The sequence below is a fragment of the Melopsittacus undulatus genome, chromosome Z (assembly GCF_012275295.1).
Source record: "Melopsittacus undulatus isolate bMelUnd1 chromosome Z, bMelUnd1.mat.Z, whole genome shotgun sequence".
NCBI classification, from domain to species: domain Eukaryota; kingdom Metazoa; phylum Chordata; class Aves; order Psittaciformes; family Psittaculidae; genus Melopsittacus; species Melopsittacus undulatus.
This window is the reverse complement of record NC_047557.1, coordinates 97,345,937-97,482,157: the sequence shown is the minus strand read 5'-3', so window position 1 is coordinate 97,482,157 and position 136,221 is coordinate 97,345,937. Positions and strand designations below refer to the sequence as shown.

The 136,221-nt window shown below is 39.4% G+C and overlaps 1 protein-coding gene and 1 non-coding gene across 2 annotated transcripts; both read right to left on the bottom strand.

The window, feature by feature from the left end:
• Positions 1–14,696: 14,696 nt before the first annotated feature.
• Positions 14,697–76,173, bottom strand: CDYL2 (chromodomain Y like 2). The gene is made up of 7 exons (XM_034073151.1): positions 76,062–76,173; positions 43,128–43,716; positions 34,011–34,228; positions 26,837–27,009; positions 22,047–22,257; positions 21,191–21,334; positions 14,697–19,191 (listed from the first exon to the last, which is right to left on the bottom strand). The coding sequence occupies exons 1-7, from the start codon at positions 76,083–76,085 to the stop codon at positions 19,033–19,035; spliced, it is 1,518 nt and encodes a 505-aa protein (XP_033929042.1). The 5' UTR covers positions 76,086–76,173; the 3' UTR covers positions 14,697–19,032.
• On the bottom strand, positions 40,989–41,095 carry LOC115947035 (U6 spliceosomal RNA). The gene has a single exon (XR_004081022.2). It is a non-coding gene; the product is annotated as a U6 spliceosomal RNA (small nuclear RNA).
• Positions 76,174–136,221: the final 60,048 nt, after the last annotated feature.

Genomic DNA, 136,221 nt, shown 5'->3' with positions numbered 1-136,221 from the left:
CCTCCCTTAAAGCATGGAAAAGGAGTGTGATTTTTGTGTCAAGATGTGAAAGATCCAGTCTTCATTGGCAAGGCAGAGTGGTTGTACATAGCCCTGTTTAAAGCACGCTACCACGTTGACTCTGCATATTTGTATAAAATAAGTCAGTTTAGTTTAAGCTTTGATTATGCTTAAATCCTTCTACCTCCTTCAATACATAAGAATAACAAGGCAGCATATAATTTTATTGTTTAACAGCAAGTTTTCTACCTCTTCGGAATTTTACTGTAGGTTGTGAGTGTAGGAAAAAAAGTAAGAGATATATGGAAGCCTTACTTAGCAACACAGAGATTTTTTCTGTACAAATATATTTGACAATTATGCTGATAGCTGTAATGATAAAAAATAATGGTATCTTAATGGAAGTTAATATTTCAAATGTATTGAGTGTACTATGGCACTAGTGACCTTCTGCAGTTGTCCACAGAGCATCCCAAAAGCACATTTAAGGTGCATTAAGCAAGAACTATTTAGTATTCATTTTTAAACACTTATGAATGGCAGAGGACAATAGAAGAGAACCTTGTCCATGATCTGTGGTTTTGTTCACAGTGTATTCAACAGTCAGTTTGTAGTTCGTGTTTCCCTTTTCTGGAACAAATTACCTTTTTACTTGTCTGCTTATAAAATGTGTAAGTACAGTTGACAATCTGTAGTCCTTGTGTTCTAGTTTGTGGACATTTATGCCACATTAAACCATAACATTTGTAGAAGTTGGGAGCTGTAAACCTGAATCTTGGAGATTCACCTGCCCAGTTTTGAAGATATATCTGCAGTTTTGAAGGTATGAACCCCTGAACCTTTCAAAGGCAACGGAGAGAAGAGGGATGATTTGAAGTTGTTAAAATATGTTATTGGAAGGGTAGAAATGTCGAAGGCTGTTAATAGCTTTACTTTCTTTCCCCATGAGAATTATGTATGTTGTAATAAAAGACCAAGTGTATGTTGGGGTGAATGAGTAATTGAATTGTCTTACCTATCTCTCACTCACCAGTTTGTGGAATCCAGAGTGCGGGTCAGCTAGCAGCCATCTCAGCTGCAGGGCCGTAGATGTAAAGTTCACAGCTAATCTAGCACACTGATGGTTAAAAATGTTTGCTTATGGCTTCAAAGGCATCACTGTGACCTCTCACACTGGGATTCCAGTAGACCTCATAAAAACTTACTGTTCATGAATGCGCAAACACAAAAGGGGAAAAGCTCAGTAAATAAAACCATACTTCGGTCTTGAGAGTAATTCTCAAGATATTCAGTGTTTGGTTTACGCGGTTGATGTTTTCAGTGTAACTTCCCTCATAGGTCACACCAAAAACCCTGAAGCTCTTCATTAAAATAGCTTGATGCAGCAAGTAAGCGAAGTTTGGAGGTTTAGAATGACAGTCTAGATGGAGTAAGTCATGTCCTCTGAAAGTAACCTCTCCTGTGCCTGAGGTATTTTAAAAAGTGTTTGGTCATGAATGCTACAGTTAAATTTAGACTTGCACAGTAAGGCTGCTTTACAAACTCATTTATTTTCAGCAGGTTTTTTTTTTTCCTCCTTTTAGAAGATGATTTTGTGTGATTTTAGATTTTGAGAAAGACTGCAAAATCTTCCTTTTCCTCTCTTCTGCCCTTTTTTCTTATCTGCATTTGGACCGTATAACAATTCCTGAGTGTTTTAATATTCATCAGGGTCACAAGCCAAACCACACTACTGATATCTTTGGACATTTTGTTCCCCACAACTTCACCCCCTTTCACTCCTGTGGCCTCATTCCCTGTCCCTGCTTTTGTTGCTCTTTCCCCAGGGATGCCTCTCTCCATCTTGGATACATTTCTTCTAAACTGGGAACTTTATCCTTTAGGTTTTTACCGTTCTGCAAAAGAAAGAGCTTAGAAATTCCTTAGCTATGTAAAAACACAAGCCAAGGTCTAGAATGCCTTCAGTGATGTAACTGATGTCATGTGATTCTCTGAATTTTCCTGACAAGGATAGAGAAACAGGACTTGGTATGCCAACAGTAAAATACAATCTTTTACTAAATCTTTCCTTCCCTGCATGCTTTTTCTCCTCCTTACTAATAGAGGCATATCCAATATTGTTAAGAAATACTAAAGAAGAAAAATAAACTTATTCTGTATGATTCAACCTAAAAATTATATGAAACCTTAAATTAATAATCCCAGAAGTAGAAATTGCACTTTTTTACTGCTCCTGGAATCACCATTATTATGAAGGAAACGCGTTCAGTGTTTCAAATGGGCACATAGTTCACATGTTTAGGGTAGTGTTTTCAATGTACATGTGTGTATACATTAAAAAAAAAAACAAAAGGAAATTTATTCATTAACAGTATTTCATGAACAGAAGTTTGATTAATTTAATACTTATATTTTCTAATTTCCTGCTTTTCTGAGAATCACTTTTAAACAGGATATTGATTCTGTTTACAAAAAAAAAGAGCCAGTTTATTAATATAAGATTGGAGTTGTGCCCAGATAGAAATATGTATTCCCTTGCAGCTATCTGCCCTATATTGGAGCTAAATACAGGGGTTCACCCACCATCCACAAATAGTATCTGACTTTAAAGAATTCTTGGGACTTCTTTCTAATTTTTCTTTCTCTATATTCTTGGTAGATTTTTCTCTAGAGATTACTGACATGTAGACTTGTATCTGCTGCGAGTCTGGTCCAGTGCAGTTAAAATGTCTAGGTTCTTAGTAGGAATTCCAAGGCTCTAATCCTGACCTGTGGAAGTTAGCCCATGTTTTATCGCTGGTATCACTCCCTATGGAGTTATGCCCTTTCCAAAAAGAAGATCTGTTGACACCATTTGTGCAATATGTATTTATCCACTAATATACTTGTTCAGTGACTTGTTTCTTCGTCCTTTATTTTGCCCTAACTTAGCTGGAAACTTGAGTTTATCTCGTGTGGATGAATGGTTAGTCTGTGTGATGTTGTTTATTTTTCAGTATCTCAGAAAGAGACCCAAGTGTGAAGCCATATGTGCATATAGAACACAGGGGAAAGTGATGGTGGTGTAAGGGAGTTCACTGACACAACCTGGTTTAGGGGATTTCAGTGAAAAGTGCCTAAATATCTTAGCAGATTGAGGCCAAACACAGTACATATGTTACACCACGTTTTGCTGGAGCATAGAATTGAACCTTGATTTGTATTGCTAAACCTACTACCTTAAACTACTTGATTCTCTCTATAAGCTGGTTCACCTTAACTCATTTGAACTTAATTTGAGGTAGGAGCTGATTCATTTGAATTATTTGAATGTACTGATTTATGCAGGAATGCATGTATGGCCCCAAGAAGAGTAAATAGTGGATTGCAACAAATTTACATGGCAAAGACCAGAGAGCAAATTCGATCTGCTGCGGTGTGTCTGAGTTCAGCTGCATTGGCTGGAGTTTAATTTGGGAAAAAAATAAGTTTCTCATAAGTATGATCAAGCAATGCAATAGAGCACTTGATATCTTTCTGGTAAATGACTGGTCATGCACAAAAACCTCTCAGTCTTCTACCATCACAAATAATTTAAATTCCATCATTCTTTGGGGTTTTAAAATTACTTCCAGTATTTCTAAAAAGGGGCTGTTGACTAGGGATGAGTGAGCAGCCCTCCTCTTGAGATAAAACAGATTATTTGGCTTGCAGTCCCTAATTCGTTTGTCTTGCAATCAGTCACAGTGGAAATATCTTCGTATTTGTTTTTTTGAATCAAATGTTCATAACAATGAACTACAAAATCAATCATGTGATACCCACTAACTGCTCGTTTTCCTGCTAATGTCATTGTGAGACACTCTGAGAACACTCAATTCACGGTGTCCTCACATGTCTGTGGTTGTTTTAACAATTGTTGTTTACAGACTTCAAAATGCTATGTAAATTAATCAGTGCATTACTCCGTCCTTCATGTTCCTGCTTCCCTTCAAATCACTAAAAGCTCTTTAATACCTTTCACCATGTGGGCTGGCAACAAATCCATAGATACATCAATCAAACCATTCCACGGCTTGCATTATAGAGAAACATTTTATTTCCCACAACTACCTTTATAAAGAAATGCACTCAGCCATACTCTTTTCTTGTAGTAAAGCCCCATTTTTAAACTCATCATTTTTGTGCTTTACCCTGTTAGTTTCTGAGCCCTGTGCTCATGAAGGTGTTTCACAGTTCTCCTGGAGTTGTAATGGTTTGTATCAGCTGCTAATCTGTGCTTCTTCCTACTCATCTTTTGTATTGCTCACTCTCCATACCCCGCCTCAAACCCCATTTTTAAATCTTATACAAACTTAACTGTGTCTCTTTCTGCTTCTTATTGAACCGCCTGACGACCTCCCTCTAATGTGATGATTGTAATAAATGAGATTGTGCAAAGGCTAGGAGGAGTCTGATGAGCAAATCTGGCATATCTACCATCTCTGTGCTTGATCCTATTTCCATTCCAGCTTGAGAAAAATCTGTCAATGATTTTAGTACAGCAAGGTCAATATTAATTTTCCATGTATCTGTGTTTATAATTCTGCATTTCTGATGGTGAATTTTCCACCTTCTGAGACAGCAGCTGTATCTTTGTCTGTGTTATTACAGCATCTTGGCAAACGAGCCAAATCGCGGTTTGGGACCTCATCTCTATTGTAGTAGAATCACAGAATCATTAATGTTGGAAAAGACCTTCAAAATCATCAAATCCAGCTGTAACCCTAACACTGCCAAGTCCACCGCTAACCATGTCCTTGAGTGCCACCAACACCAGAGACTGGGATAGAGTAAGAAATGGGGAAACGTCTGATGCTGACTGTGTCTATACATAATATCGTGATCCTCTCATCAGTTTGTAGTGACAATGCAGTATCATAATGCTCCTACAGTTTTGGTTTTGTTTTAATTATGTGACTTGGTGTTATTTACTAATCACTCTGGGAAGGTTCCCTGAATTTAACTGAACAACATCATCCTGCTTTGTAGCTAAGCAGGGGAGATACAATACCATATGAAATAAAGGAAGACATAATTCTCCTAAGAATATAGCATAGAGTTCTGCAGAAAATGAACTGGATTCTAGGGGCCTGTCTTGCAAGAATCTCTCAAATCAAAGATTTCTTCTGTAAAACTTGAAGGGCTGAGCCTGTGGACTAAATATACACACAGTTAATTTAGATCTTGTATTGGCCACCACTGCAAAGCCTGAATCTTAAGGTCTGTGTGATCCATAGCAAGTCAGGTGTTGAGACATTGAAATGGGTTAGAGAGAATCCATAACCAAACAGTAAAACTCAAGATAAATATAAGAAGGCCAATGAAGAGATACTTTTTTTTTTCCAGAATATGGAATGTGACATCAAAAAAGTATATGTACCCCAAATGATGAACAGGATACTCAGAAGTGGAAAAAGCTTTCTCAGTGCCTCCCACTGAAACTGTTCCACTTTGCAAACAGCAGTTAAATGTTCAATAGGCCAGCAAGCATATCCTATGACTTACTGGTTGGGAGGGTGGAAATGAGGTTCCTGTTATCCTTCAACACTGTCACCTTGCGGATCAGCACAACATCTGGAGAACACAACGCTGTGCATCTTGTGCAAGGGGAGTCCTCAGTAGAGTGTGGGGAGTAAATACAGGTGGGTTTGGGCAAAAACAAGGTGCAGAACTGAGCAGCAGCAGCAGATGCAATCTAGTCTTTACTTCCTGGCTGGTGCTGCTGCTCAGCAGTCTCCTTGATGACTCAGGACATGGTGAAACCAGTTTTCTGAATCCGAAGGAAAAAAGTGGCTTTTATGACGAGGAGGTTCTCTCTCTCTAATCTGTTCACAAAGTAGAACATTAACTGGCTGAATATCATACTCCCATAATATCAGTGTCATCTTCTTTCATGTTCAAAGCACAGGTTTTACACAGTGAAAACTGTGAGGTCTTGCAGAATAGAAATGGGAACATTTTAGAGCATTAATTGACTTATAGGGTGAGAACCTCACCCCAAGCATGTGGATTTGGCGTTTTGTTCTTGGCTGGTTGTAATTCTTTTTATATCAGGTGAGGATGACCTATTTTTCTAGTGGCAATATTTGAATCTCTAAAAAACGTACCGTTTTTGTCAAATGAACAAGACCTTCCCCCTGTTCTGCAAAGTTATTTTCATGCCTATAATATGGCCAGCTGCTTTAATTAAGAAAAACAAAACTGTGGTTTTGTAGATCATATGCAAATCATACACAGGCAAAAACAATCCAAGCCTCTGCTAATCCAGTATCTCATCCTACCCCTGCTTTGTAAGGTGATATGAAGGCTTATTTTCAAGAAATATATCTAAACATATGGTGGTTACACATGTTTGAAAGCTATGTTACTGAGCACACGCTCAGACTGCTGCCTCGGTGGACACAGGGGAGTCAGGCAATGGTCACAAAAACAGGCACTTTTGTGTTTTGAAATGGATTATTGGCACAATTCTAGATGAACAAAGATGTTGCCTAAAAGCTAAGAGAAAGCTCACCAGTGAAGGCACAAAAGACAGGTTCTCAAATGCAGCTGTGTAGATTTGGTACCTAACTTCAGTTGATGCACATGTAAAAATCACATGGTGGATGTCCTGTTTTCTTTGCTTGGAAGGAGCCTTGTTGCTGCCATGGTGTCATTCCACAGGGCATCTTTAAAACAAGTGGTACTATGGCCTTGGGAAATCTGAAGGTCTTAATAGTGCAGAGATGTGCCATGTTAGCTTGCAAATAATAAAATAATTTAGGTGGCAAGGGCCTGCCAGGCTCTAGTTTAACATAGGGTAAAAATCAAATAAGATTTTCACTGTTATGTATATTTATAAACTATTTTTCATCATAGTAATTCTGTGAATGTTACTTAGATTTAAGAACAAACAGAACCTTTCTGGAGCTGGGTCCTGTGTTCACATCAGCCTATTGTTAAAGAGTTTAAAAGACACCAATGGGTATTGCTGAGGAAAATAAAGGTTTATAAAGAATATAAAGAATCTGTGAGCAGCTCTGGGACATGTTGGACCGTCAGCTACACACTGCATTAATACCACAAGTAGAGAACTACTAAAATCAATAAGAGTGTCTGTGAGAAAATCAGAACTTCTCTGTACTTGGTGTTATTGGTTGTTGTCTTCTACAGATAACATAACTTATATCTAAGTTATAAACATTTTTCTCTCTGGCACATGTTATTTAATATCTGCTATGATGGTGCTTTTGTGGGACAGCATTTCAGCTTTATCCTTCTGCTTTTTCCCCCTGGGCCTTTATCTTCATGGGCTCGTTTTTCAGTTTTAAACATTTGCATTTTCTTTTGGTTAAAATTCATCCTGGCTGTGCTGCTTTTCCTTTGCTGCACACACAGAGTTCTGTCATTCTCACTGTGCCTCACCACAGCAAGACACTTTGGTGCCTCTTCCAGCACTCTGAATTGAATGCCTCTGCTGTGTGCTGCTGGGGACAGGTTTCTGCCGTGTCCCTGTGGTGTGTTCTGCGCGTGTTGCGAGCTTCCTGACAGGCTCTTCCCTGTTTTCTTGGTGTGTTTTCATTATAACTGTGCAGAAGAAGTGGCCTCACTGCTACTGTGTGTTTATTTGTTCCTTTGTGTCTTCAGAATATGATTTTTTATTTATGATTTAATTTCGGTCTATTTATGGTGACAACTCTCTGTGCTTGTGGTGGCCTTTCATTGCTTCAGGTATTTCAATTTCTAAGTTTTATTTTATTTTAAATTTTATTTTAATTTCTGTAGCTCCTGTTAGAGAAACTTCAAGGGTGCTTTTAAATAGAAGCCCCTCCTTGTAACTTAGAGCATAAGTTTCATAGCTTGCCTGTACATTGGCCACAGTACGCTGGACATTGGAATCCTTTCTGTTCCTAGATGAATTTGCACAGTGCCTGGAAACTGAATGCCGTCTGTTGCAAAATGCTGTTTTTCTCTTTTTTAGTAATTACATATCATTATAGTGCTAATGCAACCTGACTAAGCACTTTATTAGTACTTTGCCACTTAATTAACATCTATTCCTGAAAACAGTCCCCACACTGAGATTTACTCCACTTAAGCACCCATCCTCGTGAAATGGAGCTCCCCATTTGAAGCAATATATAACATTCTGTTGAATTGTTTCTTGAAAGCCACTTATTTAGCGGCTGAGTATCTGAAATTATTTTAAACAGCCTCTGCTTATGCTTTCTGCAGGAAAATTGCAGAGATTGTACAAACAAAATTCTCAACAATAATTCACGTTCTCATCTGGGTGAAGGACTTTTAGACAACGAGCCAATGAATTGTGAAGCATTCTGATTTTTCTGGTGCTAAATCAACAGTTGTATCATTCTCATGGTACTCTTGCATGTGTTGTTTTGTTTGGTCTCTTCCTCCCCTAGTTCATTCAGTGTGTTGCAAGTAGTGTAAGGTGGCATAACCTGCAGCTGTTGGCATTTCCCAGGTGTACACACGGAGTACAGGAGAGCAAGGATGGGCAAATAGTTTTGTATTTGTAATTGAAATGGAGACTTTTTTAGCCGGTTTTTGATAGAGGAGTGCTGGTTATGTGAGATAGAGCCCTGAAGAGTTCTGGAGCTCTGCAGGATTTCTGGGAATTAAGGATAATGATGGAAGATTACTTAGATCTTTCTGCATACAGGAAAGATGTGTCATGATTTCCTTCTATAAACTGTAAGCTTAATATTGCAAGCTGACAGTCTTTCACATTCCTCTTCCTTTATAAATTTCAGATGGAGGAATCTAGCAGCATACATGGGGAATGTGGTTTCAGAACTGAAGTTCGGCAGGACTCGATTCTGTGCGAGCCAAATGCGAGCCATGACGGAATCATTCAATGAATGACACTGATTTCCCATCAAAGTTATTCTTTGGTCATACTTCTATATTACTAGTCCATGAGATCATGGTGGAGGGGAATGTGGTGTTTGGAGAGATAACCTCCTTCGTGCTGCTGTGTTCCCCTGTGGGAGGTTGCCATCATTCAAGTGTCCTAGATTTCTGTCAACCATTTGAGCTCATAGCTCACATTTACCTTCTTCAGTGCAGATGTGGCTGTCTAGCACCCCTGCTGCAGTTGCTAACATCTGGCAGAAAGACAGGTCTAAAGGTTGGGGGTAAAAGTCTTTTCAACCACTCCAGCAGTGTTTGGATGGGCTTGTCTCTTAGTGCCATAGGTGCTGGTTTTGTCTAAACTTTGGGCTTATGCTTTATGAGGGCTGTCTCATGAGACACTTTATGAGGACTGTCTCATGCAGGGAACTATGAATATTTCCACTGTGGTCATACACGAGGGGTCTGCACAAACTGATTCTTATCTCCAGGATTTCACATCTCAGGCTTAATCATAGAATCCCAGACTGGTTTGGGTTAGAAAGGACCTTAAGATCATCCAGTTCCAACCCCCTGCCATGGGCAGGGACACCTCACCCTAGACCCTGTCATCCAAGGCCGTGTCCAACCTGGCCTTGAGCACTGCCGGGGATGGAGCATTCAGCAGGGCAGGACACACACTGCCATCAGATGGATGTTACCGGCTGTAGCTGAGTTCCTGTAGAAAACAGCTCAGGCTGTGGAGTTCAGTGGGGATGAGATGTGTGAAAAGTTACTCACTGGTGTAGGCGTTTGCAGGATTGAGCAGTGTGAGGCACGGCAGAGCTGGCTGTTCTCAGCCTTTGACTGGGAGCTGTGTCTGTTCCCTGACGGGAGTAAACTCCAAGTTCACAGCTGGTCTATAATTACCCTTAACTAACACTGAAGGTAATAACTACAGTCTTCCCCCCCCCTTTCCCCTCCTCTGCAGGTGTCCAATGTGGTTATTTACACCTGTGAAGAGTGAGTAAGAAAGCGGGTATAAAATGCTGCCATTCTGGTTTGGCAGTGTTTAACATAAAGCCTTGTAAATGAGTGTTCAAATTTTCAGGTGAAAGATTGGGTTCTCTTTCAATTATTATTTATTTTTTTGGGGTGATTTTTTGAATCCTCATCTTTTTCTCAGTCCTGTGATGCTCTCCTGGAGGGAGCATCCAGGGTGATCATGCAACGTGATGCTGCAGCAGGGAATTCCTTAAAGAGAGGTTAATTTAACAATGACTTAGGAAATCTTGTGATTTCATCAAATGCTCCACAAGAGCGCTGTGAGCAGTGACAGGCACAGAGAGTCCTTTGGGAGTATGGCAGATCATCAGAACTGTATTTTCATTAGGAAAACACACTTGCTTCCTACATCTCTGCAAGTATGTAGTGTTATCAATCCTAATGCTCTCACGAGACCTTTCCTCACTCAGCCTTGCCAGGATCACCAGGGGGATTTTTGTCAGAGTAAGGATCATAGGGACTGGACTGGTTGGTGTCCATGCACCTCTTTCTTATCAGCTTGCTGACTGCTGTTTTCTTAAGCATTTGCCCCAGTTCAAAATGTGAGCTCTCCTCTGAGATGGAAGAAAACTGATGGAGAAACGAATTCTGGTCATTTTGGTTTTTTTTTTTTTTTTTTGTTTCTTTTCACAGAGTGTTTTTGTTCTGTTTTTAAGAAAAAGTGTTCTCTGGAGTGAGGGTTAAATGGATTCTTGACACTTGATTCCTTACCCTGCCTGCTGACTCACCATTTTGTTGGCACACAGCCATGGTGTGGTTGTGGAGTGTGTTTACTGAGTGCTTGAATCCCAAATGGAGTGCTGTTGGATTTTCTCATACTCGAAACGGCTGGGAAAGGTTTTAGCCTTTCAGATCAGCTGTATCATAGCCTATTCCTTTAAAGCTCAGTCTGATCTTTCAATAGATTTTTAGAGAAGGTGGATTTAATTTAAGATACCCCTTTTAGAGAGGGACAGTGTCTTTGTGTTCTAACTAGTTACAGCCATGCATAGAAGATGAATCCTACCACGTCTAACACGTTTTGGGGTATTTCTTTCCAACTGGCATCACATTAGCAGAGGGAAAATAAGTGTATCCGTTTTATCCTGTTACATGTAAACACATGAAAAGTATAATCTCCTGTTTTTCTGGTCTGATGAACACAGGCACAGCGTGGTGCTGGGGGTGCTATGGGTGTTACGATTGCCTTGTCCATTGCTTTTTTCACTTGGCATAAGGAACTTGTAGATTGAAGTGTAGTTCACAACTTACATCGCTCCAGGTGTCATTCCAGGGCACAGCCCTATGCAAAGGAGTGATGAAAAGGTCATTATGGCAGGAAAACCCACAGAGGGCTGGACTACTGATTCTAATCAGGGCTTGCTTTCAGAAGTAAAGGGAGGCTCAGGGTTAAGCAGTTATTGACTCCAAACCCCAGGCTCTAACCAGTGGGCATGCTGCTGCCGATCAGCAGAGCTGATCTGACCTTCACCCTAGAAGCAGGAGGGGATCCCTGGTAGCTTGGCTGGCAGGGGTTTGGAGTTGTTGCTCATTACAAGCCTGAAGGGCAAAAAGTGGACTTGGAGGGAATTGTTTGCCAAAGTCTGAGTCCCTGACAAAAAATGTGTTGCAGCTGCACACAAGATAAACAAATGAGAGGGTAAGATAATGCAGATCTTGAATACTTAGTCATGGGAAGAGTTTTCTATGAATGCCTTTATCCATTTAATGAAGCTCGTGTAGAACGTGAATACCCTGGAGAGCCTGGTAGGCAGTGTGTGTAATCTCTAACCAGAAGGCTGGCAGGACAGCGGTATGAAATTGCTCATCTTTTTGGAGTAATAGAAATTGTAGCACTTATTTACAGACACATCAGAAACACATTTCTGGATGACTGTGAATAACTTACTCCTAGATGATAGTAATTAACTTAATCCTAACAAGTCAAGATTGCTGCTTAGTGTTTAAATCATTTTTCATTATAGAAACTAATGCTAGTGCAGTTTTTAATCTAACATCCTGGTAGGCTGTGGCAGTACCATAGCCCCTGTTTCCAACATGACTCTTAGTTGCAAAAAGCATTTTCACTTCTCTCTTTGTGGTTGTTCACAAACATATGTCTGTCTATGACCAAGGTATAAAATCAGTTTCACAGATTTTACATAGTCATCCAGAATCCAAGCTGATAAATGTGACCAAAGAGGAGGGCTAAACCCAAGCAGACATGTCTTACTACTAACAGGAGTCAGTGATAAAGTTGAAAATGTTGAATTTTAATAAAAATGTCTTAGTCACTGCTGTTGAATTTTAAATGAAGGACATGGAACCCTGCCTGCTGTGCTGATTACTTTCTGACTGGTGCCACATTGCTCTCTGAAGATATTCCCTGCACTGTTATGGTGAAAGGATTTGCTGTGGCATCTGTGAGCCACTGGGGTTGACCTAGAAGGAACTGAAGTCAGTAAGATCACCGTTGATGTTGGTGGCTTTTGACATGGATTTGCTCAATTTGTTCAAACAACACCAGTGCCAGGAAGTGATAAAGGAAACATGACACAGTTTAGCTTAGGATTTTTAAGTTACTAAAAAATAAACTGTTTCCTTTTCCAGAAATGAAAATTCCATTCTTTCTCCCATAGTACTTTTGACTGAAAATTATTGTGTCAAGCCAGATGGACGTAATAATTGGAGTTAATGAAGTTTCTAATGGTTCTATTTTTATTACACATTTGTAATGAGCAAATTTTGTAAAACCAAGGAAAGAGTATAAATTAAAGCAAAGTGGTGCTAGCACAATGCAAATGGTTTGCACTCTAGAGTGGGCTGTTATTCTGGCTTTCTGGGTAATTTGGAACTCTCTCTGTGCTATGACTGTGGATTGGTTTTGAGATCAAGTCAGACATCACCCATGAAGAGATGCATTATGTTTCATTAAATTTTATCATCTTTCATAATGAAAAATAATGCACCAGGGAGGGGTGATTTCCTGATGTTACAGGCCCGAATGTCACCATCTGATTTTCTCCTTCTCACCCAAACCATCCCCTAGTCCGACTTTCGAGGCTTGATTTGCTTTGAGCTCCCACAATCTTTAAGATGGTGTCAGTCTTTCTCACATGCTTTCGCTTCAGAACCTCTCCCTGGTTTTTCCATATGTAATATTGTTTCTATTATTCAAAACTCAAAATGGGAAACTGGCATGTTTTAATACATGCAGAGCTTTGACCTGTTTGAGTACTGTTTATATCTTTGGGACTAATACCTGCCTGTTCTTTTATACTTGCAATTCATAGACTAGTCTTTTGTCCTCTTAAATTTGTAGACCTTTTTTATATAGCATCATAGAAACATAGAATAGTTAGGGTTGGAAAGGACCTTAAGATCATCCAGTCCCAAACCCCCCTGCCATGGGCAGGGACACCTCACACTAAACCATATCATCCAAGGCTTCATCCAACCTGGCCTTGAACACTGCCAGGGATGGAGCATTCACAGCTTCCCTGGGCAACCCATTCCAACACCTCACCACCCTAACAGTAAAGAATTTCTTCCTTGTATCCAATCTAATCTTTCCCTGTGAAGTTTGAACCCATTACCCCTTGCCCTACCACTACAGCCCCTAACGAACAGTCCCTCTTCAGCATCCTTAATAGGTTCCCCTTCCATGTAGTCTGTTTATGTATTAATTTACAAGAAGAGGGACTAACATTTATCTTGCTTTCAGAAACCTTGGCTTGACAAAATATTTGGGTGGATTTTTTAATTTTACAGAATTCTTGCTTTCCTCTAAGGATGAATTATTTAAAATGAAATGCTTATGCTGGCAATCTATGTTAAAACCAGAACCTATCAATAAAACTGCTGGACAGAAACAGTGTTATACCCATCATGTGTACATTGCTTACAGTCCAGTGCAAGCTATGGTAAGTTAATTCCTGGCAAGAATCACTGCAATAAATAATTGGATTTGTTGATAGTGAAGCAAGACTAAATTGCTCAATCCTCTGCTTTAAATAGCTGACCACAGTTTTTATTAACGGTGTCTGTCAGATTAAAGCTAAAAAATATAATTGCTAGGACGTTATTGCTGTCCTTTGAATCAAATGCAGGTTGTTTTCTCAGACCTTGCTGTATAGGTGGTTTAGGTAACACTGTCTCTCTACAAAAATATCCCTCCTTTTCTACCACTGGTGGAAGTAATTTACAGTTACTCTTCTAATCGTGGGAGATACATGATTTGAAATAGCATTCATGGATGCTACAGCCAAACTATCACCTTGTATGAGACCCCATGGTGTCTATAACCATGGAGGACCATAGTGTGAGAGCTTTACACTGCATCAACAGGGTTCTGGGCTGAATCTTGGCCTCTGTGGAAAATAACACTAATACCAAAGTTCTCCATGGGGAGCTGAAATACTGTGTGCAATAGTTGGTTCTGGAGAGGTATGCTCTGGGTGACATTCAGATATTAAATAGTGGAAGTGATAATGGTGGAGAAGGTGTCCTAGAAGTGTATTTATAAGAACAGTTCTTGTTGATTTTCTTGGATTTGACAATGAAATGATAAACAGATGGATCATAATGCATGATTTCAGACAGTTCTTATGCAGTGTCTTTTAGTCCCCCTGGTTTTGCCCTTCAAAAGTTTTAACTTCTCTTTTAAAAAGCCTGCTGTATGCCTGCTTCCTTTGGAAATGGCAGAGTCCCTGAATAGCTTTATCATATATAATAAAAGGGTCTGTGGCTACTACTTATCACATTCATTCTGTGTAAAATTGAAGGTCACCACATTGAAATGAAGTTTCAATGTTTTTATTCAAAGCAGCTTCTCACAATGTATAAATACTGCATATTAACACACATGAAAAATACAACTTCTAAGGCACCCAGAAATGTGTCCATACACTAGTTACAGGACCATCAACAAATAAATTGTGTACAATTTGATCTAGACAGTCAATATTTCATATATCAGAAGATACAAGTCCCTCAGTACTGTACCAATTTCAGAAAATATTTACAACACTGTGACATAGGGGTGCCTGTACCCTTATAATATTATAATATGTACTCATCATTACAAATATTAGAAACTGTTTTAGTCTGTTCCATGGCATTTTGACAAAATAACTTAAGGGGCTAATTTGCAAGGTTCTACAATTAATTCTTTGTGCAAGTTCTGAAAATAAAGTTACATTGATGTAATTTGTGAATTTTTGGTTCTTTGCTTCATCTCAGAAGTTTGGTAATAAGCCTTACCAATAGACATGCCATCCTAGCTGAACGTCACTCCTTTCCCTATAGGTCCGTGGATACATCTTTCCCCTTTATACTTGACATGTATGAGAATGCAGTGTTTGTAGCAGAAAGAGACTGATCTTCAGTATAAATGTCAAACCAGTTCACTGGTGAAGGAACTAATGCTTTGTTAAAATAATGCAATTCTTTGGTCCTTTGTTTCTATGGAAGGCATAATATTTTTATTCACTAAAAATTGAAATCCTGTCTGTGAGTAAGCAAGCTAGTGAATGACTTTCAGTGTAGTATTTAAAGTAGCAGTAAAGAGATTTAATATGGCTTAAAACATACGGTTAATTGGGCAGACACAGATAACACATCTAGGATACTGAGTACCCAAATGTACTAAAGATTGTCTATAAGTCTCTTATGTAAACTTCTTTACTGTCTCCTAAAGAGCGCTGGCTTTAGCCAGATTTGACTTTTATAGACCCAGCCACACAAAGCCTGAGATAAACTACTGTGGTTGGGAGCACAAATGCACAGTTTATATATAACAAAGCCCATGCTGACAAGTCTACCTATGTTGTTCAACCCGTATTACCCTTTTCACAGGAAAAACTTAAGGCCCTGTACTCTCATTTGCTAACTTTCTTACAGCAATTATTTGGGGAAGTCCTTAGCACTACATAAGCAATTTATGTAGCTTTAAAGATTTCTTGTACCTAATGGTAAGGCTTATTCACAAATGCAATAAAACTACATTTTAAAACTGTAAAGGCTGGCAAAATAATAAAAAAACCCAAAACCAGAACAAAATAAAACAAACCTCAACTAAAATTGTCTGTTTATCCCTACCATTAAAAGATCATTTTATTCTAATGAAAAACTATTGGCACAAAACCATTATATTAGAGATTAAAAGAACAGTTAATAGTAGTGAAAAAGATTGCCTAAAACGCATACCCTAACCTACCACAGAAATATAAAAGTTTATATTCTGAAAATATATACTGTATTAAAGTTTGTAAGCTTATTCATTTAAACAGAAATGTAATGAAATAGTAATCTAAGCAACACTTATCTACAGCAAAAATATACATGCAGGACAACACAAAATAAATTGCTTACCTTTAATATCTACAAATGCAAAACTGTAGATTTTTAAAGATTGTACAAAACAATTTACACAAGAATAAAATAACATACTTAACAACAAATTGCATTTATAATCTTAAATACTGTGAATATTAGTAAAGGTACCCAGACTAATATGTACAGTACATCTAGATATCTGAATACCTGGTAAGGACAGAAACACAAGATAAAATTGATTTCTGATCTTTAAATACTGGAAAAGAAGCTTTTGACATTGTTATTACTCTTTTAGGAAGGGAAAATAGAGTCCATGAAAACTAGACTGTAACTGTATAGATATGAATAATTAAAAATGTTAACTATGGTTAGCGCTTGCTTTAATGGAAAAATAATTATAGAAAAATGTATTTCAACCATTCCTTTGTCATAAAAAATGCTAAGATGCTAAGATATAGATATCTGAAAATTCAGATGAAATGATGCAGTTTAAAGGTCTTAACAACTTATCATTCTTCTCTGAAAATCTCATCTGGAAAGCATACCTTCACATTGCTGAGCAGTTTCTCTATATCTGTCTGCAAAACCCAAGCACAGTATTAAAATAAACTTCCTAATGTTTTACTAGCACATGACTAGGAGTTATGGCTCTCTGAATAGGCATAAAGGAAATGAAGGAAACTGAGGAATTATGGTACTTTCCATTGCTTTTTTCTTTTCTTTTTCTGAAGTTACATGCTGGACCATGTGAGCACATGTTCCGCATGAGAGTGGTTTCCATTTGAGTAACCACTCTCGTTTAATGCCATCCAGGTGACTCATGTGTGCACAGCAGCAGAGTAGGGGATCCCATAGCCCTGACTCAGCCACATCCGTGCACTATGTGACCTTACTGGCAGGTTGTGGAAATAAGCAAGTATTAGTTTAAAACAAGTGGTGCACCCATCACATCCAGTTGTTACTGGAAGAGTTTAGTTTCAGATGCTTAGAAGTTACTTGTTCTGCTATTTTTTTTTGTGGAAACCACTGAACAGGCTAATTAGAAGCCAGATTTTATCTTTTGAGTGATGAATTTCCATGAGAATTTCTGTTCTTAAAGTGCTGATTTCCTTAAAATTCAGTGGTACAGTTAGGCTGTAGAAACAGCACTTCTAATTATTGAGAAAAAACAATGTTATATTAATGTGTTGAAGGTTACTGTATACTTTAATCACCTTTAACTTTTACAGAGGCTTTGTTGAAACTCTTCATGGAAATACCAGGAAGGAGAAAACCTAGCAGCTTCATTTGCAGAGGTTTAAACCATTAGCAAGTAGTTGAGCTGAAGGATAGCGAGCAAGTGCACAAATCACAAAGCAAACAAATGTGCAAAGCTTCTGCTTCAAAAAGCGCTGGTTTGGGCACACTGCAATGGCAGGGGGAGTCACAGAGCATGCTTGTGTTAGTTCCATATTAACTGTTTCACTAACTAGATCCAGTGTTCAGGAGTCAATCAGTGTCACTGAAAAGTACTAGGATCACATTCTAAAATAGCAGATTAGGTTTTTGTCGTTTACTGTGGACTGCTTTTATGGATGGCCTTAAGTTCTTGTACCAGATGGTGGGGTGGCCAAATGTGGAGAGCAAAACAAAACTGCTCCCTCCATTTAGTTCAATACCTAGCACCTTGTATAAACTGCTGGCCTACACCCAAAGGCCTCCAGAGCAGGAATTATCTCACACCTGAGGAATCAGGCAACTAGACTAAGGCTCATAAGGAGTTGCTTTTAGACTTCAGACCAAAAGGGGATGTTTAAACCTGAAAAACAGTACGATGCCACGTAACGGCACCACTCACCCTGTCACTGATACCCGGCTAACAGGAGTATAGTCAACTTAAATAAAGCATCTCCTTGGCAAGCCCTTCAATGCCCCTCAAGAAGGCAGAAAGTGAAGAGAGACTTAAGGGGGACTCACTGCTTCAGAATTCATTTTCCCCCCCTAACCCTTGCAAATGAATCTATTCCATACATTTTTTTTGTACAATTTTAAACACAGAGGAGCATGCACGTGGCTGTTTCTTTTACTGCCTGCAGCATCCTGTGTTTCCTATATATTCTTTATTTTTCTACACAATTTGCTGCTGTAATTGTGTTTGCATTCCCATGTGATGCCATTAATTCAGTCAAGGGTAGTATGAAAAATCAGACCCGTGACCAATGAACAGCTGAACATGAACACAAAATAAATAAGTTAAATAAATTCAACAAAGAAAAAAATCCTAGTAGTTTTTGTAAAACTAACTTTACATATTATACATATAAATTATCAAATTTTTCCATTACACTGTTAGAACGTAGGAAAAATGAAAAAATATTTCTAAAGCATGGTGTTTGGGTCTACAAAATATTGTGCTGACCCAGTTTTTAGACTGAGCCCTCTGTGTCAGCCCAGATGTGTGGCAACAGCAAGAATAAGTTAAGAAGGACAGACAAAATAAATCATTACAGATGGTGCGCCTTACTGGGCCTCAATGGTGCTTCTCAGCACATGGAATGTATACTTTTACCTGGATGAGCAATGTGAAAGATGCAGCCCTCTGTTGAGATTATGTGCACTGAACAAGCCTGCCTACGTCTCGCTTACACAAAATCAGACCAGCTACAAGCAGCTGTGTATCTCACAAGGAAATCAACACAACCATACGTATTAGGATACACTGTCACAAATTCCTCACTGATGCATTGCCTCTGCTTTTCAAACACAGGTAACGTTTGACTTGGTTCACAACTGGGGCATTTTCTAAGTTAAGCCAAGACATCAGGCTTCATATATTTTGTCTTGCAGGTAGCTGAATAATGAATCCAGTCCTTTAGAAGAACTCCACAGCTGTTTCAACATCTGACACTCTTTCTCATTCACATCTTCAAGTCCAGATTTCAGGAAGCTCCGCACAAGACATTTGGACTCTTCCAACACCTAAAGCCAAAATATCACTCAGTATCTCATTTTGCATCTGCTAAAATTATTATGGATAATGGTGTGAACAGAATTTCTACACTACTGACTCTGTTTTACAATTTAAATAACTCTTTTGGGCACAGAAACTAGATTTGATTTACAGCCATAACTCCACTTGCTGATAGTCAGCATCTTTTAAGAACTGAGGAATTCTGAAGTTTATGTGGTAGTGCCAACATTTTTAAAAGGAATGAAGGATTCTGAATAGCTTTAGTTTACTGAAGCCATGAAGCACTAGACAGAGCTAAAAATGTTACCCATTGAAATGAAAATGTGAGGCATGATATACTGGCTACCTGCTTTCTGGAAGGTAGTCTTTAAGGTTACAGTGATTGGAAACCCCGGTGTGGATATCCATCACCTTTAACAATTTTCCCTCATGCATTATTACCTTATCAAAACAGAGATGAACAGGAAATGGCCTTTACTGCAAATACTTTTTATTTCCTACATCCAATTTAAACACAGGTTGCAGCCTTTGAAATCCTTTTTAAAATATGTAACACGAGCACGTACCTCACAAGGAACCTGACTAGTCAAAACCATTAATAACTCATACATTGCTGCTCTTTTGAGGGTAGAAGATTTAATGTGAATTAACGCAGTGTTTATGGTAAGGGAGATGCACACTCTTCACTGAGCTTTGTCAATACCTACAAGCTAAGCCCAATTCTTATCAAGTCTAGGTTACACACTGCTATTCCAAAGTAGTATTTCTCTTTAACTCAAGTAGGTGGTGTTCACTGCAAATCCCGGGGCCTGTGTATTCTTTTAGTCTGTTTGTGAACAAGTATCCACAGTGAACTCGGATGAGCTCATCATATTCTTTGTTTTTGTGACTTCAGCCTGATTTGCATTTAGGATCTCAGAGAGTATATCTTGTCTCTGACACTTTTAACTCTCATCTTTGTCCACAAGTTAGCACCAGTCTTTCTAAGAGGTCTCAAGAGAAAATTCCCTTGACAGCCAAGAACAGTGAAGGAAGGAATAATTCACAGTGAAGCCCAGAGGTTTTCCCAACTCATATAATATGTTATATCAGCTTGATCAAATAAGCTTATGCTACATTTGCAGAGTTTCATTCTGAATGTCTTTTCAGATCTAATCTACACTCGATTTAATTAAAAATCTTCTGTGTCTCTACTTTCTCTTTTATGACAGGTCTCTTAAATGAATGGATGCTAAGAATTACAGGCATAAGAAGTATAGCACGAAATGACAACAGTGTGCACTTCTGCTGGAGCAGTTTTATTGCAGCCAGTATCACTTTCTTCACTATGAGCATTGTGTTTTTTAAACAAGGATGTGCACAGAATAAAAGTGTATTTGCCTGAAGGGAAAATCCTTAGGAAGTAAAAATGGGAAAGGATTTTCTTTCAACTTCAATGTACACAAAAGGAAGTTATAATACACTGTGACCAGACTGTGTTCAATTCCCTCTGTGTCTGGATCTCACCTCCTGCACAGCAGAGCTTAGCTGGCACTTTCCTACCCTTCTGGTGCCTTCTTCTGCACATTCTGCACATTCTGCGGAACCAGGTGCAGAAAAAAAGGCAGATCCATTGAAATGTAGCAGGCTAGGACACTGTGAAAGGCAAATCCATTTTCTTACTGTCCTTCCTTACTGGCCCTGCGGAGGTCTCCCAGTCCAGTTGTATCGCTTCAGTCTCTTCCACCTTCATAAAAGAAACCTATGCTACAATCCCCCTTAAAAATCTGGGGCAAGGAGGTTCCACTCATATTGAATAAATGTGAAGACAGGGAAAATAAATACCCCTCCCTGACCCTGAAAAATGAGAAACTCCATGAAGTCACAGATCCCTATCAGACTGTCTGTTATTAGCCTTCTTTCACAGGTATGGTTGTAGAAACTGAGGACACACCATGTGATGAGCCTCTGGAGCACACATTAGCTCTGTGAAATGTAATTTAATCACAAAGGAGTTTGATTTCTTACCACTGCACTGCAGGATGCCATTTCTTTCACTCGTAGCATCACTTCTTGGCTAAATGTTGTTGGCCAAAATACTTGTGACACTAGTCCTCTGCTGCAGGCTTCCTGTGCTGTCAGTTTTCTCCCACAGAACAACATTTCATTGGCCTGTGAAACCAAAAGATTACATGTGATTGCGTGTTATCAGTCTCTCAAAGGTTTTTCCATACTTGCCTGCTATTTTCAGGATTAAATTTACAAATGGTCTCCTGCATCTTTCCATACTGCAAAACACTTTAAAGGGAGTTTCAGTAGCTATTTAAGGATTGTGCAGGTGGCCAGAGCACAGCATGGGTTTCATTTAAGAGAAATGTGCTGGCATGCATGATGAATCCCTATTGCTGACTTTACAAGAGTAACTGTCAGTGCTACTGTGTCAAGAGTCATGGATCATAGTAGCAAATTCTGCTTTGTTATACTGGTAAAAACTAGGCAACCTTACTGGAACTACTATGGATTGTCTTTAGAGAGCAAAGGGCAGTTTCTTGGTCTGTCACTGTACAATCCTACCATGGTACAGACAGGCACTCTGTAACACTACTCTGCTTATGCATTACTTCCTGTTTCTACCATGACCTTGACAATCTTTGCCTTTTCAATCTGTGTTCAATCCTTCTTGTGCACAGTATGTGTAATACACTGAATACTGAGGTCATTTTGTGGTAAGAAATGGGTAGGGATTAGATGAACTTTCCAGAGATTTCATTTCCACTCATGCCAATTAAGAGAAACAGTTGTTTTCTGTTTTACTTTTTAAAGAGAGAAAGAAGAGCACGGATTTAAGAAGGGTTCCTCAGCAAACTGAGGTTGAAAACCTTACCAGTGCAACCCCCAGAATTTGTGGGAATGTGTATGATGAGCAGCCAGCTGGAGTGAGTCGGATTGTTGCATATGGTGTCTGAAACCACGCCTTCTCACTTGCCCAAACGATATCACATAGTGGTAAAATAGAAGCTCCTAACCCAAGAGCAGGGCCGTTGATAGCAACCACAATGGGCTTCTTAAACTGAATAAAAGCTTTTACAAAATCCCTAAAACAAAAAATAGAAGAAAGACCTTGAATACAAAAGTAAGTCTCAGATAAATAGCCAAACTTAAAGTACTTAATCTGAAAGCAAATTAGAACCATAGATGAACACAATAAATGCCATGGCCCAGTTTTATGAGGCCTGAATTGCAAGCTACTTTCTAGTTTGCACATGGAAAAGTTTGATTATGTTTAGTTATTTAATCTTTTGAGTACCTGGCGTATTAAATAATTTTGTGTATGTTGTATGTGAACTGATTAACTGGAACGCACTGACTTTCTGCAGAATGGTTTGGTCAGGTTTAGTTTTACTTCTGGAATAGTAATTCCTGAGTTTGTACACACAGTGCTTCTCAGTTTGCTCCACAGTGGCTAGTATGGCTTCTGATGATCTGGTTTGGCTAACCTGATGGACATATTATAGCATGAAAGAAACCTCATAGGTCTATTGATGAATATCCATTTTTTTCTCAGTTCTCTTAAGACCCTAGGTCAGATGCTACTGCAAGTCCCATACATGGACTGGGAGACAGTAGACATTGCTGGCACACCAGCAGAAAGAACAAGACCCAAAAAGGGGAGTCAGAGAGAGAGAAATGTCTGAATGGGAAAGAATTAGCCAAGTGATCTGTTGAGTCTCCGCTGCAGATGTCTTCAGCAAAGACATAATGAAGTAGATGCCCTTGCCTGCACAACAGTAAATATGAATAGATGGGAAATAATGGGGAACTAGATGTGATCAGATTCATCTGGACGAATGAACTAGAACATGTTAAATTCTGTGATATTCTGGAGATATTTAATATAAGCTACCTACAGGCAATGGTGGAAAGGTATCTGTTGAACGGAACAGCCTATACCCCAATTAGGAAAAAGCCTGAGTGCAACTGTGAGCAAATTATGGGCTCCAGCAGCTCAGTGCACAGCAGGTACATGAAGGAAATGAGATGCTCAATTACTTTAGAAAAGAGACATGTGTAAATCAAATTTGAGACAGGAGTGTCTGTTCCTGCACTGGTTCACACAAAGAGTGCATCTTTACTGACAGATCTGAGGAAAGAGCATTTTGTCAAATGTGCCCTTTGATGGGTTGTAGTTGTGCCACTGAGGTCAAAAAGACCCAGTCTTCTGTTTCTGGGAGCAGGGGCTGTGCCTGGCAGGTCAGAGTGTCCATATGGCAAAAAATGGAAAAAATACCAAAGAGAAATGTTTTATGGGACACAGGCATTGCTTATATTTTAAATGAAAACAAAGAGCCTGAGGTGAGCCAGCATTACACATTCAATGAATGAGTTCTGGTTTTCTGGTTACCTAGGAAAGTGTTGATCTTTGACCATGGGAAAATAGATACTCGTGGGTTTGATGCAGCTCTCTTCACACTGTGAGCAGTAAAACACAAGATCAGTGGCAAGATAAAGAGAGTGAAATAAGGAACTTATCTGGCCTTTGAAGACATGTCTTTCTAGAAGCAGGGTTATGAAGAGTTGTGGTTCATTTCAGTTTGCAGAAGCAATGCTGTTCCCTTATCTTATTATTTCTTCAGTTGTTTATGTCTGAGTAATGACTGTGGATCACTGCACCTTAATTCCAAAATTTTGACAGCCTTAGTAAGCGAGCCTTCCAAGTAGGACTACCGATGGGAATGGGGATGTGATGAATGATTGGTAAAAAGAACAAAATATGGATAAATGCTGGCAACAGATCTGAGGACCATGTGAAGTCAGAAGAAAACAGTGTGGTGGAGAAAAGCAGGAAGGATGTGTTGATAAATGGGACTGGGAGTGAATATGGAAAAGCAATTAGGAATGTGCAGAGGAAGCAGTCAGATGATGGGGAGGAAAAACAAAGCAGAACACATTAGTGAAGGGTAAGAGTTGAAGGAAATGTGAAATCTTCATATGAGTGAGCAAGGAAGGGAGCATCTGGAGAATGTGAGAGAGTGGAACTGAACACTGAGAAGACACAGTGAGCTTCTGTCATAAGGATGGAAGCAGAGAGGATAGTACTATGGATGGGTATGGAATATGCCACCTGTAGGATGGAGTAGAAGGCTATGATGTTGGGAACCTTTGAGGGGAACAAATCCTTGTATTTGGTCTACAGAAGCTGCAGTGAACAGAACTCCACTCAGCTGTGTTCCCTGTTTGCTACATTACCTATTCCAGCGAACTGTCTTTATAACCAGAACCTGGCACGTTTCTAATCTCTGAACTTTAAGTTCACACCTTTAGTTTCTGGGCTAGAAGATCCTTGTTTCCGTTCAGTGTAGTCTTTCAGGAGGACTTAAAATTGTAACTGTCATTCCACAGTAGAACCAGAAGCTCAAAAGACAAGAAAAAGTGTCACATGCAGAAGGCTTTTGGTTTTGCTAGAGGATGTCTGGGAAGCTGACCATCAAATACACTGTGGGATGCTGCAGGCCAGGGCTCGTAAGCATGTCAAAGGCTATAAAGAAGTTGAGTAAGTGAAGTCATCCTTCTCTGCTTTCTTCTGAGCACACCCAGAATTTCATGTATCGGGTCACATAAGGATGCCTGACTGACGATGTGAGACTGATGCTGGGAATGCCTTCCAATGGGGCTTTCTGCTGGCGGGCTCTGTAGTCTCCGTACATGCAGCAGTGCAGTCTGTCTGCCTCTTTTCTGCTTCTGGAGTGTAATGCCAGACACACATCTGGATGGTGGTAATTTGGGCTGATAGATCTATGTTCAGTACCTGCAGAGGAGCCACACGGCCACACACAAGCCCCACACGCAGTTGATGAGGACAGAAGCCAAATGAATAAATCTTTCACATAAGATGAATACAGATGATGGGTATTTAAACTTCATTTTTGACTTGTAATCACTATATGAGATCCATACTTCAAAAAGTGGAAACATACAGTAATCAAGACTTTAATTTCATTTTGTTACAAGTCTAACTTGAAGTACAGTAGTGGAGGCAGAGACCCATTAATGTGTTTGAGGACATCCTAACCACTGAAAAGCAAAGTGTACATTTTTTTCTACTCTTATTACAGTATATTTTCATTAGTTGAGTCCTTTGTTCACACAAAGCACAGAGAGTGCTAAACGGAAAATGTAGTGTATTGTTTCCAGAAGTACAACAAAAATCTATTTCCAGTGGGCCCAAAACCGATGTTCCTGACAAGGAGCAGCACATTGTACTAGTATTTTAAGAGTGTTCGGTGAGTCGAGGGTAGAAAAACTGAGTATTCTAGTCTATTTTATACTCATTTATATGTGGAATTGATAAGTATAACTGTATATTAAATGTGTGTGGATAAATGCATACACATGTAACAATACCTATCTACATAACATTTACATGAGTATTATTAAATTTGTATCCTCTAATGCAGTGCAAGCATGTCTGTATTTTCAAACAAAACCAGTGATTTTCTTTCCACACTTATTTTGGTTCCACATTATTTAAAATCCCTCAAAATTAAAGAAATAAATTAGGATATGTACTCCAAGAAGTTTTTCTTTTTTTAACTATCTCTATACGATACTCAAACATAGCTAGGCTCTTAAAAACATGTCAAAATTTGTTATATTTAAGAAGTTAATTTTAAATTCTTTCAAAGTAATTACTACCTTGAGAATTTCAAAAGCATTAAATGGAATCCAGACTGATCTGCAGCAGTTTTAACCATGATAATTGAGGGTTAATACATGTCATGTAATAACTAAACGTGATCTTACACTATACTAACATATGCAAAAAGACAGATCTGTTGTAAAACAGATTATTTAATACTGCTTCACAGAATTGTTGCATAATGTTTTAAAGAGCTCAGAAGAGTAATACTTATTTGTAGAAAGTGGGGGGACAAAAATATGGGCCAAGCCCTCTCCTGGTACAGACTGGTGAATACCATTGGCGTTAGTGGACTGATGTTGATTTATACTGGAAGATCAGGCAAATATGTATAAAAAATACCTTGTGGATAATGGAAATTTTTGGTGATGTATTGTGCAGATTGATTTGTAGACTGCACGTCACAAGCCCTAGATTTCTATTAAGGTAATGTGATTTATACATAAGGAAAGTCACATTTTAGTTATGAAAATAAAACTATATTTGCATATATATTAAGTTATTTGAGTTTAAGAAAAAGAGTGGAGACCCTTCTAATAAGGTTCTGAAATACAGTGGCAGACTGCTATTTCAAAAGAATATGAGTAAGCCATGGGTTCTTGTTTGTACTGAAATTCATTACAATGATGAACATCAAAACAAGTAAAGTATCTGCCTTTCAAGAACCACTTTAGAACATAAAGCAGTAACTGATTTGGATAAACAACAAAGTTGTTTTTGAATTTGGAGGAATGTTTTCAAATATTAAATACAGAGAATTGGAAAAAAAAGAAATCCCTGTGGATATCAGCACTGGAATGAATGTGCATTGTTTTCTAACATTGAGAAGGTCCAAGGTTCTTACTGAACAGATTTGTAGGACTATAGTTAGAATGCAATCAACAATTAAATATACAACAGTTTTTGGACCTGATAAATACCTTTATAATCACACACTGCATTTCATAATTTAGAGATCATAGGTAAGCTTGGGTCACCTTATAGCTTCTGCAATCCTAGTGCTTTCCTTTCTTCTGTCATTGGATAACCTGCCAATTAAATATGAGTAATCTAGGCCACTACAGAATACACTTCCCACTGCGCTGAGAAGTAAGAGTTTACTGTCATCAGCTGATGCATTGCACAATGCTCTCCGAACTTCCTTCATGATCTGTGGATAAAGAAAAGTAAACAATTCGACATGCATGCCGTTGCAATACCATTTCCCTAGTTTTACAAACCTTATTGATCTTGAGAGACTTAAATTTTGGGCACTACTAATACTTACATCAATTATATGTATATATTTATCTAATTTTAATATACTTAGAATGAGAACACTGAGAGTTTACAAAATACTGTATATATGGAAGTGCTTTGTTGATGATTATTAATTCAAATAGTTTTTAGGCCTTTGGCTGTTCTTTACTTTTTGCTATGGAAAATTCTAGCCATCTTATGCTATCTGGTTGCAATTTGATAATTTCAAATATCACTTTTTTATTTTCATGGTGTATATTCAGTGGATAGATATATATTTCATTGCTGTATCTTCAGTAAAATGGGTATCACAACAATAGCCTATTATCCTCAACAAGCTGTGAGCAAAATCTATAAATGCCAGTTTTCAGTTCTTCAACTATTTTGGTTTATATGACTTTAACCAGAGTAAAGCAGGACAAGAGGACATCACACACATCAACATGACAAATGTATTATTTGTTTTTCTGTGTTCAATGATATTGTTAAAGTCTATAAAAGTTGGAGCAAAAAAAGCCACTTGAAAGAGGCATTTCTGCTCTGATTTACAACTGGATAAAGATAATAGTTGCATAGTTGCACCATAAATCAAAACCTAAAATCCATACAGAACTAAACTGCTCGTATTATAAGAAAATGGCCTTTCTCTTTCTTACAATGAGCAGAAAATTGTTTCCCTAATGATTTTTGGAAGGAAATATTATTTTACGAAGTTCTTGTTCGGTTACCATTCAGCATGGTTTTTCAGCTGTTACTGAGTTCAGCTACTTCAGCTTCCGCTCTTCCCTTTAGTGATTTGTTCCTTACTTGAAGGGCCATGAGTTCATCAAGTATGACACATTCTATGCTTAAACATACACGTGTTAAAGTACTTCCTACAGACAGGGTCCTGTTGAGTCAATTTTTTCTCTTTTGTACTGCAAGATTTGCTGTTAATTTAGGCAAAAGACAGCAAAATGTAGCTGGGAATTAGATATGGTTTCCATGTGAGACAAATGCAAGATTTTAGGCTTGTTAGTGTTTTTGTTCATTACTTAGTTTCCACAAATTCTTTAGATCTCTGAAATGCCTTATTTAAGAAATGTCCCTAAACATGTAAGTTTTGTTTACACAAAACCTGACAGTTTTTTTATTAGAAGTCCTGTGGTTTGTGAGACCAAGCTTGAACCAGTATGTTCAAACCCCGCAGTGTAATACTACCTGTCTGCTTTCCATATGCATTTGCATAGCAATGATTGCTACTGGCTGCTGAAACCAGGACAGGAGAAAGCAGGTAGTGAACTTCTTGATGCTTCACTTTCTTAAGTGCACTTCAGAATGCCTGTAATACTGAGTATGTGACAGTGGGTAGAAGTGAAGTAATTAAAACCAGCAGAATTTAAAAGTGTATTTGAAATTCTTGTGCAGGTATGAAAACATCATCAGTGATTTTACAAGTACTGTGTATTCCCAGAGCCTCAGAGGCTGTATCAGCCCTAAGCTGGTAAAAAACACAGCAAAACTGCACATTTTGTGAAGGGGAAACAGAGGAACCTAAAACCTCTGTTCAAAGTTAAAAACAAACTTAAAAGGTGGTAGATGTTAGAGTACAAAAAGACATGTATTTTGATATTCCTAGTTCCATGTGAATGCAACATTGTCCTCTTCGTTTATTTTAAATGTTCTCAAAATCTGCTCTTACAAAGGGTGTATAAATAATATCAGGGAATACCAGTCAAACATTTTTATATATAATGAGAGTGTTGTTTTATTATTCAGCAAGTTTCTTGATCATTCTCCTTCCTCCAGTGATATTTGTATTTGTACCACATCTTTGATGTTAACACCGTTATCCTTCAAACACATCATTACCATTCCAAACCTGTCTCTCTTTTATCTTGCCCCTCATTGATCTGCATGGTTAAAGCCATCTGAAAGTATATGAAACTTTCAAGAAAATCTGATATTACCTGTAGGAACACCCAATATTCTGCTATCACTGTTCAATGTTTTGGAGAGGGTGATATTAAAAGCCCATTATTAGGAACTGATTTCGCAGATATGGTGGAAAATGGGAATGTTTCAACAGCATTTTGGATAGTATGAGCAGCAGTGGAAATGCAGTTCCACTGCTCTACTGGTTTATAGCAAAAGTAAATAGCATCAACAACCAAGAAATCATAACATATCAGTGTTTTTAAGCTCCAAAAATTACTTTTTTGTTTAATCTGTAAGTTTGTTACTAACTTTATAAGCAAAAGGTGCTCAGAAACTCATTGGAATACACCAATGCCAGCAAAATCAATCCTCATTCCCTTGTTCTATGCCCAGTCCTTTGCTGGTAGTCCAAAATCCACCTTGTCACTCAGCCTGGTTCTAGCCAACTTCACTGTTGCTTCCCAATGCCTTAGCTTCATGGCTTTCCTCATGTGGGTATGGGTATTTCGCCAGAGATGTTTATATGATTATAGCAAAGTTACTAACAATAAAATAAGCACAAAAAAGAAGGTTTGTCTATAGGGTTGTAGAACTGTGTGTTAAACTGCAGTACTGTAAAGTAAATGTTATTTTAGGTCAGAACTGCAGTCTGGTTTTAAGCATAAATTTCCATTTAATGATGTAGTGAATTCAGTTTGCAAATACAGAGATACTACATGTCAGATTACATTTTCCTTTTCTCTATTCCATAGTCTTTAAACCTGCCCTTATTTTGGTATAAATATGGCATTTGTCCAATAAAATTTTACTTTTCCTATTGGACCATATCTAAAATGTGCAAGGCTCCATAAGCAGTATTCTCCTATTCCATGTTTGAGTTTTTTATCCACTAGCTCTTTGTGGTCTTTTAGTTAACTTTCAGTTGTGGGAACAGTATTTCTATTTGAATACATTTGACTAAAATTTCTGAAGAAGTATGTATCAATCAGTGTGGGCCAGTTATTTAGCTTGTGATAATCAACTGAATTATAAGTTTAGACCAGGCCTAATGCTCCATGTACTGTTTTATTGAAACCCAAATATATAATAAAATTATCACTTTCTCAAAAGTTCTTACTTTTTGAATCCTGTCAAGGATTAAATCCTGGTTACTTCCTTAACAGGACACCTTATGTTGCAAAATAAACATAAAATGTGTGAAAACTTCATTAAACTTCTAAGAGCTTATTTTAATGACTTTTACTGGATCCTGGAAATATAAAAGGCATTTGTTGCTCTTTGCTTTCAATCTTGTTTGCATTCTGGGGAAACCCCAGAGCTGGGGATTTATCACCATGATTACACAAAGTCTCTTGAACACAGGTATCCTATTCATCTAAACAGGAATACTGCTTTAAACATTTAATTTCTCTGAATCTCTAAAGATTCCCTGTTGATATTTGTAAAGGTAAATATTCTGTAAATACTACAGCAAACCCGAATTTTAAAGTCATTCAGTTGTTCTTTGAACCTCTTCCTCACTTGTACCTTTCTACATAGATACAGTTTTTGTTACTTGCTGACTGTGCAAACAGATTGTGAGGCCTCTCTGCTGGATTAATGAAGGATGTAGGAACACGTAAGGTTGGCTTCAGGCAGAAGTGCTGGCCAAACCCGACAAGTTGTCTGAGAGCAAAAATACCGAGAACAGTAAACTTGTACCTGATTCTTTCTTATTTTAAGTTAAAAAAAAATGTAAGTAGGGAGAAGTGAAGGCAAACAAGTACTCCAAAATGCACCTAGTAGAACTTTGAACCCTGTAACTTTCATGGCTAGGAACCTGAAACCTGATTCTTTTATATTTGAGTATCAAGTGTATTTGAGGTTGTAATATCAGTCTTCAATGGAAACATTAGCTGTCTGGAGTATGTTTTGCTTTTAATTCATATATTATGAATATATTAATAAGCTAGGAATATTAATTCCTAGTGCAATAGAGTAAAGTAGAAAGCGTGGATGGATCCATTTAATCTTAACTTTGAAACAGAATTTGGATCCTTGAAATGTGGTGAGTTAAAATAGCAACATCATCACTGGAGAAAGAACTTCAGAACCAGCAAAAGACCCATGAGACAAAATGTCTTAATGGAATTTATGATGAAACACTTTCCATATCTGTTTTGAAAATTAATTTTAAAGGTAGCAAGACTCAGACACTGAAATAAAAAACCCCTGTGCTGTTTCATGACACTGGCTTGGAAGTATTATAAGGCCTTGTAAAATGTAAGAAAGAATTTATATAGTGGCCTGAACATTTCTGTAGAAAAAGCTCAATTACCAGAGTGGCACTGAGCCAACTTCAATCAATGCAACAAGGGCTAGAAGAAGCATGGGCACATTTCATGCTAATGTCACCTGCACATGCCCACAGGTGTGATGTGGTTACCACAAACAGGACAGAAATTCAGGGAGACTTCTCTAAGATTTTATTTTTCTTTTTTTTTGGTATAAATAAATTCTTTGTTTTTAAATGAAACTGGCATAAATAGCAGAGGCCAATAGTTGAACAAAACTATTACATATCATCTGAAAGGTAAGATAAAGCACAAAAGCAAGCAGTGCTGTTTAGGGGTGAGAGTGATTTTGTATAAGCTTAATTTTATGACTGTGGTCAGTGCACACCTTTTTTTTTCCCAGTATAGACATATGGCCGAGAATTACCACATCACTATTTTAACCACAGCAAGTAGAGCTACCCTGAGTAAATTAATCATTTACTACTTGGCAAATATAATCTACTGGATGCCTAATTAAGCTTGAAGTTAATGTTTCTTTTGACAAAATGAAACTCCCATTCTTCACTTTGTGGGAGTTTTGTTTTTGTACTTTCTGTTCACGGGTGGTAAGAGGCTTCAAAACTGAAAATGCTGTAAATGTCCCTAAAATACTCTGGCAGTTTGCCTCACCTATGGTGATGGGTGACAAACTGCAGGGACAAGGAATTCAACATATTCTTCCTTTCGGTTCCTCGGATTTCTGCTGTAGTTGCAGCAAGGATGTGGAATTGCCAATATTGGAGGTGCAGGATTTTGTGGTGTGAATGATCATGGGCAGCAGCCTGGATGCAGGCCAAGTAAGTCATTTCATGTGTGCCAGGAGGCAGCCTTCAGAAGGCAAGAGCTTTCAATCGATCTCAGCCTGGACGAGTTTTAAACAGACGTTCTCAATGTGTAGAACACAGTACTTTGACTAATTCCTACCTATCCAGATCCTGGTCAGTAATACAGTTTTATAAAATGCATTCCCTAGTTTTCAAGTAAACTTCAATAAAGGTTTTAGAAGTAAGTTTATACTAGTGATGCAAGAGAAGCTCTATTACATGCTTATCATTTATTCTTCCACAGAAGTGGCTTCCCAGCATATGGAGTATTTCCAAGGAATGAAGCGGACTGGTTTGGCAGACCTGAAGAGCCTGAATTAATTCACTGGTTTGAGCATTTGAACACTGCTGATATGGAACAGCACAGCCAGCACCATAAACGTAAGGCTATTTAGCCTGAACATAGCAAGTTCTTGACTTCATACTTTACTCAGGCCCTTGAGCTCCTCATTTAAATTACCTGTGGTGTCAGTTAGGAGTAATTAATACATGCAGATGGAATGATGGATTTTATGCAATCTAAAGCGTTTGTGTTAAAAGCTAGTGTTAGTTGGGAATTAGTATTAAAAGTCTGGTGTTCTGTGTTAATTACAAAGATAGTTCTTTAAAATATGATAAAGTTTAAAAACTAAGAGTTCAAAAACTATTTAGTTTCATTCTCTGCATTGATGTACCTGTGTAGGTGTGCATTTGGGGAGTCAAATTTAGGGCTCATCATACCTGCTAGTGGTTTTATCTGAAGCTCATTATAAGTAACTAATTTCAGAGTTACTCAGTTTCTTACTGAATAAAATAATTCCTCAAAGCTACAGTCTCCTTTTCCCTCAGATGGTGCTCCAACTGTATTCCATATCCCGTTATCTTGAAGTCACTGTGTAGGACAGAGCTCCACTGACATGTCTGGGGGGCAGAAGAGGCAGAGATCTGCCACACTGCAGCCTGCCCTCTGCAGGCAGAGGGACTCTACCTGCAGAATGCTCAGAGTTGCAAAACTGGTGCTGGGAGGTACCTCCTGCTCTTTCCTCTCTGATCTATAGTAGCCCCCTTTCAACCAGTCCATTACTGCCCATGTGGAACAGGGCTCAAGCGTGTTCTCGTCTCTCCAGGAGAGATTTGACATTTATTTGATACCTTTTTAGTCCTGACATGGGAATGGTACACCTGGGCATCACTGCCCGCTATGCTGGGATCACAGGATACGGAAGGAAAAGCTTCTCAGCCCTTCCCCTAATCCATATATTTACTGGTGCAGTAAGTACAAGCTACAAGCCCAAGTCTGACAGTAAGTGTGTAACGTTTGGAGCAAGGGGATTCATTAATATCATTCATATGTTGTACAACTGTAGGAATTCAGCTGGGAATAGAGCCCATAACTGGTTAAGTTTCCACAAGCAAGGGCTCATAAAATGATTCAGAATAAAACGCAATTGGGCATCAAGACATACACTTAGAATTACTGTCTCAGCATATCACCTGAAATTCTCTGTTTGCAAAAACTGGAGCACTATTTAAATAATAAAATGAAAAAAAACTAGATTTCTCTCTAGGACAGTAAATATCAGTAACTTCAAGATTAGAGAAACTCTGTCACACAACTCCATGCTGGAAGTAGTTATTCTGCCATTTCTTACTCTACTTCTGACTTTGGTTTCAGATAGGTAAATTAAAAATGAACTTCCTCTGCATTCTTTTGGATAGGAATCCCAAGCATGGAAAAGGTTAGATGTACCTGAACTCGGTATTTCTTTTCTAAGGTAACCAATTAGGGAAAAAATACACAAAATCGAGTTCAAGTGCAGTGTTTGCAAGATAACCCACAAATTAAGTTGTTTTGGCTTTCATGGCTACATGCTTACCTCTGGAGTCAATGCATTGTTATCTGAAGTCTGACTTGACAGCAAAATATGTGTGAAACCATCTTCTTTCCGGACTACAATGTCCCTGAACCGGCAGTTACTTTCGTTTTGACGCACGCTGTATCTTAGTCTCTTATCGAAGACATAATCTTTCTCCCCATCTAGTTTCCTTTTCACAGTGCTGTGTAGATTCAAGCTTCCATTGGCCAGAGAAGAACCTTTCAGATGGAAAGAATCAAAGCACAATTATGTCTCAATCTTTGAAGAAATGAAGCAATACTTTCTACTGGCTTAAACACAGTTCAGTATTTACAGTAGCCTCTACACGATAAATGTGGTAAATCAAAAATGTGCCTGGCTAGTTATATGTAGCCTCAAGCCATTCTTACTGTATTCCAACATGCCGTACTTTTGGTTGGTGCATCAGACAACTGAATCGTATAGCATGTACGACTGGGACTGTTGATGGGATTCAGTTCTGCTTTGAAAACTCACTTTAAAAAGTGACTGTATCATCTGAATGTGGGGTGATCAGCTTTGGAAAAACTTGACAGGTTTAGTCCAAATCCCTTCTTTCAAAAGTTACATCTCCTTTCTCTCACAGTGGCCAAAAAGTCATTATCACATTCAAGTGACAACCTAAATACACAGTTGTGGCACATCTCTATGTGTCACACAGAGTAAGTTAGGAGAGTTCTTACTAAGCTGACACAACCAGCATTCTCTTTCACTTACTCTTGTGTTACTGTTAGAAGCAGCAGTTGGCCATTCTCTGCTCTCACCCTAAGCTTCTGCTCATTACATTTACACGAACAGTAATTGCTGATTTTTGACTAATGGGCATGATATCAACAGTGGTTTTTGTATATACTAAATATCAGTGCTGATGCCATTTCTGGAAGGTACCCACCACTATGGGAGAAAGGGAACTATGACAAAGAATATACAGTTCTTCCTTAAAAACTAATGAGTTATAGTACATCAATTTTAAAAGACAGTTTATTCTGACTTACACTGTGTATGAGCTGTAAACTATTACTTTGCTTATGTTTACAGTTTCTCTCTAATAGGCAATATATAATGATTGTTAACAATGCTGGGCTGGAGTGTTGAAAACATCTTTACAAGGTTTTTATGCAATGCTCTTTTTCTAATTACAGATGTTTCACGCTATTGCCATGAAAAATAATGCAGAGGCAGGTTGTTGAGGGACTGAGATTAAAGTCAGTCTGTTCATTGAAACAGTTTTGATGAAGAAAATTATCCCAGCCAAACCCAGCACATTCTCCAAATCTGTTTGTTGTTTAAACAGACACAAGCCCAAGAGATGCTGTACTTAAGAAAGGCCAAGAAAGAGCTGAATGAAAACACCTTTGTTTGTTCTGTTCTTCACTCCTGCCACAGCTGACCTGTTCCAGCTTCTGGAATCAAACAGCCAGGAAATTTTAAATGGCATATGACATGAATATTAGAACATAGATATGTTACAGTTTAAATGACCACTATCCAATTAAAAATGCCCTTTTGGAATAGAAACGAATACAGAATTCACAACAGATTACTCTCTCCAGAATCACTTACCCTCATTTTAGATCAGCTATTTTTCCACTTGATGTTTATGTAGGTACCTGAAGTGTTTGATACCTCTCAATTGGCAACAGCCCGTGGGAATTGCTCATAGTGTGTGAAATGCCTACATATACACTGCAGTTACAATATGTGATGTTAAAACACATAGTATGCTTAACAGTATTTCACTGGTGCATCATTTGGCCTCATCATGTAACATGTACATGTGTGTACACATGTATTTACACACAGACATGCATGTTTTGTTAAAAAGTCTGCTATTCCAGTCAATCATAAAACTCTTTTTCATTGTTAAATTAAGAGATACCATCTAAAGCATCGCCTGCACTATACTGAATAGAGGATGCAATTGGTGCAACACAAATACTGACAAATTACATCAGATCATCTATCTGAAAAAAAATCATTTGAAGCCAGCAGAATTTGAAATTTGTTTCCAATTATCTGCAATGGTAGGAATCACAATGTGCTTGAATTTTTAAAAATAATTCCTTATTTTTCATAAGGTTTTGCTACTGCATATATTTTGACAAGTACTCTTACAAGTAGAAATGGACTTGTGAAATTACTATTGGAAAACTAGTATCATTGGGAATATACTGAAGCAAAGTAATTATCTAACTGAGGCAGACTTTTAAATATTGCAGTTTTATCTATTCAGTCCTTATAGTGTTGCATGATCCAGCAATAAGCTACTAAGATGTGAAGAGTTAAATATCCTAAAAAAGTGTAAAGAGCGTACAAAATCAAAGGCACACATGAACATTGAATGGAAGATGTACTGATTATCTACCTACTGTTGAAGATTATGCCACATCTACTTTAAATACTGATGGGAAGAGAATAGTGAAAGATTCTCACAGATAATCCAGCTCAACAAAAAGCCTCATAGTAATAATTTTTCTTGTATTGTTCTTTGAGAAATATTTTCAGTTTGTGAATTAATGTATAATGTAAGAAACTATAGATCTTGTCACAGTATTTTAACTACCTGCAAGCTAACTGACAAAAATTTAACCAGAGCAAAGATCTGTATTTAACAGTAGAGAAACATGAATGGAAAAAGTGACACTTCTAAGAATGGATGATCAACATACAGTGAGTAAATTGTTGTTTTGGTGTATACAGTGAATCCCTGTAATCTTGTTTGATCTGACAAACTGGAGAAAATGATCAGCAAAACCTAAAGACAAGACTCATGTGGAACCAAGCCCATTGAGCATGTCTGCATGGATGTGATGGAGCTTGAACCACTTAAGCATTGTCCAGATTGTCTCTGCCTGAGCTTTAATACTTAGCACCTGCTTAATGTGCACAAGGGTGACAGCACCTTAATGTCAAGATAAAAAATGACTGCGACATAGGAAAAAAGAGACATTCTCAAAACAATCCATACTGCATTTGAAACAAATCAGGGTGTCACAAATTAACTAAGGAAGCTTTAGGTACCTATAAGTGTGGTTCAGTGGCAGAGTATTAAGTATTTGACAGTCAGACTAAATATAAAAAAACCCCAAACAAACAGAATGTGTGAAAATATTCCTTCATTTAGTGGGATTTTAATCTAATTATTAACTTGATTTTAATCATTAGTAGAACTCATGGAATATGCAAACCAAAACTGGTATTTTGAAGAACCTTCAATACTTTTTAAAGGCACATAAGATACTCCCAGACCACTGGTGCCTCTAGTAATCCTTCTCCAAGAAGGCAGTAAACGATGCTACTTAAGAAAATGCAAACTTGGCCACTTTCTGCAGTCTTTTCCTCTAGCATCATCCCTAAGTGGTATACAGGAATAGAATTCATCCTTCCTGTTTCCTTCAGTATTCAGGACCTTTTCATGGATTTCCCTAATCCCCTTCTGAGCCTGTTGACGCTGTCTGTCTCCACAGCTTCCTGTGGTATCACTTTGAGAAGTTGTGCAGCCACTACACAGAGAAGAATTTTCTTTGATCTGTGCTCTTATCTGATGTTCTACCAGTTTCAGTGAGTGGTTCTTAGTTCTGCTAGAGGGATCCAGTGAACAACAGTTCTGCATTTACTTTATCTGAGGCCTTGATGACTTTGTAAACTTTGATCATACTCCTCCTCAGACTCTCCCTTGCCTAACTGGGGCCTCTTTTATTCTTGTGATCCTCGTCATTCTAGTTGCCTGTTCTCGCATCTTCTGTAGTATTCCACCACTGTCAAAGGGAACAAGGAATGTTGTTAATACTGCTGCCACTGTTGGTACCAGAAAGAGTCTGAAGACTCCAGATCAAGTCTGAGACTAGGGCTCCATTATACTGGGCACGACTTTATGGTCAAAACAGCTGAAGCAGAAAGTAGGAGGGGAAGGAGTGAAACGATGGCAATCAGCCTCCTATCACTCAATGCTTCAGTGGACTTGGATCTACCCATCTCCTTCCACTGTTTTTACCCAACAGAAAAAGACACCTCAAGCTACCGTTATTTTCAGATACACCTTTTCTTTCTTATCATTGATTGCACAGTGGTGCTTGTGCTGGTATCAGCATCCAGGTAAGCAGCCATACAGTGAACAGACCTGATGAACTGTTCTGGCTGGAAAGAAACCCATGGTTAATTGTCAAACAGAGCAGGTCCACCTTGTAGCCTCAGGAGTGCTATAACCAGTGTAGAGAAAGGGATGGGAATAATGATCAGGTTATCACAGGAAGGAAAGCTAGACTGTTCCTTTTGTTAGCAGCAAGCATTCATGGTGAATGAAAACCATCATAGAGCTAGGACTTTGATTTTTCTAAGTGAAATAAACCATGCTCCCTTACTCTCCCTGATAAAACAGCTTGGTATTCCTCAGTCTTTCCAATAGTTTTTCTCTGTCTCCTTTCTGTCTTTCTTGTGGGCAATGGTTAATACTGTGCATACTTAAACGCAGTGTTCAGTTGATAATTCAGTAATAATTTCAGACTTCTCCAGCTAAGTGAGCATCTGTAAGATATCTAAAAGCAATGAGTTTTGATCCAAACTGAGAAAGCAAGCATATTTGGTTGTCTTTTACTGCCAGTATTGCTCCAGAATAAATAAAAACAGAACAAGCTAAAAAAAAAAAACACAAAACCAAGAGGAAGCAGTGACTAAGTTCACTGAGAGTATTTAAAATAAGGGCACCATGAGACTACAAAGATTTTCGTAATGGAGAAAAAGAGTAGTTAGTGCTACATGACAAGCAAAAATTCTTCAGCAGATGGTACAGAGCTATGTAGAAAAAGGAAAGAGAAAATTAAAAGGGGATGTTCTTTGATGCCAGAAGACACTTTACAAAACAATCACTCTCAATTACAATATCTGGAGAAACAGAAACGTGGTAACAGGAGACAACGAATATCAGAAAGAATAGTATTGTTAGCTCCTGGGGCTTTCCCCACATTTTCCAATTCACAGACTGTCTTAAAATTGTTGGTAAAGATGAATCTAGTCTCCTTAGGATGGGATGTGTAGAAGGTCAAGTGAAGTTTTGGTAAGAAAGGTCTGCCCCAACTTCAGCAAGGTTCCAAGCCTCAACTGGGGTGCACATACGATTCTGTGCATACATCTGCAGGTATACACTTACCTTTATGGGGTAAACAGCTTACTGGTGAGAGTTTTACCCTTTGAGGAGGAAACACTTGTACCCAAGTGGATATATACATGAAACCAAGCACAGACTGGTGGAAGCCCATTCAATAAATCATCAAAAACTAGTTTTCAAATACCTACTGTTTGTTTCAACAGAACTCGCATCCCACAAACAAAATAGATGTATTTTGATTACTTTATAAATTATTAATTACAAATAATACAACACTGGCAGCAGAGGTGGGCCTACAGCTGGGTTTTCAAACTGTGAGGTATTTTTGTTTTCCTAACCTAAGATTCTTCTTAAAATTCCTATATGCATTTTCTGTGCACTCTTACACGTAGCTGTGAAATGAGTCTGACATTCACTTGGGCTCCTTACAGGCAATCTCAAATCTGACACAAATGTCTACTTCCTCACATTCTGCCTGGGGCTGCCTGGGAGCCACAGCTTCTGGTAGTCAAACCCAGGTCCTCCAGGCTCTCTCTTTGTTCTACATACAGTGCCCTGGAAGCACTGATGGTGCATGCCAGGCTCTCGAGTTCCAGACTCTGTGGCAGACTGCCTGAAACCTCTGGCATAGCTGGCTGCCTCAGAGCTAAGTGTGGGAGTCCTGCCAAGCAGACTGCCACACTGCTCCTGCTCTCAAGGGATGAAGCTTTGGGACCTTGGCTTGGATTTGGAGAAAGTTCTGAAAATCAAAATGTTTGGAAAAACCTTCTGTTATTCAACAAATTGGTATTTTCCTCTGAAACTTTATTTGTCATGTGTAAAATTTCAGACCACTTCTAGTGTGACATCTATCCCGATGACAATGAGTCTGTGATACTAACAGGACACGTGGCAGAATCACAGTGGCATCTTCTGTGCTCAGTATTCACATTCCTTTGGAGTGTGAACACTGAGGGAATTCAGTAAATTGTTGGGATTGTTGAAGAGTAGTGCAAGTTTCTTCAATTTGACATTTCAAATGATGCAAAAGCCTGTATCAGAAAATGTTACTTTTCTGAAATGTGTAGGGCAGTATTAGGAAAATCCCTAGTATTTCTATTTTGACCCTTCTTCACCAGTTTCTGCGTCCTCTTCCTTTGGTAGTGTCATCTCTCCTCTTTGTAGTTTTCCCCACTATGCACGTGCTGGGTATCATAAAGCAGGACTACAGGGATTTCTGACCTTGGGAGTGCTGCTGAGTATGGGTTTTTCAGATGAGACTTAGGTAGGGATTTAAAGATCTCTTGCTATTGCCTACAGGGAGGCTAGAACGCAAGGGAGAAAGCAGAGCAGAATACAAGAGATAGATTTGGAGAATGCAAAAACCACCATAAAGAAATGTTTTAGAGGAGGTGCATATATCAGCTGTTAGGCCAGGAACATGTCTCTGTACCTGGCAGAACACCTGGCTGCTTAGTTAAAGCAGCCTTCTGATGAAATAGAGCAGTCTTACAGAGCTTATTCAAACAAGGGCTGGTGGATGCCACTTGTGAGCTCTTCTGGGGACAAATGAAAGGCTCATTTCACCTTACAGTTCACTGTGGTCCTCAAGTCCTTCATTGACAAAAAAAAAGTTTCTAAAATATGGCAATTAATGCATTTTAAAGATACATTTTGTATTAGAACTTCCACAACGAATAACACAAAACAAATTATTTAAAAATCTTCATTAGAAACAGTAAGAGAGAATCATAGAATCATAGAATAGTTAGGGTTGGAAAGGACCTTAAGAACATCTAGTTCCAATCCCCCTGCCATGGGCACTGACACCTCACACTAAACCATGTCACCCAAGGCTTCATCCAACTTGGCCTTGAAAAAATATGGAACGCTTCACGAATTTGCATGTCATCCTTGCACAGAGGCCATGTTAATCTTCTCTGTATTGTTCCAATTTTAGTGTATGTGCTGCCAAAGCGAGCACAACACTGCCAGGGATGGAGCATTCACAACCTCCCTGGGCAACCCATTCCAGTGCCTCACCACCCTAACAGTAAGGAATTTCTTCCTTAGATCCAATCTAAACCTCTGCTGTTTAGGTTTCAACAAAGAAAAATAACCTTACACACATCTGCCATTAGATATGCAAGTCTTTTTAAAGAAGCAGGTAGCTATTTAAGCTTATACAAGCTCAAACTCATAAAAATACAAAAGCTTGCACTCTCAAATTTAAGTGTCATAGACATCATCAGCGCTACTTCTGCATTTAAAGCTGACCACACATTTTCTTGGCTTGGGAGTCTTTAACAAGGTATTTGACGTCTGGATTGAAACATCTCAGTAGTCACAGGATGTAACAAGTAAGACTGTGCAAGGCCAGCTCTACTTCCCAAATCAAGCAGCATTTGCTAGGTTGCCAGTAGGGTGGAAAATGGAAATTGGAGTGATATAATTTAAGTTGACTTTTGAAGTTTTTGGCAGGGCAATTCACAAGAAGCTGTCAGGGAAATGAGCGCTATCATGGGCCATAGAAAGGGGCTAATAAAAATAAATAATTGGAACAAATGCTTACTTTTCATCATGTCAAATGATTAGTAGTTGGCTGCCCCAAGGACCTGCAAAAGGATTAGTTTATTTAATGTATATATTAATGAACTGGGACGAGATGTATGGGAGGAAAATTTGAGAGGAATACAAAATTAGTAGAGTAAAAACTAGGAAAGATTTTGAAGAGCTGAGTCATAAGAAAAAGGTGAATTAGCAACAGCAAAGCAGATTAAATGCATAATGAAAAGAATCATACATATAGCTGGGTTCTAAATTAACTGTAACCAGCAAGGAAAAAAAAACGTCAGAGCGACTGTGTATCACTCAATGGAAACCTTTATGCAGTGTGTAACAGCAGAAAAAAATAATCCTCAAAAAGCTGAAATCGCCACTGTATCAGTAAGGGGTAGGAAATCATTTGGTACAGCTCCTGCTGTTTTTAAAAGGTATTAAAAAACCCTCCACACACCAAAGGCACAAGAGGATACTGAAAACTACCAGGAACCTGGAAAGACCTCCACATGGTAGGCAGGCTAACAAGGCTGGGGCTGCCTATTGACTGACAGGACATCATCTACTTTATCCCTTTGTATAAGGACAAGAGCTTATGCAATGAAAGCAAAGGTCAAAAAAACCCAAATAACCCCCCAGACCCAAGAAACTGATAAAATAAAATGTGCATCTCATTGTCTTAACTCCTGGAGGCTTCAAATTTGGTAGGATTAAAAAAAAAAGAAAAAAGATTGGACACATAGATAGTAAGAAGCTACTCACTTGCATTAAGCTAAGTAGTATTAATAGAGAAGATAAACCTTTATTCCTTAAGAACTAAGACAATCGGCAACCATGAGGATTAGAAAGAAATTTCTCCCATTTCTTCTCATTTACTTCAGGGTTTTCTGTATGTTCCCACAAAGTATGAATGTGACTTCTGATATATCTAGCCACTGTCAGAGACACAAACCTGGCAGTTCTGAATACTCTTGAATATGACTAGCACTAATATTGAGGAACTTGAATGTTACACATCCACACTTACCAGGATACCTTAGGAAGAGTGGTATCAATTCTATTTCTAAAATAATCCTGATCCTTGGAGACCACTGTGTCTGAGCACACATAACTGAGAAGTAATCTGTTACTTGGTCATAGACAAAACCAGTTGCAGTATTATACATACCTCAGTCATTCCTACTCAATGCCTTGTCATCATTTCCCCAAAAGGACTTTTTATTTCAAAAGCACATAATGAAACCCAATCTGCTTCATGTCACTCCATGGGAAAGAGAGAAGCAAACTGATAAAAAATGGTGTAATACATAGGGAAAGGCTGTGACACTTGTTTATATGCTTCTCACCATACCACTTACGTACTATGACAGTGATTTTTCCACAAGTGGGATTTCTATTTGCAGTTGCTGCAATTAACACCCCCCACCCCTAAGACTGTAGTTGTTTAAATCACATACCAATTCCATTCACAACAGGTGAATCATTACTAACTTCCAACACGCTGGCCAAGTTTTGTTCTCCTTCATGTTCATTTAAATCTGCGTTTTGCTGTTGTGAGCCATTCCCAAAATGTCTAGAATCCTTTTCATGACTACCATCTCCATTCTGCAGACCACTATGTGTCTTTTTCAGTGGCATAATCTGTAAACCGCTGGGAGTAGTTCGGTAAGTCACAGTTTTAGCAGCCCTGTCATTAGCAGATGCCGGCTTTGCTGTGTATCCCCTTTTCTGTTTTTGAAGAGATGGGTTAATTCTCTTCCTTTTGTGTGTCGACCCTTTAGACTTCCCAGTTTCAGAAGGTCTATGTGATATTTTCTCAAGAGATGACCCTCGGCTTTCCCGTAAAAACTTAGGAGCCTGTTTCCCATGTCTTGATCGTTTTTCTCTAGAAACATGCAGTCCATTGAACTCATCAATAAATTCCTCACAATGTAGTAGATGATGTTCAGGTTCCCAGGTGTCTTCATTGCTTCCATAGCCTTTCCACCTGATGAGATACTCCCATTTGCCCTTCTTGTTCTTCCTTTTGTCTACAATCCTCTCTACCTAAAAGAAAAACACAAAAGTATGTTATTATAAAGAAAAATAGTCTGGACACGTAAATGGTGCTCTTCTGCAGCATTTGCTGCATTTGCATGACTGCTGATGAGAACCAACTTGGTGTGTGAACTGCTTGACACAACGTTTAGGAATCTGCGTTGCATGCTTCTGTTGAACAGAAACTCGCATCAACAGACCTGGCAATACAAGAGAGGAATGTAGTAGCCCCAGTGGTATTTTGACAGCAAAGCCATATCGCCTTCTGAAAGCATTAAGGAGAGACATAAAACACCTGATCAAACCTAATCTGGGAACCTGCAATAGCCATAATGTGAAGAAACAAAAGAGAGACAGAAGATCATTTATGAAAGCATGATTTCTTTGTAAATCTGGTTGTAAAATGAGACTATTAAACTACCCCTTATTTGGGAGAGCTAAAGCAAGCATTTTTGCTATATTGCGAGTTACCAGATCATTCTCCTGAATCCATACATGCATTATGTCCCTATAAGCATCCCCACACTCATTTTTTATGAGTGCAATTTTGAGTAAATCAACAAAATTTGTGAGTGCACCAATTTAAGAAAAAGAAAAGGTAAATAAAAGGCATAAAGGCAGGACTCTTTACAGAAGTAATGAATTTCAATAACCTATGCTAGAGAAATGCCAGCTTAAGGAACATTTCTGCAACAAAGGGGCTACATTGGGACTGCAAGCTAAATGTGAATTAACAATATCATGCTGCTGTGGAAAACGGCCTGTACAACTGAAGAAATGTTTGTGCCATCTCAGCACTGGCAAAATCTCGACTACAGGGAGAGTGCATATGAAAACCCAAGCACAGTCAGTAGGCAGCAAGTCATGGGTTTAAGTTGCATCAACTTAGATCAAGACATTAGGAAAAATGTTTTAATGGCACTAAGAATAACCATGAGAACAGGTAACATGGGGAAGATATACATGGGTTTTAGAACAAACAGTTTTTGTTAGACAAACGTCTGCCACAAAAAGTCATTGCTGGAAAATCAGGTTATGATAAGCAATGACATTTGATGTTTCTCCTAAGTTTAATTTTAAAATTCTCCATTCTTTTTTGAGATGTGGCTTATAAGGGATAAAGATGCCACTAATAACGAAAAGAATCATTAATCAAAAGCACTATTGCTAATTTAGAAAAATAAGTGGATAGTAAATGTAATAGCTTTCACTCCTCTTCAAAGAAAATCATCCTGTGAAGAACAACAGTGGTATGTGTACAGAGAATTTAACCTTGAGGAAGGGCAATCACGGCAGTGTAAGTAATTGTTCTTTTCAGGTCCCCTGTTAGAGCAAACCAATGGATTAATTTTGTCTGTTCACTGGCTGGAGTTGTACATTCATAGACATCTTGGTGGGTTCCCCAAAGGAGGATAAATGTAATTAGCAACTAAACATTACACTTCTATCTAAATTCATTTACATGGGAACTGTGCTAAGGTATCTGTGTCTGAGTCATAGTGGACAGCTTCCTTTTTACTCTGAATTTAGCACAGTTCCCTTCAGAATTGCTCAGTGTGGCAAAACAATTCACTGAAGCTCAGTCTGGGCAAGCTTGAGATCATTTGTCTGAAGAGAGGGAAAAGTCCTCACCAAAAAAACAACTGTCATTTTTTTGTCTTCATTTGGGATGTGTGGCTTTCAATTGTCAACTAATAGACTTAGTATGCGCTTGTTGCCTTTACAGGGAGCAGCTGTCCAAATGATCCCTGGTTTTGAAATACTTCTCATCCTCCTATCTGGGACTAACCAGAAAGACTACATTGAATGGTGGAACTCTGTAGCGGCCTGTTGGTTGTCTGTGGTTTCATTATTTTAATTACTGCAGCTCACTATACCAAGCAGCAAAACACATATATGTATGTCCTGGGGAAAACATTAAATTGCTAAGCTCAACAAACTATAGCTGTCATTACTATACAGAATTCAGGTTAGTGCTATTCTGTTTACACTAGCTGAACAATACATGCATTCTCTTCCTCTTTTAAATCAGAAGTTTGGAGATAGAACACCATCTCTGCATTGGGTTGATACTACCTCAAAGTAAGCTGTCTTTCTGTTGAGGGATTACAACAGTTGCATTCCCCCACTTGCTCATTGAAGGAAGAGCCCCAGAAAGGACAAATACCTTGATATTCCAGAATCACACACAAGAACTATCTCTTCAGCATCACTTTTTTTTTCATTCATGCAAGCATCTTTAACTATACCGATTTCTTACTTTCATATTATTGCTCTACTACAAAGAGGAAAAGCAAAGCCAAGAGGTTCTGTGGACAGCATTTTCTTAATATGGAAAACACTCAAGTATTTTGGTGCTGAGGCATTATGCATTTCAATTAAGAGAAAAAAAGGAGAAAACATGAGTGGTCTTTGTCCCTGGGAAACAAAATACTGGCAATGGACAAAGCGATTAATCAGTTCAACACATCATAAAGGGAGAATAAAAGTATTTATGAAATTGTGTAAAATTTAATAAATGGTTTCAGAAATGCATTTGGAAAGCAAATATATTCAGGAAAGACTAAGCATTTTATTACAGCATTTCCAGAACAAAACTATCAACATTTCACTTAAAATTTAACTAACAAAACTAAAATAAAGAGTGACTAAATAAAGAAAACAAAATGTTTTGTTTCTGGTCAACCCTCTTTTCAGTTTATTGTTCTGCTCGGCAGAAAATGAAGAAGAAATGAGGGTTGATCCAAAATTAGTTTTCCTTGAGTTTTTTTGTTCCATCATACCCACTGGTTTGACTAATGATGCAGAAAGAGGCTGAGTAGGTATCTGCCTCATCCTCATTACCGCCTCATTGTTCATTACTGAATGCATTTGAGGGTAGCATCGAAAATTCTTGACCTCTCAACATGGTCCCTTTTCTTTCTTGAGGGTTTAAGTTCTTCATTGTTATTTATCCCCTTCAAAGTGCCACTGTGCTCCTTTACTGCATGCAGTGAAACGCTCCAGTGCTGGCATAAATATCAGGGTTCTATCCACACCTAGTATTGTCTGTCCAATTTTCCTTCTACTCACAGTCCACATTAATAATAAACATCATTAACCTGTTTTTTAATTATGTATATTTAACAAGTAGTATACATAAAGTAATCCTTCTGCATTTACTTAAGGTTACACAAATTCATGAGTTTTCTTAATGAGAAAAATCCTGTGACAGCTACTGATTAACAGAAATAATACTTTATTCCCTTCCTAAAATAAGCAATACACTGTTCTGAGAACATGCAGAAAACATCTATGGCTTCAGTGTCTGACTTTCCATTTCCCCCCTCAGTTTTCACTTTAATGAGAACTGAATAACATCTTCCCAAAAGTGACCTCGGTAGTTGCAATTTGCCAAATCCCTGAATTCACTGTATTTGGTTTGGAAAACTAAGTAGCTGCATTTAATAAAAGTGAAATTACTGCAAACAAAATTTGCAGGGGAATCACTGTTAAAAAAGGGCTAGAATGGATAGATACCATTACTTGCCTGGATTCCCTCTCTCTCCCTGCCCCTCCTGGTTAATTCTGGATGAATTAAGGTGCTGATAAGTTACCATATAAATATGCTTAAAGAGAACAAATAGAACAAGACCATGGCACCTGGGCAAATGCATTTGGAACACATTTTTCAGCTTCCAATTAGCCTTATAGCTTTACACACAGCTGCACAAACTGGGGTAAAACTGTAATAAAAGCATATTTTTTTTAAAAAAATATTTAATGTGAAAAAAACCCTGAATAATTTAAGTATAAATATGTAATAATCCAAAACTTAGTCTTGTGCTTATATATGCAGAGTACTGTAACACACAAACATCTTCCTTCACAGAAGATTCAGGGTCAAAATCATTCATTTAACACCACAGAATCCCAGAATCCCAAGGGTTGGAAGCGACCTCGAAAGATCACCTAGTCCAACACCCTGCAAGAGCAGGGTAACCTAGAGTACATCACACAGGAACTTGTCCAGGCGGGCCTTGAATATCTCCAATGTAGGAGACTCCACAACCCCCCTGGGCAACCTGTTCCAGTGCTCTGTCACTCTCACAGTAAAGAAGTTCTTCCTGATGTTAATGTGGAACCTCCTATGCTCCAGTTTAGACCCATTGCCCCTTGTCCTACCACTGGATATCACTGAAAAAAGCCTAGCTCCATCATCCTGACACCCACCCTTTTACATATTTGTAAACACTGATGAGGTCACCCCTCAGTCTCCTCCAAGCTAAAGAGACCCAGCTCCCTCAGCCTCACCCCATAAGGGAGGTGTTCCACTCCCTTCATCATCTTTGTGGCTCTGCACTGGACGCTTTCAAGCAAATTCCCTGTCCTTCTTGAACTGGGGGGCCCAGAACTGGAAGCAACATTCCAGATGCAGCCTCACCAAGGCAGAGTAGAGGGGGAGGAGAACCTCTCTTGCCCTACTAACCACACCCTTTCTAATGCACCCTAGGATGCCATTTGCCTTCTTGGCCACAGGGGCACATTGTTGGCTCATGGTCATCTTCCTATCCACCAGGACCCCCAGGTCCCTTTCCCCTTCACTCCTTTCCAGCAGGTCAACCCCCAACCTGTACTGATACATGGGGTTGTTCTTCCCCAGATGCAAGACTCTACACTTGCCCTTGTTGAATTTCATCAAGTTTCTCCCCTCCCAACTCTCCAGCCTGTCCAGGTCTTGCTGAATTGTCCATTTCTAAGGAAAGAAACCTGGACTAAGTTAAAAAAGGGTAAGTCCTACTGAATTATTTCTCAGATATAACTGCAAAGTCAGAGCACAGGATACTCATTTCACCAACTACAGCTCTAAAGAGCGTAAATAAAAATCCTTATGCTCAGAAAACACCTTCTAGGAGACAGTGAACTTCCAGAAAGGTTTGGAAGTCTGCGTATATACTTAATGACTTCCATAGTAAGTACATGTCATCTCCTCTTCTTGCCATGCACATCTATGTAAACAATTTAAACTGTAATTTGGGATGCTCAGATGGTGTCTCTTAGTGCACTGTACAGAGCAGCAGACCAACTTCACGACATACACTAGAAAAACTGCTTTTCATTACTGTAAATTACAGGACTTGTACTGTTTTATGTGTTTTTTCCATTGAAGGTCTTTGTCTCATGTTGTGCCTCAGGGTGCTGGAAGGGTATCTGAAGAGAGTGCCAAGGCAAAAAGAGCAAGATTTTTGAGAGAGATAAGGCCTTCTGATTCAACGTTTGTCTTTAAAAAAACTCATTAGTGCCCTAACTTCTTCCTTTTTGTTACCTTCGTTTTAAGTAATAATGTACTTCACTAGTTGTAAATCGCTTGCTTGCTTCCATTTGTAACTTATTTGTGTTTCTCTCATATTTGTATTTAATTTTTCAAAATCTGGGAATTGAAGCATTTCTTCCACAGGTATAAAAAATATGGCACTGTATTTTCTGAAGTAGTCAGCATTCAGTTTAGAAAAATAATAGTGGAATGGATGCTCTCTCCAGACTCTTGACCCACAGTTTAAAACCAGAGTAGATCTAATCAATGTACTAGTGTTGAACCCCCCCAGCAGTAAATTTGTGGAGTTACCTGATAGGTCAAAATTAAAGCAAAAGGGGTAGCTAGTCAGAAAAATGAAAGGGAAGACATTCCTCATTTTAATAATTCACAAGCAAGCCATCAAATGCTATCTTAGCAGGAAGTTCAGTGAATACACTCTTAATGTCAAGAAGACAGTGCTTTCTATTCAGTTCCTCTTTTCTCTTTTTAAGCATATGGATTTTTGATTTTCAGCGATCTTCTCAGAATCAGAGGGGGTGTAAAACTTGCTGGAAACATCCTGAGAGTTCTGTGTTTCTACTGGAAAAAGTCCATCAGCCTCATATTATCATGGCTGCAAACCACTGTGTTCGGCATACAAGTCCTCCAACACACACATATGAAGACTCAGGACATAACAAACAAATGCTGTGAAAACTCCTGCTGCTCCTTGGATGTAAGCCTGCATCTTTGATCCTCCTCTCCTCACAGACAGCAGTGCTGCAGAGGCTTTCTGCTATGTGATTCAATAGTCCAGGCTTATACACAAAACCAGAAGTGCACTGTTTTACACTACTGATGCAGCAATTAGATTAGGAATTACTGCCACCAGAAGTGGTGGTTTCACATTCCTAAGAGTCTTCTGGACCCATCTTACCTGTGTAAATACACTCTGTTTGTTACCTTCCATGGCATAGAGGTATTTTGAAGAACCTGAATGATAAGCCTCACTCCATCCTTATGCAAGCAACACTATTTCCTCTTCATGTAAGGGGTCTTCTGGCAGAAGCTTGCCTTATTACGGATTTAGATCAAATGAAGCTGTGGCTGATACAGCTTGCAGAAAAACAGCCAACCACAGCCCCCATGGAGACTCCTATCTCTAGTGACCTTACGTCCTTTTTCTTGGAAGTCCCACCTTTCTCTGAAACTCTGTCTCACTGAAACACAAATTCCGCTGTGGTCTCTCAGCTATTCTTTTCTGCCTCTTCTGCAAACTGCCCTGATGACACATCTCCAGCTCCACACAAGGGCTGTGGTTCCTCCCTTGATGCCATCTGTCCCTCTTACTGAATCTACTAACAGAACCCATTTTTGTGCCCTTGTCTCCTCTCGTTTTGTTTATGGCAGCTTTCTCCTGGTTAGAACTTCCAGTGCTCACATCCCCCGGTCTGTTAAAGCCATTTCCTTCTTCCACTGTAAACTGAAGGATGTAATGTAAATCACTTTATTTTATTAGGCTATTTCAGTGGATGTGTGTAAACAATACCTGTGGTGGAATTGCCACAATCATTGTGTTTTTTTGAGCAAACAGGAATAACAACATACACAAGAAGCTTGCACTGGAAGATGGGCCTTTTTGTATAGAATGTCCCTTGGGAAAGGACTGGAAAATTGACAGATGAGACAGGGATCACAAAAGAACTTCTTGGTCCACATGTGTAGTCTCTGTCATTGTAGGCAACTACATCATATAAATCATTTCATATCGGGTATGTTCGTGATACAGAACATATTTCTGCCTGGGCTTATTGTTGACAGATTGCTCAGCAAACAGCTGTTCAGTCTTGAATGTAATAATTTTGTAAAAAATATCTTAGGTTTTCACGTGGAAAGCAAGACAGTTTTCAAAGGTTTGAGAAAAGTGCACTACAAAAATAAAGATATTATTTAGCAGTACGTTCATGTAATCTTGACAATGTTCTTTATATGGAGGAAGAGCAGGATTTTTACCTTTGCAATCCAACAAGTGAGCACCTGTTTCATCTAAGAACTGTTGTGGAATGTGGGGAACACCTCTTTAGGTCTGTCTGTTCCACTGTAAATGGTTTAAAACCCTTTCACTTACAAACATTAATCACCACACACAACATATGTGGAAATCCAAAGAACACCGGTGTTCCTATTTATTTTAAAGCATAATTACGCACTTAATTTATCATATCTCCATTTCCTTTTGTATAATAAATCAGTTCACTGTTGTATTTCAGTGTTGATACTGCTTAAGGAAAGGAAAGCAAGAAGCAGGGTATACCTTGGTGTCCTTTATGTTAAAAAGTGGTCAGTTCTGAACACACCCTCTACAAATTTGCCAGCATCATTTATTTCAGCATGAACCTGTTAGAATGTTATCTAGAACATCTGAATCTGATGATAAATGCTTACTTTTATTTCAGTACTGAAGTACAGTTGGCAATTTATACTATACTGCTAACCTTGTTTTGTACATTATAGAGCACACTTTAAAATTAGACACAATAGGTATCTTCCTGGTTTGCAGAAGAACAAAGTAAAAAAATAAATGCTGTTCTTACTATCAGAAGAGATTTAACATATAGTTAATGTATGCTGCTGATCTAAGAGCACTGAGATATGGACAAAGTTTGTAATAAGCAGAACTGTTTCTTTACAGTGTCTTTCTGTGATAAGCATGGATGAGTAAAAGATAAATGAGAAATCTGAATTCAAGAAGACAAAATATTTTGCTAAGCTCTACAAAGAGCTGGCTGTTTTGGACACATGTATGGCTCACAGCTTTCTAACACTGTTCATTGCTTCCTCAAATGTTTCTCTAAGGAATTCAACAGGGTTCTCCAGTTTTATACCATCTGAGGATATGCGTATGGGAAATATGTGTGTTTATGAGAAGAGTTCAGCACATCATAGTAAAGACCTGATGCTGCCTATGCTTCCTTTACAGAACTACAAGCCAGTAGAGTTATTCCCAATTTACTCTAGATGCCTGTAAAATCCAAGTAGGAATCCCTGGGATTTAAACCAGAGGTTGTTTACTTTTATTTTAAAAGCAGTTTATATGATCAGGAGCAGGACTTGAAGAGACTTCTAAGCAAAGCAGTGTTTATGTGAACATATCACAGTTCCTTCAGTAAAACTGCCTGGAATTTGTTAAAAATACTTATGTTTCCAAACAGATGTAGAAAAGTGTAAGCAGTAGTTAAAAAACAAAAAGATGATTATCACTGAAGGTGATTTCACCAACATTAAAGCAAGTCCAGAAATGCAGGAAGCAATTACTAATTTACATAAAAGCTACACATGAAATCATTACAAAAATATTAATGCTGTTTTCTTTATGTTTGTTCTCCTTTACTTTGCTCAGTTCTAGCAATTCAGTGTTCTGTCAAACAGTTCACAGTCTTTTTCCCCACAACATAGGCTTCAGACTCAACTCAAGTCCAGGACTTCAGTTCTACACTTTTACATCAATCCCAGAGCTTATCCAGAAGTGAAGATTCCACACGAAGAAAACACAAAGTTTCAGCTATAATACAGTATAAATAAATATTTGAACTACTCTGCTGTACTACTGCTCAGTGACTCACTGCTTTACAAGTGCTACTGGTACGACTGTCATAAAATAAACCACATGTTCTTGTGTGGTAGGCAGGAAAATATTTCCTTAGCTCTTTTACAGCAAAGTGGTAAACTTGAGCACAAAGACGTGAAAGCCTAGATTTTGGGGAGCTGTTTGTCATACTGTGGTTTCCATAGGTGCTGAGGATTTAGGATTTCAATAGGAGCATGAGCTTCAGCCAGTCAGAGGTTTTACCAATGCAGTGTGACAACTGAGGAGGACAGCTTGCTAGTTTTGCAAAGCCAGGGTGAAGGTAAGAGACACTGGGAGTGTACATCATACTGAGGGGGCTACAGGGTGATACTGGTCAGTCAAAGTGGACACTACAACACAGTCTCCTTGCCAAAGTTGTTGAAGTGATCTTTGAAAGAGGACAATGTAATAGCTTTGCATATATTGACAAGGAACATGCTCCACAGTGAAGTGACAGCATGGTAACAATTAAGGCTCTGTGTTGGAAAACAGGACAAATGGACAATTAGAGCATGTATTAGGTAGTTACTCCAAGATACAGGATGGGGAATAGCAATTTTTGGGTATGATGTATACAGTATCTCCCATGATAGTATGTGTTTCCCAGCTGCTGTACACTGGGAGACACAACTGAAGTGATCAATATGTATCAGACAGAGCAGCAAGTAAAAAAAATTCCCAGCTTGCAGTATGTCAGTTCCTTTACTGAATGTGAAGGAGAAGAAAATCACTGAGAAAAAAATGAGGAACTATGTCTGTGTTGTACTAATGGCTTGACAGGGATAAGGGTATGTCAGAAGGCTCAATCATATGTATCCATTTTATGTTCTCTATCCAAGCTAGAACAAGAGGCAACTGGTTTAGAGCATCCATATGGCAAAGACAGTAAAAGTCAAATTTGTGAATAATACCACGCTGGGATAGGTTTTAGAAGGAAAGGGCTAAAAATAGATAATTTTGTACAATATAGAAGGTTGAGGGGCAATCCTTTGAGTGAAAAGCTGAAGTAGCAGTTTATAAAGTAGTGGGATAATAAGAGAGGTCATGAAACACAAAGGTTTTGTTCAGTAGAATTCTTCATTTTCTTAGTTACACAAATTGAGTTAATGTAATGGCAGCATATAGGAAGGAGCCAAAAGGAAAGGGAGAGCAGAAAAAAGGAATAAAGAAACATGCTTTAGGCAACTGTAATGGCATGACGGGAACACAGACTTTTACAAGGAAGTATCCAGGATACCAGTGCAACATCACAGAAAAATGGCACATAACATTTCAAAAATTATCTGTGAAGGAGTAATTGTCAAAAAGGAAGAATAATACACTATTATCCCTCAGAAACAGCATTCAGATGAGCAAAGTCAGCAAGCCAAGTTCTGGCCTCAATTATTGCATTGGTTTTCACTACAGATTTAATTTCTGTTCAAGATCTGAATCCTGTCCAGTGTAAACCCAACTGGTTTTACTACTGGTGCCTGGAAGGAACAAGCTATCTTACAGGGAGTAGCAAATACATCTACAAAAACTGTCAGCATTGATCAGATGGATGAATTTTAAATCTGAGAGTGGAGCTAGTTAGAAATTTGCATTTAAAAAGAGGGGGCAGTGCTTTAAGCATAGGGATGAAAAGGCATGAAAAGCATATTCACTGATTTCACCTAAGAGAGTGTTTCGGAGCAATCAGATGGACTCTCTGTGAGGAAGACTGCTTACAGTGCAGATGAAAGGCACTAACACATCTGTGCTTGTACAAATGTCTGCAGTGAGTCAGACTGACTACACCACACTGCATGGCAGGCTCTGGCCACGTGCTGCCATGAAACTCCTCTGGCTATGGCAAAGTCCCCTGGGAGCTGCTATCAGAGTGATATGCTATGGAGAGGACAATCAAAGGTTATCCTCCTGCTGTCCTCAGGCCCTAGGTCTTCTTGCAAGCTGGCTTGGGCCACAGATGGTCACCATTCCTTGACCTCAGTGGGTCCTTTTTCAGCCTTGGTACTTCACAAAAGCTAAGGAAGTGTTAATTGATGAGTCTGGAGCTCCTTTAGATTGCTATTATTCCTGCTGACAGTGTTTCAGCAAAGTTTTGGCAGTACTTCCAGCTGTAAGATTACTACAGAGTGGAATCCATTATTCCTTTTGGGGAGGTCCTAGGAACACTATTGGGCTTTCTCTGGTGGAGAGCTACCGATCCTGCTATCCCGCTCAAAACTCCGGCCAGATCACTCAGAGGATTACTGGGGAGGCATGTGCTGATGGCTATCTTCTCTTTCTGTTGATGCAGATGGACCAGGGTGAGACTGTAGCTCTTATGAAGCTAAGGAACCATTTAGATATGTCTGTGCTTGAAGCAGGATTGAATATGTAAGTAGTGAATATATTACTGAGGAAATTTTCCATGTATTTGTTAGTCAGATTCCTAACTTGGTGGTTGTATTAATACCTCAGCTGCTCCTGGATGCATTTACAGCAATGATGTGGCAAAGGGCTTTGTTCCATGTGCCTCTGTAGAATGGGGTATCGCTCTTTTATAAATGTAGGGTTTCTGAGATTCATTCCCAACGTTTGTGTCACTGGGATTAGACTAGTGTGTGTTCTCTCCATGGCACTATGCCAGTCACAAACCGAAGCCCTGGAAGGATGCAGCTGTCTGCTTGTTATTAATTGAGGGTTAGTGCAGAGACCAACATACATTGGTGCTCCAACACCCATACTGTTTTCCTGATACTATATTAATGGAGCTTAAATTCACACTTCAGTATAAGAAACAGTCAGATTTACTGCTACTGAGATCTCACTTGCAAAGGGTTTATGAAAATACAAAAAGGAGTTTTAACAAATGGCTAATAAGTTGGTAGATACTCTTATGAATCTCACATCTCATTAGTCTCCCAATTCTAGTGAGCCCATGATAATCTTCTGATGTCCTTGCCATCATCCCTAGCACAAACTACACATGTAGTCAAATGGTAGAACAGATGTCCAGAGAGGCTGTGGAATATCCACCTTTCAGGATGCTCAGAACTTGACTGAGTAACCTAAGTTGGTGCTGCTTTAAGCAAGGGACTTTTCACACATCTCTGAAAGTCCCTTCCAACTGACATTATCCTAGGGTCCTATGATACATAAATTTTGTTTTCTACATTTTCTAAAAATATACTGATTCTTTATTAATTCTTTTCTACTTGGAGAAGTAGCTCCATTTGGAAAACTGAGTTCTATGCAATCTGTGGAAGCGGGTGTATGAAATACCTCAGTTAAACTGAGTTTAGGTTTACCAGGCAGCTGGAAGGGAGTTTCTCACCAGCAGCTCTGAACTTCCTTCTTTCCTTGACTTGATGTCATCAGGGTTTATTGACTTTCAGGTCATAAGGCAAGAACAATTTACTCTCTAAGCTGTACAAGGGAGACATGGGTTGGAGGGCTGGGGTCAGCCAATCACAAGCTTAAAAAAGGTTTTCTTAGTCATTAAATTAATGTTTTTTAATGCTGAGATACATTATGAAGTAATCATTCACTGTATTTTCAGTGTTTCTATGAACATGGTACAAGCAAAACAAGAACTGTGCTAAGCTGGGGTGTGAATATAAAACATGTTCCATGATAACAGCTCTGTATTTGCTCTTCATACAATATAAAGGAATTAAGGATAAGAGGGATGCTACCATTCATTTACCGTAAAGATAAGAGGAAGCCATGTTAATAAAAAACACCTGTAGTTCTTGTATCTATCCTGGTTTGTGATAAGATAATAACAGACGCACTGCAGAACTGGAGGCTTAGATGGGGCTTGGAAGTCTGAGTTTCTGTTTCCAGCCCTGCTCACTACCTGAGCTGTTCTCTTCATGTTTATGTGCCTTATCTGGAAAGAACACCCTCTGTAAAGTGATTTCAGACCTGGCGCTGAAAAGCGGAAAGGTGCATTGAAATAATTTCTTTGTACAGCAGTCTACAAAATGAAAAAGTTGATGAAGCAAATCTGTTTTGAAGCCTAAATATAAAAATAGGAAAAAAAACGCGAAGATTAACATGTGTTGTATATTTGCACTTAGTATTTATGATATGTATTGCTGCTTGTATTTAGCAGTTTTGTAGTAGATCATGCAGCATTATGTCCTGGCAAGACAAAAAGCTTTACAGCATACTTGGGAGGGGTAAGAGACTAATAACTACAGTATTTCCTTTTGATGGGAGAAAGAATCCACTTGAATTAGATGGCTCCAGAATTACATAAGGCATTTCCAATCACACTCGAACCTTTCTTTTTCTCCAAAGAGCAGTTGTGCACAAAGTAGAAAAAATAATGAAGAAATGAGCAGTAACACACAGGATTGAGTGTTATATTCCTACCACTTCAACAGAAACACTAGTATTAGTATTGCTTTTATTACACTTGCCAGCTGTAGCCTCATGAAGGAACATAAACCTCATCCTTTTGAGGTATTTTTAGGTATACTGACTAAGCTTAATGGAAGTATCTAGAATGTAACCAGCTCTGCCTTGCAGGTAAGAAGAAAGTATTTTATGTTCTGATGCTCTGAAGATTTCAGGATGCTATGCATGAGGTTAAAGTTTTTAGTTTAATTCCAAAGAAGTAAGAAACTTCAGGTGGTCATGGAAGAAGGATTTAAACAAACTGCCTTTAAATAATCAGAGAATTTCCCTAGAGAGTATGCAGCTCCCCAAGCACTATCCTGAAATATTATTTTCATAGTTACAAAGCACCATGCAAATCTATCTTACTAAATAGATACTAATTATCATTATTATTTAACAGCCAAACAGGTGGAGCTTAGAGCAGTGAGCACTTTCCTTTAATATGTAGTGTGCCATAATGTTTTACTTGTTCTTAAAATTAAATGGTCAGAATATGTTAATCACAAAATTTAGTCTACAGTGTCTTCCAGATAAGTGCTAACTATTGCTTAATGTGCCCCGAAGACAAAGATGCTAGTTTTGCAGTATAAAAATTCAGTGTTATTCTGGAAAAGACCTTGCCCTTGGCTGTTGAATGTCACATGCAGTATTCAGAATATGCACTATGCAGAACAGTGCAAATACAACACATTCAGTACCGTATGCTAAATTATCTGCCTTGTTGATTGTGCTGATGCACACAACTACAAATAGGGTAGATTTTAAAAGGCTGGTTCACACCTGTGAAATACTTTCAAAGGGAATCTGAGATATTTTATAATATGTGCAAGGGTATATGCTAGTTAGATGACAGCCACTGGAGAAAATGAACGGAATGTTATTCAGTTTCTCTCTAAATGTCTAGAAAGAGTCTTCTGAAGGTGACAGTACAGGACAATAAAGTGTATGAATCACCTGTACATCTCCTACATTTTGCTGGAATTCTTCCTTACTCAGATGAGCACTCTGAGGTGTTTAATGAATTCCTCTGATGGCCACATTACTGAAGATAATAAAAATGTCTGAAATCTTTCCACTTTCAGTTGTTTGGTGGTGTACTTTCATATCTTTAAACACTTCATAATATTATACATATTAACCATGGAGAGTCCTGTCCAAGTTAATCAATAAGCTCTTCAGTTTTGTATAAGGATCATAATTGCATTTTTTCTTCCAACACAAAAATCTATTTGGCTTCAGGTTCTTTACAGTAGGTTCTTAGGGAGGAAACAGATTTTTCCCCCACAGTTTGTACTTCAGGACTTAGGCCTTTTCCCCTGTCTCATGTCTGTCTAGCTACAGGATTCATAGGTCAGCAACATGAAATCTAATTATTTAAGTGGTTTTGGGCATGGTTCAATGAATGGAATCCTCTGATAATCTACATAAACTTCATGGACTGTGAAAACATTTACAATTCTGAAGAATCAGAGCCTGAAACTGTTCGTTATTTATAATACTATAAAGTACTGAAAACTTCTGATACATATGGGTGACATGCACTTTATTGTTCATTCACACACCAGAACTCCTCCATCAGTTGGTCACCGTAACTTTCACAAAACTACAGTTTCATCCACTATTTGAAAGAAAAAGCTGATAACATCTTGTCCATCAGATGTTCTAATAAAATGGTGAAAGAGAGCCTGCATGTTTGAGCTTGAGCTTTCTAGCAATTTAGGTGTTATATTGTCTAGTCTAAAAATAGGAAATACAGAACTATTAAAATTATACTGAATATGAATGACATATGGTACTACAAAATTTTTTCAATGTCACCAAAGTTTTCTGTTTGTGGCTTTTTGGCTTTTTTCTGACAAATGACTATTCTGGAGATATAAACTTTTGGGGATGTAGTGCCTTGTCATGCAAAAAAAAACCAACCCAAACCCTGGAATTTAACTGCAACACAATCTAGAACAAGTTTTATGCATCAAGGCACTGAAGAAGTGCTAATGCCTCTTCTGTTTAAGAGGAACCTATCTATGCTCCTTTTCAGTATGATGGCTCAGACTTGATTATTTGTCTGTCATGAGAAGACATACAGGCTCACAGATCCACAGATTTGAAGACTAGAAGGGACAGTTACATGCACTTAGCCTGTCTTGGGTTACACAGGAATGCTTTTCATACAGCAGTTCTGCACCAAGTCCCAGATTCTGGCTTAGTTGCACCACATCTATTTAAAAACCATCACATCTTAATTTGAAGTGAGTCACAGAGAGCACATATTGCTGTTAGGGAATCCTTCTCAATGCCTCAAATAAAATGCATCTCATTTCCAATTTCTGAAGGATAAACTTCCAGTCACTGTTGCCTATTGTACCTGTTAAGTAATTTAATTTTCCAAACCTTTAATCTTGTGAAGTGATTTATAGCTAACTGAACAAATGGTCTCCAAATTTCTTTAAGTTTTGTAAAATCTGGGTGCTACTGGATGGCACTGTCTAAAATTTTGTAGCTGCTTTGGAAGCCATATTCTAAATATATATCATAAGTGTTAGAGTTCATCACTTGTGTTTAAAGTTCAAATTTACATTACTTCATATAATTTAGAGGGAGAATAATTTTATGAAGTACAGAACTATAATAACTGCATTCATCAGTTCAATATAAGTCACATTCTTTGTTTTATTGCTTAGAAAAATCATGAACTTCTTAAAGAAGGTACAATTTTGACTAAAGAAAAAGGAAAACTAAATGTAAGGAAGATGTGCAGTGTTCTGTTCTGTGCCCTGGTTTATTCCTGCTATGAAAAAGTTTATTACTTATTGTCTCAAATCTGTACTCATGTGTTCAGTTATATGAAGAAAAAGAATAGATTTCCATGTGCTATACAAGATCACTGCATACAACTATATAATTACCCACATCTGTTTACAAACTGCTTTACATCTGCATAAATCTATATCTATTCTGAAACAAGACAACAATATCCCCATTTGTCTGTGAAAAATTGAAGTGCTAATTATTAATCTGAATTTATTTAGATACTGCATAACACTCCATAAGTGCAATGAAAGTTACACGTGCTGTAAAATTGTAATAATATATATTCGGAAAAAAAAAAAATTGTGTTTGGGTTTTTTAAAACCACATGCCATGAATTCAAAAGTGCTAATTAAACAAATTAAACCAGAACACTTCAGGGATGTTCTGAAAGCAGGCACATAAAGCAGTAATCAAATATATGGAAAGAGTTTATGTATCTTGAGCTTACTGGTTTGTACATTTTCTTTACCGTATCATGTCTTTTTATCCAAAGGATTAGTGTCTTTTGGATACACAGACGCCAAAATAAGAAATGAGTTGGTTTTGCTGACTTGAGAAACCATTCAATAGCACAAGTGATTCACCATAAACTGTGCTGTGGGAAATAAAGAAATAACAGCATTTTCTTCTCAACCTCAAACTTGTTAAATAGTTTGTTGAGACTATTGGGGTATGTAAAAGAACTGCTGTCACTTCACAGCAGACAGTGAACCAGAAATTACATATTTTTCTCAAATTAAATTCACAGCTAATGAATCAATTACTACTAAAACAACCCAGTTCTGCATTTCAGAGATCAGGGAACTCCACGGGGTAAATTCAGTCAGTCCTTTGCATTAGTGGCAGATGAGCTCACTGGTCCTGGGCAATCGAGTATGAGTGAAGATTTTCACTCTCTGATGAAAGTAAAGAAGCCACACTTCCCTGTCCTTCTGCAGCCCACCAGGAAGCTGTATACATTGAGATTCATTCTGAAGCCAAGTTTTCTGCGGACAACCTGTCTTAACTTTCCAGGGTTTCCTATGCATGGAGGCAGCAGAAAGAGGCAGTGGGGTGCTGGAGAGCCAGAGGTTGCAGGGCTACGGACAACTTCCCAAAGACAAGGCCAGCAACACTCAGGAAAATTCCACTACAGCAGAAAGGGAAAGGATGGGAAGAGCATGGAGCAGGGCTGGCCATGTAAGTGCCTTAGAGCCTTTGGAGTAAAACAAGAGGTTAGGGATTAGGAATGATTTGAAATCACTGTACATATCGCCTAAATTATAGTCCCTGTTGGTGAAGTGACTGACTTGTCCATATGTCACATGGCAGATCTACCACCTTCTTGAGCTATACACACACAAGAATGAGCAGCACAAATCTATCATAAGGCAGAGTACAACAGTCCTGTTGTGCGCTAGGATGCCTTAATTTTCCTGAAAAAGCCACAACATTTTGCACCATGAGCACTGTAGAAAGTTATGAGTATGTTCATGTAAGGGCCAGACACTCAAGCGCCTTTTTGTTTTAGATACCTGAAATCCTTTTCAAATGGCTTAATTAAAAATGAAGGGAAAGACAGCTTCATGGAATAGTAGAATAGAATTAATTTTTTTTCATATACATAAATTATTTTCCTGTATTTTCCTGTGACAAGAGAACCCAGCATATCAGACATTTTACTAACCATGTGAGTCAAAAGCTATAGATTTTGTTTTTGCAGAAGTCACAAAGCATTACTCCACTGATAGATTCTGGTATGTTATTTAAACAGTGCTATACTGATAGTGCACAACCAAATCTTCTTTAGCGCTGTAGTGAGTAAGGTCAACTTGGTTAGTTGAAGTTCTGTTTTTTAAATCACTTTTATAAAAATATTTAGCCCTAGGGCTTTTCATTTTCTTGATATATCTAGCATTTTTCTCATCTTTTGGTATTAAAGCACCCTGGAGTAATTTTATAAAAGTAATTTTTGTGTGTTCCAAAGTAGACTGTCCAAGAATATATAATTTGCAATACTCATCTATTAATAGAACTGGTGTAGCCAGAAAATTGGTGTGATAATACTTTTATTTTAAAATGATACCAGTTCAACACCCTCAGTAATTTTTAGGTTTTTAAGGTGAATGTTTTTTTTGCAGAGGTGGCCTGAGACTTTGCTTGCTGCCTGAGTCTTTTGTCCAGCTTATTTTTAGTCCTAACCACCATGGGAGGTAGGTGTGAGAAACAATTTCCACAATCAACCTTTAACTTTCGGGGGAGAGGGTGAGAACCCTGCTCATTTAAGACAGAGTCTATCCAGATAATGCATTTTCTTTGATGACAGTGATGATATGATGTGGGTGACTATGATGAGAAGTTGATAGCCATGATTGCAGAATTAGTAACTTAGGAGATCTCCTTCCATCCTGCTTTGCTAAAAGTGAGATAAATGGCACTGCAATGAATTTTGCCCTTTGAAAGTCAGGTCCATACTGCATATGAAACAAATCCTTGCCATTCATGTTTTACAAGAACCATACTAACATTCATAATGTTTCAGCTTTAATCATGTGATGAGTTTGGTCAACAAAAATGCCAGCTCCTTAGCTTCTGTGGGTTATTTACTTCACCAAGAAAATCAGTTTGTTTCTACATGAGCACAAACTGCAAGACTTCTGTGAACATGCTGACATGGGGCAGTGGAAGCCATGTGCAGTACAATGTCATTTAAGCTCTGTTTAGAGAAGTTTGATCAATTTGATGCTGAAACCAGCTGCTGAAGTGGGTGAGCTACTTACACAAGGGTTGCTGATGTTGCTGAATCTCGTCTAGTATAGAACTATGCAGTTTTTTAGAGCTCTACAGTGTACAAGGCTCAAAGGTCAGCCTGAAAGCACTGTGTTGCAGAACTGAGAACTCCAAAGAAACTCTCAGTCCTATATAGGATTTATTAAGCTCATTAAAATAACACCCAGTCCTAAATGAGCCACAGCTTTACTTATTCTCTGTTGTGGCTCTTGAAGCTCAGAGTGTGATTCTCTCACACAATAGCAGCAAGAAGCCACAGATCGAAAGCAGCTGCCACCATGTTTGCAAAGGGTGCTCTTAACAGTTTGCAGTTTCTGTTCCAGAAGTGCTGCAGCTACCAGTTTAACCATTCAGAGACACCTTTGAGTCAGCGGTTCAAGTAACCTTCTCAGAAATGAAGCTAAAAACTAGTCACTTCAAAAGAAGGGAAAAAACAACAAACCAAAACTGACTGTACAACAGCTCTGGTTGAGCCTCTGTCTCCCTCAGTTACATGGTATCTGCCACTGCAAAGCCCTACCACACTAGTGTATAACCAAAAGGGAAACGGAAAGGTAGGTCTTGCTATCAGTTCTCCTGTGAGATCTAAGGCTTATCACACAGTTCCTCTGCTAACCCTGAGGCTTACTTCTCAAGTACTTTCCAAATCTTAAATAAGTAATATATCAAATACTAAATATCTGTAGGCAATCCCCAGGTATCCCCTCGAAGCCTGTAAAAGCGTATGCATTTAAGTACACAGCCAAAACATACCTCTGCGATTCTCAGTACTAAACAACTTCCTCAGCACCTAACCCTGTACTTTGAAAGATCAACTGCCATTACACTACAGCTTTTGATTTCCAGAGAAGCTTGTGATCTTGGAATGGCTGCCTCTTGGTGGTAAGAGGAACAACAGCAACTGGACATGAAGAAAGATGTTGAGGGAAAGTTCTGTTAGAGCCATTTTGAGCTGCACAAACCCCTAGAATTAATAAGCAAATCTAGAAATTTTACAGAACTGTTCTGTTAAGGCAGAAATTATTTCAGCTACCTAAGGAACTCTGCCTTGTGCATAAAACAGCATTAAAGAATCTTGTTCTGATTTGTCAACTGCACTTTGCCCACATATAGACTGTAGAAAATCAAGCAGTGCATACTCTAAGGTACAACAGCAATGCAGATTGCCTAGGCAAAATAAAACAGTCCTTTACACAGCTGATCAGTAAGGCTTTTTTTACCCCTGTATACTAAGTAGGCTACAAGAGCAGCAGTTAATAGCAGGGGAGGCAAGCTGTACAAATAGAATGTCCAGTTCACATTATAAGATTTGCCTTTGTCTTCTAAACAGGTTGTCAATGGTACTTGCTGTAAGTGGATGAAGCATAAAAAATAAGAGCAGCACTGTTGAAGAATGATTGAAATCACAGCCCACAGCAGCTTGTAAGTAAGTGGTAACCATGTCAGAAAGCCAAATCGTATGATGGTCAAACAATGCAGGCACAAGATCTGGCATCCTTTGTGGTGCACAAGACAAAGCTGATGTTACCCAAACGGAGCAAATAGTAGTCTTCTATTCATTCTTCTTGAGCTTTTCTGAGGTAGCAAGAACACCAGTTTACGTAAAATCATGAAATACAACAGGCAGTCCATGGTAGGGCCATGCTGTTCTGAGATGAACATGCATTCTTAGTGTAACAAAAGGTTGATGAGAAAAATAATCCAAAGCTTCTGATGTGTATAATGAAAAACGAAGGGTGTCTTCCACAGAGCTTGGAATTGTTATCTTGATATGACTGATAAATGCCATACAGCATATTGTTTACTTAGGCTTTAGTCAGCAGGGAGAGATGACCAGGCTACCTTGGCACTGCTGAGTAAGTCTGTAAACTGATGCAAGCGCAAGTGTATGTGAGTGCATGGGAAAGGCAGCTGAAGTCATTTGTGGCTGGTGAGAAGGCTGTGGGGAAGATGGCACAAGGGCAATAGATGAGTCTTCTTGCAATGGCCTCTGAAATGGTCCTTGGGGAAAAAGGATGCAGGAGGAGCAGAGCACCCTGATACTCCTTAGCTGCTGCCAGCCTACCTGCTGTGTAGTTTGATGGTTAATACCTCAGCCTCTCTGAAAGTACCAACATGACGGCATTATGTACAAAATGCTTCAGCAGGTCCTAAGCACAGGAAAGTTAGAGATGGAGCTTATCCAAATCAACTGAGCTCTGAAAGCATTGCTCAGCCCTATGATGCTAAACAGCTATGCTCTGAAAGACCCTAATTCCCACAGTTAACTGACAATTGCCATTCTTGACACCAAGAGGCAAATAAAATGTAGTCGTGAGAAGGCCATAAAAGCTGGTGTGGGCCTCACCCTTTTTATTAAGAAACATAAAAGAGTTTCTGTGGGTGTAAAGTAAAATAGCCACTATTTCCACTGTATATGTAAAAATATATTATCAAATACATCTTTCTCTGATGTTCAGTTGCATCGTGTATTATCAGTGCACAGATGATTAGAGCTTCTACTGTACATAAGGCATCATCAAGCCATTAAGGTAAGTAATAAGAACATTCAGTGTTACTAGATTTTGCAGCCTGCATTGCCTATTTCTTATTTAATTGCCTGCCTATCTACAGACAGAAAAACAGCCACTTTGCATTTCCACTGTAAAAACTAAAAAGAAAGAAAGTAAAAAAAAAAATAATTCTCCTTCTCCACTGCTGAAGAGCCAAAGCTGATACCCATGGTTTCTTTCAGCTTCCTGTTACTTTTATCACTGTTTCCATACTAAGGTGTATTTTGCTGACTATACAAATATTGTATTTTCTTAGGTATTAATCATCAGCATTTAATAATATCAGGTATATAATAGTGACTACTTGGTACAACATTGTCAAGTTTCTCATCATCTCTACCACCTCCTTTTCTGACTGTTACAGCACACTGGTTCTAACATTTCAGCACAGAAGAAAATGACTACACAAGAGTGGAAGATTTTCACATTTTTGGGTTGTAAAACGCTTGAGTTTGTGCACCCACTCTATTACAGTCTGACTTTCAGTTACTGCAGTTGAATAGTGAAGTTTTAATGCCCCTCAGTAGCTTGCATATATTCCTTCAAGAACTTCCAGGTTATTTCCCCTGGATTTATATGAAGGCATTTTATTACACAAATGAGGTATTCCATACAATTCCACAGTACTTAATTAGGGATGCACAAAGTCTCCTTCCTTCTCCCTGTATGATTTCTATGCTTTTGTCATATTCTTATCTAATTTGAAGGTATACTGTTAGACGATACCATTGTTGACCCTAAAAGGTTGATGCATCCTCTGTTTAGGTAGAACTAAGTTCAATCATAGAATCATTGAATCATAGAATAGTTAGGGTTGGAAAGGACCTCAAGATCATCTAGTTCCAACCCCCTGCCATGGGCAGGGACACCTCACACTAAACCATATCACCCAAGGCTTTGTCCAACCTGGTCTTGAACACTGTCAGGGATGGAGCATTCACAACCTCCCTGGGCAACCTATTCCAGTACCTCACCACTCTTACAGTAAATAACTTCTTCCTTATATCCAATCTAAACCTCCCCAGTTTAATTTTTAACTTAAACTCTTGTCATCAAAGAGGTCTTCTCATGCTGTGTCATCCTGAATTCATGCATTCATGTTTGCACGGTAGTCCACTATTCCACACTCATATTAATGACCAAAAGACTTTGTGATGAACATCTTTGCAGTCTAAGAGTCTCCAAATCCATTCAGGAGCCCAGTAAGCATTACTGTGCATTTTCTTTCCATGTGAACTACATTTAGCAGCAATTCCCCAGCACCTTTCCTGTCAGATTTCCTGTACTAAACCACCTAAAACCTATCTTAAAAACAGTTCTGAAAGACAAATTCATCAGGTGTACTAATGTGATAATGGGATTTTATATTTTGCAAAACAGTCCCTTCTCCAAAACGGGAAATGATTTAATGGTTTAAAAAATATTACTAGAGGAAATTTCAACTGCTTACCATTTAAAGGGAAGTCTATTAGCACAGCCAAGAAAATTTTACAAAGCGGTCTTTAAAAAATGCTATGTAATGTCACACTTTATTTTGGAATCTCTCTCGTCTTACTAAGATTAATATACAAGCAATGCTCTCTTCTTCATAGAGATATCAGAGAACAGTTTACAATACCACTGCTCAATGCAGTGACTGTGAAGTGATGTCAAAAAAACAATTCTGTCTGTGTGAAGGAAGTTGACAAGTTGAGCTGGCCAGTTAGAAATGAGACTGTTTATTTTTCAGGGTATTGGTAATCACCAGTTCTGGAAAAACAAATGCCACAACAGCAATCTGAGGGGGCTGTTAAGTTAGTGTCTTTTTAACGAATATTCAGGTAAGGCCTTTAAAGATTTATAACTGTGTTCTGTACAGCATTAAGAAAGCCTACGAAGACATCAAAAAATGTAAATACAGGTAAGTTGTGGATAAATCCTTTTAGATGCTGAAATGCTTTTCTCATAGGAGTAGGAGAAAGCTCATATTGTTAATTAGAAACATTGCATAAATATAACTTTCTAGTAACACTGACTCAATCATTTGCCTCATTCCATGCATTAACTCAGTTTTCCAGATTATCTTTATCCCCTTTACCCCATGTATTAACAAGAGCTACAGTGATGAGCCAAAACTTTGTTTTTATTATGCATGTTTGATTCAATTCAACTTCATCACTTCCTCCTCTCCTGGTTGCTTCTACCACCTGTGACATCCTGTTAGCAGTCTAGCCTGGGAAGTCTCTAAAAACCATGTTTTCTGTGCTGGAAACTGAACCCAGTACTCTAATTTGTCCTTTAGTTGCAAGGATACTAAATGCCAATGACTAGCAATCAGAATACCAGAATACAACTTGTAAGGCAAGTATGTTTGTGATCTCTGCAGGCCTTATCAACATCTTAGTCAATACCTATGTTTGTTTAATAACTCGAGTAAGTACAAAACTAAGAACTGCCATACAAGGTCAGACTGAAAGCCCATTTAGCTCAACATGTATATTCTAATAGAAATTAGTACTGAATGCTTAGGAAATGGCATCTGTAGAAGGGGTGTTGCCCTTGCTGTACTCTCCTGGGTCCTGGGGATTTGCACCTCAAAGATTCCTTTTGTGCTTAAAGGGATCTAACCTCCAAGAAGTTCATTCACCGTTCTTTGAAACCCTATATAGTTCTGGCTTCCACAACATCTCATGGCAGTAAGTTCCAAGATTTCAACAGTGCAAAGAAGTGCTTCCTTTGTCTCAGTTATGTGTCTAGTAACTTCATTTGCTGCATATCTTTTCTCATGCAATGAGAAATAGTATTCATCACTGAATTAACTGATCATCCCCATTTGTCTTTTTCATAGCATTCATATGTCTCTTGATCACTTCTTCTGGAGCCAGGAGGCTGTCCTAAGGTGTTTTTTCACTGACAGCCATTCCATACTGTGCAAGACCCTGTTGTCTCTTCTCTGCATTACTTCTAGCACTGTGTTCTCCTTGAGGTGGGTGCAGTACTACAAATGTGGAACCACAACAGTGTTCCCCGGTGACATGAAGATGATAATCTTTCTGTTTCATTTTCAATTCCTTCTTCAATAACACACAAAAATCTGTTTGCCTAGGGTTTACCTCCATTACACAGTAGTTAGGTCCCATGGACCAGACACCCCTTAGGAGCTGGAACATCTTCTGGCTTAGCTGCATCTGAAGGGAATGTGGTTACTGCTCTCCACGACAGTTCTGTGATGCAAACAGAGGTGTGGTATACGTCCATAACAGGGAGATTCACTTCAAAAGCAGGCACCTGATCCAAATACTAATGTGGACACACCCAAAAACTTTCCACAGTGATTCCAAAATCTCTCCTTCTTCAGGGCTCATTGTTATGCATGTATAGTCAGGATTATTTTTCCTTTATCTGCTTGCATTTATAAACACTGATTTTCAGCTGCTGTCATCCAGCTCTTCATTGTCAACCTTTCTCTTGACAATGCTAACAATAATCCTAAAGTTATCAGCAGTAAGTGTAATTATTTTCAGATAATTAATGATTCTGCTGTACAGCACAAGTCCCAGCACTGATGTTTGGAAACTCTCATCACACTCTCCCTTCATTTCTTCCTTTCTGTGAACCAGCTAGTCTAAGAGCTGACCAGTCCTTCTGGACCACAGCTTTGGTTCATTAGCAGCTGCTCCTGTGGGATACAAGAAGGGTTTTTGGAACTCCATTTACACCAGCCAGAGCTATTCTCATCCAGATACTAAGAGTTCTGTGAGATGTGCCTCTCCTCTAAAAATTAATGTTAACTCTTCTCCAAATCCAGACATATTCACATTTATCTACTGATTCTATTTCTATTTATAGGTACTACTAATTTGCATGCCATAGAGCTCAGACTTAGGGGTATGTAGTCCCTTGTATCCCTTCTTAATCCACTGGGTGCTGATCAGCACACGTAAGTGCTTACATTATTCTAAGATGATTTAACATAAACCTCACAAAATCTAACTAAATGCAGTGAAGTGCCTTATGGAGAAAAATACCCTCCTTGTTCCTGTTTTGTCTCTCTGATTGAATGGGCTGCAAGTTTTGTGGGTTGTCTGTGAGAAATCTAGCAAAGCCCAAGCAGGGCAACTGCTATTTTCAAGGAAGAGTGTCCTTTCGACGTATGTTTTCAAGGCTGTTCTTGTTTTAGTGTTTTGTTGTAGTCTACTGTATCATGCTGCTACCCTTTACAATTTTGAGAGTGTCAACCTATTTCCCCTTCTTTGGTGAGCCACCAAGAATAGTAACATTTTCTTACACAGGTCAATCATACCAACTTCTTGTGAAAGCTTCTAGAGACCTATTAGATTGGCAACAACATTTTATGTTATGACTCATAATGAGGTAGTATTGAAATTCTTTCAGAATCTGCATTTTCTTTGTGTGACAGAAGAAATCAGATTGAAGGGGATTCCCCTTCAGCTTTACAAGATTACCAGTCTAAAGTTTTGATAATAAACACAGAATGCGACACCGTTATTCAAACAGGCAAGAAGAATGACTTTCCTGTCATCAAACCAAAATATTCTTATTTGCATGAATATAAAGCAAGACAGCATTAACATATCCCAGTACTAGTTGCCCTACATTCCAAATATTTCACTTTAAACTGTTTGACCCATTATATTGTTCTAATAGTTTTAAGAGGAAACAGTTAACTATTTAATTAATCTGTGTCCAGATGCCACTGTCATAAAATGCACTGCAAATATTGTCTGAAAAATATATGGGTACAGAGGAACAACACTGATGAAAATGTACAGAGCCAAGAAACTGTAGTACTGCTGAAAGTCAAACGAATGGACAAAGAAATGATGGACAACATAGCTAGCCATCGCAATTACTCCTTTGATTTAAAAAAAAATAAAAAATTAGCTGATTTCTTTCAATATTAGACCACATTTAGATTTTGCTATTATTTGAACTCTCATCTCTTTTAACTGTCACAAAAAATTACTGAACAATGAGATTATTGCTGGATTTTAATTTTGAATCAGCCCAAAGTAAAGCACTACATTTGTCATTCAGAAAGTGTTACAAATATTCTTGTCATTTTAATCTTTGGACAGGTATGAACACTTGAACCCGGGCAACAAAAGGAAGCATGGTCAGCTCAGTTTCTTTGGCAGTGAGAAAGTCTTCACTGCAAATGTTTAGGCTTTCTAGAGTGGTACAGAGTGTGTTTTCACTAGCCATTCCAAGTAGAAGTATGCTTATGACATGTATTTGGAGATAAATTACAATTGATTCAGATATAACACTTCATCAGGATTGTAAAAGAACTGTAACATGCATAAGAAATCAACTGGTTTTCAGTACCCCAAAATATGCCCAGCAGTTTAGAGTGTAATGAGGAAGCTGGAATCGTGGTAACAGAATGACGTTGTAGGTAAACAAGACAGTCATTATGTGCATTGTAATGTTCCATATGCGGCTCAACACTGGAATTTCTTAGTAAGATAATGAATATTGCCAGAGTTATCCAATTACGCTTTTGAAACTCGCTCAGGATCTTTAATTTAGGCAATTTCAAGACTCAGGCACAGGAGACTCAGGTTAACTCTTTGTTATTAGCTTTATATCTCAATTTAACCTATTCTCCAGATAATTGTGCAGTTTACTATTCTTCTTGCCCAGAACACTGCAAATCACACCAAAATTGGAATATAGTCCTAAAAACTTTCATCAGGCAACAAGATTTCTGGATTTCTGCTGACTGAGAGTAACACTGCTCATGGGTTACTGCCTTTTGAGGATAGTTGTCTACTAAATACGGATTTTGATAACAGATCAATGACAACAAATAGATAAGACAGATGATTTTTTGAAACAGCTGCTAGTAAAGCTTTTCCACTAAAAGAACACTAAGGTGTTTATTACAGATGACCAAGTGCTTAGTGGGTGGGAACAAGCCTGGTAGTATTGAAATCGGCACCACAGCCATACCTTGCCATTCTACAGAAGCAAGTGCTTGACTCTGTTCAATATTCCTCAGATCCTACTTCAACAGCAGACTGTTTTCTGCTTCTGAAATCAGTCTTGCTCCTTAACCATAGAACCGTTAAAGCAATACAGGTTAATTTAACCTGAAAAATAATACCATTTACTTAAATATACCATCTTGCCAGTTACCTCTGTCTTAGAAGATACACGGGTGCAATATTTCAAAAATAGATTTCTGCTTTCCAGTTCAATAAGCAGGTGTAAGTATGTATCTTTCCTAAAACGTGGCTCCATTGACAGACAGGCAAGATGGAAAGTCACAATGCTCAACAACTTGCATTTCCTCCTTTTGTGAAACAGGATTTCTTTCCTAAACTCTGCACCTGCAAATCAAACCTAGCTCAGTTGTGTTCTCTCTCACCTATGTGTTTCCACATGTAGCAGGGATTCAGCAGGCCAAAAAGCGCCCTTATTATCTTCAAGTTTTGACTTTGCTGGTACCTGAGTGCAGGTACAAAAGGGAGATGTCGGAACTCATCTGGAAATACACTGTCTTCCTAGTCGATCACATGAGCCAAAATAAACCACAGCTTGTTCTTACACAGCTGCATAAACAGACTAAGATTTAATTGGAACCTGTCACTATGGTGGGCAAGGCTTCCATCCATGGGCTTGTATCATTTCAGTGAGAAGATGCCACTTTTTAAAACATTACTTTTCATCAAAGAGCAACACTTCAACGCAAAAACTGCTGAGTTTTAAAGACTGATTTTATTATTGTGATCCAGAAATACACAAGACATTCCCTTTCGCAGATTTAGTTATAATCTGTAGATTACTTACCTAACGTGGTGCAATATAATCTGACCCAATGTTAAAATAAGACTTAAATTTCAACATCATCGTCCCTGAATGTCTAATTGTGTTCATTGTATGTAAACCCCCAAAATGTTGAAGAAAAGCATCAGTTTCATGAGCACCACTTTGTTATTGATAATGGATTCAGATATTCATCAGTAAAGTGGAGTTTTATTGCAGTAAATGGGATGCTCTGCTCTACGAAAACCAGTTAGATACACTGTTCATATGGATTTTTTTCTCCTTTCCAAAGCCATCTCTTAACTTTTAATACCAGAGTGCTTGTGAGAGAACTACTTGGGTTCAGGTAACATGAGAATTAAATTACACACAGAAAATACAAATATTACTTCAAATTACTGACAACAACTTTAATGTGAATCAACAAACTTGGTATTTATAAGTAAATATATTACCCTTTCTATTTGTTAACAAAATGAACGAGGATTTCCTATCACTGCATCCAACAATGTATTTGAATTATAAATCAAATCAGCAGGACTGCCTTCCTGAAGGCCACTGTGTTAGTCCCAAAAGGCCGTTTTGTCAATCCCTTATTTTCAGTTTGTTATTTCTAAGGAATATGCACCACAGTTCTTTAATATTTAACAGGTTACCTCTTATGAGAAAAATTTCATGACTCTCTCACCCACTCAGAAAAGCTTGAAGTCATAAGCACAAGGAAGTTAAGCAAAGCCAAACTAGTATTTTCTATTGCCTGAAAATTACACTAAAATATATACAGCATTCCTTACTGTTAAGGAAAAAAAACCTCACTGCTTAAAAATAAAGCTTCAAAACTAACACCTACCTTCTATCACATAATGGAAGCAATTATCTTTGGATGTAAAGTTTCTTGGTTCTAATACACATATCTAGAACTGACTACCAGTAAACACACAGAATTCACAATGGGTGTTCTTTGCTTCTAGAATAAATTGCTACCTGTTTCACAGCCCTAAAAGAAATACAATTGGAGGCTTTTCAGATTGTTAGAAGCCATTTCTAACTAGAAAAAGGCACTCAGTAAACCAAACACTGAGTTTGGTATTTTCTCTGAGATCTTATTTTGCTTCAATGTAAAGATACAAGTTGAATTTAAGTTTAAAAGGCTGAAAGGCCTTTTAAAATTACACAGCAGAAGATAAATGAACTGACAGGATAAATATGCACATCAATTTCCAAAACTTAAAATGTTATGCTTTTCTTTTTGAGTGTCACCAAAGCAGGGTAAGTTAGTATAGGTAATACACACTGCACTTTTTAATGTTCTTTACCATGGCTCCTAGATCACATCTGGCTTTAACAAAATAATTTTGCAGTACTAAATACTCCAAATTGCAGAGCTAATTATTGTCTTATTTGCTGAAGTTCAGTAAGAATCCTTGAAGAACTTGGATATTACTAATGGAGTTGAAGGGCAGTTGAAGGGGAGTGTAGTACACCTTTGGAATGCCACTGTAAGTCCCAAATTATTTATTTATACCAACAGCCCCAAACTATTTGTAGTACACCAACAGACACAAATTATTTCAAGCTAAAATCATGGAACTGTTTAATGGTCATCCTGCCATCCATATCATGTTTTACTTCTTTCAAGAGGAGAGAAAAGAGAGATATATCCAAGCAAGCATGCAAGGTATCAGCTCTGAAGGCACAACACACTTTATCTCATGTACTAACTGGTGTGGGACATAACACCCACCTGGAAGAGCTTCTTTCTACCAAGTCCCTTTCATGCAGTTGGTTTTCTGGGATGGAAAGGAGCAGGGAGGCAAAGCTGAGTTATTTTTTAAATGAAGCTACTACCATCTACACACTTGCCACCTATTACACATACAAACTCTTCAGCTTTCTAGATATTTCTTCTGTCCTCTGTCATCAAGAATGTCACAGTGTAAATGCAAACCGTAGATCGATTGATAAGCAAAGCCTTGCACAAGCCTCTTCCCACAAGTCCAATATGTAGATGTAGATTTTACACCATGACCAGCTGGTCAGGAAAGTCATATTCCAAAAACCTCACACAACAAGAAATGAATAGCCATACCTCTTCCACTTACCTGTCCTGGCGGATACAATCCTTCTGTATTATACAATGATAAGCAAAAGTAGTTCAAATGGAGTAACAAAGAAAGGAAGTGTGATTCAGGGGCTTTGAACTACAGCACTAAAAGTTCATATTCATCCATTCAAATGCCTGCAGTGTCTGGGCCTAAAAACTGACTGCAAAGAGGGTTGAATGAATGCTTTCCCACAGAAAGCCTACAAGCCAAGTTACTACTTGAGTAGTGTCACTTGCATACCATGCAGTAGTGCACACAATGGACAGCCCACATCCAAGTGTCAAACACCCACTGTCTTAAAATAACAAGGATCATAAAAAAGCAGAATTTTTTAATGATTAGGAAGAGTAAACCAGCATGGCTACCATTAGCCTGAGAGGTACTAGTTTTTCTTCTTTCTAGAACTAATCACAACCTCTAAAGAAAACTTCGTCAATACCAGTTGAAGATCCTCTACACAAAACTATATAGTTAACATTTCTGGGTTAAAATTGTTCTTCACAGAGCTCCCACCAGCTATTGCGAAGTCACAACAGCAATACAGCTGACATATAATATCTTTAAAATGCAAAGCAGTATGACAGATACTGCAAAATGGTGGGGAGAAGGTCAATGACATATTCAAATCATCACATACTTCGGATAATTTAGCACCACGCAGGAAAGTGGAAGCACTGTTTAAAGTAACTGTGTGTCCCACAAAGCAAAATACAGTCCTAACAGAGCAATATCACTGCTTAACTATGACCTTTGTTAAAGACTTTGAAATACCGTGACAAAGTAATCACTGTCTATGAGAAATCTGCCAGATCCTCTACTTCTTGCACTTAAGACCCTACAACTTATCATCAAATGGAGACTAAATCCAGCCATGTCCAACCAACTGCAGCAGCAGTTCCACACCCAAGCACACCCTGATGGCTGAGCAGTGCCTAACCCTTGGCACACAGTTCCAACCACACGGGGATAGTTTCTGTTCTAGCCCTCAAACTGTGTGCTCCGGATGACCACACCACGAACGGCTGTTTCTGCAGGAACCATGGAGCCTGAGGAGGTGCTCCACATCGACAGCCGTTGGATGTCCAGTCATATTTGGGCTTTTCACATGGTAGACTTCCACCCGGGTTTCACTTAAGCTTCCACTTACTAGAGCTGTATATTTAAACACCAGGGTCTTCTGTCTTATTTTTAATCTCTACTTTCTCCTTTCTCTTCTCTGGCACGGCAAGAGCGGCTTGACTTGTTCCCAGTTTGGCATGAGAACTGGGTGCCCGAGGTCAAAATTCGGCTGTCTCACGACTGTCTACCAGCTCCTTCTCCAACCCCTTCCTCCGAATGGACCCCGATGCGCCGCCGCGCTCCCCGCGGGGCACCGCACGCCGGGCTGCGGGGGGCCGGCACCGGCCCCACCTCACACTCCGGGGCCGCCCGGCCGCACCGCAGCGGGGCCCCCACCAAACTTTGCCGCCCGGCGCAGCGCGGTGCTGTGCGAAGTGGTGCTGGGGGCCCGGCCCGGCCGCCGCCCCCGCCGCCCCCCCGGGCTGGAGGTGAAGCAACCTGGCGCCGGCTCCTGCACTTTGCACAGCGGGCGCAGAGCCGCCTCCATCCCTGCGCCTCCCGGCAGCGCTAAGGCGCATTTTTTCGCACTAATCTGCACATTCAGCACGTCCAGAGCGCCTATGACTTTACCTGGACTTTCTCCACTCTCCGGGCTCATCACACTGCGATCGCCTCCCCATCCTACCGCTAACTCTCGCTCTCCTTCACTCCTTCCTCCTTCTCTCTTGCAAGGCCTGCTAAGATCAAGCCCGATGGAAAGTACAGAGAGAAAGAAAAAAGAGAGAGGCAGAGCGAAGGGAGGGCAGCCGCTCCATCCCTCCCTCCCCCCCACCCGGCGAACACGCCAGCCCTTTTACCCCCCACCCCAGCCCTTCCCTCGGCGATTTCCTCCGCTCTTCGGCAACTAGAAGGGCTCGGAGCAGCGGCTCCCAGCCGCGGCACCGCTGCCCTCCGCGCCGCCCGGCCGGCGCCCCCCCCCGCCGCCCGCCAGCCCCGCTGTCCCCCGCTACCTCGTAAAGGTCCCCTGAAGCCATGCTGGGTTGCGGGACTGGGCTCCTCCGCGCCGTCTCCCTCTCTCCACCTCTCCCGCTCCCCCACTCGCTCTGTTGAGTAAACTGTGTTTTGCAGAATGACAGGCTTCGGGGCTGGCTGTGCGCAGAATCAGAGGCGAGCAGAGGCAGAGGCAGGCGGCGGGGCTGGCGTAACCAGCAGCTCGGGCGCACAGCGCCGGGAGCCGCGTCTTCCCCGCGGCACCGGGGCCTGTGCTGCCCCCCCTCCCCACCACACACACCCTCCCCGCCGACACCCTCACCGCCTTCCCCGGTGGGAGAGGGGGGGACACGCGGCGGGGACCTGGATCGGGACGGGTACCCCCTCGCCCTCTGGCAAGGAAAGTCCCGGGGCCGCTCGGAGGGCGGCCTCCTTCCACGCCCCGCTCCGAGCCGGGAGCGCTTCAAACTCTTTCCGCGGCCAAAATGCATAAATAAAGAATTGATAATAAAAATAATACAAATTAAAGGGGGGCGGAGGAAAGGCGCGGCAGCGAGGGCCGCGCCGCCCGCCCAAGGTCACCACAGGGAGAGGCGAGCGCGGGGCCCGCTCCCCGGCGTCGGGCGGCCCAGCCGGCCACCTTCCCGCCCCTTCGGCGCCTCATGGGCGCTCCACCCACCCCGTGGACATCGCCGAGGAAATGGAGGTGTCGGGAAGGCGCTGAGCCTCGATGGGTGCTGCGGGGACACCCGTCACCTCGCCCGGCACCCATCCTCCCGCACCCTTGCAGCCATTTTGACAATTAGCCAGCCCTCTCCAGCAAATGGAAGCCACCGCCCTTTTGCCACATGGGCTTCACGAGGAGGCAGCGGGCGGGCGGGGTAATGAGGTGATTGTGGACGAGGTGCAACACGACGTCCTCACCCATTGCCACGGTAGAGCCTTTTCTCTGAGGAAAAAGGTGGCGTCATGGCTGCTGGTGTCTTGAGGCAGCTTTCCTCAGCAAGGACGAATGTGTGAAGATGGCACCGAGCAAACCGGACGGTGTGTTAGCCTCCTGTTAGCCACCATCGCTGCTGAGCACTTTCTACTTAGGGATTCCCGGGTTGAAGAGGTTTTCTCACGTGAGGTTGGCCATAAGTGAAGTTGAACTAGGTCATAGAATCATAGAATAGTTAGGCTTGGAAAGGACCTTAAAATCATCCAGTTCCAACCCACCTGCCATGGGCAGGGACACCTCACACTAAACTATGACACCCAAGGCTTCATCCAACCTGGTCTTGAACACTGCCAGGGACGGAGCATTCACAACCTCCCTGGGCAACCACCCCTGAGCTTGTAGCAGGTGATCCTTGAATATTAACCAAGAGTCTTGGTCCCCCCTGCCGTCTAGGGCTACATCCCATGGAACCTTGCTAAGTAGGTTCCTGAAGAGCCCAAAGTCTGCTCTCTTGAAATCCAGGGCAGTGAGCTTACTGCACGCTCTTCTCACTGTCCTGAGGACCTCGAATTCGACCATCTCGTGATCACTGCATCCAAGACTTCCCTGGAGAGTCACATTTCCAATGAGTCCTTCCCTGTTGGTGAGCACAAGGTCAAGCAGGGCACCTCTCCTCGTCAGCTCCTCTATTGTTTGCAGAAGGAAGTTGTCTTCCACACAATTACGAAACCTCCTGGATTGCTTGTGCCGGGCTGTACTGTCGCCCCAACAGATATCAGGGTGGTTGAAGTCCGAGAGGAAGCTCCACTTTACACCACACATGATGGAGTCTTCAGGACGCACTTACTGGTGTGTGGCAAAGAGCTCTTAGCGCAGTACACTGGCCACTGTGAAGCAAATGGCCGTGCTGTGTGGAGGCTGCATGAATATCAAGTTGCGTTCCTGTGGCTTTACACTGTAAAGGATTTCACTCTCCACATAGCGTGTTGAGTGTCGTCTCCATATTATTGTTCTTGATAGGAAAGAGTGCTGTTAGGTTTCGTTCTGACCAGCTCTTCACACATTGGCTTCATAGCCAGCCTGCTGTAGTGTTACCAGCTTTTAGACACCATGTTCTCACCTCGTGGCTGACCTCAGGTAGCCATTCTCCTGGACCCTGGAAGAGACATTGAATGCTGTGAGGTCTGGCGTTGCCGTGGTCATGGCTTTCATTCGTCTTCATTGCATTGGCATTTTTCTTCTCTTTGATTTCAGTGCTTTGTGTAGTGCTGCACTCCATGTTAATGTGGGACTTGGCACTGCCCTGACTATTATCTGAGCGGCAGGTTGGAGCCGGTTATTGAGTTTTATAGAGTAAGTCTTGGCATAAATGTTGCTGGTATCGAGCACTGAATTATTTCTCAAATTTAATTTATGACCAAAAATCCCAGGCACTCTTAGTGAGGTGAAGCCAAAGACTCCTTTGACTGAGAGGATCCTGCTTGAAATACTGATGCTGAGTATTTTGAATGTTGTCACCTTTTATCGTGAATATATTAAATAACACATGCGCATCTAGCTCTTGATTGACCCTGTTTCCTGAATTGTGAATATTACCTCTGGTGATTATGAACTTGCCAGCTAATCAGTTTAGTATTGACTTACAATTCAATAAAAACTTATCTTGTGGTAGCTTGGAGCTCAAAGATGTTTGTGTGGTCTGCTGGGTGGTGTGTTAGTGTTGCATTCATAAGGACAAGCCATTCTGCTCACTGGTTTTGTATCTTATATTTGAAGAGTAAAATGTTGACAGGATTAAGCAATACTGTAAGCTACCCATGCCTGTAGCAATTTCAGTAATTAATGCAGCAAAACCTTCTTAATTCTCAAGAAATGCATTACTTAATAATCACACCCCATGGTTTCTTCTTTATAAATTGATTATTTTGTCTCATTGTAAAATGACTTTTATTGTTTACAGAAGGAAATCAGCTCTTTGGGGTGCTCATTGAGCAGAATGTTCCATTGATAAGTAAACATTTTAATACATTTCTCTTCAAAGTCTGCTTCATTACACCTACTATTTTACCGCTTCCCAGCAGTAAACAAAGTGGCAGTCAAATCCAGTGAATCATTTTTTCAGATGCATTCTAAAATATTCCATGTCTGAAACAGTTGGCTTTCTTTATCTCATCAACTTGTTCCAAAGGTGTCTTGAATTAATTGAAAAATGTCCCTTTCCAATGTAGAAGAATATATGTCTTGTCTTTTGAGACAGGTTTAATAATCAGATTGCTCTTTCTGGCCTTTGCTGTTAACTCTGTTGTCAGAGAACTTAAATTAGAACCCACCCTGCACCATAATGGAAGAACTCTTCAGGACCTGACCTGATCTAATATTTTAGGAAATTTAATTTACATGGAACAGAGTTGAGATCATGTTAGACATTGTCAATTTTGGATTTACAACCCAAACAAATACTAGTTGTAAGTCCTGAAAGGATGAATGCTTTAGTGAATACTTTGAAGAAGGAAACATCTTTTTCCTGATTACTCATTCCTTGTTTTAGTGTACGCAGTCCCTCGGGATGCAGTGGTGTGTGAGTCAATAGTGAGGAGCAGAAAGAAGACTTTTGAGACTGTCAAACCCAGGAAAGCTGATGGTGGTTTCAGTGTATTTCTCTGTAGTTTAGCAGAAAACAAGATTTCAAGTTTTAAAAGATCCAAGTGACCTTCATTTTCTCAACAGGTCTCTACTGTAACTAGTCAAGTCATGCTGTACACCTCCAAGTCTTTTGGAAAAAATAGAAATATTTAAACTTACTACCATATTAAAAAAGATTTCTGATAACAGATTTTGTGGAAATACATATTTTCCATTTTAATTGCCTTTAAATAAAAATATCTTTGCTCCTAAATGAAATTGCTCCAAAAATCCAGATTTTTGTGCAAATTACGAACTCCAAACTGAATGGTTTTGCTAAATATGTGATTATTCATTATTCTTATTGTTTTGCTGCCTCCTTCTGTTTCCCATCCCAGGAGAGCAATGCAAGCAAGGGAGGCATTCCAAGTGTGATACGTCACATTTGAACGCTTCTTTTCGTTTGGTGGATGCTTTGGTTTCCACTACTTTAGTTACAGGAATTATCTCTCCAACTGAATAAACTTAGAAAGAAAACTATGCTGTTTCAGAAAGCTAAAATGTAGTTGTTGTAGCTCTGCCATTGATGTGTTATCGATTGTTTAGTCAGTCTGTCCAGTGCTATGCAAATATTGTGGATACTGTGCAGTCAATAATACAGTTCCCCCAAGGAGTGTACAATCAAGCAATGCATTTTGGCAGCAAGCTTTATGAAGGGTGGCTGTAAAGGGTTGCATTGTCTCCTGAAGAGGAAGATGAATGATTTGATAAAGAGAGAAACTGAGAGAATTCCTATATTAATATATGATAATTAAATCAGAAAAGGGTGAAGACAAGGCACAAGTGAGAGGAAGAGGAGAAGGCCAAGGAACCAAAGGTGAATACAAGGAGAAAGCTGTTCAAAGCCTTGGCTGTGTGGAAAAATATGAAGCAAAAGGGAATATTTCAGCAGCAGCAACTGGAAGTGAAAGCAGGGAACAGGGTAGCAGGATGTCTGTCTCTAACCAAAGAAGGGGGGATGACCAGAACATGGAAAAAGTCAGTGAAGTTGAAAATGAAAGAAAGTGTTTTAGTGAGTTCATAAAGGAAGAGTTGACAGGAAGTGGTGAGTAGCTACAGCAGGAAGAGGAGAGCCGCTTATGATGCCACTGTTCTGGCTGGGTGATAGGCAAGATACTGGATTTCCTAGCGCTTGGTACTGTGATGGCTGTGAACTCACCTGTTAGGTCTAAGAGAGAGCTAAAATACCTCTGGAAGCTTGTCAGAAAAATTATGCAAGATGTGAAGTCAAGTAAGAGTTGCAAAACAAGATGAGGATGTCCTTAGCCTACATATATCAACTAAAAATCAGAGAATAGATGAATGTGAAAGGCAAATATGAAGGCACCCTTTTATTGAATATTAGATTTATATTATTGTGTGACAAGAAGAATCAGACTTGGGAAAAGCACAATATATTTTGCTCTGTGCCGTGCTGTCTTTGAAAGCAATCAAGTGGTTGCTATTATTTGATTCTGATGCTAAATTAATTTCTTTCTCCAAACCTTTCTTTGGATCTTCTAACATGTAATTATTATCAAGAGAAAGAATTTGAAATAGAATCTGAAATACTACAGTATAGTGAAATAAACAATAATATATATAAAACAATATAATGTTTACTTGTTGGTGTACAGCATATCCTATGAAGCAAAACTGTTCTAGGATTGAAGGCATATTCTAATGGTAGCTGTTCTGAAAACTGTCTTTGCTTCTTACAGCCTTACAATTTTGTATTATCCTGTTAAGTATGGCCAATATATCATGTACACCACTACAACAAAACCAAATTAGTACAAAAATGAACGTGCAAGAGGAGACTTTGCTGTCAAAGGTGTTTTCCTAAACCAGTACAGGGAGTGTTCCATAGCAGCAGTCACTGAAAAAAACTGGTAGTGAGTAAGACTTTGCATCAGATAGAAATGGTTCAGAATTAGTTACTGGAGTGAGTCAGCAAAGAGATGTTTTCTGTGGATTGTTATCAGAGCCACATAACAGCCATTGTGAAAGATGCTTTGCCAGGACATATGCTTGTTCTGAAACAGAAATGATTATGTAGGGCCTCAATCAAAAAACGTGGAAATGAGTGGAAGAATTCTTTTAATTTCTCTGTATTTAGGTGCCTTTCTCACCCTTTCATCTCTCCTTTTTGTGATTCCTCTTGCTATATAGCTGTATCATTCACCATCTTACTCTACTAGAACCATGTCTGGCAACAAGGATTGAAGCTAGTCATTGTTGTGTTTTACCACTGAAAATGAAGACAGCTTTGGCTTTGTCTGAACACAGTGATTCTTTTGCTAGTACCTCCCAATGACACCAAAATAGCATCTTCCTATATTCCCTCTTGTTCACACATGCCATTTTTTCACCTGACACATTGTCACAGATAATAGGAAGGTGCCAGAACACTCCTGTTGAAGTATTTGATAGCTTTCTGATTAAGGTGAAAAAAGTGGGAAAGCATTGATCATGTAGAAGTTCATTTTGTATGGGAGCTCTTGTGTGTACAGAACTTTCAGGATTGATGGCTCAACAGCTGAGTTTTCAACAGATTTAGGAAATCAAGCAGGAGCAAATGTCAGACATTATTTTCTTATATTCCTGTATATTCTGGAGATCAGGTAAGAGTCCAGTTTTAAAGACTTTGGTTTATGGCCTTATTTTTATGACGCTAAGAACAGAAGTGTGGATAGCTCAAGCGATTTCTTCTGTTAAGCAACAAATGGTGATTTGTAAACACTTCAGAAGGCCCTAAGTTGTAATATAACATGGGATTTGAAACTTGCCAACTTGGAAGTGCCAGTTGAAGGAAGTTGGGATAAGTTTTATTACTACTATGTGGATAAGATTTATAAGAATCATTATAAAGAATCCTTAAATAACAAGATGATAGAAAACTTAGATTTAGCTGACAAAGATTCTCTTAAGGGAGGACATATGACAAATTTGGTACAGTTTACACATGGAGTACGTGTACTGTTAAGAGTGATCATGGTTTATTACAGCACATTAGTAAGCAGATGGATTTTTTCCCCTGTATCTTTGCTCTATAAAAATTGCACTGAACTAATACACAAATACGTAGGGGTTTGTAGGTGTACAGTTTTATATGCTAAGCAATACTGTGTTTTGTGATTTTTATTCATGGACTCAGCTTGTACATCTGTTTTTGCTACTCGAAAAATACTCTCTGTATAGCCAGGTTACTCCTGAGGGTCACAGGATGAAAAGGAATATCACTGCATGATTATAACAATGTAACTCTGAACCTGTGCAAGGACACGTGTCAGAGAATGAAAAGAATTGTTCCTGTCTAATGAGAGACAGTATGTAGTCTGATCCACCTGTGAGAAGGGTTACTTGTGAGGATGGAGAGTCTGAAGTCAGAAGTTGCCTCTGTGTCTGTTTTTCTGGGTTTAGGAACAAAAACCCCATAACGCACCAAAAATGTTTTTAAGATATATGCAATTATTAGAAAAGCACAGAGTAGTGGTGCTTGGGGAAGACCTCTGTAGGTCATCTAGTTCAACCCTGCAGCTCAAAGCAGAGTCATCTAAGAGCATGTTGTTCATGACTGTCTCCAATTGGGTTTTGAGTATCTCCAAAGTTGGAGGTTTCACAGTCTGAGCAACCTGTTCCAGTGTTCAAACACCCTTACAGTAAAAGATTTTGTTGTATTTAAAATACATTTCATAAGGCTAAATTTAACCAGTTCACTTTTTATGAGGCTTTCAAAATACTTACTAAAAATATATTAGCATCTTAAACATGGTGATCTGAAAACTGAAATGTATCACGACTCGGTGATTGTCAAGATTATTGGAAGTTGTGTAGTTAGGGATGAGATCCATATCCCAGCTTTCAGCCTTTGCTCCAGCAATTAGTTGGATTGTGTGTAGCATTGTTTCTGATTGCATTCCTTCAGAAGAAATTTCTTTTTGCAATTAGGGGATTCTCAGGTCCTGAAGCGTATGTTAGATTTCTCTCCAGAAAATGCATATATGTTGTGTTTGAATATCGTAACACAGCTCAATGTATTATTGTGAGCTAGTAAAGGATTAGCTGCTCTCTGCCTGGAAATTTGAAACAAAGAGCTTGAAGAATAGGAAGACCCTATTGTTGTCCAGGGAGAAGTAGCATTAATTTTGGCTGGAGGGTATTCAGAAATCCTTTCTATGCCTAGTTAGCTGATGGTACACTTGTTAAAAGATGTGTATATTTACAGGGGGATTTATTTAGGAGCGCAGAAGCTACATTTTAAGGGAATATTTATTTTGCTAAGATGTTTTATGTTTGAAATAATATGTTTTATGGTGCCTTATCATACAGTCTGTACTTTAAAAATATGTAAATACATCATGCATGTTAATTAATTGTTATTATAAATGCCTTTAAATAGAAGCTAGAATAACTCTCCATTTTCATACATGGGCTGTTGCTGGGTTTCGTAGTGTTTTTAAAAAGAGAATTATATCCACTGTGAATGAATATACACGGGCTGTACATTACAGTACATTCTTAACTATGCCAGTCATTAGGACTGCCTTTTAGGGTAAGGGCTATAAACCAGGCCTTACAGGACCTAGTATTTGCATTGCATTTATTTGCAGGAAGAGCAGATTTCAAAAGCATACTTATGCAATTTTGACGAAGAACTTTAAAAACAGTGATGTCTTGTTCTTAGACATTGTTCTGTTTTTTCATAATCTCATTTTCAGAGATTAAACATTCTCAACTTCAGAATTGTTAAGAATTTAACTCCATTTAGTTACTGCACCAAAGTGAGTTTTAAAAATTTTAAATCCATTTGCGATAGTAATTTACAAATAATGAATGATTTAGCCTTTCTTTACTGTCTCTAACAGAGAGTATCAGTAGAGATGAGATGGCAGTCAGCCCACTTGTGGTAGGCATGGGCTGGTCCACAGTCTGCATAATAGTGTGTTCTTAAAGCAAAATGGACTGACTTAGAGGGAGAGTGAAAAGAACTAAATGAAAAAGCCTAGTTTTAATTTGAAAAACTAATTCATTTGTCAATGGGAATTGAGAGTAATTCTTGAAAAATTAGGGAATGTAGAACCTGAGTAGGATGAGAATCATACTTCACCTTTATATGTTCCTACCTACAGAGTTTATTTGGAACAAAGCAAGTTGGAACATATTAAAAGCCACAGCCTGAAAGCTGGACTTTCTGTGAATTTATAGTGACTTCACTATAGCAGCAGCAATTCACCTTCCCTGAAATTCTGGCCTGGAGTTTTAACTGGAGGTAAATCACATATTGGTAGTGCTCCCAGCTTACATCTCACCACTTACTTAGTGTTATTTTAGTTATGTAATAGTGCATTAATTTTACTTCTTCATCTGCTCAATATGTTACTTCTGGTTTAGAGTTGTGTTTTTGTTTCAGCTTGGCATTCTGGTAGGTTGTAGTTCTCATTGACTTGTACTGCTGTGTGTTCTCTGTATTGTTGAACAGTTAGACCAAAGCAAATAAGCCTAACTAAACTTACTGTATGGAAATAACAGCTGAGTTTTGTTTATTTGTGAGCTCATGCACATACTGTTTGTAAGTATGCAAAACAGGTAATTCTTCACACAAGACAGTGGAGAATGTTGATATCATCGGCTAGCAATCCTGATTTGGTTTTTGTTATCTTGGACAGCCTCTCAGTTACACTTTTTTTGTGCACAAACTAGACCATTCTCATTCTAATTCTGAATAAGGAAACATATAATTTTCTGTTCTGGTTTTAATAACGCAGTTTCAGAGCATGTGTCAACGGGAGTTCCTGTCTGAGAATGACTATCCAGTTCCTGATCGCTGTTTCTGTTTATTTTTCCTCTCTAACACTGAAATCTTTGGCATGTGTTCTCCACCCAGTTAGTTCCCTGGACTGCCTGTTAGTTCTGTGGCAGTAAGGGCAGATGCCTTAGATGAGTACTGGCCTCATGGAGTGCCGTAGAGGCTGGGACATTGCACCTGGTGTCATTGTGTTGTGTACGATGACTTTCAACCCTGTTGATGCAAAACAGTTCAGTGTGTCTACATGTTAATGGATACAGCATGATAGCAGCTGGGCCTTTAAGGTGGCTGGGGGACTGGGAACCTCCTGAAAGGCTGGGCAGAGGGACAAGGTTTGTTTAGTCCAGAGAAGAGAAGCCTAAGGTGGGTCTAGCAGTCGGAATGAGAGACAGTGGTCATAAGTTGCAAGAAGTGAAACTTCGAGTGGACAGCAATAAGAAAAAAAATAAACCATAATGAGGGAGGTTAAGCACTGGAATAGATGCCCAGGTTGATTGTGGAATCTCCATCTTTGGATATTTCCAGGTGTGGTGGGTTGTACCCTGGCTGGAGGTCTGGTGCCAACCTAAGCTGCTCAGTCAGTCCCCTCAGCTGGACAGGGGAGAGAAAATATAACCAAAGGCTGGTGGGTAAAGGACAGGGAGAGATTGCTCACTAGTGATCCCCTCACTAGTGATCATTCATTTGTGATTACCTTCTGTTGTGGTTTAAACCCAAACCGCACAGCTTGTTCACTCACTCCCCCCCCCCCCCCCCCCCCCCCCCCCTTGCTCCCCCAACTCCCGGAGAGTTGGGGAGGAGAATCCAAAGAATGTAGCTCCCCTGGGTTAAGATAAGAACAGTTTAATAACTAAGGTATAACACAAATCACTACTGCTACTACTACTAATAATAATGATGACAAAGGAAATAACAAGTGAAGAGAATACAACACCTCACCAGGCGCTGACCCATAACTCACTTCACCCTGCCCGACCGAGCACCGACCAATACCTCCTCCATCCCTCCACAGTCCCAGCCCTTCCGGGTAACTCTCGGTTACATCTTGGGCATGACTTGCTGTGGTATGAAATACCTCTTTGGCTAGCCTGGGTCAGGTGTCCTGTCTCTCCTTCCTCCCGGCCTCCCCTCCTCCCTGGCAGAGCATGAGGCTCAGAAAGTCCTTGGACAAACCAAACATTTGAGCAGTAACTCAAAACGTACATGCTATCAGCAACTGTTCCCAGCCCGAGAGTCAAAACACAGCACTGCACCAGCTACCAAGAAGGAGAAAAAATGATTGCTACTGCTGAACCCAGGACATTATCCACCCCTTATTCCATACCATTCACATCATGCTCAGATCCCACATTTTCAATCTACCATCGCTCTTAAGTCCACCCCTCAATCATGAGTCCATCTCTATGTTGCATCTCTGCTCTGATGGCCTGAAATATCTGGGTCTACCAGGCTCAAAATCATTCACCATTCCCTTCAGCAGTTCTACAGCTTGCTGCTGGGGACTTGTAGTGGTTTAAACCAAGTCCCCCAACTCCCGGAGAGTTAGGAGGGAGAATCCAAAGAATGTAGCCCCCACGGATTGAGATAAGAACGGTTTAATTGCTAAGGCATAACACAAAACCCCTACTGCCATTTACTACTGCAAATAATAATGATACAGCAAACAGCAAGTGAAAAGAATACAACACCCCACCAGCCACCGACCCATAACTCACTCCACCCTGCCTGGCCGAGCACCGCGTGCATGAGGCTCAGAAAGTCCTTGGACAAACCAAACATTTGAGCAGTAACTCAAAACGTACGTGCTATCAGCAACCATTCCCAGCCTGAGAGTCAAAACACAGCACTGCACCAGCTACCAAGAAGGAGAAAAAATGATTGCTACTGCTGAACTCAGGACACCTTCACAGGCAAAACAGACTCCACTTGGGGAAATTAGTTTTAATTTATTACCAAACAAATCAGAGTAGTATAATGACAAACCCAAATATTAAAAATACCTTCCTGTCGCCTCTCCCTTCCCAAGTGTAGCTTTACTTCCAAATTCTTTACCTCCTCCCCACCAGTGGCAGAGGGGGATGGGGAGTTGTGGTTGTGGTCAGTTCATCACATGTTGTCTTTGTTGCTCCTGCCATTTTAGGGGAGACTCCTTTCACTCTTTCCCTGCTCCAGAGTGGGGTCCCTCCCATGGGCTGCAGTTGTTCATGAACTTCTCCAAAGTGAGTCTTTCCGATGGCCTACAGCCTGGGTCTCCCATGGGTCACAGTTCTTGTCAGGAAACCGGCTCCACTGTGAGGTCCTCCCGGGATTGCAGCTGGGTATCTGCTCCACCGTGGACCTGCCAGAGCTGCAGGTGGTTATCTGCTCTACTTCCATGAGTAGTAGAGTGCACAGCCTGAGTACACAGCCTGCTTCACCATGGGTTGGCACCACGGGCTGCAGACAAACCTCTGTTTCAATGCCTGGATCATCTCCCTCCTTCCTCACTGACCCTGGTATCTGCAGAATTGTTCCGCTGACATAGCCTCACTCCTCTCTACAGCTGAAATGGCTCCTGTGCAGTAATACTTTTCCTTTCTTAAATATGTTATTGTAGAGGCACTGCCACTGCCACTTATGGGATCAGCCTTGGCCAGCAGCAGGTCCATCCTGGAGCATTGGCTTTAGGCCAGCATCTTCTTCCAGCACATTCTCACAGAAGCCACCCCTGTAGCCCCCCTGATACCAAAATCTTGTCATGCAAACCTGATACATCAAGACTCAACTGGACAAGGCTCTGGGCTGCCTTATATAAGTTTGAAACTAGCCCTTTGAGAAAGAGGTTGGACTGGATGATCTCCAGAGGTCCTTCTTATGCTCAGCTCTTCTATGATTCCATGAATCATGTGGAAAGAGCTGAGATTTTTCTGCTTGATCTGTAACTGCAGTTCTAAGAGGTTTACTTCTTGAAATTGCAACTGTTAACATCATGTCAGTACATAGTTATACAAAATAAAAGTGTTCAAATTACCTTGTGTGGGTGGAGGTAATCTGTGCAGCCTTGAACTGCAAATAGTAATTAAAAAGGGTGGTAGCAGAATGTATCCTGTGCTAGAGCTCCTGCTATCTGCATTGCTCTGTGCTCTTCACTGCATTGATTACAAATACCAGTGCAGCTTCAGGTGAAGGAAGTCAGAAAGCTGGTAAACCTATGAGACAATAATGAACTGCCTGTGGTTGTTACGATACTGATGTACTGTTCAAAAGTGTTTTTCAGCTAGTAAAACACACCTGCAGTTTGGCATTTGCCATTTCTGAGATAATGGTGTCTGTTTTCTAAATCTTTGTGTTCATTTATATGCCATTAAATGTAGGTTTCAGATTGTTTCAAAGCCTGACTCTTTAGTAAAATTAGCAATTCAAGTCTGTTATGGGGCAGTGTAATCCAAGGGCTTGGTTGTTTGATGACTCTTATGTGTACCTGCCAACATTTGACATTCAGGAAGTGGTAGAGTTGGTAAATGTGCCTACTCACTCTTTCTGCCTCAGCAGTCTTGGTGTCATTTGATTAGCAGAAGCTGCAATCTGAACAAGAGTTTCTTGGAGGTTTCAGTACTCAGTAGGGCTGTTAGTAAGGGGTAGTTTCCTTGGTTCCTCGAAGCAGCATAGTGCTTATACTGAGAGCTGTACTTCCTGTCCCACAGAAAGTGTACCATACTGTGCACTACCTTAGTATGTATCTGTAGGCAGATGCCAAGAGCCAGGACTGATTGAGCCATACCTATGGCAAAAATTCTGCTGTGCTTCATGTCAGGGCTGTAACTGTGCATGGTGTCTAGTAGCAGTGGCCAAAGCATGGTTTTCTGTTTATGTACATAGCATCTGCCCCTGGAAATCTCCTTCCCTTTGCTGTCTTCTCTGTAAATCCTGTGCTGACCCACACCTTACGTCTCATTATGGCCAGCAGTGCATATAGGTGTGATGCTGGCTGTTGTGATGTACATCTTGGGGATCATGGACAAGCTGGGCCCTGAACTTTGCTTAACTCATGTGATTGCTTCAGTGACTCTGCTGTCACATGGAAGTGCCAGCAGCAGAGGCAGAGCTGCCTTTGCCTCCTCCTGATGCAGCTAGCCATGCTCAATAGCTGCCTTATTGTTGACTCCATCTATGCTATCAGTTGAAAGACTGAAACAGCAGTTAACATGGAGGAAAGCTCATAAAAATAGCAGTCTGCTCCCAACAGGAACTGTTTGGAGTTTCAGGTCCAAATGTACTGTTACCCATGTCACAAAACCAGCCACTTTTTCTGTCAATCCGAAAAGTCTGGTACTACTGGATATAAAACCAGAACTTCTCTGGCATCTTAGGTGGTGGTCTGCTTGGCCTGAAGGTTATGTGTATCAGCTGTCTGCTCTTGAGAAATCCATACGTATCCCTCAAATTCTTATGGCGTTAATTGCCATGTTTCTTGGGTAGTAAAATTCCTAAGGAGGCAAATCTTGCCCTTACTTTCACAGGATTAATAGGGTAGAAGTAACTTAGTTAATGAGCTGGCTTTAACAGAACACTGAGAACATGCTACTGATTTTAACTGTGTTGGAAGGTGGCACCCTTATAAGCAGTGTTTTCACTTGACAGCTAAAAAAAGTTTTTCTACAAAAACATAGGCCCATTTAGTTTCAAATGCAGTAGGTATATTGAGCTATCTTCCTTCAGATCAAGGAATATTCTTTTGTCTCAGTAGCATCTCATGAGTGAAAGCAGACTTGGAGAAGATTTCATATATAGATAGAGAACATGTAAAGTTGCAAAAAGAAATTATTTCTTGTCAAAGGACAGAGACTGCAGATACCTGGATCCACTGAGTAATCACTGTTGGGGGCCTAAAACAAAATTGAGCAATAACAGATAAAACTTCTAACTCACAAGGACTTCTAAATCAAATGTCTAATCAGCTACATTAGCAACTTCTCCTTTGACCTTCTGACTAGTTTTGAGAGCTATGAAAGATGTGGTGGGCCTAAACACTCTTGTTATATACTCAGCTGTCTTTTCAGTAGAAATACCTCTTTTTTCTGTTTTTTTTTATTAAGAGGTAGTTCGTTGCTGCAGATTTCAGAACTACCTGAGGAAGGAAGAAAAAGTATGTATATGTTGAAGAGGTGTACAAACCTTATCCTTCACCTAGGTCTTTGGAACATAGTATTTAACCAAAAAGTCCCTTGTTAAGTAAAATGTATTGCTGTTGTCCTCCTGTGGTGTCTTCAGAATGTATTTCATAAAGTTAGACTCTACAGCAGTGACACATTGTGCTTGATAAAACTAGATATAGAGGATTAATTTTCTAGTTCACGTGTCTTTCTTTGTGTCTGTCCATGATAGATGACATGACAAAAGACTCCCAAGTGCACTCTGAATACTAAATCATTCATAAATGCTGTTGATGAGTATTCACCTTTCAGGCTGGCAAATGCAATGATTCCCTTCACCCTGATGTTTTTTGCTAGTGCTTCTCAGCAATGGATTTAGATGGGAGATGGTAGAACAGCAACTGAGGCTCCTCTGCCTGCTGCAGGGAATCAAACCAGTGTTCACTGTATGAGAAACAGATATGGTCCCTTTCTGATTTATCATTCTGAAATTTCTTTACAGAGAGAAATTCAGGGTAAAATTTATAAGGAAATTGATTGGGTAGAATACAGAAAAAAAAGCCAAAGCAAACTAAAACAAACTCACAACCAAACCCTGAGAAACGAGAGATACAGAATTAAAATTCCTTCTTTCAAGTCAACAAGAGTTTGTTCATCCAGTGCTTTGTATTACTGACTTGCAGACATTCACTGTTTTGCAGTTTCCAGGCTCTAGCAAATAAGGGGCTTTTTGTAATCCTCAAGCTAATTTTCTTGTGTATTTTTTTTTTCATCAAAATCAACGTTGAGTCACCAAATTTGATTATATATTCTCTGTTTTTTTCTTTCCCATTACTGATGCTGTATGTTTCTCACTCCTTTTCCCAGAGTATGTTTATTATATCTATCTTGAAGTCCATGGGCAATATAATTACACCAATCTCTGTGTAATATGTTCCTGTATAGACACATGTCCTATTACTTTGGTTGTGTAGGCTGTCACTAAACTTTTAAAACCTCACCCCAATTAGACTTGGTTAAAAGCCTTTGGAGAGTTTCTGGAAGACTGAGACTAATTTCAATGGCTTTTTATTGAGTATTGAAGAACCCTTCTTGATGTTTTCTGCTTTTGTTCTTAGATAAAATACTTCAAGAATTACCAGTTCGAAAAGTGCTTGAGCAATAAAAAGAGCTAAGCTTGCACCAGTGGTGTCCTCCTGTTGTCTGGTGGTGTTGAGCTCCTAAAGCAGGTGCATCTGCAGGACTTTGCTTTATCCTTTTCTTAACTGAAACTGTTGATGAATGCTGGATGATTGGGGTTGGAGAAGAGTGGCATGGCAGCTCTAGGGTAGTCAGGGGTCCCCAGCAGATTTTGGAAGGTCGCTGTGTGTCATTTGCCTTTACTTTTGCCACAGTGCAAATCTGGCCCTTTAGAATGCCCATGGACAGTTAATTTTTGCTGTGATCCTGAAGCTCATTAGGGGAGTAAAGGACTTATTTTAAGAATAAGGAACTGAAAAAGACTTGGTTTTTTCAGTGTTGGAGGACTAAAACTGTGAGAAAATAAGAATACATAAGGGAGTAAGTACAAGGCAGGGAAAAGACCTATTTAAGCTAAATGGCAGTATTTGCTTGTGAAAAAAACAATGTGTCTAAACTGGCCATGACTGTATTCTGGTTGAAAATCAGAAGAAGGTTTTTTTAATTATATGAGGTCTGAAACAGCCTACAAATAAGGTAGTGGCTCAGAAAAAAAACAACTGCTTCTAAGGTGGAGCTCAATACTTTTATGAACAGGATTATACAACATGGTGCCTATGGACTGATTCTGGTGAATAAGGAGATCAGTCCTGTGTTTCTAAATTTTCCTGAGCAATTCAAGTAAAAGTAGAAAATGTCAATTTTAAACAATTTGTAACTTGGCTCAACCTGAGTACAGTACAGTGAGATAAAGAAAAGGCACTTTTATAGCTTAAGGGCATCCTGCCTTCTGCATTTCAAAGGCCTGTGGCAACAATGGTAGCTTGTCAAAACAGTTGTAGGAGTCTTTTAAAATACAAGGGTTTAGACATTAATCTCTGGTCTGCCCATAGCAATAATGTTTAACGTCTTTATAAAACTTTCTGAATCCTACCCCCTAACTCGGGAGGAAGAACAAGCTCCATTTTCAGCATGTGTAGAGGGACAGGTAGGTATAATTCATTTATAAGGGAAAGTTATTGTGGTAATGTGAATTATCTGGGTCCCAAGACTGATCTGTAAGCAGTTACGTGTGCGGTACACAAGCATGGTGGAGACACATAACCGGACAAGAAGTTGTGAGAAATATTCTTCAATAATTTGTTGGTAAAATGCTTCATCTATTTTACAGAGAATTTGTATTATGTTTACTAGGTCCAGGCCATTGGTTCAGTCACTAAATTCTCCATGCCCATTAAGCAAACTTTCTTTATTGTCACATACAGCTTGTTATGGATCAGAAAAGCTGTAGATCCCTATAGCAAGGCTGCAAAACCTGGGAGATGATATGTGTTAAACCATGTTCTCATTTTCAAGCTTTTGTTTCAATATTTGGGATATTCTGGTGTGCTAGGCTCACTAGGAGCTCTTGCTTTGGCCTAGATTAATCCCTAGAAGCAGAATACAGATTACTTTATACTGGTGGATTAAGAGTTAATGAGGACCAATTGGTATTGCCTCTTCAGTTTGGCTCTTACAAACCAAAAGCGTCTCCAAGTTTGCAGTTCTCACCTGCAATCATAGCAGCAAAACCTATCTGAGAGATAACTAATCAGTGCATTTTCTTCCTGGCCTAATTGCATTTCTCATGAATCAGCTAAACCCATTCTGGGACTTTGGCAGCTATTTCTGGGTCCCTGAAGGGAGGTGGGGATGGCAGAAAGCTTTCAGCATTGCACTGCTACTGGTAACAAATTTATCAGTGTCAATGGTATCCAGACTCTGGGTCTGAATGTTAAAGCTAGTAGCTGCAAGTATGACATTTTTCATCAAAATTTTTTCTGGAACAAAAATGTCTTTTCAATTAAATAACATTTTTGGCCTGGAAGAAGTTTTGTTGGGATATTTATTTCTTAAAATCTGAAAACACACAAATGTTCTCAATTCTGGTAATCAAAACCGTGTTGTATACAGACCCCCTTCCCAAATTTAATAAAATATTTTTTTGTCTTTTATTTAAACTTTCCATGAAAGAAACAGGTATGGCTTCCCAGCTGCCTCTGCTCTGTACTCTTTGGTTTTTCACAGGTGGAGTTTGTCTGGGAGAATTTTGAATCCCTTACAGCTGCAATAAATAGGGTGAAAAGTACGTGTAATATTTGCCCAGTGTCTGTGCTTGCTCAGAGTTAGCCAACACTTACAAAGGTTCCATGGGATATAGCCCTAGAGGGCAAGGGGGCCCAAGACTCTTGGTTAACATTCAAGGATCACCTACTACAAGCTCAGGAGTGTTGCATGCCAACTAGAAGGAAGTGCAGCAGGAGGGCCAGGAGACCTCCTTGGATGGATAAGGAGCTGCTGAGAAAAATTCACAGGAAAAAAGAGGCTTATAAAAGGTGGAAGGAAGGACAGGTGGGCTGGGATGAATACAGGGATGTTGTCAGGGTAGTTAGGGACCAAGTTAGGAAAGCTAAGGCCCAATTGGAGCTCAACTTGGCAAGGGATGTTAAAGATAATAGGAAGGGATTTTATAGGTATGTAGCAGCTAAAAAACAGACTAAGGACAATGTAGGCCCCCTCCGGAAGCTTTCGGGAGAACTGGCTACACAGGACTTGGAGAAGGCTGAGGTTCTGAATGGCTTCTTTGCCTCGGTCTTCACTGTCAAAGGCTCTGATCGCAGCACCCGAGTCTTGGAAGGCGGACGCAGGGACTGTGAAAACCTAGACCTTGGGCCCACTGTACACGAGGATCTGGTTCGAGACCATCTTAAGAACCTGAATGTACACAAGTCCATGGGACCTGATGAAATCCATCCGCGGGTCCTGAAGGAGCTGGCGAATGAAGTTGCAAAGCCACTGGCCATCATATTTGAAAAATCATGGCAGACAGGTGAAGTTCCCAACAACTGGAAAAAGGGAAATATAACCCCCATTTTCAAGAAGGGGAAAATGGGTGACCCGGGCAATTACAGAGCAGTCAGTCTCACCTCTGTGCCTGGCAAAATCTGGGAGCAGATTCTCCTGGAAGGCATGCTAGGGCACATGAAAAACAACAAGGTGCTTGGTGACAGCCAGCATGGCTTTACAAAAGGATTTACAAAAATCCTGCCTGACCAATTTGGTGGCCTTCTATGATGGGGCTATGGAACTGATGATGGACAGGGGTGGAGCAGTTGACATCATCTACCTGGACTTGTGCAGAGCGTTCGACACTGTCCCACATGACATCCTTGTCTCTAAATTGGAGTCTCATCAATTTGATAGGTGGAGCACTGGGTGGATAAAGATCTGGCTGGATGGTCGCACTCAAAGAGTTGCGGTCAACGGTTCAATGTCTGGTTGGAGACCAGTAATGAGTGGTGTCCCTCAGGGATCGGTGTTGGGACCGGTCTTGTTTAGTATTTTTTTATTGCTGACACGGACAATGGAATTGAACGTGCCCTCAGCAAGTTTGCCGATGACACCAAGCTCTGTGGTTCTGTTGATACGCTAGAGGGAAGGAATGCCGTCCAGAGGGACCTTGACACGCTTGTGAGGTGGGCTGATGCCAACCTCATGAAGTTTAACCATGCCACGTGCAAGGTCCTACACCTGGGTGGGAGCAATCCCAGGCACAGCTACAGGTTGGGCAGAGAAGAGATTCAGGGCAGCCTTGTGGAGAAGGACTTGGGGGTGTTGGTCAATGAGAAAATGAACATGAGCCAGCTTCAGTGTGTGCTCACAGCCCAGAAAGCCAACCATATCCTGGGCTGCATCAAAAGGAGTGTGACCAGCAGGTCAAAGGAGGTGATCCTGTTCCTCTACTCTGCTCTTGTGAGACCTCACTTGGCATATTGTGTTCAGTTCTGGTGAAAGGACATGGAATTGTTGGAACAAGTCCAGAGGAGGGCACAAGGATGATCAGGGGCTGGAGAACTTCCAGTATGAAGACAGGCTGAGAAAGTTGGGGCTGTTCAGCCTGGAGAAGAGAAGGCTGCGTGGAGACCTCATAGCAGCCTTCCAGTATCTGAAGGGGGCCTAAAGAGATGCTGGTGAGGGACTCTTCATTAGGGACTGTAGTGATAGGACAAGGGGTAACTGGTTGAAACTTAAACAGCAGAGGTTTAGACTGGATATAAGGAAGAAGTTCTTTACTGTGAGGGTGGTGAGGCACTGGAATGGGTTGCCCAGGGAGGTAGCGAATGCTCCATTGCTGGCAGTGTTCAAGACCAGGTTGGATGAAGCCTTGGGTGATATAGTTTAGTGTGAGGTGTCCCTGCCCATGGCAGGGAGGTTGGAACTAGATGATCTTGAGGTCCTTTCCAATCCTAACTATTCTATGATTCTATGATTCAATAAAAGCAATAGAAATGCAATGTTTCTGTTGATCTGTAGTGTAGTACTGGCATTTTCTCTAGTGAAAATATTACCCTTTTGTATGTTATTGTGTGAAGAATATTCCAGTTTTCAGCTAAGATGTGCTGAAAGAACTCTAGCTTGTCTTTTAACATTACTAAATATTTGAATTCTCCAAAGATCAGGAGGATACTTATGCTGCTAATGACTGACTGACCTTTATATTAACACCACTTCAAAGGCAGTTTAGTGGCTTACCTCTTTAGCAAAATTAATAAATCCAAGAGTTCCATTAGGAAGTATTTTGATTCCTAGTTCTTCTTTAAAACATAATTATATGTTACTCATAATGTTGCTTACTCTTCCCTGTATTTTGTCTCTTCATTCAAACACTGGCCTGTGATGTAGTTGCATTTCTGTTCTTTCTTTTATCTCTAAAGCCACATCTTGAAATCATTTGGACCGCATCATTGAAGCAGAAAAGTATTTGCCACTGTATCATTTGAGAGTCTTGTCTCTCACACATTGTTCTTAGTGTAACATGAGAACATATGTCCCATTACTTCTCTTGACGAAATATCAAGTAAGATGTAGAACGTCAACTGTAGTTATTGTGGGAGAGTGTAATGGCTGGAGAGGCCTCTGGAATAAATGCTGGTACCTGAAGAGCAGCTCTCTGCATCGCTTGCTCCTGCTTTCCAAATGGTGGTAGAATCCTGAAACTGAATACATGGTAGACATGGGTTGTTTCCTGATACAAAACTTCACGCTTTCATTTCTGAAATGTCAAGATTTATCTCACCTTTTCTGTTTTAGAAGACTGTTGTTTGAGACTATGCAGAATACCTTTCTCCTTTTTTTTTTTTTTTTCCTGTTACCAAGTAAATATTTCAAGCTTTTGGGCAGGCAAGAAGGTAGTTATGCACTTAGATGTTCTTATTATTTTTATGTTAGTAGTACTGGGGTAGAAAAATTCTAATTAAGCTGCAGCTACTTATCCAAAACAATTTCTGTCAGCCCTTTCTTTTATACAGCTAAAGCAAAACAGTCACGAGTGCATCCTGCCTGACTCAGCAGCATATCTGATAAGGGGTACTCTAGTACAACTGGTGCAATTACAAAGAAAAGGCAGCAAAAACCAAAATATATGACTTCATTATTAGCACTCATTTCCTCAGTGCAGGAAGAGCGTCACCCACAAGCTATTGCGTCCTCTGCATTCAGAAAATACGGAGAGGAGTCAGGTATTTCGATGTTTCCAGCTCTGATTTCACCACACGGAATTTCTCTTTGCCATCTGCCATGTTGTATCTCTAGTGATGCTTCCTGCAGCACTGATTTCTGCCAAAGAGCTCAACCTGGCTCACACACACCATCTCTCACAAACAGAATCAGTCATGTAATTGTGAGTGTTATCCTTCATTTGTCTGCGCAAGACGAGAAGACTCGTGCACCCAAATGGATTTCATGCCTGTCAGCTTAATCACTTTTGTGTGAAGGTTCCAGCACTCCTAGCTTGAACTGATTTGGCTGTGAGATATGTGTGTACTGGAATATATTTATTTGTGGTGTATACAACCTGGGTACAGCCTAGTTGGAAGTTAAAATCTATTTTAATGACTAATTTAATATATTTTAGTAATTGGTTCCAATAGAGACATAAATTATTTTAGGTGTATCCTGGCATTTTCTATTTCATTATGCAGGGTAGACCAGTGGTTCTGAGCCATGGTGCCTCTCTTTCCTTTTGAGCCTGCTGTGATTATAGATGGCATCCAACATCAGAAATACTTGCTCTGGAAACTCTAACAATGTTACAAATGAGGCCAACTGTATTAATCTGTTATGGAACAGAGTTCTTGTTTAAGTCCAAACCTTTTCATTTTAAAGGTCACATGATGACATCAAAGACCAATAAATGGTTAATGTGTTATATTTCAGTGGTGAGGAAAGAGCAGATTAAGAACTGCTATAAAAAGTGATTGTACCTTTTCAATGGTTACAGCTTTGCATTTGGACTTGGGGTGTTACTTATGCGATTGCCATATTCCCATGACTTCATCATAAATGAGTTCTGAAATTCTGTAGATATCCTGGTCAGGTAAATAAATGGGGACAAAAAACTATAATGGCTTTCATAGTTTGTATCCTATGTGTTTTATCTCAGATAAATAGACTCAATAAATGTTACAGTATATGCATTTGCACCACAAATATTACATTTGATTCCTAATGGGTCATAAAGTGCCTTTTGCAAACCTTCAAAGAAATGTCAATCTGTTCTGTGGGAAATGTATTTCAGTCTAAATTTACTTTATACAGTTTTGCTCTAGTGAACTTACTCCTGTCTTATGTTTCTAAACCATGTAAATAGTAAAATTTATGGTTTGGATTTGATCTGCCTCTTGGTTACAAAGATCTTAGTTCCGCTGAAGTGATACAAGCTGGATTCTTTGAGTCCTGTTGCATTTTAATGTGTCCAATATTATATTAACATATGAATAACAATATCAAACCCTATTATAAGCTACATGAATTTTATTTGAACATATAAACCAAAAGTAATTTACAGTATTTATCAGAGTAAGTCTGAAGTATTTTACACAGATCTGTATTATATAGAATGGATCCTCTGTCATGCTTAGCATGGTTTGACCATAAGTGATGTGACTGATGATATAAACAAATGCAGATGCTAAAAACTGATGCTAAAAGAGAGGAGGGAAGCAGCATCAACTCTACTCTTGTGACTTTTGAGCACGTGAATGAAAACTCCATTAAAATTTTGTGTTAATGAGAATAATCTCTAGCTAAAGTGCATAATACAGTAATGCTTAAGTAAACTTGGGAAGTTAATTACAGTAAGGCTGAAAATCTCACTTTGTAATGTAATATTTCCTAAGTGATAATTTTGAAATAAGCTTGTTTGATCTAAGATCAGAATTTTTTAGATGTGGCTCATGAAAGAAGAAGAGCTATTTATTTTTAAGTAGAATATGGCACATATTGATATAGCCAAATTTAGAGTTACATCTAGATGATAGTGTTAGTTCCACATTTATTTTAGTATTTAGGATGATTCCATTTATGTGTAATGGGAAGTTCTAGTACGTTGCAGAGACGAGGTTAATACATAATTTTTCGTAGTTGTTCCATAAGGCTAGTACAAGAATAACTAGTTAATGGTTGCAAGATGTCAGTAACTCTTGGCTATTGAATATTGAAAAACATATTGAAATTGCAGACTCTAATCTAATTAAAAGTTACCATGTTTATATATTTAGGTATGTGTTGCTGAGGATTACATGTGCATTATTGCTATGTCCTCTGAATAGTTTCTGATCATCCTAGTTCTTTGAGCTAGAGAAAATGGATGGCTAAAATGACAGCATAATGAATGCAGAGCTAAAGTCTTCATCTGTACTCTATCCATGATGCCAGGAAGCTCCAAGGAAGTTGTCTTGTGTTTGTAGGAAGTCATTTAATGTTTGGGGTTTGTTGACACCGAGGAAGGATATAAAACATGTACTGGTACTTGGCTAAAGGTTTGTGAAAAAGCGCCATGCCAGCATTGCTATGGCTGCCCCTTAGACCTCTGTTAGTTCAGGGAGCATCAGGAGCCCATTCACTCTCAGCCAAGTCTTTAAAAGACTTCCCATCAAATGAGATGGGCATGAGCCAGATCCTTTGGCTGAAGTGTGTAAGTGTATTCTTCAAGCAGTAAATTTCAGTAAATGACAAGAGAATTAGAGAGAAAAACGCCATGGCAATATACTTGGGCAAGTAAATGTATTCACCTTGAATTTAAAATCTTTGATCAGAAAACTGAAGTCTAAATGATTTATTTTTCCTCTTACATCAGCTAAGGTATCCAAAAGACTTTCAAACAATGTCTGTTGTGCAATAAAATTAAAATAATAAAAAAAAATGTGTGAGCAAACACTGACAACTGAGCCTACCTTGAGCCTGTTCACCCATTTTCTGTTCCTCAGGAGCCCTCAGAAGAAAGTTTACAAGGTAGGTGCCATAACTATTGCTCCTTAGGCACAATGGTGATTTACTGGTCTGACTGTTGCTAGATATGATCTGTTCCACCACACATGAATAATTTGTTTAAAGCGTGTCAGAAGTTCACCGTTGTAATAAGAGGGAAATTCCTGTAATCTGAAATAATAGTAATTAAGATTTAAGTGTTACACACTTTTATGTGCCTTACATACCTATTCCAGGAATAATTTATGTACAAAAAGGTATCTTAAACTGACTCCCCTGAGGCCAGTGGCATATGTCTCATTCCCACAGTGAGGTTAAGACTTGGTAAAAGTGATTAAAATCAGGATTAAAATATGAATTGTAGGGAGAGTTGTGTCCTCTCCAGAGATAATGTAATGGTATTTTTTTGTTTTTCTTTTCAGTTGCAAAGCATTGATGAGACTCTGTTGCTTTTTCTTCAGAAAACAAGTTTCTCACCTTAGTTTACATGCCTTTGCATGTGATGCTCCATCGTGTACGTACGTGTCCAAATGGACACGTTGTCTGGGAAGAAGAGGAGATCTTATGCAGACCTGTTCATGAGTAGGCATAAGCCATGTGAATGGTGTGGCAGAGCTTTCATCACAGCAGCAATGGACATGCTTTTATGTTCTTAATGAGTCCTGAAAGAGTTAGTGACTCAAACTCCTTTGTGTAGAATACCCTGACTAAAAGAGTTTATGAGGTGTATAATGTCCCATGCTCTGTACTTCCTAACTACCAGATTGACTTTTGCAGCTCAAATAAAATCTGACATGCTGGATCCTCTGACACATCAGCAGCTAAACATCTCTCAAAGGCTGAGACCAATGGGTTTCCAAACTGCCCCATGTTTGTACAGCTTAAATGCATAATAAATAGGGAGGTCAGGTTCCCTGTGTTCCACAGAGCTTTAAAAAACAAGTTTAAAAGCCTATTTGGTTTGGCTAATTTGGTCATACTTTCCTCTTTGGTTTTAATAGGCAAAATAAAACCTATTTTTTAAATAAGTAAATAAAATAAAATATATAAATAAAATAAAAAATAAATAAAAGAAAAGCTGCTTTGAATTTTCTTACCTGATAGACAAGCAGTTTGTTGGCATTTCCAGTTGTTAATAAGGGACTTCATGTAAGGTAATTGAACAGTCACTGCTTCAGCAATGTAAACATTTTTCACATCTCTTTAGAAAGGTATAAAAACTGTAATTTCTAAGTCATTAATAGCTTTTCCCAATAGCTGTATTTCTCTGGGCTTGCCTTTCTTTTTCAGTAGAGAGTAGCGAGAGTTTTGAAGTTTTTCCTCATTAAATATTTTTCCAGAGTTGGTGGAAAGCCTATCTCTTACTTGTTGCTGTAGCTAATAGTTTCGAACTGCATATATTGCATTTGAGATAGATGTGGATGGAGAAATATCAAAAGTGTTGTATTTCATTACAGAGTGAAACTCCATGAAAGCTAAAGCACATTGAAAAATTGTACTGTCTTCCCCATCAGTTAGTTTCAAGAAAGAGCTCACAGAAATATCAACACTCTGTAAACTCCATATTAAATATAATGAGCTTTTGGCTTTGGTACTGCCTGAATCACTGACAAATAGAAATGTTTCTTAAAACCTTCATAGTACCTTTCTCCTGTTTTCTAGCTTGCATTTTTTTGAGAATGGTTAATACACCTGGGCAGTTTGTTGTTAATTCAGTGCTGTCCTATAGCTGAAATAGGCATTCACCATACTTAGCTCTCTAATGTGCTTCATACATCAATCATAAACCTTTTCAGGCTTCAGTCTGCTAGGCTGACCCTAAGTTCATTTAGTTTTCTTGTGAAGATAAGCTCTGCCTTTCCCATTCATCACAGTAATGATTTTCTGTGCTTGATCCAATTTGCGTTCATTTTTCTTGAGCAGGGGTTGCTGAGGCTGTGCATAACACTGGGACAGGAGTGATTCCAGTATCTTGTACAGTGGCAAAATAGAAATATTTCACCTGCTGTCCCCTAACCTTGAATCACAGACTCACTGAATTGTTGAGATTGGAAGACATGTGGAGCAATTACACTCCAACCCCCCCTGCTCAATGTAGGGTCAGAATATCAGTCAGTTGAATATCATTCAGCTCAGTGTGTCAGCTTAATACTCAACAGTGGCTTAAAAATACATTAAAATTTGATATTGAGAAAAATTGGGGAAAATATAAACAAACAAAAAAGTATTAAAATGTCACTGCATGTTGTGCCCTTTAATGTGTAACACTGTAGATAAAAATTTGGTTCTGTGCCTCAAAGAAAATGCAGTAGAAATCCAGAATGTGGGAAATCATGGAAATGGCATGCCAAATCAAATGACTTAAACTGCTTCCTCATGGAGAATAAGTGAAGAGTAGGGATTCTTAGTCTGTAAGTGAAGAATAAGATAGAAATCTGTGACATCAGAGTGGCATGGAAAAATGGAGGAAGAGATTGCTCATTGTCTCTTCCAGACAGATCTGGGGCATTAAATGAAAGTAGAAGCTGGCAGGTTCAGAAAGCAAAGGGTGAGATGCTCCTTTAAACCAATGGAATTCAGCTGTGGAGCTTTCTGCCAGGTGATACTGCAGGTAACAAAATTTTTCATTAGTTCAAAAGCAATGGCACAAATTTATGAAAGAAAAGTCAATAATAACTTCTTAATGCAAATAGTGGACAAACCAACTAGGAGAGGAGCACTGCTAGATTTAGTACTCACCAACAAGGAGGGTCTGGTTGAAGTGGTGATGGTCAATGGCAGCCTTGGCTGCAGTGACCATGAGATGGTGGAGTTTAGGATCCTGTGTGCGAGGAATAGAATACCTAGCAAGGCCACAGTTCCGGATTTCTGAAGGGCCAACTTTGGCCTCTGCGAACAACTGCTAAGGGAAGTCTCATGGGAAAGGGTACTAGGTGATAAAGGGTCTCAAGATAGTTGGTCAGCATTCAAGGACCACTTCTTCCAAGCTCAGGATCAGAGCGTCCCAATGGGTAGGAAGTCAGGTAAGGGAGCTAGGAGACCAGCGTGGTTAAGCAAGGAACTGCTGGCCAAATTCATGTGGAAAAAGAGAATCTATGGATTATGGAAAGAGGGGCTGGCCACCTGGGAGGAATATAGGACAGTTGTTGGAGGATGTAGGGAGACAATTAGGACAGCTAAGGCCTCCTTGGAACTTAATCTTGCTAGTCAGGTTAAGGACAATAGAAAGGGCTTCTTAAAATACAAAGCAAATAAAACTAACACAAGAGGCAATATAGGCCCACTGCTGAACGAGGTGGGTGCCCTGGAGACAGAGGATATAAGGAAGGCAGAGGTGCTGAATGCCTTCTTTGCCTCTGTCTTTACTCCTGCAGACTCTCCCCAGGGGCCCCAGATTCCTATAGCCCCAGAAGGAGTCAGGACAAAGGAAGAGTTTGCTTTGGTAGATGAGGATTGGGTTAGGGATCAGCTATGCAATCTGGACATCTATAAATCGATGGGTCCGGATGGAATGCACCCACGGGTGCTGAGGGAGCTGGTGGAGGTCATTCCTAGGCCACTCTCCATCATCTTTGGTAAGTTGTGGGAAACGGGAGAGGTGCCTGAGGATTGGAGGATGGCAAATGTCACACCAGTCTATAAGAAGGGCAAGAAGAAGGACCGGTCAGCCTTACCTCCGTCCCTGGAAAGGTGATGGAACAACTTATTCTTGATGCCATCTCTAGACATATCAAGGATGAGGGGGTCATTAAGAACAGCCAACATGATTTTACCCAGGGGGAAGTCATATTTGACCAACCTTACAGCCTTCTATGAGAAAGTAACTAGGTGGAGGGATGATGGTAGAGCAGTAGATGTGGTTTTTCTTGATTTCAGTAAGGCATTTGATACTGTCTCCCACAGCATTCTCATAGATAAGCTAAGGAAGTGTGGGCTTGATGATCAGGTAGTGAGGTGGATCAAGAACTGGTTGAAAGGAAAAAGGCAGAGAGTTGTGGTCAGTGGCACAGAATCTAGCTGGAGGTCTGTGACTAGTGGAGTCCCTCAGGGGTCAGCGCTGGGACCAGTGCTGTTTAATATTTTCATCAGCATCCTGGATGAGGGAACTGAGTGTACCCTCAGCAAGTTCGCTGATGACACTAAACTGGGAGGGGTGGCTGACACACCAGAAGGCTGTGTTGCCATTCAGCGAGACCTGGACAGGCTGGAGAGTTCGGTGGGGAGAAGCTTGATGAAATTCAACAAGGGCAAGTGTAGAGCCTTGCATCTGGGGAAGAACAACCCCATGTACCAGTACAGGTTGGGGGTTGACCTGCTGGAAAGGAGTGAAAGGGAAAGGGACCTGGGGGTCCTGGTGGATAGGAAGATGACCATGAGCCAACAATGTGCCCCTGTGGCCAAGAAGGCAAATGGCATCCTAGGGTGCATTAGAAAGAGTGTGGTTAGTAGGGCAAGAGAGGTTCTCCTCCCCCTCTACTCTGCCTTGGTGAGGCTGCATCTGGAATGTTGCATACAGTTCTGGGCCCCTCAGTTCAAGAAGGACAGGGAATTTGCTTGAAAGAGTCCAGCCAGAGCCACAAAGATGATGAAGGGAGTGGAACACCTCCCTTATGGGGAGAGGCTGAGGGAGCTGGGTCTCTTTAGCTTGGAGAAGAGACTGAGGGGTGATCTCATCAATGTTTACAAATATGTAAAGGGTGGGTGTCAGGATGATGGAGCTAGGCTTTTTTCAGCGATATCCAGTGGTAGGACAAGGGGCAATGGTTGTAAACTGGAGCATAGGAGGTTCCACGTTAACATCAGGAAGAACTTCTTTACTGTGAGAGTGACAGAGCACTGGAACAGGTTGCCGAGGGGGGTTGTGGAGTCTCCTACGTTGGAGATATTCAAGGCCCGCCTGGACAAGTTCCTGTGTGATGTACTCTAGGTTACCCTGCTCTTGCAGGGCGGTTGGAATAAATGATCTTTTAAGGTCCCTTCCAACCCTTGGGATTCTGTGTTTCTGTGATTAACAGCTATTTAAGGAGGAACATGATCTCTGGCTTAGGAGTCTGAAAGAGTATTCAGGGAAATATCATTCCCTGCTAGCCCCGTTCTTTGCACTCTTTGTATGATAGAGTACACCGCTCTTTGGTTTTAATTTAGAATGAAGTTAGATTTCAAAATCTTGAAATCCTGTGTTTTACTTCTCCTTAGAGCTCTAATTTCTAGAGGCTGGTCAGAGGGAAAACTTCAATTGAAGAGCACCATTTTTTTTGTAATGCACAAATATAAAGGGTCTGCTACTAGTTCTCTTTCACTGTTCTTATTTTATTGAGTACTTCCAAAGGGTACTTCCACTTTACATCAAGGGAAAAAGAAAGAGGCTGCCATTATCTCTTAAGAGGGTGAAATTACAAAGACTTCAGTAGGCGTAAGACCTGTGTATTTCCAGCAGAATATATATGTTTTCCAAGATGCTTCAATTTGCTCAAATCTTTGTCATCCATAGGAAATGGGAAAATTGTACATGCTGGTAGTGTTCTGAATTGGTCTGAAAGAGAAACAGAATAAAAGCTAATTAAGTTAATGGCTGGGGGGCTAAATTCTCCTTTACTTGAGTATGTCTTCATGGCTGTTAAAAGGGCTGGATATTGTAATATCTAATGACCACCCAGAAGTCAGACTTGCCAAGAATGAGGACTGGATATTGTTATTAATTGCACAAGCAGTTAGATACAACCTCTGGTCACCCAGTCTTGTCAATGACAGGCAACACACTCTGACGCTGGACCGAAGTTCTGGCTTGCTCATTCCTGTTGCAGTACCTCTGGTCATAGCCATCCTCTGACTAGTAACTTGTTATCTAACCTCACAGAAATTATATTTTCAGCAAATCTTTATGCTTAATAGTTTTGTAAATATAGTGGAGTAATATCTTCAGCTTTAGCCTCTTGATAAATTTGTGGGAGAAAATATCATTTTCTTCACTAAACCCAGTTTAATGCCATCTGCTCCACCTGCTCTTTCTTAAAGAAGTGTCCAACCGTACTTAAAATTCTCAAGCTAAGCAAATAACTGCTTGGATATAAAGTCAGCTATTCTGAAAGCTTGCCTTTAAAGTTAATAGGAATACTTTCAGATTTTATTTTGAAACAAACAAACAAAAAACCAAAAAAAAACCACCCCAGTGAAAACCCAAAAATCTTCAGTAAAAAGTTTTTGGTTTAAAGTCTTAAGTTTTGAAATTGAAAGTGCTTCCAGGGCACCTTTTCTCTTCTATTGCTTTTGTAGAGTTACACTTCAGCTTTCCTCTCATGGAAGTACAAGACTCTTGAACTGCAGCTCTCATCCAGAAGAGTAATGAATGTCCTCTGTGGATTTCTCAGTGATAAGTTGTCTTTTTGTTTGTGTGTTTGGTTTTTTTGGTTGTTTTCTTATTTTTTTATTTATTTTTTTTTTCAGATGAATCAGTGTTTATTTCCAAGGAACACCAACACTTTATGGAGAATTATTATTTTTTTTTTTTAACCAGAAAAAAGTACTCCTTTTAAAACCAGATACGTCCACCCACTTTCTGGAAGAATCGTTTGATTCTTTTCTAGGTATTTTAACATTACCCTTTGGCTTAGGCAAATTCATTCATACCAATTTAATTTTTCTTTCTTTGGGTGTACTGTTTCCTGTAGTTTATCAGGTCAGACCATTGTAGTATTACATCTCACAGTGAGCAGGGTGCTGTGCCTTAATTCCTGTTCTCACTGTTTTCTGTTAACCTGCATCAGCTATGGAACTTGTCCAGAGCCAGTCCAGTGGCTTCTCCCAAATCATCTTGCTTGTTTCCTGCTGAGGATCTTATAATGGCTTTTCGCTGTTTGCCTGTTTCAGCAATTATTTTCTGATTTCTAGCCAAATAGTGATTCACACAGCATATAAAGGTTTCATTCCACTTCTGTTTTCAGTTTCCAGTGTTCTTGTGTTTTCCTACAATTTTACTTCCAAAAGACATACTACTGTTTTAATTTCCGTATAACCTCCTACTACTTTCAATTTACCATCATCTGCCTACTTCACCTCTTCTTTTCATGTTGTTGGAACAGAGATTTACTGGAAAGTCAGGGGCTGCAGCAGACTCTTCTTTGCTTTTGAAGGTGTGTCACATTTATCATGGAGTTTTAAGTTTCCCATATTCTCTTCTGCATGGAAACAATCTTTTTCTTCCAGCAGAAGACATTCTAACATGGGACTGTTTTCTGATGCATGCTCTTAACTATGCAGAAGAACACAGAGAATAACTCTGCTTTGCAAGATCTTTTTTACGAGGCCTTGTACCGAACAATGGAAGTTGGAACTGGTGTTCACAAGTAACAACACTACATATTTTTTACTATTGCCTTTGTATAAGAAGCAGGACCCCATTCGTAGGCAAATAGGAGCAAGGTATTTGCAAGTAAAAAGCAACGAATAATGATGCTGTTCTGTTTGGGAGACACAGTTGTTTTCTAGAATTGATAATGCATCACAGAAGATACCTTGATAAACACATCTGCTTTAGTGTAAGGCCAGAGCTTTCAAATGCATAACCTTGCACTCAGAAGTAACATCTACTTGTTAAATATAATTTTTACTATGAGCTAATTTTGTCACACTTCCCTAATGACTCAAAAATGCAATATCAATCCCCTTTCCACAACTTGGGAGAAATACAATGTAAGTAAACTGATTAGAAGTGCTTATTTATACCAAACCTTCTGACATTAAATTGCACATTTTAAGACTGTGACTTAAGACTTATTGGCAGAATAACCAAACTTGACTCATTCTGAATCTGTCAGATATTGAAAGAGATAAGTAGAGAAACAGCATGAAAACTTTTACCTACAGTTTATATCCAACTCTGAGGAAAGAGGACATTTAAATAAATCAGCAAATGAAGGAGAAACAGTAGTTTACATTGCTGTATTAACAAGAAAAAGGGTGTTATCATTCATGATACTTGTTGCAATTTTGTGTTGCAGGACAATATTTTTGTATTTTTTTGTTTATGCTAATGTTTAAATTCCACATTCGAATGAAAAGGAAAGAGAAGAAAGGACAAACTCAAATTTATTTATGAAAATATTTTTATATTTGTGTATCTGCTGCCCAAATGTTCAGACAAATCTGTAGACCAAGCACAAGGGCTCAGCTGTAATTGATGTTTTAGACTTGTAGTTGGATTTCCACACTTCCATAAGCATAAGATTTTTTTAAGAAGCCAGAAATCTTCCTAGACACATATATAAAGGAGAATTTATTCACTCTCTGAAAGTTTTTGGGTAATGGTTTTTAAAATCCTCTTCAAAGGACTTTTTTAATATAGATTCCCATATCAGTGTGCATGAGCGATTATATGTGATTCGTGCATGCCTATTCAGCTGGAGTCTCTTTGAGTAGTGATTCCCCTAAAGGCTACGTTCCTTTAGCCTTTTAGGAATTCGTAAACCCAGAATATTGTTTTGGAGAAGTACCATATCTGTGATTTCACAGGCATCTGAAGGGATTGCATTCCCTCACTCCAGAAATGTTGGTAGTGGCACTGGCAATCAGACCAATTTCATTACTGCCCAAGTAACTTCTGAGGGGAGGAAGAAGCATCACTAATAAGTGGGTCCAGATGAGCATTGCCTCTTCTGAGTGAGGGGGGCACATCTTTGAGTCTCATTTACCAAAGCTCACAGTACTGGGGCCTGTTCTGGTACTCCAGATGCATATCCCATCTCACTAGAATGACTCACCTCAGTTCTCATCATTCCAGTCAGATTGGATCACTGCATGGGCTGGAATCACATGCTTCGACACAGGGGCTGACTGGTAACAGAAATTAGCCCTGTTTCACTTAGGATAGCTAATTGGTCAATAACAAAACTTAGCACCTTTGGCGCTTTTGCAATTACTTATTTGCAGAAAATATTTTAATTTGCAGCTGAGTTAGAACCTTATGAAACAACTGATGTTGTGTGAAGACATTTTTTAAGGCCTTGGTAAGCAGCAGGAGTTCATCAGCCAGAGCAAGTGACTGATAGTGTGAAACGAGTCACTCACAGAATGACAGGAAAGCAACCACAGTCAAGGATCCATTTGATGCAGGAGCGCCTCTTCCCTTACTGTGAGTCCCTTCCCTTTTGTGTATACGAGTCTAGACTGAAAATACAGAATATAATGAATTTTTAAACAATGTTTTTCTTTTTGGATTGAAAAGAGTTATAGCAAAACTGACTTGCATATGATGAAAACTATTGGAATTACTTCATTCCAAGGGGGATAAAAGCAATGCACAAATACAGCCTGTGAATTTACTGGCATTAATTATATGGTAGTGATATTTTGTGTGTGACAGAAGAATGGAATCATGTTTTTATCAGTGGTACTTATATTAGTATTCTTTTTCCTGGGACATACATTAGTGACAAAATGTTGATGTTCCTTAAGCCATTATTATTTTACTATGCCAGTGATGCTACTAACTGAATCATAGAAACATACAGTCATAGAATGGTTTGGGTTGGAAAGAATCTTAAGATCGCCTAGTTCCAGCCCTCTGCCATGGGCACTATACCATGTTGTCCAAAGTTCTGTCCAGTCTTGACTTAAACACTGATGGGAATGGAGCATTTACCACTTCCTTGGAAAACCCATTCCAGTGCCTCACCACCCTCACAGTAAAGAATTTCTTCCTTAGATCTAACCTAAACTTCCCCTGTTTAAGTTTTAACCCATTCCCCCTTGTCCTGTCACTACAGTCCCTAGTAAAGAGTCCCTCACCAGCATCCCTGTAGGCCCCCTTCAGATACTGGAAGGCTGCTATGAGCTCTCCACACAGCCTTCTCTTCTCCAGGCTGAACAGTACCAGCTTTCTCAGCCTATCTTCATATGGGAGGTGCTCCTGTCCCTGATCATCCTCATGGCCTCCTCTGGACTTGTTCGAACAGTTCCATGTCCTTTATATGTTGAGGACACCAGAACTGCACACAATGCTCCAAGTGAGGTCTCATGAGAGCAAAGTAGAGGGACAGGATCACCTCCTTTGACCTGCTGGTCACGCTCCTGTTGATGCAGCCCAGGATACGGTTGCTTTCTGGGCTGTGAGTGCACACTGAAGCTGGCTCATATTCATTTTCTCATCGACCAACACCCCCAAGTCCTTCTTTGCAGGGCTGCTCTGAATCTCTTCTCTGCCCAACCTGTAGCTGTGACCAGGGTTGCCTTGACCCAGGGGTAGGACCTTGCACTTTGCTTTGTTTAACTTTGTGAGGTTTGCATTGGCCACCTCTCAAGTGTGTCAAGGTTCCTCTGGATGGCATTCCTTCTCTCGCAGTGTTTTAACTGAACCAGAGGTTTGTCCACAAAGTTGTTGAATGGAAAAAATCCATGAAATACAATATTGTTATATTAACTTCTGTATCATGTATGTGAGAAGCTGCTTTTATCATATATTGGTGTATATATAGATATGTAAAATATTAAGATAAGTATTGTGAAATGCCTACTCATCAGTGAAATTTTCTTGTGAAATGGAAAGCCAAATCCATGTGGGATTTTTCAGTAACAGAGCTGCTTCCTGTTTGCCATTACTTATTGTGTTGTAGTAAATATGTTTATTTTCAGCTGAGTTGGAAGTTAATGAAATAAACTGGGGGTCACTAGAAGACTTTCTGTGGACTTCAAAGAGCAATTTCTTGAAGTCTTTCCGAATGTTGTGTTGTAAAGGGCCAGACTTTGTAGGAAAGTTTCTACTGCAGCATCTCCTACAAAACACTGTTCCATATATTCTGGTAGACTTCTGCAGATGGTGTTATTTGTAGTTGGTGATATGGGATATGGCCTGCATTGAGTGTGGTAATGTCAGCTAAAATATTTACATTGCAGACCACTTCTTGTTTTGATTTCTTATCACCTTTGGAATTTGTGATTCTGATGTCTGGGGAGGAGTACCATAAATCAGCAATCACTTGGCATATTTTCATTCAAATGCTTGTTGGAAATGTTTAATATATATGTTCAGCGTAAAAACCCTATCATTTATACTACATGTGGAGGCATTCCTGGATTATTTTGCTGAAGGTAAATGACTTCTGTGATCACTGCAAAGCAGATCATGTATACTGCCTGTAATCTAGGCTTTATCTAGTTGCTTTACTGTTAATATCATTAATAATGAATGTATATGATGTTTTTCATTCATTTCTTGTAGTGAATTATTTCAAAATGTGAATCCTTAATTCACTCTCATAATCTCTTGCTGCTTTTCAGAGTATTTTCATAGTATCTTCCCATGTGCAATTTGAGACTCTTTGGGTCAGTCCCCTTATGATGCTCATGTGCCAGGGTAGACAATCCTATAAACTCTTTTGAGGCAGGGATGAAGCCAATTAAACAACGATTAACAACAGGATTGAAGTGGTTGGAGAAGATTTTAAATACTCTCATTGAATACACAGCTATCTTGGTGGAAGGGAGGAAGCACAGAACAAATAGGACTTTTGTCATCTGCCATGTATTTTTCAGAAGTCCCACAGTGCAGCATAGGCCCAGTGAATTCCAGTCAGCAGGTACACTTGCTTCTCTTTGAGAATATGCTTCTTGTGAAGTTGCCTGAAATGCAAAGCAATAGTGACAGAATAATGCTGTAATGGAAGATTAAACTCATTCTTTCTGCTACATTAGTCTAATTTTGGTAACGCCTTTCCATGAGCATATAAATCCTTGATGCATGGAGCAATGCTAACACAAGTTATAAGCTCTCTGCCCCAATTTGTTTGTTCACCTTGGATAGTCAGATAATGTGTTTATTTCAGAACAAAGTCTCTGCTTTCCAATTAGGTAACAGTTAACTGTTTTCTGTTTGCTTGGTTTTTGCTATGAGAATATTTAATGGAAGAAGATGAATTATTTGGACTTCTAAATTATACCTTCTAGAACAAGGGTTTAGGATCCATTGCAGATACCTAGTTGTCTACATCAACACAAAATCAGTGAAACTGCTTGTCTGTGACAGCAAATCAATTAGTAAAAGATTTGGAGCATATGCCTTGTGAGAGATATTTTCAAAACTGTAGTGATCAGTATTTACTGTTAAGTCTGGCAATATGTTATAAATTAATCATGACTCAATTTTTCCCTTTAAATTCGTTCATCAGAATATCCAAATTAGATTATACTGACTCCAGGCTTTTGCTTTAACAGACTGAGTAAACCCCTGTGGAAAAATGATATGAAATTTAATAGGAACAAGCATAGTGGGATTCTATAAGAATTTAATAAAGACTCACAGAAACTTTCAAAATTACCCCTAGAACTAAATAGTGATACCTTAGATAGACTTTTGAAATAGCTCATAAAATTTTACAGCAGCGATACAGCTTTCTAGAAAATGTCATAGGATTTTTGGAGGAGAAAATCTCTCAAAGTATCAAAAGCCTATAATTTTTTAATTTCCAAAAGAATGTTTCCATACAGGAATATTTGAGTCTAACACATCATTAAGATGTCAGATCTGTAGTGGAAAGAACTCAGGTAGAGTACAGCATCTTTTAGTTTGTGTCAGTTATTTTTGCATCCTAGGCATTGCCAATCAGTTTCAAATGGATGCCACACCTTGTGGCCAGCTTGAAACCTTGATCCAAATTATGACTTCAGCTGAGCCCTTGGAAAAAAAATGTGATGCTTATCACTTGTGCTTGAGAGATTTCCCTGTCTGCAGGAAGGTTCAATTACACAGCCCATCCTTTACATATGACTGGGACAAAAGTTGTCCAAGGAGTAAGAAGGAAAGTAGGAAAAGACAAGAGCTGCACTTTGAGAATGTTACCCTAGAAAGGATCAGCTCCAAAGAAAGATGGAAAAAATATTTGTACCTTCCTTTGTGGGCAGCTTACAGTGCAGGCTGTAGCAGTACAGCAGTGTGGAGTCCTGCTGACAAAGCTATCCACTGATCCCCTGAAATCTATTATGATAAAGCATCACTTCTCTCTAGCTGAGCATACACTGCACATTGTGATACAAGAAGCACTGAAGACAGGACTAAAAAAGGAAAACAATACCCCTTCTATTTCCTGGTGGAGCTGGAATGAATCATATAGCTGGGTGTGGAAACCTGCCCCGGACCTTACACCCAGAACAATTTCTGATGAACCGAAGAGCTCCAGGAAGTTGTTCCTGTAAGTGAATTACAGAGTTTGATTGTGCAAAACACCTTGAAAACCTGAAGAGTCATTTTGACTTCTTCAACTTGACTTCTAAAATCTTGCTTTCAGTGATGGATGGGAATGTTTTGGGTTTGGATTTAAGGTGCCTTTTTGGCATTGCAGGAATCATAAATGAACTGTTTTTTTTTTTTTTTTTTTAGCTTTGTCTCCTGAGCTTTGCGTACAAACATTACTCATATGGAAGAATTTTGCCATCATGTTTTTAGCTTTCATCTTACTGTGTTCTAGAACACGAATTTTATTTCCCATTTTGTTTCCCTACTTTGAAAAGTGTTTGAACAACTGTTCCTTAACTCCTTTTGTTTAACCCTAATCACCTTTTCCTTTCCCTGGGTATGATTTTTTTTGACCTTTCCACTCTTTCTGTGAGCAGTTTGAATTCTGAGGAGGTGTTAATGTGTTTTAATTTGTTCGTAATATTTTTATATTGGAATCCTTCAGTTGGACTGTGGGTTTTTTTTTGTTTTTAAATAACAACTAATTCTATTTCTAATATTCATAAAGAATGGTTTGACCTATAAGCTTGACTTCTGTGATAATATCTGGAAACCTGTGAGCCCTCTGCTAGGTATTTTAAAGAGAAGTAGATGCCCATAAAACTTAAGGAGGCATCGTGGATGTGTGCAAATCCGTTCCTTATTTTTTCTACCTTAAAGAACAAATGATTCATTATTCTGCATTTCTTAAACGGAAGCTATACTTAAAATTTAGCTAAAAGCAAATTCAACAAAAATTCACAAGATCCATTAGGAAAACAAGGTGTTTTGATAAAGTCACTGGGTTGGCAACTGGAGTGTGTGAGTTACTTTAAGAAAGGTTAGCCTTTGGTACAGTTGGTTTGAAATGGCAGCTCTTGTTGTGCAGACAGTGGCAGCAATAAAAGCTATTCTCGTCTTTTTTGCCTAATGCTTTTATACTTTGGAGTGCATTACACCGTAAGCATCGTTTATGCAGTAATTGCCTTCCTTGGGATACTCCCAGTATACGAAGCACATTGCTCACAAATAAGGGTTTTCACATGCTGAGTGGAAATTGGCAAATAGTTTGAATACATAATAGGAGCTTTACTAACATTTCCGTTAACTTCTCCAGTAGAAAAATGTTGCAGTGGTCAAATATTTTGCTATTAAAGAGCTGGCTAAGAACAAGGAATGTGATTCTGCTGGATAGAACATCTATTTATAACTGATAAAAAAAATGAGATGCCTGCTCAGAACCGAGTGTAAAGGATGGCATTTGCCCAAAATACTGTTTTTGGTTTAATTTTCCCCGTGTAAGTCAGTTGTTGCCCTGGGTTCAGCAGTAGCAGTCCTTGATAAGACTAAACATTTAAGCAGTAACTAAAAACGTCAGTGTTATCAGCACTATTCCCAGGCTGAAAGTCAAAATCCCAGTGCTGCACCAGCTACTAAGAAGGAGAAAAAATGAAAGCTCCTGCTGAACCCAGGACAGTGGTAGAAAACACAGTAAATTCAATGTTAGCAGAATGCATCCAAACACAGAATTCTGTTAAAAAAACTTACCAAGAGACATTAACTCCCCTGGAATATGCAGCCAGTCTGAAATTGCCTTTAATATTAGACTTTGTGAGGAAAAATATTCAGCTTAAAAAAATAACATCTAGTATAGATTATCTATTAGTAATAAAAGGTGAAAATAAATATAAATTATTGAAAATACCACTAACAGCCTAGTGTAACTAAAACACTCCAGAGAAAAGTGGTAAGATAGTCAACTTCTCAAACATACTGAGAATAATATTATTGGCATTTATAAAAACTTTGTAGAAATTAATATTTAATTATGCATGACCTGCTCTTTTATCTTGGCTCCACTGCAGTCCTGCTGCTTGGAACTAGAAAAGCAACCTCAGTGGAGGAAGTAGGGTAGATTCTTTCATAATTATTCTCCATTAAAGTCCAAATCCTTCATATGAAATATGTAAAAATAAGTCTCCTTGTTAACTGATACTTGGTACGATTCTTGGAATGGATTCTGACGTTCTGGTCTGTATGTTCCATTACACAAAGGGTCTGGGTTTGGCCACAGCTGGCTAGAACAGAAATCCTTTACTTCAGGAAGACGCCTGCTGGGTCTCCAAAGCTGGACCTCAGCCCAGGAGCTCTATCCTTACTAATCTGTGCTCTGTCTTCTGCACAAAGTAGAGTTCTAATGAAGGAGAGGATCTGTTTCTGTCCACTGGTTTCCTTAACTATATTTCTAGCTTGCAAATCTATAAAAAAGGAGAAGCAGGGTTCAGAACAGTATGATGCCTATCATGGTATTTCTTTGCCCAGTTGTATTAAATGTCGTACCCACAATCCTAATGCCAAGGTGAAAGTAATATCTTCTTGAGGTAGCTCACTTGATGAAGTAGAATTGTTCAGGAGATAGGTTGTTTTGAGAGGCAAAGGTTATGAAGTACAATTCACTCTAACTGAGCAATACGCATTGCTAAATGTAGCTTTTCTCAGTGCTGGGTGGTCATTCTTATAGTTGCATGGTTAAGTGAGGGGATTGGAACCAAATTATCTTCTTGGATCTGACCAACATACCATATCAATTCTCAACAACTGAGCTCCTAATTATGATTTATTAAAAACTTGGCACGAAGCTCAGATCTGTTAAGCAACCAGAATTCAATGTCCCCACTGGTATCATGAAAATTCACATGTCAGTCCATGTAGCAGTTGTGGATCCCGAGGTGGCAGCTCACCTGGCTATGTGACAGCAACATTTAATCACAATATGCCAATACTGGCCATGTCAGGTAGCATGACAGGAAAAACGTACACCAAGAGCCTATCACTAGGACATACTGTTCCCTGTTTGGCACAGCCATGGCCACCCCCTTGCTCCAGAATCCCACACACCAAATGCAGCTGGTAATTGCAAAAGGATCCAGTCATTTGTGGCTGGATTATGGGATCCTGGAACAGAAAAGGGGCAGTGGCATTGATCTGAAAGTGTGTGTAGTAGGGAGGCTGCAATAACAAAGCATGAGACAAAGCCCCAAAGGTGAACTTTAGTGCATGAAAACTGATGTATAAAAATATTGTAACAAAATTAGTTTCTGCTGCTTGTATTCGCCATGGAAATGTTTGTATAAATATTTTATTTTAGCAGCTTTCTGCCAAAATGAGAGAGAATGCTAAATTGTATTGCACTGTTAATAATATTGATGTCCAGTCAACTTGTCATTCTTCTTCACAGTAATCTGAAACAACATGGTATTGTCTTGAGAAGTTTTTGGATTGCAGTTAACTGTAAACAGCAAGGGAGGATGGTTTTCAAAATATTCCTCAGTCATATACCTAAGAGCTCATAGAACTAAAGAGTCATTGTCTCCATTAGTTACTAAATACACAGTTACTGTATTTTAAAAAGCAGATTAAAAACTCCTTCCTTCACTAGTGTAATGCTGTTCATCTATGGAACTGGAAATTCTTTTGTGGTAAGCACCATTATGTGAATTTTTCCTCCTGTATTAAGCTTTCAGTTTCTCCAGTTCAATATGCTTCAAAACTCTTGACTGCAGTATTAACATGTATTTGGAAAAGGAAAGACACAAAGTTTGCCTCAATATCCTTTATTAGAAAGGAATATCATTTTGGCCTAGTGTCAACAGAATGGGATGACTCCATTTGAAGGAGGCACTCCTTTGGACTAGATGTATCCTTTTGCATGGCTATTTACTGTTCTAAATATTAACTGTCAAGAATTTGGCAGCACAACAAGACTGTTCAGCTGACTGATGCAGGACTAATATCCTGCACTGAACATATGGAGAATCATTGTATATTTGAGGTATCTCTTGGCTTTTGGCATCACTTAACTTCATTAACCTTTAAAAGAATGAAATAACTTTACTTGCCAGGAAATATCTGTATGGACAAAGCTTTGATAACATTCCTAAATGCCTGCCTTCTTTTATGGCTCTATATTAGTTCTTCTGGAAGTCTGTCTATTCGAAGACTGGGCCCTTTGGGTTCATAAACTTATGGAATGACTTCAGTATAATCATGTACTAAGTATCTATAAGCTGATGAAAAATCAGATTAAACGTTAGAGGTATTTTCTTTTCCTACCACAGAGCCAGCTCTGCCCTTTATGTGAAATACAGGTCACCTTTATGCAGCTGCAAAGGAATTTGACCTTCAACAGTATTTTTTCAGCAATGAGTAGACACCTCCTTTTATTTTTAATAGTCATATAAAATTGTCACCTTAATTAAAAGGAGAACTATAAGCACTTGGCCATCTGCTTAATTTCAGGTCCTTCTCTTCCTTGGTTTGTTGAATGAAGATACTGTGTTTTTTTTTCATACAGCAATATACTCTCTTTAGTTAAGCCTTCCTGTTCCTTCAGAGGGGAATTACTTACTAGCCAGAATCAGGGCTCATTCCTCAGTAAATATGGATTTTATAAATTCATTACACTTCCTTCCTCTGGATAGGATTGCCTACTTCTTTCTTAATGAAAAATTGGCTTCAAATTCCATTGTAGAAACTGTTTCATTTGTAATCTGTAACTGACAGCTATGCAAAAAGCAACATTTAACATGATTGTAAAGGTCCCAAGATGCCATAAATCGGGGAAAAGTCTTGGGAAAGGTTAGTGGTGATGCCTGCAAAAGGGATAGCAAAGTGCACGGTGCTTTTGCTATCCATAATTACCAGCCTTTTTGTAGAAGATTCATTTAACCACACCTTTCTCTGCGTTGCCCATGTGAGATTAATATGTGGTCAATGGGCTTAATTTGAAAGATTAGCTAACAGGAGTAGACTAAATTTTTGAAGCCTAGCAAATACAAAATAGAAGGTGAATTGTGTTGACACCACTAACAATGACAGCTTGGGCACTGGCTTCTAAAGAAGCTGTAAATGTTCTACTTTCTGTGCAGGGAACTTAAAGAGTTTTCTGCATTCTTGAAAGTAGATTTCTCTATTACTTCTCAGAACCATCCTCCTCTTTCACAAAATGCTGTCCTTCTACACAATTCAGTTGTTTCACAACTGTATTGCACAGCAGCCAAATTTCCTGTAAATTGACAAATCATGCAGGTCTTTGGTGTAATTTAGAAAGCAGTCTTGAAGTCTGAACTTAGCTCCTGTGAAGATTTGACTTTTTGTGGATGTCTGGGGGACTTTTATTTACCAATGAGATGATCAAATAAATGGTGTTAAAAGACCAACAACCCTAGAAATAGTTTATTTCACACATTTAATTACATTTCTTTAAACATATCTGGGGGCAAAGTCTGTGCTGGGACTTTGAATAGGAAAAGATTGGAATAGTGCAGAATGATTGTTAAACTTCCCATGCTGCTTTTTCATTGTTTTAACTTGTTGGGCTGTTTTTTTGAAGCAGGGATGTGTTAGAAATGTCAGCACTTGGAATCAGACATGAATGTACCTCATTTTCTGACCAGGAGTGGAGTCCAGGGCTGTCTGAGCAGTGAAGAGCCTGTATCAGTGCAGACGTCCCTCCCTCTTCTTCGCTCGGCTGGTGTGCTGGAGGAAGCAGGCAGAGCCAGTGGCCTGACCCAGCGGCTATAATTAGCTCCTGATGTAAACGACAGAGTTAAGCCCTAACTACTCAACTTTCATAAACCTGCTTTTGTCATCGCTTGGTGCCTGCTGGCCGACTGAGCAAGCAGGTATCAGAGCTAATCCTAAAAATGCATGGTGATTTTTACAGTGACCTTTCTAAATAATCTGCAAATTGTGTCCTTTGGATCAAATCAGAGCTGTAGGTAGTTCATTACGATCATGTCACTGTGCATTTGCCTCCAAAACATTTAATCAAATATCCCCAGTACTTGTTTAATGCCCTTAATCTAACATGAGACTGTCTTCTTTCCCATTTGGAATAAAATTGTAGTATGTTTTGTCTTTGGCATGGAAAAGAAAGAAAGGAAATTTTTAGCTATTTTGATTTCTTAAAGGGTTGAAATGACAAGGTCTCTCTTCATCATTCATGAGAATGGAAAGATCACTGTTTAGCTGTCACTTAAACTTTACCCTTTAAAGTTTAAATATTCCACTGTTACTTTTCCTGATGCTGTAGTTATTTTCAAATTAACTTTTGTGGGAGTTGAAAGGCAGTAGCAAAAACATGTATTAATTACAGAAATAACTTCAAAATAAAAGTATACTGAAGAAAACCCAAGCTACCCTGTACTTGAAAGCAGTTTGATAATTAAAATGAACAATTTAAAAAATAAAAAAAGCAAAGCAATTTGGAAAGGAAGTAATTTGTATAGCTAGCAAATATTTAAATAGAACAGGACTATTTCCTGCAGTGTGGGATTCTTTGCAGAGTGTTTCAAACAGTTGAATTCACAACAGGAAGTAATTTGCTGTTGAAAATGATATCACATGAAACTCGCTGCGTATAGTGATAAAAGGGAAGTGCTTCACTTGGTAGATTTGCTAGTTAATGTGAAAGTATCAGAGCAGTTTAATGACACTGTTGGTTTAAAATTGGTTTGGAATGTTAGGAGTAAAGAAGACATGACAATCACATGTAACAAGCATTAACTGAACATGGGTCCTACCAGACATAAGATTACATGAAATGTCTGTTTGAAAACATAAAACTCTTTATTATAGGTGTCTGGAAGTGTGAAACCAATTAAAAAGAATGTTTTAGATCTCTACACTGTCACACACAGAGAAATAATTGATGACTGTGAATAAAAGTCTTTCTAAATTCTTGTGCAGGCCAAGGTGTAAATACAGACCTGTAAGGAGAAAATTAAGCACCTTGAAAACCAAATTGCATATTTCCTCCAAAGTGACCACAAGAATGATGATATTTGACAATATCTGGTTATACACTTGGAGACAGTAAATGGTGGTACTGTTCATTTTGAATGAACACACCTTCAGGTGGCAATGGGCAATCTTTCAGGAGAAAAATGTAAGTTCTTAGTATTAAATGATGCAGAAGGATAAATTTTTTTCTGGAGCTGATGCGCAAGGTCACTGCTGTCAGTTATATCAGCTATAATGTGTGTCTAGTTTTTGAGGGACTTCAATAAAACAGAGTATTTTTATAAACCACTTTATATTTGATTTTGTGCCTCTTTTGGTTTTCCTTCTTACTGTGTTGTCACCTGTGAAGGACCTCTGAGACTTCCAAGACTGAAGCTGCTGTTTAACCCACCATCCTTATATTCCTAAAATACTTCAGGCAGGAATACCCATTTTCCAAAGCAAAGACTTTTCTTAGGGTTTAATGCCAAAATTAATAGGAATTGTTCAGTTGACTTTGGTTGCCCATGCATGTAGTTTCAGAAACATTAGCTCTGTTGAGTGCATCTTTGTAAGAAACCATTCTTAGGAAATATTTATACTTACTTATTCATTCCCTAGCACTGCCAGGCAGCATTTGCTATGTTGTTGGGATATTTGGCCATTCAATAGCAGACACTAGAATACAGTCACCTGCTCTAATAGCTCACAAATGTGGTGTATTCCTGACACACGTGTCTGTGCCAATGTACCCTTCTAAATTTATAACAAAAGAAATTTAGCTTTACTCTTCAGTGTTAAATTATTATTATAATCTGAATGCTAGTTAAATCTTTGCTATACAACATGGCATTTTAATGCTCTTAGTAGTAAAATAGTATTTTATTTTAAGTAAGTCACTAGAAAGATGTTATAATAGTTGAGATCAAATATATTTGCACTTATTCTAGGGGGAAAAATGATCTTGTTTCCAGATATAACACAGTGGCATGATTCATCAGTTTATATGAACTATGCCCAAGTATGCCCATATATATGTAAAAGCAATTTTAATTTCTTAATTAGCCACAAGTGCTTTCTCAATGGAAGTGTGGTCACTTAGTGTCCTGTGTTTCATTTTGCCAGGAGTCACACAGTGTCTTCCTTCCTCTCACCAAGATAAGTTGGACTTTGGTAATGAAATCAGTTGGAATTACTTTACCCTTGGTTAGTTTCTGTCTGTATTTGTACAGAGTGTTATAACTGGAGGGAGATTCATCTGCTTTCTTGGGATGCTGCAGTGTAACTGTCTTGTATACCTGTAATCCCGCAGAACTGCACTATCAGGAGCTGTGGCTGCTCTAAAAGATGAGTAATCCACAGTGCAAATAGTTGGTGCAGTTTAAGAAATTTTGATTTTTTTTACTACTTTGCCCCACTATCACAAAGCAACAGGCTTGGATTCCACTACATAAATAATCTCAAAATACACATGATGTAATTATTTTATTCCCAAGTTTCTGTACAGTTGGGACTTTCATTAAGGTGGTTACCTGTAGAGTGAAACTGAAACCAGCTGAAGTTTTATTTCTCTCGAAATTGTTAATTTTGCAGTTTCTACTTTAAATCCTAGTTTTCCAAATACTCTTCTTTAATAACAGCAAGCCTTGTTGACACAAGTTATTTACTTAGTAAGCATGTCAAACCTCAACATTTATGCATATTCATGAAAACACAGAGAAATTATGGTATAAAAGTTGCTTTAGACCCAATGCAATCACATACATGCTGATAATTTACATGTGTGTTACACAACTATTTATTCAGCCTTTAAAAGGGGAAAAATCGGTTTCCAAAGCAACTGCTATAGTGTGTTACTAATGCTATTTTTAAGATAAAGAACATTGGTAAGTCAAACATACCAGTATCTCTTAGGAACAAGTACACATTTTGCAAAGCAGAAAAACACCAGAACTATTATAACCACTTAATTTGTAAAAAGAGAAGAAGTCCAGACGTGCTTGCTAAGTATGTCCTTACATTTAAGTTTGATCACCATTTTTACAGCATCTTAAAGTATTCTTACAGGACTTTTGGTAGTATTCAGGAAAAAACCAAAGGGAAATAATATGTGAAAGCAAGGACTAAGTGAAATATGTTTGCATTCAGAATTAAGTCTGGTAGATCAAGCAGCATTTGAATCTAAAGTGTGCAGCTGAACATGCAACATTTATGTAATTAGAGAAGAAAACTGTATAAATACAAGCTACTGATAGTTTTCTTTCTTTATTTTCTGCTCAGCCAGCAGAGTACTCCCTTATCACTGCTCTGAGAGCTGAGAACATAATGTGCTCTGTATTCTTTGCCACAGAGCAAATGCTTGGGACACAAGATGTTTGCATATCACTGCTATGGGCCGAACAACTATGATTCTGTGTCATAGTGGAAAATAATAGCACATGACGTAAGCTACAGTAAATCATTTTTGTCCTAAGTGCACTCATAACCAAGTTACAAACTTCTTAAATGCCTACTTTTTGATGTGGCAACTGAAAGGGCACAGAAAAACACAGTCAGTTTAGGAAGAGCTGGTATTTATTCACTGTATTTCAACTTTTCTGTGAACAGAAATTCTGTTCATGAATAGACTGACATTTCCTTGATTCTAGTTGCACTTCAGAATTGTTTACAAGTTAATAGTTTCCAAAAAAATCCTGGTCTGTGGCTCACTGTAGCCCATGCATGTCCTTCAGATGGGAAAAATGATGTCATGCTGAATATTATGGTGTATTTTAAATTTTTTTTTTTAAACCTGTAAGGCAATGAACGTGAATATAGGTTTCTGCCAGTATTAGACAAAGATCTGTTTTCAGAAACCCTGGAAAACTTTATTTGAAGAATGCCTGCAACATCACTTGATCCTGACAAAACCCTACATCTTTGACCGGCAAAGATAAAGCAAAAGTGGAACTGGAGGAAGTTATGAAGATTAAGTTGTTCTGGAGCAAGTATTTTGTGCATGGGGCAAAAGGATTTACATACAGTTTGTCCCAAATCAGTCCTGCTTCTTACTTGAACAAGGTGCTGACACACCTCTTAGAAAGACCAGAGCGTGCAGCCTTTGGATTACTCAAATAAAGTTACCTGTGTGATTTTGTAGCTGAAGAGCAGGGCCCAGAATGAGCACCCAAGAAATGCTGAAGTGATACAATGCAGAAATATCCCTGCTGCAAAAGGGAGTATTCTGGGTTTTATTGTAACGGAGCTCTTGGTTAGATTTTCAGAGTTGTGTAAATGAGACAGCTAGCAGTGAAAAAAGTGCAGGTGAGTTTTCCTACCACTTATGGTGATCTGGTCCATTTGCTTAGGAAAAGAGTTGACTTATATGACACTATCAATCTATCTGGTAACTTCTTTCAATTATGTTGCTGGCTGAATAAGACTTAAAATTCTCTGCTGTCCTGTTTGATGAATAACAGCAAAACCTGAGCCCACTGCTAATCCAGTATTATTCATTTCTCTGCTCAGGTGCAGTATCTGTGTCTTGGTTACTTGATCCAGGGTAATCATCTATGCAGAGGTATTTTCATACAATCATAGAATCATAGAATAGTTATGGTTGGAAAGGACTTTAAGATCATCTAGTTCCTGCCATGGGCAGGGACACCTCACACTAAACCATGGCACCCAAGGCTTCATCCAACCTGGTCTTGAACACTGACAGCAATGGAGCGTTCACAACCTCCCTGGGAAACCCATTCCAGTGCCTCAGCACCCTCACAGTAAAGAACTTCTTCCTTATATCCAATCTAAACTTCCCCTGTTTCAGTTTGAGCCCATTACCCCTTGTCTTATCACTACAGTCCCTAATGAATAATCCCTCCCCAGCATCCTTATAGGCCCCCTTCAGATACTGGAAGGCTGCTATAAGCTTTCCACACAGCCTTCTCTTCTCCAGGCTGAACAGACCCAACTTTCTCAGCCTGTCCTCATATGGGAGGTGCTCCAGTCCCCTGATCATCCTCGTGGCCTCCTCTGGACTTGTTCCAACAGTTCCATGTCCTTTGTATGTTGAGGACACCAGAACTGCACACAATCCTCCAGGTGAGATCTCACGAGAGCAGAGTAGAGGGGCAGGATCACCTCCTTTGACCTGCTGGTCACGCTCCTTTTGATGCAGCCCAGGATACGGTTGCTTTCTGGGCTGTAAGCGCACACTGAAGCTGGCTCATATTCATTTTCTCATCAACCAACACCCCCAAGTCCTTCTCGTTGGGCTGCTCTGAATCTCTTCTCTGCCCAACCTGTAGCTGTGCGTGGGATTGCCCCCACCCAGGTGTAGGACCTTGCACTTGGCATGGTTAAACTTCATGAGGTTGGCATAAGCCCACCTCACAAGCGTGTCCAGGTCTCTCTGGATGGCATTCCTTCCCTCTAGCGTATCAACTGAACCACAGAGCTTGGTGTCATCGGCAAACTTGCTGAGGGCACACTCAATTCCATTGTCCATGACAGCGACAAAGATGTTGAACATGACCGGTCCCAACACCAATCCCTGACGGACACCACTTGTTACTGGTCTCCAGCTGGACATTGAACCATTGACCACAACTCTTTGAGTGCGACCATCCAGCCTGTTCTTTATCCACCCAGTGCTCCACCTATCAAATTGATGACACTCCAATTAAAGACAAGGATGTCATGTGGGACAGTGTCGAACGCTTTGCACAAGTCCAGGTAGATGACGTCAACTGCTCCACCCCTGTCCATCACTTCTGTAGCCCTGTCATATAAGCCCGCCAAAGTGGTCAGGCAGGATTTCCCCCTAGTGAAGCCATGCTGACTGTCACCAAGCACCTTGTTGTTTTTCATGTGCCCTAGCATGCCTTCCAGGAGAATCTGCTCCCAGATTTTGCCAGGCACAGAGGTGAGACTGACTGCTCTGTAATTGCCCGGATCATCCATTTTCCCCTTCTTGAAAATGGGGGTTATATTTCCCTTTTTCCAGTCGTCAGGAACTTCACCTGACTGCCATGATTTTTCAAATATGATGGTCAGTGACATATCATCTTCATTTGCCAGCTCTTTCAGGTCCCGTGGATGTATTTCATCAGGTCCCATGGACTTGTGTACATCCAGGTTCTTAAGATGGTCTCGAACCAGATCCTGTCCTACAGTGGGCCCAAGGTCTTCATTCTCACAGTCCCTGCATCTGCCTTCCAAGACTTGGGTGGCATGCTCAGACCATTTTCCAGTGAAAACAGAAGCAAAGGAGTCATTGAGAACCTCAGCTTTTTCCAAATCCAGGGCAGCCAGTTCTCTTGATAGCTTCCAGAGAGGACCCACATTGTCCTTAGTCTCTTTTTTATTTGCAATGTACCTACAGAATCCCTTCCTGTCATCTTTCACATCCCTAGCCAAGTTTAATTCTAACTGGGCCTTAGCTTTCCTAACCTGGTCCTAGCTTCCTGGTCAACATCTCTGTATTCTTCCCAGGCTGCCTGTCCTTGCTTCAACCTTTTGTAAGCCTCTTTTTCCCCCTCCTTATCCATCCAAGGAGGTCTCCTGGCCCTCCTGCTGCACTTCCTTCTAGTTGGGATGCAACACTCCTGAGCATGTAGCAGGTGATCCTTCAATATCAACCAAGAGTCTTGGGCCCCCTTGCCCTCTAGGGCTATATCCCATGGAACCTTATTAAGCAGGTTCCTGAAGAGGCCAAAATCTGCTCTCTTGAGGTCCAGGGCAGTGAGCTTGCTGCATGCTCTTCTCACTGTCCTGAGGATCTTGAACTCGACCATCTCATGATTGCTGCATCCAAGGCTGCCCTGGAGAGTCACATTTCCAACAAGCTCTTCCCTGTTGGTGAGCACCAGGTCAAGCAGGGCACCTCTCCTTGTCAGCTCCTCTATTACTTGCAGAAGGAAGTTTTCTTCCACACAGTCAAGGAACCTCCTGGATTGCTTGTGCCAAGCTGTTCTATCACTCCAACAGGCATTAGGGTGGTAGAAATCCCCCAAGAGGACAAGGGCCTGTGAGCATGAGGCTTTTCCTATCTGTCTGATCAGTGCCTGCATCTTCTTTGTGGCTCAGCTCTGCACAATACTTCGGGGGAACTTTCATTTCTGACATCAGGGTTGAAGTGCACAGCAGGGAAGTCATCCAAGTCCATGCAGAGCTCTCTGTTTTCTCCATAAACTGTATAAATCCTGTTGGTCTCTGATGGAAATTGAGCCTAAAGAATTTGAAGACATTAATCACATTTAGGATGCTTCTGCAATAGAGGGAATGGATAAACTGTATTAAGAATCCAAGAGTGTGTCACTTTCAATAGAGAAATGGAGGTGCTACAATAGATGTGGAAAAAGACACATCTGTGTTGATTTGTCCTTACTAACTGGATACTCCAGGCTTTTCCTGGCTCCCTCTGCTGGCTATGAAGCTGACTTAGCTTTTTTTTTTTTTTTTTTTTTTTTTTTCCTCTACAGTATTATTTTTTGCTGATTAAAATAAGCTATGGCAGCTTTGTGTCTATCTCAGCTTCCCACCCCCACTATCCTGCTATACACATTCTTCAGTGCCTAAATACACAATTGTTTTTATGAGTATTTCCTCTTCTCCCTTGTAAGATTACCTTGTGATTCACATTTAGAAAAGAACCTGTCCTTTTGAAAAGCAATCGGTTACTCCAAGTACACAAACAAAGGCAAAGGAGAAAAAAAATAGAAAAAAGTATGAAGTTCCTAAAATATTAAGCAGTAATTCCCCGTATGGACTGGCTTTTTATCAACACTGAATTTAAATAATGAAAAAATAGCAACAACAGTGTAGCAGCAGAAGCTCAAACCACAAAATTTTGTATTATGCTGTATATGATGCTTTTTTTCTAGTCACCTGAGGTTTGAAATGCTGCACCTGCTTCATAGTACTTAAGCAATAGTAGTAGTTTGGCTTGACATAGAATTTCTATCTCTAAAACACTGAAGTCTAAATTGATTAAATCTGACAGTTCTCCTGTAGAGCAGGTAATAACAACCACTGCAGATACATCCCAGAATATCCCAATTCACAGAAGGGGACGGTCATTTGGTAAGATAAAGCAAAATATCATGTCAAATCAAAAAACAACTCTGATTCAGGTAGTCACTTTTAACTGGGAATTCCACCATCTTGGTCTGGTTTTCCACTGCATCAGTGATCGATCACAGTCAGCAATTGATCACAGTTATTAGTATGTAGCCGGTGATTAGCACACCTAGAGTCACGCTGTGCATGCATGATTTTCATATTAGCACAAATAGAATTACAGACCCATTTTAAAGGGCTGTTGAAAGAGCTGCTACACCAGTTGATCTTCCTTCCAGGCACTGAAAACCTATGAGCACTGTGACCACTGCAGCAACAACTGCATTAGCCAAGCAGGACAATGCAGCTGAATACTCCAGCTGCCTCTGCTGCCATATCTTGCACTTAATCTAAGCCCTTCTCTTCTGCAAGTCACTGCCTCCCTCCCTGCAGCAGTGCTCCTGCCTGGTTCTGGGCTGGAGCCCAGCTGAAGTCCTTTGTGTGGGAAACAAGCTCCTGGGCTAAATTTTTTTCTATGTAATTTTTTAACACTCCTCAGTGACTCAGCTCAAATCTTGTGGGAATTTCTAAACCACTTTGAGGGTTTTGAAAACGTTGCGCTGTACCTGTGGGGCTCGCAGCATTCCCAGGGTTAATGGACAAATATGTAGGTTTGGGCAGAAAATTCTATTAGGATTGTTGTATTACTCTTGCTGCTATATAATATATGGATACTACAGGATCTTGAATGTTTCTATCCTCCCTGCTTCCTGCTGAGATGTTATTATTGCTTGGGTTAAAAGCTAAGTGGCTTTGTGTATGTACACACTCCAGTCAAATACATGATTGCTAATAATCTGAATAGCATTTCAGATGTGGTAGTGCAGAAGTTCACTTAAGCTAGTAATGCATGTTTGGATTGAAGAGAGCTGCTGCAATCTGAGTCAAAGATTGCACTTTCTTCTTAAATTTAGGCTGTGGTTCTCCTAGGACTTCTTAGGTCATTTTTATCCTCATTACCATGTAAATATAAACTTAACCTTGAAAGTGCTTCTTGAAAATTTTATACAACAATCTTTTCTAGATGTAAAATTGTTTCTTTTTCAAGTGAAAATTTTAAGTAAAAAGCTTAAAAAAATTTACATAAAATTATTTTTCTTAATAAAATTAAGGAAATAATTTGAGAGTTCTTATATTTTTTGCAAAAAGCCTGCATTTTTCATGATCAGGGTATCGCAAGAGGATAGCAATTCTGGCACATTCTAGCTAACTTCTCTTTGAAGAATGCTTATTATTCTGATCCATAAGTACTGACTGTAACATCAGCCATATAAACTAATACATGCAGTTTCAGACCACTTGAAGTCTGAGATCTTGCCTTGACCCTGAAGCCTGAGATCCTGCACTGATCCTGAAGACCTTGATTAGGGTGCTGGAGCAGAGTCAGCTCTGAACTGCAAGCCACATTCACCCTGAAGTTTTGAAGAAATGCACGGTGATGTTGAGACCTGTAAATGTTTTACTTTCTGTAAAAGAACTTGATTCCTAGATTTTCAACCTAGAGAAAAGTGCCACCAGACCTTAATAATGACTATCCTTACTAGCTGACTGGACTATCCTTACTAACTGACTGTGAACTTCCTTTATCTGAACCTTCACAAAAACAGATCACCTAGTAGAGGAGGTGAGCTTATACAATAAAATCTCCTAAGTGTAGAATAAATATTCCAAATTCACTGCTGCTTGCACGCAAGAAATGTTTTTAGCACCTCATTTGGAACTTGATAATAATCCGTAGGTATCATACCATAAATCAGTTTTAAAATATCAAAACAAACCGAAAATTATGTCAGTGAATCTACATGGATGAGCTGTTACTACTGTAGAGATACTCATTTGAGGTGATGTCCACCACTCAACCTGGTTGCCTTTGTTTACTTTAGGCATGTGCTGCAATGACTTTTGCTGGAAGAGCTCCCATGTTTCCAGAGTCTACGGTAATGGGATCCTGTCTACTTAGGTAAAGAAAAGCAGCAACTTGACGACAACTTACATATAAGCCATTCACATCAGTCTGTCTGGGTAGAATATCATAAGTGGTGTGACTTCCATACAATTTCTTTACTGTGAACATGAATAAAGAGATACTTAGCATGTTTATATTTCAGAGGGTGTTTCTAATTCATCTTTCCTCTGACTATGCTTACTTACAGACTTTCAAACCCATATGATTCCTTTTTCCGTTAAAACCAATGTAAAGAGCACAGCCTGTCATTTGTTTGAAGATTTGTGTTTAATTCATTGCATTTTTAAAGATTCTTATCATATTAAGAGCGTTTCTGATGGAAACAAGATGGCTGATAGAACCAGCACAGAATAAGCCATCTCTGAGCAAAGTGACTTTGTCTATATGCATATATGTGATTTTGCCTTGTAATTAGTTTTCATTCAGAAAGGGGATCTTTTAAATATTAAAACACAGTTTCTCCAGCTGCTGGGCTTTTTCTGCTCTTCATGGTTTTTGTGTGTGTGATAGAGCTGTCTTTTCACCAAGGCTTCTTGTGTGACAGATGATATCTATGTATTGCCCTGTTGTTTAATGTGAAGCAAATGGGATAGTTTATCTAATGTGACAGGTACAGTCGTCTGTTGTCAAAGCTGTGACAGTACTGACCAGGATTATCTGGATGAGCAGTCATCTTGATGTTGCGGCATGGATGGTGTGGGCTTCATGGATAAACTGCAGCAGTACAATGAGATATGGACACTGAAGTGGAAACAATGAGGCAGACCAGATGCTAATATATACAGACATCAGAAGCTGATGAGTGAAATTAGGATAAAGGTTTTGGGGTTACAGGTAAGTGTAGTGGAGAATGCATGACATACATACCTCCTGGAAAATCTGGTAGACATTATTTGCAATAAAATAGGATGTAAGCTCATTTTTATGCAGACAGGCAGATGTCTGTACAGACTGCTTTTCAGCATTATTTGTGAGTCTGTGGAGGATTCTCCCAGTGCTATGTCTAATATGGTGCAGAGGCAAGTGGCTGATCAGCCAACAGCATATTTTCCTAAATATAATTGCAAGCAAATAAACCAAGCATGTAAACAGTTTAAAAGTTGGTTTATTCTGTGGGTATAGTGAGTACAACATTGTCCAACTGGAAATGAGAGTGACATTACAGTAGCTTTGATAGAACATAAAATTTTGCTGTTACAGCTTTGATTTTCACAGGGGCCTTCAAGTGCCACATTTATGGACGTTAACTGAGGAATTTGCTATCTTAGGAAAGGCAGGGCCTACTGCAAAAGATGAGTAAATAGAACTTTTAAAATGTTTATATAATGAACATAATGTGTAATTTGTAAAAAAAAGGTATTTGTAGGTGCAAGATGATGGAATTTCCAATATATGGTGCGTGAGCTTTTTAATCACAGAAAATGCAACTACTGGTTGTTTAAAAAGACGCACTTTAAAAAGGCTTGCTTGCAGGAAGAGGGTCAGAGAGAAACAGAAATTCATCTCTGATATATGTTTCAACAACAGAAATCAACAGGAAGAAGGAGTTGAGCATGCTGATAGATCTGCTGCAAGCAGAATACACTCAAGAGCATGTGAGTATGACGGCCCAGCAGACTGCAACGTTTTATCAGGTGTTTCACAGTGTTTTCTTAAATCTTTGTGTTCCATAGTCATACAGATACACAAAACCCAAAGCTTTCATCTACAGGAAAGTTAGCTAAGTTCTTCTGTAGACAAACTTCCAGTGTTCAACCCATCAGAATCATGAGACTTTAGCCACTCTGATCAATGATCCTGACAGTTTGTCTCATACCTTTTCCAGTGGGTAGGATCGGCAGCTCTGCTGAAATTGTGTGGCTGCAAGAGTGCTTCTTAGTTTCTTTCTAAAGAAGAAGTTTCTTCTTTCTACATAAGAATATAGAAACTTTCATGGTTTGTAAAAATAAAAAGATCATGTGGGGTGTTCAGAGAAATGGTATTTCTGCCTACCCTTGTTGGCCTGGTAAGAATTTATCTACACCACATGCCACATAGTATTTCTTGGGACATGAAGACCAGAACAGTAGCTGAGTGGTTCCATTCTAGCACTTCTGTCCCAGTCTGAATCTTCAAGCCTTGTCTTCAGTAGCTGCTCTTTCAGTATTGGCAAGGTCCTGGGCAGTAGAGAACAGCAGGCTGCGGTCAGTCCTGGTGGTTAGCTGATTTTCCAATAAAAAACACATGATCATTAAACACAACTTTCTTATACCTTAGTGACTAGAACATTGTCAATGTGGTTATCTATAGGAGCATCTGTGAGGTCTGAGAAAGAGATGTCTCTTCACTATTTTTGGCACTGATGGCTGGCATTTCTTCCACTTGCAGACCGTCTGTGCCATTTTCTGATGACAAAACTGATCCCTGAGGGCACAATTGGTATTAATGAGATGTAAATGAGAGACGAGGTGACAGATGAGTGTCATCAACCAAAGAAATACAGACAAAAATCATGAATAAGCACAGAATTTTCACAGGACGGAAATTAATTGTATGTAGTATTGTTGCACAGGTTATTATTTTTTTTAAAAGGCAATGCATTGGAAAAAAGATAATCAGAGCATGAAATGTTAGCATGAAACAGCTTTGACTGTGGTAAAAGGGGTATGGATAAGGGTGGGGCAGTTGATGTCATCTACCTGGACTTGTGCAAAGCATTTGGCACTGTCCCACACGACATCCTTGTCTCTAAATTGGAGAGACATCAATTTGATAGGTGGACCACTCAGTGGATAAAGAACTGGCTGGATGGGAGCATGCAGAGAGTTGCGGTAAATGGCTCAATGTGCAGCTGGAGACCAGTAACAAGTGGTGTCCGTCAGGGATCGGTACTGGGACCGGTGTTGTTCAACATCTTTGTCACTGACATGGACATTGGGATTGAGTGCGCCCTCAGCAAGTTTTCCAATGACACCAAGCTCTGTGGTTCAGTTGATACACTGGAGGGAAGGAATGCCATCCAGAGGGACCTGGACATGCTTATGTGGTGGGCTGATGCCAACCTCATGAAGTTTAACCATGCCAAGTGCAAGGTCCTACACCTGGGTGGGGGCAATCCCACGCACAGCTACAGGTTGGGCAGAGAAGAGATTCAGAGCAGCCCAAGGAGAAGGACTTGGGGGTGTTGGTTGATGAGAAAATGAACGTGAGCCAGCTTCAGTGTGCGCTTACAGCCCAGAAAGCAACCGTATCCTGGGCTGCATCAAAAGGAGCGTGACCAGCAGGTCAAAGGAGGTGATCCTGCCCCTCTACTCTGCTCTCGTGAGATCTCACCTGGAGGATTGTGTGCAGTTCTGGTGTCCTCAACATACAAAGGACATGGAACTGTTGGAACAAGCCCAGAGGAGGCCACGAGGATGATCAGGGGACTGGAGCACCTCCAATATGAAGACAGGCTGAGAAAGTTGGGTCTGTTCAGCCTGGAGAAGAGAAGGCTGCGTGGAGACCTCATAGCAGCCTTCCAGTATCTGAAGGGGGCCTAAAAGGATGCTGGTGAGGGACTATTCATTAGGGACTGTAGTGATAGGACAAGGCGTAATGGGTTCAAACTGAAATAGGGGAAGTTTAGATTGGAATATAAGGAAGAAATTCTTTCCTGTAAGGATGGTGAGGCACTGGAATGGGTTGCCCAGGGAGGCTGTGAATGCTTCATCCCTCGTGGTGTTCAAGACCAGGTTGAACAGAGCCTTGTGTGATATGATTTAGTGTGAGGTGTCCCTGCCCATGGCAGGGGGGTTGGAACTGGATGATCTTAAGGTCCTTTCCGACCCTAACTCTTCTATGGTACTATGATTCTATGATTGTATGGTAGCTGTTAACAAACATTTTTCTGGATATATATTGTAAAGGGCTGAGGAAGTGAAAGATGATTCATTCATTTAAAAGTGACAGATGTGTGGCGCTGAAAAGCAGGTATTATGCAATTGCTGTTCATGAAAGAAAGGTTTGATGTTTTCATGGGTCACCACATGAATAAAGGAAGGGAACGAAAGTGATATTTAGGAAAGGTCATGAAAGCTTTAATCTGGAAGCCTAAGACATATGTTTTGTCTATTAAATGATCTTGAAGCCTGGTAGAATATGAAAATTTCATCAGGACTTTTTCTTGATGTTTACAGACTGGTTCATACCTGTCCAGTTACTGAAAGTCCATCTAATTTATTAATCACTAAAACATGTAGAAGCTGCTGTCCAAGTTACTATTGCCTGTAGGATCCCAGACCTGAAGAGTGGGCTGAGCTTATGAGGATTGCCACATGGGTAATTCATTTCACCCACCCTCCCTCATTCTGGCCTAGATTTTCCACACAGTTTGTCACAGTGGTTTTTGGTCTCTTGCAGATGAGACTCCTTTGGGTTTCTACAGGTTACTGAGTTCAGATCTGGCTGCCTGGAGCTGCTGTTAACCCTCCCTCCTCCCCTTGTCATGCTACTGTTGTCAGCAGAGAGTGCAATGCTGGAAGCGCAGCTGCAAAAAAAGCCAATTGAAACTTAACTTGTCCCATGCTGTAGTTAAAATGTGCTGCTCTGCCTCACCAAGGCATGAGGATCACTTCTCTAGAGTGATGGAGTAGGGTTTACCTGCTCAGCATAACCTCTGCAAGAGCAGCTCCACGGCTTTGTCATGAAAGCAGGCTTATGTCTGAGCTGTACAGAGCATAGCTGGTAGTTGCTCAAACACATCTGCATCCTCCTAGGCTGCTCTTAGCTACAGCTGCCATCAGTGATAACAATATCTGATGCGACTGTGGTTCATCCAAGATGATCAAGAAGTTCCCAGTGGCTGTAATAGAGTTCCTGTGCCTCTCCCGTTACATGGAAATGTACTTGATAGTTTAAAATAGAGAGCAAAAATAAATTAATAAAAGTAACAAAAAATAATTTCCTTTCTCCCTCTTTATCTCCTGCTTGTGTTCTTTTCCCTTTTATCTTGACTTTGTAGAATAGCACTTCCAATGAGCTGCACACTAACCTAATGGCCTTGGCTGTACATAGTAAGCCATTATTATTAACAGGAGTGGTATCAAGCTTCTAATATGTTCTTGTGTCAGTTGCACAATGTATGGAAATCTCATTATTTCTGCACACATGTTCTCTTTAATGTTTTTTTTTAATTAGTAATGACTGTGTTAAGTGCCTCTGATGCTTTTGTAGTAGTTCCTTGGCTTTAGATGCTTAACATTCTTTATTAAATTCCTCTTCAGCTGAAAAGCTTTGCATGGTATAACCCAAAATGTGAATTGTTCAAGAAGCATTAAGCAGCATCTAGTCAATATATATTTTTTTTCTAACGTATGGTACACAATAATTATCTGTTGCAAAAATAACTTGCAAAGTTCAAAATGGGGAAAAAATAATATACTATCATTTAAATTTATGATTCAGTAGATTTATTAAGGCCTAGTGAAGTCTGGACAGCATTTGTGGCTCAGTAGAATGAGAAAAATCCCAGTTCCTGGATTTACCCAGGAAGCTGCAGTTCTGTTATTCCTCCAAGAATGCCATCAGCTGGATCACCCTCCTCTTCAGTCAGCTGGCTTGAATCAGCTGGATTAACTTCTTTTGGTGTAAGTAGGAGTTAGAGTGGGTTGTAGCTGCATGAATCGCTACATGTGTATGACAGTGGATGATAGAATTTTAATTCTTTTTGTATATTTTTCTTCTGAAAACTAAATTAAAATATTAAAAATTACTATGCCATTAAAAAGAAAATTTAAATGTTTAAGTGTCAGGAAGAATGCAAGCCATTTCTCATTAATTTTTGGTCTGATACTTGCCAGGATTCATTGTTCTTACTTGGCATTTGAAAAAATTAAAAATTCATAGTTCACTTTCCTCAGTACTGTGCAACATTCCTTTAAAATTCAGTGTTCCAGTGAGCAATCTTCATTTGATACAATATTCATGGAAAGTAATCACAGAATTTTTGCCATGCAGTCAAAGCAGATTTGTTTGAAAGTTCAGTGGCATTTTTTGGGAGTCTTTGCTGAGTCCTCGTTCCTCAGTCGACAATGCACTGTGGTGAATTTCCCTGTTCTGCTGTTCTTTGGCATGTTGAGTTACTCTTAGGCTGCTTATTCTGGATGTTATTACTCAGCATCCTGAAAATCAGCCCTTTAAAACTTGTTAGCTGAAGTAGTTTGCCTTTTCTCATAGTGTATAATAAAACCTCTTTGCTTTACTTTGATTTGATAGCACAATGTTGCACTGGATAATCTGGTTCCTAATTCAGTTCACGCATGTGCCACTGTCTGGACAGCAAAATTACTTGATTTAGTTGTTATGGGTTTGGGTTAGTTCAGCAGGCTTTGACGTTGGTAATGAATTCAGGTGCAACTATTTATCTGGCTTGTATTCTCTGGAAATCTCTTTTGGTACAAATGGAAAGAGAAGATACAGAAAAAAACTATTATTTTTTTTTCCAAAACATCCCTTGATCTTATGATTTGACAAAATTAGTTTTGAGAGAGTTTTGTTGTGAGCCTAAGAATGAAATTGGCAACTCATGCTCAGTTCCCTCAGGGCGATATCTTCAGTGATTTATGTAAAAGTCTGTGTAGCTAAATAAATGGGGAGATTATTTTTGACATTCCTGACTTGGAGAAGTGATGCATTTGAACGGCTGGACACACTCGTTCTCAGATGGCACTGATTTTTCCTGCCTAAAAAATAATGATGGTTAATGCATGTTTTCACATTTAATTATTTTAATTGTATTTCAATTTAGTTTTCTAATCAGAAGTATCATTTTCTTGCTACTTGAATTTAAGTGATTGTGAGGAGTTTCAATCACAGGTGTTTAAAGAATGGAGTAAGGTTGAAATACATGAATAAAATTGGAAGATATATTCTGTATTCCCTTCTGTTCTGAAGGAACTGACCTGCTTCAGGTGCTGGAGTTGTAGAGAATTGACTGGGGGAGCCTGACAGCACATTCAGGTACAGACCTGAGAAGAATCTAGAAATCATAACATGGTTGCCTAATTCTTCTTAAACCAATGAGGAACTCGATATCAAGTTTTTATCTATAGATGTATTTTCTTCTCTAAAACTGTGAGTAGA

Coding starts and splice junctions, on each gene's coding strand:
- CDYL2 (XM_034073151.1), bottom strand. CDS start 76,085: ATGGCTTCAGGGGACCTTTACGAG. Junction 43,717..76,061: donor CTTCAGGGGACCTTTACGAG/GTAGCGGGGGAC, acceptor TTTTTCTTTTAG/GTAGAGAGGATTGTAGACAA. Junction 21,335..22,046: donor AAATTCTGGGGGTTGCACTG/GTAAGGTTTTCA, acceptor TTGGTTTCACAG/GCCAATGAAATGTTGTTCTG.